Raw genomic sequence first — 105,816 nt, 5'->3', positions numbered from 1 at the left:
CAAACAACAACAAACCAGGAATCTGCATCGACCGACACCAACCATGCATCGACCGACACCGACTAGGGTTGCATCGACCGACACTCATACTGCATCGACCGACGCAATGCTTGACATTACGCGAAATCCCTAATTGCATCAACCGACGCCTCCACATGGCATCGACCGATGCTCCTAGGTCAATACGCGTCGTCATTGCATTGCATCGACCGACGCACATACCGAGCATCGTTTTTCCCCGAAGCTTCTCGCCGGATCTTCGTTCCTACAACAATCAAAACTCGATCCCAAGCCACATGAAAGCCTCACAAAGTCCAAAATATCATTATAACAAGCCACACAACACTTAAACAAGCAGATCAGAGAAATCTCCAGCTTAGATAAGTCATGGTCATGCACTTACCGTTGCCACAGAAGATTCTGAACCACAAACAAGCAAGAACACTCTCCTAGGAAGCTCATACAACGATCTCAGCTACAGATCTCTACAGAAACCTCCTCAAATCACCCAAAATCCTCAAGAACGCTTAAGAACACTTTTCTCTCTTTCTTTTCTCTCAAAAGCGGCTAAACCCGACTAATGATACAGAAACTCGACTTAAGGTTTTTTCCTAACCGAAAACGCAACGTTTTACTTAAGCCAAACCGCACAAACGGGACCTTGCATCGACCGATGCATCATCAGCATTGACCGATGCATCATCAGCATCGACCGATGCACATCCCAAACCAGGATTCTGGTTCACGGATGTTACAAAAATATACAACAATTATCTTTTTTTTAACAAACTATACATCACATAAAATACAAATAAAATAAAGTCAAGTAAAAAAATAGAATATTAAATTTAAATGAGAATGACATGTGTCAGAGTACTAAATATCACATTATTAGACAAAATTAGAAAAAACCTTCTTTTATTATTTAAGATTAGCTTCTCCAATGATCTGAGGTTGAACAGTGTGGTGGCCGTCATCTTCTTCATTCCTCAACTATTGTTCTCATTACCATCTGGGCTGGAATGGTTGCTCTGCTTGACTGCTTGTCTGTCTCAACTTTGTAATCGGTCCAGTTCAAATGCTCAATCGCTTCCACAGTTTCAGACTAAGCAATTTGCGTATTAATTCTCTCAGCAGCCCTACCCCAAAAAAATGGTATCATAGTATGTCATATACAGATAAATGTAATATGGTTGGACCTTGTGACTTACATGAAGGTAAGCGCTCTTGACACCGTAGCTGATTACTTTAGCTTGTGTGTCTTCAGATTTAAAGAGTAATAATCTTCTAATCTAATGCGTCCCAAAAACAAATGAATCGTCAACTGTTGGTAAAGTTCATAAACACAATTCCATTTCTTTCACTATGTTACATTTCATTTTTTTGTTCAATTACATTATAAAACAAAAATTCTTATTTTTTTCCTTAATAGAAAATACAATACACAAATCAGGCAACAAGCGTTCATTTGGTTCCTACATAATATTGAAATCGAAACACCTAGCAAACTACGCTCTTATCTATCCCACACGTGATTCTTCCATTGATTTTTTTTGGGATAAAATGTCTGATTTTATATTTTAGAAGTGAGACGATTACATTAAAAAGTAAAAGATGCTTAGAGTGGCATCAACATTCCAGGTTGAACAATCCCGGTGGAAAAGCAATTAGAGAATTTATAAATGTATTTAACCCATCACTAGTCACCTTAGAGTTAATGCCATCCAAGTACAAACTAATTCTTCTTTTCTTTGATAAAGCTATGAGAAACACGATTCACGGCCTCATAAACTTTGGACGTCACTGATAGCAAATTCTAAGAGTTTAGCACGAACATTCACAATCCAAATCTTATAAACCAAATTATAAAAACGTACATAATATAATTATATATTTAAATAATTATAACCAGCAAAATTAACACGGAGAAGTAAATTGTAAAAAGAACATTAAGCATCCAAATTCAATTATTAAGAAACACAAAAATTTTAAGAGTTTTTCTTTTTGTCCAAAAAACGAAAAAAAACGAGATGAATGTAGTTCCAGGAAGTGAAGGTAGTAATTGAGATAAGGGTCCACGCAGCGTATACAGAGTGTGTGTAGATCATGTGATATGAAGGTATCAAACAACTTTTGTGGTTGCAAATTGCAGACCAACTAGTATTTAAGCTAGCCTTGTTTCATCACCATTTCATCAATACAAGCTTATAATAACTCTTCACATACATTTTGCTATCAAACAAAAGATGGAAGGCAAAACTTTGATTCTAAGTGTGCTCCTAATGAGTCTATTCATGGCTCAAATTCAAGTTGACGCAAAGAGCTGCTGTCCGTCTACCACTGCTAGGAATATTTATAACACTTGCCGGTTTGCTGGAAGTCCCAGGCCAGTATGTGCATCTCTCAGTGGCTGCAAAAACATTAGTGGGACGAAATGTCCTAATGGATATACGCATGACATTCTCGAAAACACTGGTAAATTGATTAATATAGTAATTTATTATTGTAATAATATGACGGATCAAGATTTCATTTTCTTGATGTGTTTTAAATATTGTTTCAAGGTGATGCTGTCACTAAATACTGCAAGGTTGGATGTGTATCCTCTGTGTGTGGTGCTTTAACCAATCTTCAGAACTCTGGTAAAACAAACAATTCCCTTATTCATATATATATATATATATATATCTATATATCATTAGTATCATTTAAAAAAATATTTGATAAGATAATATATATAATATCCGTTCGTATTATGTCTCGATAATTAGATGCAAGCGAAGTCGTGAATGGAGCGGTTGAACAATGTGCCAACGCATGTTCTACAGTCTGCACCAAGGATTCGATGAATGCAGTTGAAACTGCCTAGACAACTATATCTATCCATGAAGATACCACATACATCTGTGGGTGAAGTGTGGTCATCTTTTACAATGTTGTTTTCATGTTTTCAATAATTGTCGTGTATGTGACAAAACATTTAAGATTCTCGCACTCATGTGTATGTACGTAGAAGGTTGTCAATCTATAGATTGTATATGCCTTCTACTTCTTATCTTTTAAATAATGAATAATGTGTTTGTAATAGTCTTCATTTGATGTTTATTTGATTTGTTTTCTTTTTTTGTTTTGTATTAGTATCCCACGGTTATGGCCCTGTTCGTTTTAGTGTCGCAGCAACACCTTCCAGCAACTAAATTACACTGACATCAATGGATTTTTTCTTCTTTGCCATTGCTGGTTTTTCGTTTGCTGTCGCTGCTTTCCTTTTTGCTAAAAATAACTGATGTCGTTGTTTGTCACTGACTGTCCCTGAATTTTTCAGCGTCTCATTTAACGGAAGCGGTATTGCTGTTTTTTTTATAAGATGCTTTATTATTGGGTCAAAAATAAACTAATCAAATTAGTGTTATTTTGGTGTCGCTAAAAGGTGTCACACGACTCTGCAAAAGAACAGGACCTATATAGAAACTTTTCCTTTGAAAGGAATTACCTTACAAGGAGCTCATATCATGAAAACACTTTATTAAAAATGTATGTTACGTTTGTCACCGAGTTAAAATAATAATACCTTATTTTTACGGAGGAAGTAATTCAAAAATCTTAAAACAACGAAAAAAAAGTTTAAACATCATATTTATAATTATATATTATGAAGTAATTTTAAAATAATGAAAAAAATTGAAAGTATAGGCTACAACTAAGGTTAAAATTATCTAAAGAATATATGAGCGAGTCAGTATAAAACAAAATAATTGTGTCAAAGAACAATGTTTGTTAGTTATTGAAGAAGAGGTAAATATATTTAGAGTTCAAAAAATAGAAATATTTAGATTTATATAATTATTTTTAAAAGATACAACTATTGGAACAAAAAATTATGAAAAAAATATATGAATAACATATAGTGAAAAGAGACGATATTACAATGAATAAACATAACCAACTAGAAAGAAATAATTTACGAAAAGTATGATAAAAAGTCGTAACTATTGTTGACATATATGTAAATTTCTAGTTATTATTATGTAGATTAGGAACCGATTGGTAAAGATCATTTTACTTTTACTCATCCTTTTTCTACAAAAAAACACATAAAAAAAAAAAAATAAATAAAAAATTACCCGGAAGAATTCAACTGTCACAAAATCGGAATCAACAGATCGCGTTTATCTTGAACCCGCTTCAGTTAAAACAAGACTCCGCCCATAAATTGTGTTGTGGAATAAAATCAGATTAAATAAATTACTAATGCCTAATATTATTGCAATTACTAATATAAAATACTTAACTAAATATACATACTAAAATCTTTGTCAAAAAAACAAATATATACTTCAGAAAGGCTATTCATCGATTGTCATCTAAAAAATAAAAATAAAAATAAACTACATATATTTAAATCATTAGTGATCTAACCTAATGGATGGTGAGACGGAGAGGCCACCTCCATATACATGGGCCACATGGGTGGAGAGGGTAGTGGGTAGTAACGCCGGAGGGAGGTTATCACTGGAGGCAATATTGGATGATGGTTTTGTGGATGAGAGGGTGACGATGGAATTTTCTGATGGAGAAGATGGGGAGTTAGTAATAAGCATACAAAAAGAGGTGTTGGATGTGATGAATGGCCTATGGAAGTAGTGTATGATTGTGAAGGTTCAATATCGAAATATCTCTGATGTGGCAGCCATGGGGGCGATGTATGTCATGGATTGGCCGCGTCATTTATTCATGTTTCGTTTTGAGTTGGAAGATGAGTACTTAGCGGCCCTAACTGGAGGGCCATGGAAAGCTTTTGAAAGCTATCTAATGGTGCAAGTTTGGACTCCGGATTTTGATCCACTGAATGATGAGATAGTCACGACGCTGGTGTGAATCCGGGTTGCGAATATTCCTGTTAACTTTTTATCACAAATCGATTTTAATGGTGATTGATCGCGGGTTACGGATACCTATCAAGATGGATCTAACCACTCTAAATTTTGAGAGAGCTCGGTTCGCTTAAATATGCATGGAATTTAACTTGAGGAAAGCTTTAATAGGGACGGTGATCAATGGTGAGCGTTACTTTGTAGCATATGAGGGACTAAAATACCATGTGTTCCGAATGCGGGGTGTATATACAAAAGTTGGGCATTTGGTTCACTTATGTCCAAAAGTTGTACCAACTAAGGAGGTGTTTTCGGTTCCCCCAATCAGGACCGAAAGTGGGAGATCGATGTGGTGCCGATGGATGATGGTTTTACGGAGGTGCGAAAAGGGAGTTGGAAGTTAGGAGCATCGCTAAGCCGGGTTATTTTTGCGGTCGGGTCTTTGGATAAAAATATGGAAAGAAATCTCCGGGAAATCACGCGGAAAGATACGTTAATATCCATACTTCCAATAGTTTTGGTCAACTAGAGTTAGTTTGAAACTGTCTAAGTAGAAGGGAAGAAAATATTCGTCTCGAGGAGAATAAGGAGAATGTACCAAATTGGAATGTTGGGAGTAAGGTGATTCGTGCGGATCACGGGAAGAAGGCATCGACTGAGTCTGTGTTGGGTAAAGGGATGGATGGGCTGTGAGATGGATTCACAATTCAAAAGGCCTAAAACAAGAAAGGAGTGGAACTTAATGGGCCGCAGAAGCAAAGTAAGCCTAACAGGCCTACTAGAGGATTGGTTTTCGGATCAGCACGAGACGAAATTCCGGTTCTTGCGAATGGCTAAAAAGGTTGAGAGTCAAGGCGGTGTCTGTCGATAGTCCGGGTGGGATTTTCATAGTGAATGGTGGGAATGAGACGGACACACTGGGGTCACGATTTGTCGGTAAATTATTGGAAGATACATGGTCGTCAATATCATAAGCTATGATAACGAGAGATGAAGTATGTTTGGCAGGTGATTTGTCCGATGGTGGAACATATCGCATAGCTGCCTGAAGACGTTCCCCGATTGTTTGGTTTGTAGTAAGTGAAGGTATAATTAATTGTCTTCTATGGAAATTTCGGAGGGAAACTAAACCCAATTTCCACAGGTCGATTCAATATTGGTTGAAGAAGTTTAACGCATATATATGGCCTTATTTGAGACTCATGCCGGAGGGGATAAAGCTAGTCGAATCTGTCAAGGGATTGGATTTGAGAACTCGTTTAGGGTGGATGCTGAAGGAATCATCCTAAATTGTACATGTCCTTACAAAGGCTCAAAAAGAACCTAAAAGCAAATCTAAAGATTCAAAAAGCACACTGATATCATGGTTAAAAACCATAAAAACCATGATATATCATGGCTTATGGGAGAAGCTGCATAATGTGTTAAAAGGGGTGGATGGTCCTTTGATTATCAGAGGCAATTTTAATACTATAGTCAGAGTGAATGAGCGAACAGGAGGCAATGGGCACTTATCATCGGATTCCTTGGATTTTTGGGATTGGATAAATGCGGAGTCATTGATAGATACGGGCTATCGAGGTAACCAATTTACTTGGAGACGACGAAGGGTGGAGTAGAACTTCATTGCTAAGCACTTAGATCATGTGTTATGTTGCGCACAAGCGCGACTGAAATAGCAAGATGCTTCAGTCTCACACCTTCCGCTCTTAGATTCGGATCATGCGTTGCTCTATATCTAATTGAGTCCAGAGGGTGCGAGCGATCCTTCTTGCAGACATTTTATATTTGAAGCAGCTTGGTTGTGTCATCCGAGTATCAAGGAACTTTTGACGTCGTCATGGAGGAGAGATATGACAACACCGAAGGCTTCGAATGAATTACGTGTGACTTTAAATAAATGGAACATGGATGTGTTTGGTGATGTGCATAAGAGGAAGGAGGGGTTGCTTGTAGAAATTAAAGTAATCCAGGATTTTTTGGAATTTTCAAAAACCGATGAGTTATTACAAAAGGAGGAGTTATTGCTCTAGGAGCTTGATAAGGTGTTAGAACATTGAAAAGGTTCTATGGTTTTAAAAATCCTGAGAGAAGTGGTTTACACAAGGAGACCAGAATACTAGGTTATTCCATACTTCCATGGTAATTAGGCGAAGATGAAACTGGATTGAATGTCTTAAGGATGATGGTGGTCAATGGTTGAAAAATCCGCAAGAGTTGGAGCAGCTAGCTGTTAATTACTATAAGATACTATATTCTATGGATGGTGTTGATTAGATGGTTGATAATTAAGCTACCTACAGAGGGGTTTCATACTTTATCTAGTGAGGAGATTAGGATGTTGAGTAAGCTATTTGTAGCATCAGAAGTAGTGGAAGCTTTAAAGGGTATCAGACATTTTAAAGCTCCTGGTCTAGATGGTTTTCAGCCAGTCTTTAGCAGAGATTTTGGGATGTAGTTGGTGAGTCTCAGATTCGGTTTCTCAAAAAAATTTGTGACAGGAGAACATTACATAAGCTTTAAATAATGCACTTGTTGTCTTGATCCCTATGGTCGGGCCTCTTGAGAGGATCACACAATTCAGACTTATAAGCTTATGTAATGTTCTGTTTAAAGCATTGACAAAAGTTACAGTTTTGCGTTTGAAACCGGTTATGTCCAAGCTAATAGGACCAGCACAGTCTAGATTTATACCAAGGAGATTAAGCATTGATAATATTATGGTGGTTCAGAAGGTTGTCCACTCCATGGAGCGTAAGAAGGATATAGATAGTTGGATGTTGCTTAAGCTGGACTTGGAAAAACCTTATGACCGCATACGATGGAATTATTTGAAGGATACACTTCACGCCGCAGGTTTGTCCACTACTTGGGTCTAATGGATCATGAACTCTGTGACTAGACCTTCGATAATTGTGCTATGGAATGGAGAGAAGATTGTGCCTTTCAAGCCATTAAGGAAGCTAAGACAAGGCGACCCGCTCTCTCCATACATTTTTATCTTATGTTTGGAGCCGCTCTGTCAGCTTATTGAGGTAGCTAAGCTGGATAAGAAGTGGAAGCCAATCATATTATCTCGCTGGGCTCCTCTCCTCTCACATGTTTGTTTTGCAAACGACTTGATATTATTTTCTGAAGCTTTGGTTGCGTAATGTGTAATCCGGCGAGTGTTGGAAACTTTTTATAGTGCCTTGGGTCAAAAGGTAAATCGAAGATCTTCTTCTCTAACAATGTTTCTAGGGAGTTGGGGAAATTTATTAGTGATGAGAGTGGTATCAAAGCTACGAGAGAGTTGGGAATATACCTAGGCATGCCTATTTTAAAGAAACGCTTAAATAAAGAAACCTTTAGGGAAGTTTTGGCAAGGGTTTCATCTATACTTGCATGGTTGAAGGGCAAGTTTTTGAGTTTTGCAAGCCGCATCACTCTAACAAAGTCAGTGCTTAGTTCAATAATGGTTCACACTATGAGTGTGATTTCCATGCCTTCTGCTTTGTTGGCTGAATTGGATAAAGTGTCACGTTCCTTTTTATGGGGTAGTATTGGAGTGGCAAGGAAACAACATTTGATTGCTTGGGTAAATTTTTTTACCGAAGAAGGAAGGGGCTGTTGGCATTGACAGAGCACGAGATATGAACAAGGCGTTGTTGGCAAAGGTCAAATGGCGTTTGTTGTATAATAGGGATAGTCTTGTGTTGCGAAGAAATTATAAGGTTGGTGATACACACAATATAGTCTAGTTAAAACCGAAGAGTGTGGGATCTTCCACATAGTGGAATGTAGTGTTGGGCATGATGGAGGTCATTTTGAAGGGGCATAGTTGGGTTCATGGGAATGGCAGTTAATTCAGTTCTGGAAGGATAAGTGGTTACTAAAACATCCTCTAATTGATTTTGTGGTTGATCAAATACCGCCATGAAGGAAAAATGAGCTTGCTAAAGATCTTTGGAGGGATGGGGCTGGGTTGTCAATGGGGAGGATCTCACCTTATGTTCCTGAGGAAATCTGCCTACGACTGCGCTCAGTTGTGTTGGATATTGTTATAGGGGCAAGAGATCGTCTATCTTAGGGGGAAAGACCCGATGGATACTGTTCAGTGACATCAGCATATACAGCACTTACTAAAGAGGTTGTCTTGTCTCCTAATATGGAGAAGTTCTGGTCTCGGGTTTGGGGAGTCGTGGCGCCAGAAAAAGTTCGAACCTTTCTAGGGTTAGTTGGTCACCAAGCCATAATGACTAACTCAGAAAGGTATCAGCGACACTTAGGAGACTCACCCATCTATATTGTTTGCAAGGGCGGAGTTGAGACACTTATTCACGTGTTGCAGGTCTGCTCAACGATGACAGGTTAATGGCAGCATTTGGTACCACCTGTGAAGAGGGGTCGATTTTTTTGCATCTTCTCTCCTTGAGTGGGTTTATGAGAATCTAGGAGGGGATTCAAGGGTAGGGAGGTACTTATGGTCAACTCTGTTTGGTATGGCACTATGGTGGGGGTGGAAGTTGCGTTGTGGTAATGTTTTCGGAGCAATGGCAAGTGTCGTGATCGAGATAAATTTGTTAATAACCTAGCAAAGGAAGTTGGGGCAGCGGTTGTAGCTCCGGCCAGTTTGCAGGTTTGTCCGGTGAGAGTAGAGCGACTATTAGCCTGGATTGTCACATTTGGATGGCGGGATGAAGATGAATATGGAAGGAGCTTCCCACGGAAATCCTTGAATGGCTACAACGGGGGAGTACTATGGGATGCCACATGGGGTTGGCAAGGCGGTTTTACTCTATAGATAGGAGGCATATACTCAGCTCCCTTGGCAGAGGTGTGGGTGGTTTATTATGGTTTATGCACTTAGGAGAAACGTGTGAGAAGGATGGAGTTGGAGGTTGATTCACAAGTTGTGGTTGGTTTTCTTAACACAGGGCTAGTGACACTCATCACTTGTCGTTCCTGGTGAATTTGTCTCATGGCTTTATTTCTAAGGACTGGAATGTTCGGGTTTCTCATGTGTATAGGGAGGCTAATCGTCTTACTGACGTATTAGCAAACTATGTGTTTGCTTTGGATTTAGGTTTTCATGTTTTTGAAGTTGTGTCAAGTTGTATTGCTTCGTTATTGTTGGATGATATGTGTGGTACTACGGTTTTGCGTAGTGTGTGCTTTTAAGTACTTTTAATAATATAGGTGAGACATTGTTCCTTTGTTTCCTACCAAAAAAAAAGAAAGACAGAAGCTGACAGGTAAAAATGGAGATGGAGAGATGTAGAACAAAAACCGAATAACTGATCGATTATAGTCTGCCGAACTAAATTGAATCATAAACTAAAATCTCTTGACAAGTTTGCTAATCGGTTCACTCCTTCAAAGAATGCTGCCACTGGGATGTCAGGTAAAACTTTGATAACCAAAAAAGTTGATTCTTTAGGTTATTCCAAACATCCAGAGCTAGTTGCATCTCTCTAGATTTGTTGAGCTATTCTTTTATGATTTCTCGATATATTAGCACTTTCTCTTTCTTGAACTTATGTCTCAAAAACTTATTCATTATTTTGAGAACCATCTAACAGATAGTATTATCTTCCAATGTAAGGCTACACAAGCCAACACTAGTTATGTTTGTGGTTTAAAAGGAAACAAAAGAGCGGATTTAATATCACAAATTTTGCCTTAAAAACTCCACAAAAAAAATTCAATCATGTTTCGTAAAGATGCATGACGATGATCGAAGAAATCCAATAAATGCCCGGCAAGATTCAAAGGGAGACGTAACAACATTAATGATAGTGTAAATTCTTATAAGTATTAATTATGTGTATGATAGACTTCGAGTATGTATGATCATAAAGTAGACAACACAAAGCTGTCACACTCGAGTCTGTATCAGCACAAAAATACAAAGAACAAAGCTGTCATACTCTTGAGCAATAAGACCGTTGGTGATAGTACGAAGAAGACAACGACGATGTGCTCAGATAAGAACAAATTTGGTCCTCTGCAAGGTTTACCTGATGACTCGCCATTTACAGTTGTTAGCTAAGGATAAGACATCTCTATCCTTATTCTAGATTGTTCCAAAGATGTGTATATAACAAACTTGTAAAACCCAATTCATCAGTCAAGTAAATATTTGGAATCAACCTTTGTATTACTTGACTGATGAATTGAAACACTATTTTTGCGGCACAATTTGATTCCAAATATTATCAGATCAGTGTTTTATAGCTCAACTTTAAAACTATAAACAGACCCATTTAAATCCCTATACATAAACCTCAGTTACACAACAGATCAATCACAACCTAAACAACAATTCAGCTTATAATCATTGGTGAATGAGACTTTCCGATTTCAAAGAAAAACATGTCGATTACATGTAGCAGAGCCGTCGTTTGAAAGACATACTGATGTTTACTTTCCACTAAAGAATTTTGTTCAGGTGTTTATAGAAATGAGAGGTAAGAAACAAAGCTATCACTACAAAAAAAAACCAACAAACTTTATGTTTTAAGCATTATCATCACAAGAACTAGACAAGATAATATACACACTCTGTTACGAGAAAATTTTCAAGACTTTCGACAATCATATCGTGTGTATCCATATGTGTTTCTCAAGCTATCTCAGCTTATTCAAGATACGACGCATTTGAAAGATACAAAATTCATCTATATTGAAGAAATGGTTGCCACCTTTCTTATCACTATCCGCAAAAATTCAAGATATGGTCACACTAAAGATACAAGTCCTATTTTTCTTTTAGAACTGCTTGGGAGAAATTGATGGTACACACATACCTGCTATGGTATATAACAGTGACGCTCCAGGCCACTGTAATTGAAAAGGAGTAATATCACGAAATGTATTGGTTGTTTGCAACTTTGATAAGAATTTATATATGATTTTAGTGGATGAGAGGGTTCAACTCACGATTCAAAAGTATTATATGAATCTTAACAAATACTAATAGATTTTTGATTCGAAAAGGTAAGTTTGTATAGTATCTGATAAGCTATTAATTTTTTATATCACATACATGATAAGCTAATAATTACACATGTTAAATTTTTTCTCCGGAAAATTTTATTTAGCGATTGTGAATATACGAATAAACGCAATTTTTTGGCTACTTCTTTTGGATATATGTTGGATTCACACACTTAAATATTTATTTATTTTGAGGGTTTAAACTTTCAAGAACGAAAATACAAGACAAAAATATGTATGTATGCATTATGTAGAAAGTATGGTAATGTTATATTGATCTTATAAAAGGATTGGATCCTCCTTTTTTTACTCTACAACGATGTAAATTTATACCCAGTAATCAGTTTCCTAATAAATGTATTAATCATCCTATGATACGTTTGTTTCGCTCCTATATGAAGCTTTTGTGTTGACTGAGTTTTATAAGTTGTTCGAACATGTCATGAGATTGCTATTAAACCAGGATCTCATACAACTATTGTGATATAAAAGACAAAGAGATAGAATCATCATAGATGTCTTATAGATGATGTGACAGTTCACGTGAAGACAATAAGCAGAACTGAAAAAGATGTTGAGACACTACTTGACACAATTGCGGGAAGAACATATGCGAAGTTCTGAAGTAGTACATGAAGCCAAACTGTTTGACTACTTTGAAGAGTTGAAATACAGAAGTTTGAGGACGACTTGGACAAGCTAAGAGGGTTAGATTCAACAAAAATGGTATCAACTTTCTGAAGCAGTTCTTGTACTAGTTCCGAGAATAATATAGGAACTAGTACAAGAATATGAGTTGATGAGTTTGAGTGTAGGAGCTTGGGGCCAACTTAGACAAGCCAAGTGCGGCTGCTGATCTAGATGAACATCTTGAATGGAAGATTCAAGATGGGAACATGAAGAGAAATTCCTTGTCCATGAAGAAAAAGGAAATTTCTCAATTCCTATTTGTTGTATTATAGAAAAATTCCTTCTCGTGTAGAATAGGAAAATTGTAAACTCTAGGGTTGAGCAGTTGAAAGAAATACCACATGGCGTTTCATGAAGACTTGCACGCCTTATTAAGGTATACATAAGTGATCCACACAAGGTGTATGACTGCGCTCCATCCATAAGATAAAGAGATCTTTTGATGGTTTATTCATCTAGGAAGGAATGATAAACATAGTAGTGCTTGATATCATAAGCAATTGTAATTGCAATTTGATTGTGTGAGATTGACTGGACTTTGACTTGAGAGAGTTGGGCCTTTGTTGTGTCAAGGCCCACTGTATTATCTTCTACACCCTCCCTCAAACTTGGCGTGGAAGGCTTTGTAGAAGTTGACACTCCTAGTTTGCAACGAAGATCAGTGAAGGATGGTCGAGGCAGTGGCTTGGTGAAGACGTCAGCAAGCTGGAGATGAGCTGGGATATGGTGTGTTTCAATGAGACCAAATGCTATTCTCTCTCGTATGTAGTGAAAATTCTAGTCAAAGGATTGACTGAGAGATAAACTGCAAACAGGTTGTCACAGAACACCTTTGTTGGTTGATTCTGTGAAACGCCTATGTCACGAAGCAGAGATGCGATCCAAGTAAGTTCTTTAGAGACAATGGACAAAGCCCTATACTCTCTTCAGTAGACGAGTTAGAGACAGTAGACTGTCTTTTGGCAGACCATGAAACCTAATAGGATGTAGAATCCACCAGTCGAGCACCTTGTCTCATTGCATCCTGCATAATCACTGTCACAAAATGCAGACAGAACCGGATTGTTATGTTTCCTGATTGGAAGGCCCATGGTAAATAATCCCTTGACATATCTGAGGATCCTCTTGAAGAGATTGAAGTCTGCATATGTAGGAGCATGCATCCTTTGGCAGATAAAATTAACCGCATATTGAAGATCAGGTCTAGTGATGGTTGGGTACTGCAAGTTGCCCGCGAGACTTTGGTAGTATGTTGGTTCGGAGAATGGTGGTGAATTCAAGTTGTCAAGCTGTTGAGGAAGTGGTGTTGGCATGGGATTGCAGTCAGACATGCCAGCCTGATGGTGTATATCGGAGGCATAAGCTGTTTGATGGAGAAACATACCATTTTCATGTGACTCAATCTCTTTTCCAAGAAAGTAGTGTGGGGGACCAAGGTCTTTCATTGAAAATTGAGTATTAAAAGCTGATCCATAAGTAATTGACAACTTCCTGTGAGTATAATATCATCCACATAGAGTAGCAGAATCAATACCTCCTCTCCTTGATGACATACGAACAAAGATGGATCCGCCGTGCTACATTCAAAGCCAAAATCAAGCAGAAAATTTTTGAATGTGTCAAACCAAGCTCTTGGGGACTGTTTTAGTCCGTACAGAGTCTTGCTAAGTTTACAAACAGGATCAGGTTTCTCTGGATCCACAAATCCTGAGGGTTGAAACATGTAGACCGGTTCTTGCAACTCGCCATGGAGGAAGGCGTTTGATACATCAAGCTGCTTCAGAGACCAACCATGTGCCCCTGTTGTGTCGAGGACAAGACGTATGGTTGCCATTCTTACCACTGGACTGAATGTTTCCAGGTAATCAACACCCTCCTCATGATCAAAGCCTTTTGCCACGAGTCGAGCTTTCAACTTATCGAGTGTCCCGTCTGGCTTGAGTTTGGTTATGAATACCCATTTTGAAGATAAAATGTTCATTTCCTTAGTTGGTTCAACAAGTAACCAAGTGTGTAGCATGTGAATTCTGCCTATTTCCTCCATAACAGCTCCATTCCACCATGGATGCTTCATAGCAGAGACAATACTCTTTGGCTCATTGTTAGTGTCGAATTTGGAAGCAATGAGCGCATACCTAAGGTTCGTCTTATGAATCCTAGCTTTTGATCTCGTGGTCATTTAATGAACATTTTCAACTAATGCAGGGATATCATTATCTTCTTCGTCATCGTCTGCTGCAGTATCTTCAGCAGTGTCAGAATTAGACTCAGGGATATGCTCATTGTTTGTCTCTACATCGTTTGTGGTTGTCATTTCTGTTGCATGTAGTGTGACTACAATAGTATACTTTTGTAGTAGTTGAACTGGACGAGATAACACTGTATTAGGAGGCATGAGACTATGTTGCCAAGCTTGTAGCAGAGGAGTTTGATATTGAGTGAGGAGATGACCAAACTTTTCCTTGAATGGAAATGTACACTCGTCAAAAATGACGTGTCTGGAGATATAAACTTTTCCATTAGGTGGGTACATACGCCTGTAATCTTTGTAGTTGTTATTATAACCAAGGAAGACACATTGGAGAGAGAGAGGATCAAAATTGTGATGTATCAGTGGCCTCAGACAGGGATACCAAGCCGATCCAAACACTCGTAATGCAGAGTAATCGGCTTTCTTATGCAGCAGGGATTCATGAGCCCTTACATTCTTCAAAACAGTAGAGGGAAGGAGATTGATGATGTATTTAGCCGTCTAGAAAGCTTCTACCCAATACTTCATAGTGTTTGGCTATGAAACATCATAGACAGACTAAGTTCCACCAAATGTCTATGCTTCCTTTCTGCAACACCATTTTGTTGTGGAGTATAGGAGCACGATATTTGGTGATGAATGTCATGGTCTTGAAAGTGCTTCTTTAGGAAATAGCTTGTAAACTCTCCTCCTCCATCACTTTGAAATATCTTTATTTTTGTGTTCAGTTGATTTTCGACCAGTTTTTGAAATGCAACAAACACAGAAGCAAATTCTGATTTCAGACGCAATGGAAAGAACCAATAATATCTTGAATTGTCATCAACAAAACCTGCATAATATTTGAATCCTTGATTTGATACAACTGGTGATGGCCCCCAAAGATCACAGTGAACTCTCTCTACGGGTTGTAAAGCTCTAGAATCAGAAGAAAAAAATTGTAACTTATTGCTCTTTCCCATTTGGCAAGGCTCACAAATGGAAGAGGTTCTGCTCTTATTCACTTCAATCTCCTTGCTGGTTTGAAGATGCTGCAAAATTCTTGAGTTTGCATGTCCTAATTGATGATGCCAAGTATCCATGGTTGCTGCACATTGGCGGTTTGAATAGAACGCAACAAATTCTTGATTTTGCACCACATATAATCCTTTTCTACGAGGACCCTTTGACACCACTTTCTGAGTGGTTAAATCAAATTATATATACAGAATCAGAATCAAAGAACACTCCACAAGGATAATCATCACATAAATTCGATACTGATAGGAGTTTCCTTTGGATATCAGGACAAACTAAAACTTCATTAAGAGGAATAGTACCTTTAGAAGAGGAAATGGTGGTGGATCCAACATGAGTAATCGGTAAGTAGGCGCCATCTCCGACCATCACAGCATCAGTTCCTTCATAGGTTATAGCATCTTGTAGTCCTGAGGTTGTGCTTGTTACATGAGCCGTAGCAATGGAGTCAGGATGTCATTCCCTTCCACTCTCATCAGACACTCAAATTGATGCAAATGCTTGGTTTGGAGCATCACTTTGATAGTTATTATCAAAGCGATTATAGCACTTGATGGTCGTGTGACCAGTACGACCACATATCTGACAGATTGGTCTCTCCCCTTGATTTGCAGAGGTGGATTGATTCTGAGTAAAGCCACGGCCTCGTGTGGTGTAACCACCTCCACGACCTCTTGAGTTAGGCTGAAACTGAGGAGCACCTGAGTTCGTCCTTTCATTCACAAAGGCGAGGTGAGGAGTGACAGATGGAGACTCATCGTACGACTGCAGCTTGGTATCAAATCCTTGCACCTCTGACACAACATAATTCAAGGTAGGAGTGGGTAGCTTGCTGAGGGAGCTTTGAATAACGGTTGTTATTATTAGATTGTGGCCTTCCAACTCAAAACCAATTGGTAATGAATGGAGAGGCCCATATCTTATATATACCACTTAAAATCCTACTCAACTTCCAATGTGGGATATTGTATCTCTAATACGCCCCCTCGAGATGATGGTTATTCTAAGCATCAATCTTGGTATGTTCGGGCATGAATCGGTGGGCCTACTATTGGACCGAGCCGATTGTGGATTGTGTTGAGCATGTGCGGACCAGGCTCTAATACCGTATTAGATTGTGGGCTTCCAACTCAAAACCAATTGGCAATGAATGGAAAGGCCCATATCTTATATATACCACTTAAGATCCTACTCAACTTCCAATGTGGGATATTGTATCCCTAATAGTTATAGGATCGTCCTCTCTCCCCCCAACCCATTGAGAAAGCCGATGATCTTCATGGACTCATCAATAGGCTTGCCAATGGAGCTCAGAGAGTCACAAATAGTCTTAAACTCTCTACAGTAAACAGAGAAAAACTTATCCTTTTTTAACAGAAGTTGCAGACTGCAACGTAAGGAGAACTCTCTAGCAACGCTACTCTTGTTGAAGTTTTCGGCAAGGGACAACCAGATCTCACGAGAGGTTGTCAAGTTGTGGACATGACCAAGCACCTCTTCAGACAAAGTACCAAACAGTCAAGATCAGACAAGCTGATCAGTACAAAACCATGACTCATATTGAGGGTTAGAAACCTCATTGGAGACTTCACCATTGACGATGAGGTGAGTTTGAGCAGGTGGATTGACAGCACCATTGACAAAGCCGATAAGCTTTTGACTGGACAAAAGAGACTCGAACTGGGTTTTCCATAAGAGATAGTTGGAATCGGTCAGCTTGAGTGTGATAGAACTTGTAAAATGAACGTTATCTGGGAATGGATAAGAATTCGCCATTGATAGACCTGTTAGGTTTTATCCGGCTTTGATACCATGAACGAACAGAGAAGACAAAGTGGATTTGTGAAAAATATCTTGTATTTACTTTACTGATGAATTGGGTTTTTACAAGTTTGTTATATACACATCTTTGGCACAATCTAGAATAAGAATAAAGATAACTTATCCTTAGCTCACAGCTGTATATGGCGAGTCATCAGGTAAACCTTGCAGAGGACCAGGTAAACCTTGCAGAGGACCAAACTTGTTCTTATCTGAGCACGTCGTCGTCGTCTTTTTCGTGCTGTCGTCAACGGTCTTACTGCTCAAGAGTGTGACAGCTTTGTTCTTTGTCTGTTTCTGCTGAGTTTGATTGTGTGAGATTGACTGGACTTGGACTTGAGAGAGTTGGGCCTTTGTTGTGTCAAGGCCCACTGAATTATCTTCTACAAATCGCTGGACTCACGCAACAAACAAAATCGAAAACAAATATGATCAAATGTTATTATACATTTTTTGATTGAAATATTGAATAATATGATTATTAATTTGGACATTTTTAAGAAAACACTATTTTTAAAAGAAATTTGAAAATTACTTTTAACATTACTATTACTTGAAAGCTATACATTTTAAAACGAAAATGGACAAAAATACCCGTTTATTTATTAAGCATTATTTAAATAATCAAATAAAATAATAAAAATATTTTTACCTAATTAATTATTTAATTAATATATTATTAAGAAAATGTATTTATTGTATTTAAAATAATAAATATTTAAAATTTGAATTTATTCAAAAATGAGTATTTTAAGATTCTATAATTTAAATACAATAAATTAGCCAAATCTCTACATTCGTAGAGAGCGAGACTCGATTCCGAATGTGATGGTGTCATGTGCATTAACGACTTACCATTGACCATTCCACTAAAATCACTTCACCTTGACTTATTTTTTTATACATCAATTTATATTTGTATTCTGTAGATTTGTTTATTCCTAGTAAACTTATTAAATTCTACTTTGATATATTAATAAGGTTGATATTTCGAACTGTTGACTCAAATTTAACTTTAGTCGACTTATTTTATTTTCTATCGACTTATATTTTGTTTGATTGTTTAGTTTCTATAGTCGATTTTTGATATTGTTAACTTATTAGTTTTGTTTGTTGATTTATTTTCTCCGGTTATCAACTCCGCTAGCACAACCTCGAAGCTGTAAACATCACTTTTGTCTTTGAACTGGCTAGACTGTACCTGAAACTACCGTTTTCAAGTGGGTATGATCCACTGTTACCGATCTTGAAGTTCCAAAATCAGATACCTAATTAAATCAGAAGCTAACTACAATAGAAACGTGTGATCAGATGCAGATCGATCAAGACATTAATCAAAATCAGCCGCCAGAACTCAGCGGAACACTCAGTGAGTGTCCCATGCTCATTAAGCTTGGAAACCCTACTACTCACAAACTGAATATGCACATCAGACGCTGTGAAGGAACGAATGGACTCAAGCTTCTAACCCAATGGACTCAAGCTTCTAACCGAATGGACTCACGTTTCTATTTTGTGATCTGCATCTGATCACAAAATAAAACAATATGCTTTTAAATTTTGCAATCATGTGTAAAAGAACACAGACAAACCCAAATCTTTTTTGCTTCTTCCTAATCGAACAATAAAAAGACAACTTCCAACAAAAATATGCATCATATCAGAACACATGCAAGCAAGAACTCTAATTTTCCAACAAATATCAAAGAATCCTAATTTATGATCAAAAATCAAACAACCCTAATTCGTTTACCTAATCGTGAAATCTCCTCCGCTACGCATCACCTCCGCCGAAATCTCCTCCGCTACGCATCGCCTCTGACCCCAACCTCCTCTGATTCCATATTCTTCGATTCCATTTCCTTCCTTTTTCGATTCGGGGCTTTTATTGCAAGAAAAAGAGAGAGAAACAGAGAGAAAAATAAAGAAAAAATCTAGCAGGAAACAAAATAATTTCACTTCCATTTCCTTCCTTTTTCCTCTTCTATTAATTTCATTGGCCAACATAAACGTGACATGTAGGGTCTCTTATTCCAAATTTGAGTATACTATATAAGAGGCTCTCTTATATTTTTTCTTTTATCTGATTTATTTTTTTTCTTAAGAAACATTTAAAATCTCTCTAAAAACCTCCCATTAGAGAAGGTCTAGCATTTCAAAACGAAACGTTCGCAAGTTGTTAGAGCATGATTATCGATTATATAGTCACTTAGATGTCAAATAATTTTTTAATTGAATTTGATTATTTAATTATTGTTTAGTTTATGCAACAATAAAATGAAAACAGGTGTAGATTCATTGTCTTGATATTTCTGGAGTGTCTACACTTTTTCTTATTTTATTTTTTTGTTTTTAATTGTTCTGACCTTCTGTTTAATATGTGCGATAATCAGCTCTTATGTTACATCCGATAAGATATGTCATATAACAGCACTCGTGTCTGTCTCACTCTCACCAACTATGGATAATGCACACTGAATAACTGACCTATTTGATTTACAATATCGACTTATATTTTGTTTGATTGTTTTTTATATATTGTCGATTTTTGATATTGATTTATTTGTTTTGTTTGTTAATTTATAACTTTTTTCATTGATTTGTTTAGTATTAGTAGACTTATTTCATTTTAGGTTGACATATGATATATTCGAATTTGTTTAAAATAAAAAGTATATTGAAATATAATTATAATATTTAAAGTTTCAATTAAAGGAAAATTTTGAAAATTATGTAGTGAATTATATATATTTAAAGTACTTAATTTAAAATATATAAATAAATTAAATTTTACAAAGACAACTCAAATTTAAATCATTTTATTATATGGCTGAAATTCGTAATTATTTAATTTATTAGTTTGTAATTATATATTTAAATATGTTTGTAACGAATTTAAAACGAATTTTTATATATTTAAATTAATATTAATCTAAAATTTTTACTAAACTTAAATCCAGAACAATAAATTCTAGTTTCTCTTATTTTTAAATTTAGTTATTGATTAATATTATCCATAACAAATTAATTCTTCATTATCTAAACTTTTTTTATGAGTACCTTATTATAAAAAAAAATATTTGTTAAATAAATCCATTTTATTTTTTCGTTTTTGTGACCTATATTTTTTCTTGGATTTGTTTGGTCTTAATAGACTTATTTCATTTTACGTTGATTTATTAATTTTTTTGACTTTTTGAACTGTCGACTTATATTTTATTCCTGCTGATTTATGTTTTTTCTTTGTTGACTTATATTAAAAATCCGACTTCTTTGTTTTTATTAATTGATTTGTTACATAGTGAATTTTTTTAAACAAATGATTTATTTTCTAAAAGCTCACAAAATTTGATTATTTGATTAATATAAATTAAAATTATGTAACTTATACTCCAATTTTCAGTAACATATTTAATATATCGAAATATATATTTATTTTTCAAAAAAAAATTATTGTGATTGAAAATAATTATTAGTGAATTGTATCTTATAATATAAACTTTGCTTCTTAAAATTAGTAACTCACCAGATCGTGACACGTGTTAGTTTTAACAATTAGAGATCAAAGTAAAAATTCACCTGATCGTGACATGTGTCAATTTAACGATTAAATATCAAAGTTAGCAACTCATCAGATCGTAATACGTGTTAATTTTAACGATCAGAAATCACAGTTTTAAAACTTAGTAAAAGAAAGCGTAAGATAATTGTAATCTTATTATATTTTTGAAAAAAACAACTAAGCTAAAAATACTATGTGTCATCCATATCAAAGTTTCACTTTTACAAAAGATTCTCAACCACTAGATAGTAAATAAATATACTATGTGTCATCCATATTTGGTCGTATAATTATACTATATAACTTAACACATTAAATTTTATCTCTTTGTTTGCACAAAAAAAAAATATGATGTCTTTATGGTTAGCCAATTTCACACACTAAGTACTGCAACAAGATATGTGAATGCACATGCGAAGAAAAACAAAGAAAACGAAAATCATGAAGAACCGATTGGCAATCTTAGGAAAAAAGCTTGAATTGAAGTCTAAACTAATTTTTTTCTATTAAAATTCTAACTATACAAAGTAGGGTTTTCAAATTACCCGTTAACATGATAATGACACGTGTCAAGTACACTAATGAGATGTTGACACGTGTCAAAAAAATTATTTTTCAAAACTGATAATTAAGAAAATAACATCACATCTAAATAAAATTTACCTGTTTATATCTAAAAGAAATTCTAAATAAAAAAAAAATAACAAAACTAATCTATTTTCTATTGTACGTTACTTATATTATACGTGTTTTCTCAATAAGATTTTGATATGTATAAACAAAAACGTAATTCACTAAGCATGTATATTACTAGCTTATTAATAAATAAATAGTGAATAACAAATTTAAAAAGAATAGCATAAGTTATGTCAAAAGAATTATTATTTTTGAAACATAATAGGACAACTAATTAAGAAAATAACATTATATCTACATAACATTACATGTTTGTATTGAAAGCTTTGATCTTTGATTTTTTTTTCTTATATAATGTAGTCGATCGATTGCGTGGGTCTTTGATTCGTGCAGGTTTTTCAACGAAAGCTATCAGATGCAAGAAAATTGAAGTATTTGTAACGCCCGCGAACCAAAACTCTGCGTTTTGGGGGTGGGTGTCGATCGACAGCCATGTTAGTGTCAGTTAACACCACTTATTTCTAGTTCGACCAGATTGATTTAATTATCGATTTGGACTGGTTTGGTTTAGGAAAAACCACTAAAATCGAGATATTTAAGTGTTTTGTCAACCATAAGGGTTTTGGGAAGTTCTCTTGTCGCCGTTTAACGTTTTTGAGAGAGAAAGAAGAAAAAGAGAGTTCTTGAGCTTTTGAGAGAGATTGGCGAGATTCCTTGTTGTTTCTTGAGAGATCCAAGGCTAGGAAAGAGTTAGAGACTTGTTAGGAGGGTGGGACTTGTTGATGTGGTTCAGAAACTTCCTGCGAAGAGGTGAGTGCATGACCACGGCTAATCTAAGCCTTTGATTTCCTTGTTCTTGCTTGTGTGTTGTTGTTTTGTGTGTTTTCTTGCTGGGGATTGGTTGCTACAGGTTCCTAAGGATGATTCCGTCATGGGTTTTGAGTATTGGACGATTTGGAAGAGGTTGGGAAGCGAGATTCGACTCTCGGCTTCGAGCGGATCGTAGTTGCAGGTGGAGTGTCGACCGACACCACTTGGTGTCGGTCGACACCAATAGAATGGCATCGATCGACATTGTGGGGTAGTGTCGGTCAACACCAATGCCAGTGTCGGTCGACACTTGGCTGGTGTCGGTCGACACTTCCCTTCCAGCGAGATGATGTTTGTTTTTCTGGTTTGTGTGTTTTGTTTGTTGGTTGTTTTGGAACATTGGAATCATTGTTGCTTGTGTGTATAACCCAATAGATGGGAGGATTGCCTCAGTGATTATTTTATCAAATACTCATGCATCTCAATTTGTGTTTGTGGTGCAGGTAAAGGCAAAGAGTGATCGTGGAATCAAGGCAATGAAGAGGAAGATGTTCTAGGGACTCGATTGGTTGTTGTCTGGCGTTGCTAGGTTGCTAGAGTTGGGTCTTTAGAACTTGCTAGGTTGCCGGTTCCTTGTTTCCTGTTGTTTGACATTGGAATAATTATGTTTGGTTATTGGTTATTCTATTATAAAGTATTATTGGATATTGATATTTGTTATTCTGTTGTTGTTTGTGATTGTGGTTAGGTGGTTAGTGGGTATAGGACCACTAGTTATAGTTTATTTATTATTATTATTATTATTATTTTATTATTTAGAAGACAAAAAACGGGTCAGGTCGTTTTAGTATATAAGCCCGCTAATTTAATCGAGGATGGAGACACTGATGGAGGTTCTAAAAGTGATTCTACATTTAGTAGCATTATAAGTTTGGAAGATAAGTCGGAGGTTAATGTTTTTGGTCAAAATTTGGAGTTGTCTTTTCTGAATAATGTTAATGATTATGGTATTGAAACAAGAGTTGATTGGTCGAGTAATTGAGAAGCGGTTTCAAATTTGGGAAGTTGGAACGGTATACTATTATAAAATTGGTTTCAACCCGGATTTATGTGGTTTTCTATCAAATTAGGTTCGCAAAACCGTTTAAACCAGGTATTTAGAGAAATATATGAGAATTTTTGAATGGTAAAAATAAGTTGAGAATTTATGATGCAAGAATATTTGAGACAAGGTCATAGCTTTAAGTTATTTTGGAACAATTGGATATTTCTGAAGAGTAAATAGGTTGTTTATCCTTAACGTGATTATGACATATGTCATGTTTTGGATTGTATATTAAATTTCTATTTTGTATATCTGAATTTTCTAAGACCATTCGGGTAAAAATATACCATCCTGATTATAATTTTCAAATTTTTATTTTGATTATATTATATTAAATTTTTTCAGTTTCTCAAATTTTATTGAGTTAGTCATAAAATCATTGTAAGGGAGTAGATAAATTTCACCAGTTGTTCATCCAAAATATCTTTGGGTAAAAAAAACACAATTTTAGTAATTATAAGAACTATAATTATGCCAAAATAAAAGTAAAGAAACATAAAATTTGTTTAATTTGTTTAGAAGACATTTTCTAGGTGGTGATAAAGAGCATACTTTAACAATAAAATAATTTTGGGTGTAAGAACATATTTTTAATGGTAAAACATAGAGTAAAATTATATGTTGTTACTTATTAAATGTTGTTTGATGAATTTGTTGCATGTAAAATATTTTGTAAATAAATTGTGAAACGTTTTTGAAATTTGACAATAATAATATTTGTAATGATAAGTATTTGGCAAAATTTGTAGTGGGATATAATTTAGGTTTAGATTATTGTAATAATTGTTATAATATATTAAAATATATAAATATAAATAAATGTATGAAGGTAAATACAAATATTCTCTAACTTAAATTATTTATATATTTACTTTAGGAAATAAAATTTATTTCTATATTCTCATGAAATTGTTTAAGATTTAGGATATATATATATATTTAAAACTATTATTATCTGAAATTTATTAAACATAAATCCAAAAATAATAATTCTAATCAATTTTATTTTATTTTTATATAATAAATTTTGAAATTAAATTACTAGATAATACCAGATATTTTAATTATTACTTAAGGGCATATTATATTTATCTTATCTGAATTTTAATCTTTTAGTTATTGATTAATATTATATATAATAAATTCATTCATCATTTTCTAAAAAAAATAAGAAAATTTCGAATATCTATTTTAGGCAATGTTTTCCGAAATAATTTTGTCCAATGAATTAATTTAGTTATATTGTATTTATCTTTAATTTATTAATTAATTTTTAATTAAGAACAAAATAGTCATTTTGTGCAATATATAAGATATATTTCAAAGACTTAAAAAATTTAGTATAGATTTCAAATTTACTGCTAAAACTAAGGTATGTATTCAAATTTATTCATAAAATATTACCTAGTCATATATACTATTATTAATGTATTATTTAATATTATTATTATTCATTTTATTTGATCCTTTTTGTGTTTCAAAATTCTTGTTTACATTCATATGTGATAAAGAAAAAGTTAAATATAAATAAGACTGAATCAAATAGGTTAAATATCTCATTCATACTTATTGTTGTGGTATAGACATTCTATATGGAGATGGTTAGTTAAGCATTGGTGGATACTCTAATTTTTTTGTACTATTAGGTGGATACTTGATTCAGATAAATTCAACTTTTAATGTTAATCTCCTTTTATCTTTCTAACATAGAGACAAAAATAGAAAAGACAGATAGAATGGTCAATCTTTTTTTATCTTTTCTGAGCCTAGATAAAATGGTCAATCTCCTTCAAACTTTCCGACAATTAGCTCTCTCTTCGATACTTAAGATATATTACAAATTCCCCTATTCCTCTGGCTCTGATCTACTTTATAGCCCTGAGACTCTCTTTCTGTATCTTTAATCATTCATCTCTGTCTCTCTCTCTTAGTTTATTCTCTTATTTTTGGATCAGCCCAATAGTTTTCTCCTTTTCTCAATCTTTTATAAGATTCAGTTTCACAGAGATCTTGATAATATAGCCTCACACTCTGGTTTCCAAGATGGGAAACGACGAGACCGTACGATTCTTGATCCACCTATTCAATGGAAGATGGTTCATGGTGTTTGCTTCGTTCCTCATCATGGCTTGCGCTGGAGCTACCTATCTCTTTGGGACTTACTCCAAAGATATTAAATCAACACTTGGTTACGACCAGACAACGTTAAACCTGTTAGGTTTCTTTAAAGATCTTGGAGCAAACGTCGGAGTCTTGTCCGGACTCATTGCTGAGGTCACACCGACTTGGTTCGTTCTTACCATCGGTTCGGCGATGAACTTTGTCGGTTACTTCATGATCTGGCTTACCGTCACAGGTAAAGTCGCGAAGCCAAAGATTTGGCAAATGTGTCTTTACATTTGTATTGGAGCCAACTCGCAGAACTTTGCAAACACAGGAGCTTTGGTTACTTGTGTTAAGAATTTCCCTGAGAGCAGAGGAGTTATGCTTGGCTTGCTTAAGGGTTACGTTGGGCTAAGTGGAGCAATCATGACACAGCTTTATTTTGCTATCTATGGAAACGATTCCAAGTCTTTGATTCTGTTGATAGCATGGTTGCCTGCTGCGGTTTCTCTCGTGTTTGTGTATTTGATAAGAGAGAAGAAGGTTGTGAGGCAGAGGAATGAACTCAGTGTGTTTTACCAATTCCTTTATATTTCTATATTCTTGGCTTTGTTCCTTATGGCAATGAACATTGCTGAGAAGCAAGTTCATTTCTCCAAAGCAGCTTATGCGGCCAGCGCTACGATCTGCTGTGTTTTGCTCTTTGTGCCTCTTACCGTTTCGGTTAAACAAGAGATTGAAGTCTGGAACATGAAGAAGTTGCCTATCGAAGAACCTAGTGAGGTCAAGGTAGAAAAACCCAAGAAAGAAGTTGATCTTGATCAGGACAAAACCGCCAAGGTGGAAGAGAAAGAGACAAAATCTTGTTTCTTGACGGTGTTTTCTCCACCGCCAAGAGGGGAAGATTACACAATACTACAAGCACTATTGAGCACCGACATGATAATCCTATTTGTCGCAACATTTTGTGGTTTAGGATCGAGCTTGACCGCCGTAGACAACCTCGGGCAGATAGGGGAATCCCTCGGCTACCCGAACCACACGGTTAGCTCTTTTGTGTCTCTAGTCAGCATATGGAACTACTTCGGTCGAGTTTTCTCAGGTTTTGTCTCGGAATACTTGGTTGCCAAGTATAAACTACCACGACCGCTCATGATGACATTAGTCCTCTTATTGAGTTGTGCTGGCCACCTTCTCATTGCGTTCCCGGTACCAGGCTCAGTATATATCGCGTCAATACTTATGGGATTCTCTTTCGGCGCACAACTTCCTTTGCTCTTTGCCATTATCTCAGAACTTTTCGGGCTCAAGTACTACTCTACATTGTTCAATTGTGGACAGCTTGCTAGTCCCCTCGGTTCATACATCCTCAACGTTCGTGTCACGGGAATGCTTTACGATAGAGAGGCCTTGAAGCAACTAGCAGCCCAAGGGCTAACCCGGAAAGATGTAAAGGACTTGACTTGCTTAGGAAGTCAATGTTATAAGTTGCCATTTGTGATTTTGGCTGCAGTAACGTTCTTTGGAGCGCTTGTGTCTTTGGTTCTAGCAATGAGGACGAGAGAGTTTTACAAAGGTGATATTTACAAGAAGTTTAGGGAGAATCCTGAATCCGAGTCTGCAATCGTTGTCTCGGATTCGAGAAAATCTTGATTGGATTGGATCAAGAAAAGATGTTGAAATTTGTTGGTTAAATAAATCAAACAAATTGGATTTGTAACTTGACGACATAGAGATGAATAAACTAATAGTCTCTTTTTCAACTTTGGTTTATTTCTCTTTAGTTTAGGACAAGTAGTTGAAACGCTTTTATTGTCGGTCAATCTAAAATACTAAAAACACGTAACAGTAATCATGTGATGTGATAATCTCATAAGTCACAAAATTCCAAAACGAAACGTTCAGGAGTTGTAATGTTACATCGGATAAGATCTGTCATATAGCAGCACTCGTGTCTGTCTCACTCTCACCAACTATGGATAAAGCACACCGAATAATTGTTGATTTACCTATTTGTCCCTTTGAGCATGAGCTCTTAGTGTAAATATTATTGGACGTTGATCAAGGGATAAAGAGTCAAATAAGTTACGACACATTCGTCACTCTTTAGAAAACTGTCCAATTATGACTTAGGTTGTGATTCAAATGCGTGTCTATATTTTCTTTTCTTTTCATCTAGGGTATCATTATCTGTTAAAGTTCCATCACTATCCAAGTGGATAATAGAGAGTGTTGTACCTAATCCACCTATGTTCGCTTCACCAAGAAAATTTAGTCTACATCATTGCCATGCTTATGTTAGTGACATATTCAAATATCCAAAATTTAGTGACATATTCACAGAGCTACAATCAATCATGGCGTGGACCTCCACAACCTTTGAAGTCTGAACGATTATGCTACCACATAGGGCCGGGGTAGAGAGAGAGGGTAAAGAAATTTAAAGATCAAGTGAAAATGCATATAAAATGTAGTAATGTACCAACTAATTGATGAATTTGTAAGGCATTTTCTCTCAATTGGGTGTCTGCGTAAGGCAACTGATCATGAGGACTTTTGAAACATCTCGGCCTGAAAATAAACCCAGGCCAATCTTATTTTTTTAGAAATTAGAAACCATTATGATGTAAAACATCTTTTAAGACGCTTTGCAATGAGTTATATTAATGAGAGACTGTATGTCAATTTGTCATGCGTGTTGTGGCCGGGGTATCACCATATTGCGTGCCAAAGACTTCAATTTGTAACGCTAGAAGACTGTAGGTTATGGGCGTCCAGCAATGTGACCACATTTGGAATAGTTTGGTTAAATTTCTACTTTAGGATAAAGCCTGCAACCCTTTATAATTTATAAATTCAAACATATCAGATATTTTGACACCAAAATAACCAAAATTTCGGAAAGACTTATCTTTTTCAAAACTTAACCAAATTTTTATTCAAATAAATTTTACTAGTTTTATTTTTTTTTTTAATATTTTCATATTTGTATACCCAAAACCAAACCCAAACTAAAATTCCAAATTATCCCGATGTATCCTAATAAATTTTTGTATCCAAAATACCCAGAATTAAACGAACCAAACACTCGAACCAGACGAGGACATTTATATTTTACTGCTTAGTAAAAAAAAAAAAAAAGACGGAGTCATTTAGGGGTCTCGATCACAGAAGTTAAGTGCTGCCTCTTTTAAACAGTCCCCCTACTTCGCGCTTCCCAACGCTTGCAACTCTTTTTAAGGGTTTCATCTGAACGAAAGGAGGAGGTCGGGTAATCCCCCCCACCCACCCCAAAACTCACAGAGACGGAGAGAAACAGAGAGTGTTAACGATGGATTTGGATGGACCACTTGATTTCGAGGACGAAGATCCTCTGGTTAACCCACCACCAGCGATAATTGAGAAAAGGTCAATCCTTTTTTAATCTTTAGCAACAATTCGAATTCCCTAATTCCTCTTTCTTCAACCCATCCTCTGTTTTCGCTTTAACTGTTGTCATTGTAGTGAAATTTTGAGTCTTTGTAGATTAGGGTTTTCTCGAAATTTTTGGGATCCAATTTTATCTGCTACTGTAGAAAGAAAAAGAAAAAACTTGGTCTTTGTTTAAGGGTTGATGTAAAGTTTGTTCCTTTAGAAATTGACACAAAGCTTATAACTTTTTTATATGTTCACAAAAACAGGAAGAAGGTTATTGGTTTAGATGATCTTCTATCTGATTTTTACAAAGAGAAGAGTAAGCTTATTGACAAGCAAAACAAGAAGAAACGCAAAGTCTCCAAGGTTTACGATTCTGATGATGATGATGAACAAGGCAAAGTAGCTAAGCTTTCTCAATGTGTTGATGAGGTTCATAATCAGGTATATACAGTCAAAAATCATCCTCTTTTATCTTACATTTCTGATGTGCACCTGTTTGGTGGTGATTTGTTGGGTTATTACATATTTACATGTTTTTGTAGATGAATGAGATTGCTGGTGAAGAAGATTATCAAGAATGGGGATTATCTATGTTTGGAGATCAGGTTAGGTTGATTTTGTTGTTTTCAGAGTAAGTGAGATGGTTTGTTTAGGATTTGTACTTGTTGATGTTGCTATACAGAAAACTCCAATTCCTTCACCGCATGTTGATCTCGATAGCTGCTACTTGTTGAAAGAGTTTATGAATAATCAGTTGAATCTGATGGTTGGTCTTATCGTAGATGAAGGTTAGTTTTTTTTTTGTGAACTTATTCGTCTTTTAGTTGATTATGTTTTTACTTAAGAAGATGATAGGTTTCACTGTACAATCTAGGAACGACGTTTCTCGAAGGATTGTTGGTTAATGGCTTGCTCACAAGACTGATCTTGACGTGTGCACGAGTGGAAAAACTCATATGCAAATGGACGCTTAATATATGTGTGTGTCTAGTAGCTCTTTCTTATTTAAGTTTCTTTGTTTTATGGACTTTTTGCTTACCTTGTGGTTTTGATGTCTAGGACTTATCAGTGTTGTATTCGTTAAAAGAAGATCTAAGATCATCTGCTTGTGACTTTTGGTGTTCCATACTGTTATCACAGAACGAGGTACGTTTTTTGTATTTTCTTTCTTTCCTGCGCTTGCTTCCGTAGCTTATTACATTATGTTTTGACTGAAGCCAACTCCGTTGGTTTTAAACAATGTGGTTTAATCAGGTTAATGGAGCAGCTCCTGTTGAAATTAACTGGCTTCCTAACTACCAGGAACTTAAAGAAGCTCTTGAAACATATGGGTTCAGAATTAATTCTTCACAAGATGTTGAACTAACAGAAGCAGGTGTGTTTCATGTTGATCCTTGTTCTTTTATTGGTGGTTATATTTTCTTTAGGTTTTATAATACTAATACTTAAGTCTATTTACTTTTCGCTTCAAGATTCTGAGTCTCAAGGTCCTCCTCAGAATATTAGAGCTTGGCTCAAACTTGTCACAGCTTGTTGTCAAATTAGGTTTGTGGATCCTTCATTTTCATTGCCGATTCAGTAATTCTTTTGTTGCGTTTTGAGTATCTAACTGTGGCAGGACTTAGCTATTTCATACATTTTGATTACTCCTGCTTTCTCCTGGTGCTTCATTGGTTTCAGGTGTAAAAATCCCATTTTTTCCACTTCACAAGTTGAACAGATAGCCGAAATCCTTGTACTACTGCTCTTAGATCGCGGTCTTCTAGGTCTTTCACTTCTCTTACAAGAGTGCTTAATATCTGTTGTTGGATCCTTCAAAGATGAAGAATGGGTTTCAAGCTGCAGGAAAATAGCAATCTCTCTTGCTTCCAGGTTCGACCTCTCTCCTATTTTCTCGTAGCATCCTTGGCTTTACACAGTTTGCTTATCTGGTTTGGTGCATATGCAGAGTTCCTCAAGACATGAATTGTTTGAGGATAGTGGAATCCGTATCAGGTGTTGATGCTCGAAGCAAGTATCTGAGAAGTTCCATCGCAAATCAAATACTTGTTGTCTTACTTGACCATAAGGTAACCTTTTTTTTTTTTTTTTTTTGAACAAAGGACCATAAGGTAACCATGAACTAAATATCAACAAGTTAAGACTGTAGCAAATGAAGGGTTTTATATACATTTTCTGGCCTTGATTATGTTAACAGGACAGCGACGAAAATTTGTTGAGCTCGCTGATGTCTATCAATTTGAAGGAGAAAGGTTGCAACCTTTTCAAAACTTACATTTTCGTGGTTTTGGCGGAGAACTGGCTCTTCTCCAGTAAATTGGTAGAAGAAAAGCCAGTACTGAGGGACATGTGGGCTGTGTTTCTCAGATACTGTTCTTGTCAGATTAACAGCACCGATCTTAGGCCCTATGCATCAAAAGTAAGTAGAAAGCCAGATCAAATCAAAACTTTTGCTTCTCTTTCTCACTTGGTTCATGTTTTTGATTACTGACAACGATTTTGGTATCGTTTGCCAATAATAGGTTCGTACCAAAGCCGCCTATCTTCTTCAAGGATGCAGCAGCAACTGAAGGGGTAGTACATCTGACACTTTAGCAGTAGTTTTCTGAGTAAACTTCGCTAATCGTAGCTTTTGGTATAATTGTAGTCTTTACCACCAAGAACTAAAATGTAGAACCCGTAATTTACCCTCTTTTGCATATTTTTTGTGTCGTTGATGGATACTAAAATTCTATAATGCTTTGAGTGGTACTAAAATTCTTATATCGTTTTGGGTTTTGTTGTAATGATAGCTATCGTTCTTGAATGAGTTAGTCGTCAATGAAATTAATGCCTGATGAAAAACTTTTACTGTGTTTTTTGTTCTGATGTAGTGTAGTTAAGTTCTTGCCTCTTTAAATTTTATGGTAAAACTAATAGATGAAATTATTGTAGTCAAGTGTCATTTTCCACATCTCTTATGAACTCTCTAAACATGCAACAAAATATTGAAATTAATTGAGATCTGTGAATAGAAACAAAAGGGTAGATGTTAGGTTATCGGTTCTCTCCTTTTGCTGACCAACTTTTCTCTACCTATGTTCACATCATCACACACTCACATACGTTATAATTCAGAAGTTCAAACATTAGGATACTTATGAGTTATATGATACGAGTGTATAATAAAACACACGTACGTGTGAATTCACATGCGGCAAATGAAAATGCATGAGTGTGGACAGGTGTGATCGACTCAGCTATTAGAGAATATATGTTTCGGAATGTGGCAATAATAAATGCATCGACGTGAAAGCTATTTTAATTTTACCTATTTAAACAAAAAAATATTTTTCATAGGGTCCCATTGCCTTTGGCACGTATTATGTAGGAAGAGGTGAGGTTGCCATAAATTATGTAGGACAAATATTATAGAAAATTAATTTACTATAGAAAGGACCCAAAATATAGAATAATAAAAAAAACACGAATGGGCCAATTTAATCTTGTAGTGTATACAAGAAGAATGTAATGCTTTTAGCTTGTTTTCGAACAAATCATACTATCATAGTATATTTGAATTTGAAAACTTAGTAAACATTATTTCAATAGTGAAAAATTGAAAAATAATGTTTATACAGTGAGATATTGCTTTCATGATCTTTTTACGATCTCAGAAAGACAAACTATAGTATGATATTATCAGTTATTTTTACTAACCCCCATGAATATTGAAGTGGTTTCGAGTTATAGGCTTTCGGAAAAAAAAAAAAAAACTGTGTATAACTAGTTAACCACAATTAAGGTTGTCCGAAGAGATGTTTTAATAGTCGCAAATATTTTCTTACATGAACAGTGTCATGATGATATTTTTTTTTTGTTTTTTTGTGTTTTTACGTGATGATAATTTCTCTCATTGCAACGTAAAATTCTCTGTTCCTCTCAAATCGAGGCCGAAGAAGTCCAGTGGAATAAAGGAGGATATTGTCCAACATAATCATAATTACCGTTAACGCGTTATTTTTTTTTGTTTGTTTGTTTAATTTGTATCTGTTATATAAAAAATACCAAAAAAGGACGAAAAAAAGTCAATAAAGAGTCTCTATGATGGAAGAAAGGTTTCAGACATTTTCTTGAATCTTGTCCCAACCCCTTGTGACTAATCTAAAAGCAAATCAAATAACCAAAAATTTACCCACTTATCCCATATTTTGCTTATAATTATGACAACAACAACAATAAACTCATCGTCATATACTCTCTCCCTCTCTCCCTCTCTATAGAATTTGATCCATTGAGGAAGATGGAGAGACAACATCAAAATTATCTACTTGGTTGGGCTCACCAAAACCAGTGTGGTATAAAGGTAAACTAAACACCAGTCTACATACTTCTTTCAGAGATTATAATTCTTTCTTATTATTATAAAATAGATTGCTCAATTGCTCAAAACTCAAAATGTTAATTTTGGTACTTTTAGACAATAGAAGAGTTAAGGCACTCGCTTCTGCACACAACAATGGAGTTAGAGCAAACAAGAATGGTGGCCAATGAAGAACTCAATACCAAAGACGACCAGATAATGCAACTCAAAGATCTTCTCAACAAAGCTATCAAGGAGAGAGATGAAGCACAAGAGAGATACAAGAAGCTTCTTCTTGATCAAAACTTCATCCTCCAACGCCAAACCGACGAGGAGCAAGATCCAAACATCAATGGCTTTCACTCATCCGACGGCGAAGAAAGCATTGTCTCATCTTTCGAACCACCGATGGAGATCGAGTTAGATTTCCCGGAGATGACATTACCGGAGAAAGGGAAGCTTCTAAAGGCGGTGGTGAAGGCAGGGCCTCTGCTTCAGACTCTGCTTTTAGCTGGACAGCTTCCACAATGGCGTCATCCACCGCCACAACTTGAGTCCTTTGATATTCCACCGGTGATTATTGCTGAAGCATCGCCGTTGTCACAAGATAGTTGTGGGAATAATCTAAACAGGAAGAGGGTTCACTGTGACGAGTCTGACTCCAAAAGAGGGACCAAGTACCAAAGGCTCTTGCCTTGATCGTTCATGTACGTACATTTCATTCAAGGGTCAAGTATGTACGTATAAAAAGAGTTTAATTTGTATTCTTTGCAATGGTCATTGTATGCCAAGATTTGGAGTTTGAGTGAACCATTTTCTCCCAGGATCATATCTTAAACTTGGTAATTCTATGATCGTGGCATGCTCATTTTTATAGTTTACTTAACCGCGAGTTAGCTTGTGACCCGCTAGCCAAAATCAGGCTAAGACTATAAGTGAACTGGACCGGCCCATCACAATGACCCTACTCTCCTGTGTATTTGTGTGTAAGAGAAGAAAGTGTGGGAAAGAGACTTTAAGATATTAGATGATGTATGCCAAGCAGTGGAGTTTGAATGAACCCTTTTCTCCCATGTTGGAATGTTATTGTAGGTCCGGTCCGGCTTTGATCAATCCCGCCCGTGGGTTAACCCATTTCATATCATGTTTCTTTTAAATAATGATTTATCAGCGTAAGCTAGCTAACCTAATACAACGATGCCACCACATACGGGTAGTTTAAGTCCATCATGGGTTTGGTAATTATATGATCCTGGCATTATCCTTTGAATATTTTCTAGGTTAACCGCATGTTAGCTTGTGACCCCCTAGCCAAAATCAGGTTTTAAATGGGCTAGACCAAAGTGAGCTGGTCTCTGCCATTCATAATGACCCTACTCTTTTGTGTATGTGTGGGTAAGAGGAGAACGTGTGAGAAAGAGACTTTAAGATATGAAATGATGTGAGGTTGATGAGCGTACAGTGATTGGGATTTGGTTACCCACAGATTTGAATTAGTTTCCTCTAAGAAGACAACTTTTTCAGCGACAGTAACAGTGAGTTCTTGCCAAAAGAAACGAGTAGGAGTCGGTGGATCGTAAAGAAAAAGTACGAGGACCCCGTTTTCTTGGCTTTACTTTGTGCACTATCATTTGACTAATTCACCCACTAATATCATATTTTCCAAATACAAGTTGATCACTTTTGCGTACTCTTAACATTAATGGCAAAATACATAAGCTATTTAGGAGAAATGGTAAAAAAAAAATAGCGTCTAGGAGGAGAAACTTTTTTATGCTCTTACAATGAAATAAACGGAGAAGTTAGTTTGATTCATAATTTTGTGTGTATGAACCTAAACGACAAGAAAGTTCCCATCATTATTTCTTTACAACAAACAAATCAAAATTTTCTTATAATGAAATGATGAAGAAGTTGAGGAGTTGAGTAATTAATTTCTAGTGGGCCTAAATTGGGAATGAAACAACTTGTCTAATCTAATCCAGAACACTTTTTACATTTTTTTAGAGATTTCTTTTATATATTTTAATATCGCAAATTTGTATTTTGCTGTAAAAATCGCATATCTTATATTATATAAATGAACATTTTCACAAGAGATGGATACATGTCAAAATTCTAATTATGGGGTCACAAGATGGTAAGGAATAATTTTTAGATTGTTTGCTTTAAATTATATTTTCGAATTAAATTATATAAAATTCATTGAATTAAACTTATTATAAAATATATGGAAAATTTTATTAAATTATACAAAGTATTTTTTTACACAAAAACACACTACTTTTTTATACATCGAATAATCAAAGTCTGAGCTGTGCTTCCATTTTAAGACACCTCGAAACATGATTTTAATAAAGATATTTACAGTGTTAATCACAGTTTTTAATTTCGTTTAGTTTATTTTCATATTTTTAGTGTATTGAATGCATTAGTTCATTTTGCCAAAAAGAAAAAGAATAAACATATTAATTCATTGAAATAAATTGTAAACATTATTAATACTAAAAAAATATAATAAATGTAATCATACTTCCACTATTACAGACTTACAGTGCATCTTCAGGAATAGTGGAAGTATGATTATTATTATATATTTTTAGTATTAATAATGTTTGACAATTTATTTCAGTGAACTAATATGTTTATTCTTTTTCTTTTTGGCAATTCAATACCCTAAAAATATGCGTTTTAACTTTTAAGGAGAGTATACTGTAAGATCGGGATATTGGAGAGCAGCTCTAGACATAAAAGGCGAAGCCAGGCAGGAAGCAATGAGACAACCGTCACTCAATGGGATAAAAAAGGAAATCTGGAAAATTCAAGGCCTATCCAAAATCAAGATTTTTATGTGGAAGGCTATGACCGGAGCACTTCCAGTGGTACAAAGACTGGCTTCTAGGGGCATGGGGACTGATCTCAGATGTCAAATGTGTGGTATGGAAGGAGAATCCATCAATCACATTCTATTTATCTGTCCTTTGGCTAGACAGGTATGGGCTCTAGCTGGGATACCATGTCCAGAATTGGGGTTTAATGAAAGGGCTTTATACCAAAACATGTTTTATATTCTTGGGTTGGCAAAGAAGGTTTCAGGGGAAGAGAATGTTAACCGAAAAATCCCGTGAATCCTATGGCTGTTATGGAAAAACCGGAATAAATTGGTGTTTGAAGGCGTGGTGTCAGGGATGGAGGTGTTAATGGGAAAAATTACAGAAGATTCCATGCAATGGTATATTTCCCAGCAAGTGGAGCAGGAAGAAGAACAGCAAGGATACAAGCGAGTAAAGACCTCACGAGAGTCTTGGATTCCTCCGGACAGACCTTGGCTAAAATGTAATCTAGCCGTTCTGAGGGATCAGGAAAGGAGAGTTGGAGGGGCGGCATGGGTACTGAGGAATCATGAAGGTACGGTATTGCTTCATAGTCGCAGATCCTTTAGTAATAAGGATTCAAAAGGCGATATGGATTTACAAGGATGGTTGTGGGTTTTGGAGAGTATGAAGAGTCTCAAAATTAACAAAGTCATCTTGGCAGTAGAGGCGAAGGATTTGATGCAAGCAACTTTAAGACCGGAAGCTTGGCCATCTTTTAAATTCCAATCGGAGGTAATATTAGCAAACTTAGCTCAGATTCCTTGTTGGAAGTTATATAAGGAGGAAAGAAGTGCAAACAAGAGGGTGTTTCTAATAGCGCAAAGTGTGACAAGAGAGGATCGAAGACAATCATATATTGCAGCGGGGTTTCCTCAGTGGATGAATCATGTTTTTTCTGAGGAAAGCTTTGTATAACTTAGTATAGCCAGAGCAATCTTATGTCCGTTTGCTGATGATTGCTTTCGATCCTTAGAAGTTCTTTAGCAGTTTTTTGGGATGTAGTATTTTGGGAGTAGGTTTAAAAAGTTAAAATGATGTATTTGACCATGGTTTTTAAATGAAGGTATAATTCAGACGAAAAAAAAACTTTTAAGGACGTTTTGAATATATTAACAAGGCCCACTAACGAAATTGGGTTCCAACGAAACGAGTGTGTGAAAGAAACAGTGTCAATAACAAACTTAAAAGGACAGAGAAGCACGCACCTAAGTCACATTTGTCCGTCCCCATGTGGTTTTCAATAGGGCCATGTGAAGAAGAAGAAGAAGAAGAAAAAACCTTGAAGCAAGACAAAGAAACCTATTTCTTTTCTAACAATACGACGAAAGGTAATTATATAGTTAAGAGTGGTTCTAGTTTTGATGGACTGATAATCCAAAAGAGAAGGCAATCCAAAATTGTTGTTGGATCTTGGATGAATAGAAAAAATTTGGAAAAGGATGTTGGCTTGGCCCAAGTTAATTAGATCTATGTTTATGACTATACACATCTAGAGTTGGCTTTAAAATGTATACGACTACAAATGTGACTGTTTATACTACATATTTATAGCTCTACATATACTTTCGGCATTTACATGTTTGTATTGGATACAATCACTAAAAATTTGCGATATTAAAATATCGGTTTCCGATTGGAAGTTTAATCTTTATAGCGGAAATGAAATTTGACTTATTGATTCTATACAGCACAACATTGATTTGCCATAGATTATCACAATTTTATTTTTTATCATTTCATTCATATGATATCACCACATATCCGTTTTTGAAAGTCAATTATTACATGCATAATTGGTTTTAATATGCTAATAAAGAAATAAAGCATGCACGTAAATCTAACAAGAGACATCTTCATGCACGAGTTTTTATTCCATTTCAGCTTTCCACAAAGAAAGAGAAAGCAAATAAATCGCTTTAACCTTTTCTTAAATTGCAAGTTAATGCTCGCATTTAATCATAATATTTATTTGTTCCTCAAAGAAGATGCAACAATAAAAATTTCTCTGGAACATCTATCCATATATTCGGAAGGGAGATTATTACATGAAAGTCGTCATAATTGTCATATTGATTGTTACGTGAACGTTGCCATAATTGGCAAATTGGTTGAAAATACAATTCATTATTTTGAGACATTGATTAAATTTCAAAATTATAGTTATGGTTGGTAAATTGTTTACATTGAAGTAAAAGAGAGATACGGGTTTAGTTACCCATTTTAAAACTCGTAAAAATTAATACCAAAAAAAATACCACCAAATCTTTCTGCGTCTAATTAAGTCTAACTATACTAATTAAGTCTAACTATACTGACCAGTTTACTATATATGACTAATTCACTTATTTACGGATTTCTCATAATGTATAATATTTTAAAGTTTGTTAGTGCTTATTTTGTAGATTTTTTTCTTCTTGACTGGCTCACCAATTTTAAAGTTTGAACAATTGTTAAGTTCACTCCCTTCTTATTCATCCCTTCCTACTTAAGGAAACAAATTATTGATTAAGGAATCAAATTATGTATACCAATTAAATTTAAAATTATTAGTTCTAAACATTATACTATAGTTTTAAATTATAAAATCTAAACCCAAATCACTTTTTTTATAAATCTAAATTAAAATATAATTTTCTTTAATTATAAAATTTAAACCCTAACCATTATTTTATAAACCCAAACCGACATAATTTTGCTTAAATTTAAAATCTAAACCTAACACTATTTTGTAAACCCAAACCGACATATAATTTCGTTTAATTGTAAAATCGAAACCCTAAACTATAACAAATATTTTGTAAACCCAAACCGACATATAATTTCATTTAATTGTAAAATCTAAACCCTAAGCTCTAACCACTTTTTTGTAAACCCAAACTGATATATAATTTTGTTTAATTGTAAAAACTAAACCCTAACCATTTTTTTGTAAACCTAAACCGACATATGATTTCATTTAATTGTAAAATCTAAACTCTAATCATTATTTTATTAACCTAAACAAACATAATTTCCTTAATAAAAAATCTACAGAACTGGTTTCCTTAACTTGTTTTGTCTTTTTATTTTAATTTTGATTAATTTTATAAATATGATATGACATGACAGTTTGATTGGTTGATTAAGAGGGGTGAATCCAAGAATTTTTCTTAAAGTTTCTAATGTAAAATATTTTAGTTTGTTTGGGTTGTTGAGTTTTTTTTAAAAAACACTAATACAATTAGGGTCTTTTTAAAAAGACCCTAATGTATAATACAATTAGGGGTGGATGCTTCTAAAACTAGACCTGGAAAAGCTTATGATAGAATCCGTTGGGACTTCTTGGAGGATACTCTTGTCGCTGCGGGTTTGTCTGAGGTTTGGATTCGCTGGATCATGACTTGTGTTTCGGGTCCAACAATGAATCTTCTATGGAATGGAGAGAAGACAAAACCGTTTAAACCTCTGTGGGGTCTGAGATAGGGAGACCCACTGTCACCCTTTCTGTTTGTCCTATGCATGGAAAGATTATGTCATCTGATTGATAGGACGGTGGTGAACAAACAATGGAAACCAATTTCTCTATCACGAGGAGGCCCTCAGCTTTCACACATATGTTTCGCTGACGACTTGATTCTGTTTGCTGAAGCGTTAGTAGCTCAAATCCGGGTTCTACGAAGTGTTTTGGAACAGTTTTGTGGTGCCTCTGGACAAAAAGTTAGTTTGGAGAAGTCAAAAAATTTCTTTTCTAACAATGTGTCAAGAGAGTTGGGGAAGCTGATTAGTGAAGAGAGTGGGATTAAGAGCACTAAAGACTTGGGGAAGTATTTGGGAATGCCTGTCCTGCAGAAGCGGTTGAATAAGGAGACCTTTGGAGAAGTTTTAGAGAGGGTCTCGTCGAGGTTGGCAGGGTGGAAAAGCCATACTCTAAGTTTGGCTGGGCGTTTGACACTCACTAAAGCGGTGCTTTCTTCCATTCCAGTTCATTCAATGAGTACGATTATGCTTCCTAAAGCCACTTTGGCTAGTCTAGATAAAATATCTCGCACTTTCCTATGGGGTGGTACGGGAGAACAAAGGAAACAACATTTTGTTTCTTGGAAGAAAGTCTGTATGCCTAAAGGGGATGGGGGTTTAGGTATTAGGGCTTCGAAGGACATGAATAAAGCTCTAATCGCTAAAGTGGGGTGGAGGCTTCTACATGATAAACAGAGTCTCTGGGCGAGAGTCTTAAGAAGTAAGTATAAGGTCGGGGAGGTGAATAATCCTGACTGGCTGAAGGTGAAGTCAAACTGGTCCTCTACATGGAGAAGCATTGGTACATGCCTACGGGAAGTGGTGTGTAAGGGTCAAAGTTGGGTGTTGGGAGATGGTCAACGAGTTAAGTTCTGGACTGACAGATGGTTGTCACATTCACCGCTAGTGGAGTTGGCGACAAGGGATGTACCCGCGGATGCGGTTCATGAGAAAGCTTGTGACTTGTGGAAAGTTGGTGTAGGATGGGACCTTGATAAGATATTACCTTATGTTTCTTCGGATACGCGGTTGGAGTTGGCAGCTTTTGTTCTTGTTAATGATACAGATAATGAGGATCGGATTTCGTGGGGTGAAACAATGGATGGGAGGTTCTTGGTTAAATCCGCATATGCTTTGTTAACCAGAGATATGTCTCCAAGCCCGAATATGGCAGAGTTCTTTAGCAGGATTTGGGGTGTGAAAGTGCCAGAAAGAATAAGAGTTTTCCTCTGGCTTGTTGGGAATCAAGCTATTATGACGAATTTGGAAAGGCATAGGAGACACTTGTGTGAGTCAGCTATTTGTACTGTTTGTAAGGGTGGGATGGAGACTTGTTTACACATTCTCTGCGATTGTCCGACAATCTCGGGTGTATGGGAAAGGTTGGTCCTGGTACGTATGCGCCAAGTTTTCTTTCAAGGGCATCTTCTGGATTGGGTCTATGCTAATCTCTCAGACGGTGTCATACTTGATGGAGTCCCTTGGTCTACACTGTTTGCAGTTGCAGTTTGGTGGGGGTGGAAATGGATATGTGGAAACGTCTTTGGAGTGAGTGGTAAATGCAGGGATCGAGTGAAGTTCATCAAGGACTTTGCTACGGAACTGACAGTTGTGAATGCTAACAGAGAGGACATGGTCTTTCCACGGCCTCGAGTAGAACGTATGATTGGCTGGAGAAGCCCGAGTTCTGGCTGGATGAAGCTCAATACGTATGGTGCGTCAAGAGGGAATCCTGGTCTGGCCACGGCTGGGGGTGTGTTGAGAGATGGTGGTGGTCAATGGTGTGGAGGTTTTGTTTTGAATATAGGTCGATGTTCGGCACCTATGGCGGAGCTATGGGGGGTATATTACGGCTTATACATTGCCTGGGAGAAACAGGTTTTTTGTCTCGAGGTGGAGGTAGATTCAGAGTTGGTGGTGGATTTTCTTAACAAGGGGGTCGGTGACACTCATCCCTTGTCATTCCTGGTACGCTTGTGCTATGGCTTTATGCAGAAGGACTGGTCAGTCCGTGTTACTCATAATTACCGGAAAGCTAATCGTCTCGCAGATGGTTTGGCTAACCATGCTTTTTCATTACCTTTGGGTTTTCTTTTTTTGGAGTCTGTTCCATCTGAGGTTCAGTCGATTTTTAGGGAGGATGAGCTGGGTTTCCGCTATCCACGCCAAGTTCTTGTATAATTTTTAAGTTTGAATAATATTCTGGGAGGTTTCCTCCCGATCCCCTACCAAAAAAAAACACTAATACAAAAATTAATATTTTAAAATCTTACAGTTTTAGAATGAAAGTTCTAGAATTTCAATATTTAGTGTATTAAGCAAAACAATATACTTTGATATAGCTTCACAAAACTATTACTCCGTCTGTAACATTTTAACCGATGTTTAAATTTTCTACACACGAATCAACATATAATTTCTATTTAATTTACTTCTTTTACATAAAATACCATTAAAGTAAAATAAATTCAACTAATAAAAAACATAATGTAAAATAAGATTGGTAAAGAAATATACATATAAATGTTTACATAAAAAGTAGAAACCATCACTTAAAAATGAAACAATTTATTTTTGCTAAAACATCACTTAAAGTAAAACAAAAGGTAGTATAATATAATTCAAAAATCTCTTTTCTTTATATACAACTAATTTAAAAAATCAAATTTTTAATTATGTATCCAGTAAACATAAAAAACAAAAATATTTGTGAATTTTTTTAATTATATATGATTTTTCTCAAAAAGAAAGAAAAAGAGTGAGTAAAATGAAGATAGACAAAAGAACGAAAAAAAAAAGACACGAGCGAATAAAAATCACACAGTGTTTACTGTGTCTTTTTCTCTCTAGTTAACAAAACAAAAAATAGCTCTGTCTGAAAAAATAAGCTTTAACTCTCTTTCTCTCTCTCTTACACTGTTACTGTCGTCTCTCTGTCTCTCCCATTAATCTCCACTGCTCTAAAAAAAACCATTAATTACTAAGCCCATCTCTCTCTCTCTTCTTCATCTTTGAGGAGCTTCTCTGTATTTTTTTTTCTTGTCTCCTCCAGATTGATAGATCTGATTCGTTTCAAGAAATGAGACAGAGAGACTAATGTCGGAATTATCCAATTAGGGTCTTTTTAAAAAGAAACATGGAAGCAAGGATGAAGAAGTATAGCAGAGAAGTGAGTCCAGAGAGAGCAAAAGTATGGACTGAGAAGTCACCAAAGTATCATCAAAAGATTAAGAAAGTCCCAATTGTTTATTATCTCTCCAAGAATCGTCAGCTTGAGCATCCTCACTTCATGGAGATTCTGATGTCTTCTCCTAATGGTTTATACTTAAGAGGTAAATGCTAATTATGCTCTCTTTTTTTGGGGAGATTTTGAAGAATTATGAAGAAGAATCAATTGTGTTTCTTTTTGGGTTTTGCAGATGTTATAGAGAGGCTTAATGTTCTTAGAGGTAGGGGAATGGCTTCAATGTACTCTTGGTCTAGTAAAAGGTATGTAGCTTTCTTGATTTGACTTCATGAAGCAACAAAACAAGAGTTTCAGATTCAATGTTCTTTTGTCTATATATTTAACTCTGCAGAAGCTATAGGAATGGTTTCGTTTGGCATGATTTATCAGAAGATGATTTGATTTTACCAGCTCATGGGAATGAGTATGTTCTTAAAGGTTCTGAGCTGTTTGATGAATCCAATTCAGGTGAAATGAACCTTCTCTTTTTTTGTAATCATTTGTCTTTGTTTTGTTTCAATTGAGAAGCCTTACAAGAACCTATGTTGTGCAGATCAGTTTAGTCCAATTGTGAATACAGCAGGCCAAAACATGAAGCAGATAGTTGTGGAGCCACCATCATCTAGAAGTAATGATGATTCGTCTTCGTCTTCGAGTATGAACAATGGGAAAGGAAATAATAAGCATTGTCAAGAAGATGATGAGCTTTCTCCACCAGCTCTTCGCTCTGTCTCTTCTGGTGTATCCCCTGATTCAAGAGACACAAAGAACTCATCTTCTTGGTGTTTGGCTGAGTACAAAGTGTATAAGACCGAAGGACTCGCAGATGCTTCTACTCAAACCGATGAAACTGTGAGTGGTTGTGGTAAAAAGCCAATAGAGACTTTTAGTAGAGGTGTTTCAACTGATGATGATGGATCATCAGAACCTGAAACCAGCGAAAACAATCTCGCGAGCGAGGCTTCTTGTGCGGCGGGGAAGGAGATGGAGAGTAGGGAAATATCTAGAAACTCTGTCTCGCCGCCTTTTTCCAATAGTGCTTCTTCCTTGGGAGCAAAGACTGATACTTTGGAGTCTCTAATAAGAGCTGATGTTAGTAAGATGAATAGTTTTAGGATTCTTGAACAAGAAGATGTTCGAATGCCCGCTCATTCTAGGCTTAGGGCCTCGAATATGCTGATGCAGTTGATATCTTGTGGTTCAATATCAGTCAAGGATAACAACTTTGGCCTTGTCCCAACTTACAAACCTAAATTTGGCCACTCGAAGTTTCAGTCTCCTTTCTTCTCCTCATCGTTTATGATGGGAGATTTTGATCGTTTGTCGGAAACACCGAGCTTAATGGGATTGAGATTGGAGGAGAAAGAGTATTTTAGTGGGAGTTTGGTCGAGACGAAGCTACAAAAGAAGGATGCAGTGGATTGTAATGCTTCTCTTAAGCGTTCTTCATCTTACAATGGTGACAGGTAGATTTCTAAATCACTAGGAAACAAAGGTCCTGATAGTGTTTGAAATGGATGTTGTGTTATGTTTTTGAGTTAAGACAGTTGTTTAATGTTTCCACAAAAAAAAAAACAACTTCAACGTGTATGCCATTCTTAGAGGTTCTGAAGTTTAGTAAAGTCTGACTTTGTGAATTCTTGAGGACACATCTCATGTGAGTTTTTTTCAGGGCATCCAACCAAATGGGTATAGCAGAGAGCGGGGACTCGAAACCTAGTGGTTCGAAATACAATCTAGGATCAAGAAAGGCTTCTTCTTTATTCAGCAAGCAACAACCGCGGAGTGAGTCAATGAGATCTCCTGTCTCAGAGAAGAAAAGAAACTCATCAGAAGATACTACCAAGAACATTCCATGTCTCACTAAAACACATGAAGTTTGCAGTAAAAGAATAACCGAATCTTCGAGGAATCCTGATTCATTCAGAAAAGACGATGAGAAAGTGATCAAGATCGACGAAAGGTAAAAACATAAACATCTTGAATTCTTGTTCTATGTAATTTGATATGAACATATCAGATTTATCTAAAGCATATATGTTGTATCTTGAACAGGCTTGCTTCAGGAGCTCGTGTTAGAATCGAATCAAAAGTACCTTCAGATTAGCCTTAAACAAGGTTTTGAAATAAATTTGAAAAGTAAAAGACCCTTTTGCTGGTTTGTTTTGTGGCGGCAACTTTCTTCATTTTGATTGTAAATCTGGAAAGGTGATATGAGAAAAAGAGAAAGGGCAAAAAAAGTTTTCAGAAAAAGCCTAAAAAGATGAGAGAGCAATAAATGTTGGTATTGGGAAGAGAAAAGTTGTAAGTAAATTGAGAGAAAGAAGTTTGGTAACAAAAGGCATTAATGTTTTGATGTGATCATGTGAGATGGAGAAGATGGACCGTTACTGATTGATTGGTGTGGTCATTGTTTACTGATTGGTGTGGTCATTGGTAGGTTGGTTTTATTAGTAATTCCATGCCATTTTGGTTATCTGAATATCTGACACATCCCCTTTACTGGTGTTCATGACTTATATCCAGTGTTGTGTTTCTAAAGATGTGCTGATATGTCACAACAAAAATAAAATTTGTTCCATGTCTGCTACACTAGTGAAGTGAAGAAGTTGTCATAGTTTTCTCATATTTGTTGGGTGAATAATATAAAGTAACTAGATTAGGATCCGCCCGATGTGCGGGTTTAGAGTTTTAAATAAAATTAAATTTAACAAAAAATATAAAATAAATATTTTTAGTAAATAAAAACTGTTTATAAAAATAAATTGATACACATAGTTGTCCAATGTGATATTTGGTGTAAAAGGTGCGACTCCGTGGTTGAGACTATTAATCATGTTTTCTTTGAATGTTTTCGCTCTTGTGAAGTTTGGCATTTATCTCCGACTCTTGGTTTCGTCATAGGGTTTTCCATATGAGTCGGTGTACTCGAATTTAGATGTTGTTTTCTGGAGGGGTGCCTCTCAACAGAGTGATCCTGATCAACTTCTTCAATTACCATAATTTTTATGGGCAATCTGGAAGGCCATAAATAAAAAAAGTTTTTCAAGGTTTAGAGATCGAGGCGTATGATATAATTGCTTAGACTTTGAGCGAGACGTTAGCCAGGGAAGAGGCGCTCTCTTTTACGGTGTTCATGTCAGCTCCATCTCCATCTTCGGATGTCCAGGTTTCTTCACCTGGTTTTCAGATTGATGGTTCTTGGAAAGCAACCAATGTGCATTCAAGATTGGGCTGGTGGTGTTGCGTTGGTGAGGAGCGAACCTTGTTGTTGGGGGCCAAATGTCTAAGACGGAGTCCCTCCCCTCTACATTTGGAGTTAGAAGCGTTGTTGTGGGTCATGAAGCGGATATATGCTGCAGAGATCGCTTGTCAACATTTCGAGACTGATTGTGCTGAATTACTCACTATTGTGCAGTCCCTGAAAATTGTTCGTCCTTCTCCAACCTGCTCGATGAGTTTAACTTGCTTGAGTCCTTCCCACTATTCTATATCTCTTGGATCCCGTATGCGTCAAATAAGATGGCAGATTGTCTTGCCCGTGCTTCACATTCTCTTATCTTTGAAGTTTCTTTTGTAAACTCCTTCCCTCTAGCTTGGACAACTAATCGAGAAATTTCTTTTTAATTTATTGTTTGGTCGAAAAAAAAACTAATAGATACACTTTTATTTAAAGAAAATAGTTATAGATGAGTTCAAAGATATTAAAATAAAATTAAATTTAACAAAGAATATATATTTAATTCTTTTTATAAGTAAAAACAATGTATAAAAGTAAAGAGATAAACTTTTAGTTATAGAAAATAATTATTTTTTTTACTATAATACACTAATGTATATCTATTTACAAATCTACTATATACATTACCACTAAAAGTGTATTTGTATATACAAATATATTGTTAGTGTTAAAATATACTCTTTAGTCTTTACTACTACCAATAAATTGTCTTTATGAACATATTAAATAACCTATTATATGTCTCTTCACCTTAAATTTTTATAGTTACAAAAACGCATACGTTAATATTACATATTCCTATCTTATATATTACAATAGCTGTCTTTTTGAATAAATTATTTGATTGGTGAAAAAATATATGAGACGATCTATTTTTTTTTACTTCAACCATCTTTTTCTTTATGTAAAGGTGAGTATTTACATTTTTTTAGAAACAGTAATTAATTGTATATTTTCACAATCATTTTTTTATCTTATATAAAAAGTAATCTTTTTCTTGTAAAATTAGCAACTTAAATTAATTATAAATAAACTATATTATAATTTTGAATTTTATGATATATATATATATATATATTATTTCCCTATAATGATATTTTTAAAGTTGTTTAAATTTTATAATTTTCTTATAATTGCCTTTTAATATTTTTAAAACTGTTAATACTTTTGTTTTACATTAGGAAGTTTACAAAAATTTTCTTTTCTTTAAAATATTTAAAATAAAATTAGATTTTCTTTTCTCTATTTTACTTTTACATAAAACTTTTTTATGGTAGGTTTTGAATTTTTACAGTTTTATTTTTTAAAATTTTAATAAATTTAGAATTGACATGTGTCAACATCTGAATGATATAATTGACACGTGTCACGATCTTGTTAATATGTAACTTTGACATCAAACTTTATATAATATAAGATATATGCTAGTTTTCTAGTTGACATTCATCTAGTCTAGAGACGCAAAAAACAAAAAGAAAAAAGTTGCCAATTTATATGGTTATATATATAATATCATAGAATTATGTAAAAATTGTGCTGGCTTAATACAAGTATCAAAAATATATTTGAAGTGAATATGTGACATAGTCATGAATGGTAAACAAATTAAATTATACATATACTGCAGATATTGTCGTCGTAGTCATGAATGGTAACAAATGAAACATTGTGCTAGCTGAAAATGGAGAAGGTAGGTCATGTCCACTCGCCATTTCTGTTAGGGGTACTCTTAGTTTAAAATTAAAAAATAGTAATAAAGAGCAACAAAAGTTAAGTAACTTTTCTTCTGTAAACAATCTGAGAATCGTTTCTTTTGACACGTGTCAGCCTATTATTAGTTAATTTTTTTCTAATTTTTATTTAAATAAATAATATTAAAACAAAACTAATTAAAATATATTATTTGAGAAATCATGTGGCGTTTCTCGGATGCTGATGGTCTAAGTCAAGGGTTCATGAGTAGTTTTGCTCGGAGGTTTTGATTGTACAAGGATTCACAAGGTCAAAAAACATCACTTAGAATATAGTGAATATATTTTAGAGATTTGTATGGTTGCTAATGTTGATGATTATATTTGTTAGGAAATTACTAGATAGGTTATTACAATCTCTATAATATTTATAATTTTTTTATATTATAATCAATTAATTTGAAGAGATAGTACTTTAGAATCTACTGTGGTAAAAGACATAACTGTAACATTTGAAAAGATTCGAGTTGGGATAATCTATCTAAATTAGGTCAACATTTTAGATGATATCAATTTTGAATTCTATTTGGACACTTTCAAAGAAATAATATCATCAAAGAAATTACAAATGTCTTTTTTGGCACTGGGAATCTTGTTCATGGGGTGTAGTTCATGGGGTGTTGTAGTATCAAATAATTATAATGAAACCATTTATTAAACCAATTTTCATATAAAATAAAATAAGTCAAGTACTATTGATATATATATATTTATTATTATTGGGTATATCTATTGATTAAATTCATAAATCCAGTTGTAGATCTACTAATATTTAGTTTTTGTTTATTGGTGACTTGTTTTTGTCAACTCTGTTTACTATAGATTAAACTGGCATAATAATATTATTATTATTATGTGGACATTGTCCATTCGTTCTGGACCTGATTATGGAAGTTGTGGGATATGTTACTCAAACGTTTAATTTTCCTTATAATTAATCAACAGATAGAAGGAAACTTGAATTGGTTGACCAGTTTTTTGTTTTACATTATATACGTGATAAAATATTAATATCACAACTAAATACATAAAACTAGTTCCTCACCAGCCAAGACTGTATAATAGTTTATAGTATTGTGTTTCGTTACTCGATGTGTTTGGGTTTTTTTTTGTTTAAACATCATTTTGTCTGTTTGTTGAGACAAGAACCCCAAAACCGTGCATTGAACAGGCTTCTTTATATTTTAGTTGCGATTATCCCTAAATGATTAGTGTTTAGTACGTTGGAAATGCTATTAATATTCCATAGATTCAGAGCCGGCTTAGTAACATGAAAAGTATTTTAATAAGATCTTAGTTTTTCGGACAAAAAAAAGACTTCATCATTTTTGGAATATTTTTAGCTAGACCAATATAATAATATGTTAAATCTTTTATACTCTCTAAAGGAAGAAGCTCGATGTTTTATGAAAGATGCCAAGATGGGTTGATTTTGGCTTGGCTCACGTATCCAGTACGAAAATAAATTGTTTTGTCTTGTTTATTTTGTATACAGTAAAACCTCTATAAATTAATAATATTGGAACCAAGATATTTTTTTAATTTATCTATAAATTAATCATTATTATTTTATAGTTCAAATTAATAATTATTAATTTATAGATAGATTTTTAATAATTTACATTTTTAAAATTTTGAATTAAAAAAATTTTAGCAAAATAATATTAGACTTTCGGATTTTGTAAATTTTATGGTAGTGAAATTGAATTTGTAATATATAGAGTAATTCTTTACAATAAATTACAAATACAATAGACAAATTTACTTATACACATAAATACATAAATTCAAATTTATGAATAATAATATCAATTGTTGTATTTTAATAGTCAATCAAACAACCAAAATGTAAATGATGGATATCTAGAAATTAAAAAATTAAAAAAATATAGCTATTTTTTGTCATATTACAGAATATTTTATATCATTATATTTTGAAAATACAACTTAACAACTGTTTTATAGATATGAGCTTTAAAAGAAACATACATTATTCTATCAGCATATATATATATATATTTGTAAATTTATATGATTATTAATTTTTGATATTATTGGGACCATATTTTACATAGGGATTTCGAAAATTTTATCATCTTATTATCTTATCGAATTTTGTTATTTTTACACTGGCCCAACTTAGGACTAGCAAAATTTATTAATTAAGTGTTTATTAATTTATAGAGTATTAATTTATAGAGGTTTTACTGTATTTAACTATTTAGGGTAAAATTGACTTCTTCTTCTTTTTTCTAACAAAACAAAAAAAAATGTATTTTAGGTATGAAAATAACTCAACTAAACCTCAAATTTTATGAGTTAGTTTAGCAATTAACTCCTTAATTTGGATCAAACTAGTTTTTTCCCTATAATTAATGTAATTTAGTTTTAGTGAGATTTACCCGTAATAACTAGATTAACTCCCAAACTACGATTAGAACTAGATTAACCCCCCATTTAAGTAAAAAGACCGAAAAGCCTAAATTATTATTCTGTCTGCAGAAATTAATTTTAAGAATATATTGACTACGATACAAAAGGAAAAAAATCATACTCGATCATATATGAATTCAAACACTTCTTCGTTATTCTGCAACTTTTTTTTTGGGTTCTTTCTCTTTTATCTTTGATTCTTTAAATCGCCGGCAAAGGACAAGATTAATCACAGCTAATTTCCTTCTTTGGGTAATAAGAACCCTAATCGTCGCCGCTACTCTGTTTTGTTGAACTTGAAAACTCCTCTGTCGATTTCACCAAAAACCAATGATTCATAGAAAACCGAGACCGAGTTTGTTGTTCGTCTGATTCGGTAGGTATCTTGTGTTGCATGCTATTTCCGTTCAATTTAGATTTGGGTGGTGGTGGATTTTTGTCTTGTTGATTTATTAGATAAACAGTTAGTTGAATTATCTCGTTTTGTTGCAGATCTTGCTCCTCAATTGCTTCGGTGCTCCTCAAACCAATCGGTGGCTTCAATTTTCAGTGGCTTCAATTTTCATTTTTATGGTAAGAAGTTTATCTAATTTGATGGGCTTTGTTTAGATAAAATAATTTGCCCCCAATTCGAGAGTGAATGATTTGAAAGTTGATTGTTATAGCTACAGATTTATTTCATTGTTTTACCAAAGTGACAGTTTTTTTTCATTCTCTTGTTTGATAATCGGATATGTTTGTTCTTCAGATGGCTAAAATTTTTAGATTGTTTTCTGGGATTAGTGTAATATTTTACAGATGTTTTGTTTGTGATGGGTTTTAAATGTCTTTGAAGCTAATCCTACCATTATATTTGTTGACTCATGATTTAAATTTCAAAATCTTTAGGTATAGCGTCTTCGAGTACAGTCTCCAAATATCCTCCACGCCTCTATGAAGAAGGAAGATCTCCCTTGCAAAACAGGAGCATGAACCACAATTGCTTTTTGTCAAAGATTGGATAATGAAAGAGGGTTTAGGCTTGGATGTGTGGGATAAATTGAAGGAATCATCTCTTGGAGTATTTATTAAGTTAGCTGAAGTGGGATACACATGGTCTGCCGCAAAAGTTCATTATATCCTTACACATCAGCTAGCAGTCAACAATTCTCATGAGGTATGGCCGTTGTTCGATGGTAGACCTATCAGATTTTCCTTAAATGAGTTTGCTGAAATAACAGGATTAAACTGTGATCCAATTGAGCCGTCGGAGAACGTAGATGTTGATCATCATGAATTTTGGAGGGAAATGGAGATTGCAACAACTTCAGATGGTCCAAAGTATACTGAGTTGGAGAAGGTTATGGATTTTAGCACGACATGGTCTGAACCGAAAAGGATGATGGTTGGTAGGCTGATGTTATTATCCGTTACAGTACATGGCATACATCATGGTTCTAGGATCCCTCTTTCCAGTGCTAAAAGGGGTTTTTGATCCAGTTGGCTTTGAAAAACATACTTGGGGTCGAGTGGCTTTTACTTGTCTAGTTAATTCAGTGAAGATTGTTGACTTAGATAAAGACTCTTACACGGTTCAAGGATGTGTGCATGCTTTGTTGATTTGGTTGTATGAAAGTGTTCCTGGCATTGGAGAACTATATGGGCTGAGAAGGTCCACGAGTACTGGCATTCCACTTCTTGATTGGCAATCAACCCGGAAAGGTATCAAGATTGATGAATTCATAAAGAATGAGATGGCTAAACATGGACATGTTAGTTTTGAGATTAATTACTACACCATTTATTTTATAATTTGTCTGTTTTTTTTCGGTTGTGACTAGGAACACTAATATTTTTGTTCTATGATGTGTGTAGGTGCGTGTCAAGCACATGGTTCATGTGTCGGAGGAAAATATGTATCCGAAATGGAGTGACGACGTGGAGAAGGATCCGGTGCTAGAAAACTTGATTACTGATCTTGTCCACAATTGTTTACCTTCAGATGTTTGGAAAGTTGAGAAAACAGTGACCATGAGAAGAAAAAAATGGAAAGCTAAAGAAAATGAGAATGGCGAGAGTCGAAGGAGTGATAAGAAATTGAAAATGAAAGCTGGTTACTCCATTGATGAAGAAGGAGAAAAAGATGTAACCAAGAAGAAAAGTAAAGGCAAGGAACACATGGAGGTTAGTATTTATTCATTAACATTAATCTTAGTTTGATAAGTTATAAACTACATACATATAGTAACAAATAAATCATTGCAGGATGTTGAAGTTGAGAGGAAAAGCTTGTTGGATATTTGGAAGATGATAGAAAAAATGAATGGGTCAATAACCGACTTGGGAAAGAATTTAATCAGTAGGATGGATGCATTAAAAGGTAAATTCGAATCTTTTGTTGAGAAGAGAATGGGTGTGTTAGATGAGAAGCTTAGTGATAGGATTAAAATGGTGGAGGTAGATTTGAAAGGATTGAAAGAAACAAAACTCACTAATGTCCCAATTGATTCGACTTCAAACAACAATGAAGAGGATGAGGTTCATAGTCATCAACTAGTAAGTTTTATTTTGGTATTTAATTTTCATTTGTTTATTTTTTTTCAATATTGTAAAATGATTTTCTAGTACTTAACTTATTCATATTTTGCAGTCTTGGATGGTAGAGATGAAAGAGACATCGAAAGATGAATTTCCAGTCCCTCGAGTGGTGAAGAAGGTTTACACTGTGAGTAATAAAAATAAGAAGACAAAAACAAAAATATCTGCTGATCTTCCTCTGTGTGAGCAGACTTATGTTACTGAAGATCATCAGAAGAACTTAGTGGCTGATGTTTTAAAGAAACTTGGTCGCAAGAATGTTCGGCCAGCTAATGTCAAGGTTGAAAAGGAGAAGGGAAAGAGGCCAGCTGCTGATGGTGATTAACTTGAAGATATTACTGACAAAGTTGTTGCTCTTGATACAAAAATGGCTTATAGTTCAGAAGATACATAGGATGACCCTGAACAACAGTTGGTTAGTAAAAGGATTGATGCAATATTAACCAACCAATGTACCTTGATCTGAAAGCGTTTATTTAACGCTTCTGCAACATGCATTGGCAATACCTTGGGCCCAACTCCACCAACGAAATCCTTATACAACGCTCCTAGAATCTCATGATTTGCTTGTTTGGTACGTGAAGAACGCTCAGTCACTGAACATGTATGTTGTGAAATAAACACATGCACATGGAACTTTGGATAGTCTTTTCCTGTTGTAGCTCTCACCCTCCACTTACAACCTTTTACCCAGCACTTGACAATTAGCAACCTTGAGTTCGATTTATATTTATAGTAATCGAACTTCTCTACTACGGTTAGTATTTGCAATCGTGTCTCCAAATGCTTCTTTGTTTCATAACATTGACCAACAACCGAATTAAGAGAAGACAACTCTAACTTTGCATAATTATCATCTTCCTTTTGTTCTTCAATGAATATACCTGAACTTGTCTTCTTATTTGGTGAAATAGCAGAATCCCATACAAGCTAAAATTTTCATCATCAGAATCTATTCCATCAGAATCATCACAGTAATCAAATCTCATTTCTTCATTGTCGTCAACTTCTGAATCTTCTTTACTGATGTCTCCCACAACAAATTCAGTATCTCCTCAACCAAAAAATTATATACTCTTGCTCTTTTTTTCGATCCACTCCTAACTTTAGCCGTCACTTCAACACAAAGTCGAAGTGTGTCGTTCTTCAATTGCTTTAGAAAACCATGAAACTGTCGAGAATTGGTGATAAATATTGGTGGTGTATCGCTTGGTAACTTTTGTAATAACACCTTCGAAATCTTGTAGCTCAACCCAATATCATATACTTTCTCATCCAAACCGTAATCTTCATACACCAATTGAATACAATCATCCTAACTCATTTGGTTGTTACAGTCTAGAATTCGACCCCCTCTCTTATTATCAACAACAAAGAACCACTTGACTTTATCATAGATCCATTTGCCACAGATTTTTGGAAAAAAATTTGTAAGGTCATTCTAGCAATTTTTATTTTCCTTAAATAAATCTATTAACAAATGACAGATTTTTGGAAAAAAAAACTGCCAGAACATAAAATAAATCTGCCATAATGTGCTACAAAGTGTATGTCAAACGAGAAATTTTAAATTTTGATTAAAAATCTGCTATCTATCGGGAGATTATTTGTAAAATTATTAAAATCTGTTGTAACTTAAAGTTAATCTGTTATCGATAAACGTCAAACTAGTAATTTTTTTTTCTCAAAAAATCTGCCATGTTACAACAGATATTTAGTTTATCAAAAAAAACTGTAACAACTAAAACAAAAAATCGGTCACAAATTATAACAAACTGGTAGAAATAATAACAAGTCTGTTGTGTCGTTAAAAAAAGTCTCCCGTTTGGATAAAAATCAGCCGTAAAAAAAACTGTCACAACTGATTTTTATATGTCTGTCAACCAAAATAAATCTGCCAAAGTAATTCTGCCATATAAAAAAAACCTGTGACAGTTAAATAAATCTGTCACCACATACCACAGATTTTGTAATTTTTCCTCTCCTAATCGCTGGAAAAAATGAAAAAGGTATTAAGGTATTTTTTTTCTTAACAAAGCACTAAAGAGTATTTTAGATATAAAAATAACCCAATTAATCTTTATATTTTAAGAGTTAATTTGGCAATTATTCCCTCAATTTGGGTTAATCTAGTAATTTTCCCTTAGTTTTATATCATTTATATAAGTTACCTCGCAAATAATGATATAAACATTTTATATCGATTGAAAGTTTATTTGCATCAATATTGATTTGTATCCATTGCAAAGAATAATGTTAATTTTACATTAGTTAATATTTTAATATATATAACGTTAGTATTTCCATCAATTTATCATTGATATTAACATTTTCATGAGTTCATAGTAGATTTCTTAACAACAAATCCGAGTAGGCTCGAATATTTCATTCAAATTTAAGGGCTTATTAGCTAGATTGTCAATTGTTGTGCAAAATTTGACAAAATCCCTATGTGACATTTTCGTGATTGGAAGTAGTAATTTGTAGTGCTAAAATTGACAAATTCATCTTTGTCAAAAAAAAAAGATTGACGAATTCATCGTAAAATAAATAAAAATAAAATTATGTAAAAATAACATTAAATTCATCAGAAAACCAAATGAAAACCTCTATCAATTACTTTGTAAATAAGAAAATCAAAAGTTATTTACTATTCCAAATGTATGTCATATGGATCTTGTGAGGAGGTTATGCCATGTGGTTCTTGATGCTAAACTTGATGTGGATCTTGTGATTTATTGGAACCTGGAAGATGATGAAGCAAGAAGATGTTTGTTTATTATGTTTCTTGCACTTGTTGTATAATAGATGGGTAAGTTTCTAAATGGTTTTAGTAACTGTTCATCACCAAACCACATATATATGCTTAATATTATTTTTAAAATATCAAACTGAACTAAATGAACACCCCTTTTGATATGGTTTGTTCGATTTATATTTACATGACCAAAAACTTTAAAAATAAATTACGTTTTTAAAAAAAAATCAAACAATATATATGTAACAGTAACAGGAAGTGGATGGATAAAGTTTCCTTCTGATTCCTTTCATACAGTTTAGAGAGAGACACATACAAATAAATAATACAATAATACACTGACATAAACTGCGTATAATACTATTTTCACTTTCAGTATTCTGAACCGAACAGCCTAGCAGCACCAATAATGTCAGATGAGAATGTCAATTAGTTTTATATGTTTCTCTTGTTTTCGTACTACAAGAAAATCATGTATTCTTAGCATTTGGAAAACGCTATCGAACAATATCATAGCGTTTTAGTAAACGCTCTATCATCACCCCCGATAATAGGTTCGGGACATTAGATAGCATTTTATGATATGCTATTGTGTCTTCATCAAATATAACATTTTTTCTATGCAATCGTATATTCAATAATAGCAATTGTAATTTGCTGTTAATTGTAACACTAAATTTTATTAAATTACTATTTTCTGGATTATTTTTTTTGGTTTCTGGATAATTTGACAAATTAAACGAGAAACATGCCATAATTTTATAAAAAAAATCTTTTTATTATATTTATACGAAAGAGGAATACAAAATATCTATATTACAAAGTAAAAATACATAATTAAAAATAAGTTCAAACAACTCTTAAGCTTGTGAATTTTCCACTCTTGAAACTTCTTTGATATTATTACTTAATCAGCTTCAGCTTCAACCTGCAACAAAATAACACAAACACATGAAAAACAAAGAAGCATTAATAATCTAAGTTTACAGAAAATGATATAACAAAGTGATATGCTTTTAGGGAGCATGTTTTGAGTACCTCCAGTGAGTTGAGCCTAGCCGCCTACTGCCCCAGTAACCTTATGAACACATCAAAAATTAAAGAGTCTCAAGATATAAGAGACTAAGTCAAATATACATTAACACGTACCATCAACCAGCCTTACAATTCAATCACTGCTCAACAAATAAGAGAACAAAAGTTATCCAGCTCCACTTGAAACGACCTGACCCATTTTTTTAAAAAATAATAAATAATAAATATAATAATAATAATAAATAACTTCACCTAGTGGTCCCATACCCACTAGCCACCTAACCACAAACACATTCAACAGCGTAAATAACAATATCAATAAATATTAAATCATCCAATAACCAAATAACAAAAAGGCATAGAACCGGCAACATAGCAATGTTCTACAGACCCAACTCTAACAACCTAGCATAATCAGACAACATCCAATCGAGTCCCTAGAACATCCTCCTCTTCATTGCCTTGATTCCACGATCACACTTTGCCTTTACCTGCACCACAAACACAAATTGCAATGCATGAGTATTTTATAAACACTCAGTAGGGCAATCTTCCCATCTACTGGGCTATACACACAAGCAATAGATATACTCTAACCATCAAACAACAATCAACACCAAACCAGACTCTGCATCGACCGACACCAACAGGGAACGACATCGACCGACACTGGGTATGCATCGGTCGACACAAGGTTCACTTGCATCGATCGATGCTTCCACTTGCATCGACCGACGCATGCTCGACATCACGCGGAAACCCTAATCGCATCGACCGACGCCTCCACATGGCATCGACCGATGCTCATAGGTCAATCCGTGCCGTCCTCGCACTAGCATCATCCGATGCACATGCCGAGCATCGTTTTTCCCGAAGCTTCTCGCCGGATCTTCGTTCCTGCAACCACAAGACTCGATCCCAAGCCACAAGAAAGCTTCCTAACGCCTCAAATAACATTCTAACAAGCCTAAAAACACATAAACAAACAGATCAGAAGAATCTCCAACTTAGATAAACCATGTTCATGCACTTACCTTTGCCACAGAAGATTCTGAACCACAAACAAGCAAGAACACGCTCCTAGGAAGCTCCTACAATGATCTCGGCTACAGATCTCTACAGAAACGCCTCCAATCTCTCAAAACTCACCAAGAACACATAGAACTCTTTTCTCTCTTCTTTCCTCTCTGAAAATGGCTAAAACTCATTGAATGAGACAAACATACGACTTAAGGGTTTTCCTTTTCCCTTTGCCCAAAACGCAGCGTTTAACTTAAGTCAAAACGCAGAAAACTGAACCTGCATCGACTGATGCTCCTCCAGTATCGACTGATGCTCCTCCAGCATTGATCGATGCTCTTCCAGCATCGACCGATGATCTTCCAGAATCGACCGATGCTCCTCCAGCATCGACCGATGCACATCCCCAAACCGGGATTTCGGTTCGCGGATGTTACAATTCTCCCCCACCAATTTAGTTTCGTCCTCGAATCTCGAACAACACTCGGCCAAGGGCTACCGTCTCCACGGCCCGCACCCCTTAGAATATGATGGTACTAGGAGAACCAAAGTTCCCCAAGAGTCGCGAGCAAACAATTCTGAACACGCCTGAGTCCTATCTCTATCCAGGTTTCCTTTCCGTGGCTCGTGTAAGACAACACAATGTCCTACCAACCACATATCCTCTCACTGGAATACCTCATGACCACACAAGGATCATCTTGCTGCCCCACGGGCCGCCACAACGGCCAAACAAATATCCTAAACAGGACCGCCACCAAGGCCAAACAAATGTCCTAAACAGGACCGCCACAAAGGCCAAACAAATGTCCTAAACAGGACCGCCACCAAGGCCACTCGTCCCGAAGGACCGTCACAAAGACCATCTATCCCGAAGGACCGTCACAAAGACCATCTGTCCTGAAGGACCGCCTAAACAGGCACTCTGGCTAAACAGCCCGCCACAGAGGCCACACAATTGGCTAAACAGCCCGCCACAAAGGCCACACAATGGCTAAACAGCCCGCCACAAAGGCCACACACGGCTAAAAAACCCGCCACAAAGGCTTCTCGCCACTAAAAATGGACAAATTCTAACTCACATAAAATTTCCATTTTTAGACTTTCCTCTTTTGGAACTTTCCACTTATAGAAACTTCTATTTCAGGAACTTTTCCCCAAACCACCACCTCACAGGAATTCCGTACCCCGAGCACCACCTCATCTTGTTACTTAGTCGCACAACCAACCACCCCAAGCGACCAAGTAAACAAGAGAGATGGGCTGGAATACTCCATTCCCGCTCCAGCCACGGACTACAGCTGGGACCAGGCTAGACAAGTTCAAGTCGCGACCTGTTTCTCAAACCACTTCTTGAACCTTGCCTTCATCCTCGCCTCAAGCTCCTAAGTCTGCTCCTCAACACCATCACAATAGCAAAGAACTCTAATCAAAGGAATCTTCTTCTTCCGAAATTCCTTGATCCTCCTTTCGAGAACCCTCACTGGTCTCGCCTCCAAAGTCATGTTAGGTTGAAGATCCTTAGGAATCTTAGCCAATAACTGATCGTCCTCACAAAGACACTTCCGCAACATAGACACATGGAAAACCTTATGGAATGCTCGCATAACCTCAGGTAACTCCAGTCTATATGCCACTGGTCCAACTCGCTCAATCACTCTGAACGGACCCATATACCTCAGACTCAACTTGGTCTCAGTCAATGACCTGTTCGGACCCTGCAACATGGCCATCTTGAGGTACACTCTATCTCCAACCTGAAACTCAAGATCTCTCCTCCTCCTATCGGCATAACTCCTCTGCTGATCCTGAGCTTCCTTCATGTTCAGCTTGAGAACCCAAATCTTCTCTGAGGTCTCCTAAACAAAATCTGCCCCGTACATGCTCCTCTCCCCCACCTGAGTCCAGCATAACGGTGTACGACACGGTCTCCCATACAAAGCCTCATAAGGTGCCATCCCTATACTCGCCTAGTAACTGTTGTTGTAAGAAAACTCTACCAAGCTCAAGTGATCTGCCCAATGGCCACCCCAATCCAAAACACACATCCTCAGCAAATCCTCCAACGTCTGGATCGTCCTCTCTGACTGTCCATCTGTCTTGGAATGATACGTTGTACTCATATGCACCTTAGTGCCCATCTCTGCCTGAAATGCCCTCCAGAACACCGAAGTGAACTTGGAATCCCTATCAGACACAAGGCTCGCTGGCACCCCATGCAACCTGACTATCTCTTTCACATACTTCTTAGCCAAGACCGCTGCTCCATCAGTCTTCTTAATGGCCAGAAAATGTGTCGAATTAGTCAACCAATCCACAATGACCCAAATAGCATCAAACATCCTGGACACGGGCAAACCTACCACGGAGTCCATAGTAATCATATCCCACGTCCACTCTGGAATGGGAAGACTCTTCAGTAATCCACCTGGTACTTGATGCTCAGCTTTCACTAGCTGACACACATCACACCTTGCAACCCAACTAGCCACGTCCTTCTTCATTCCGACCCAATGATAGTACCTCTTGAGATAAAGGTACATCTTAGTCGCTCCTGGATGAATAGAGAACATGCTCGCATGAGCCTCTCTCAGGATCTCCTGCCTCAACTCCTCATCCTTAGGCACACAAATCCGCCCATGCACCAGATTAATACCATTAGCCAAAACCTGATACTCTGAATCAACATCCTTTGAGGCATTCACCAGCCCCAAATCCTTCTCCTGAGCCAACCGCACTCTGCTCAATAAATCTGATCTATCAACTGCAACCAAACCCAACGGCTCCTGAGAAACCGCACACAAGCTCTACGCACTGATCTCCCCTACCAGAGACTTCATATCCTGCTCCTGAGCCGCAGCCGCCCGCTTCCGACTCAAAACATCTGCCACCAAGTTTACCTTACCAGGATGATAGGCTATCTCCAGATCATAATCCGCCACCAGCTCCATCCACTGCCTCTGCCTCAAGTTCAGTTCGGGCTGAGTGAATATATACTTTAGGCTCCTATGATCTGTAAACACCTGTACCTTTGCACCATAAAGATAAGATCTCCAAATCTTCAGGGCAAAAACTACAGCACCCATCTCCAAGTCATGAGTAGGATAGTTGTCCTCATGCTTCCGCAACTACCGCGAAGCATAGGCAATCACCTTCCCATGCTGCATCAACACACACCCCAGACCAACTCTGGATGCATCTGTATAAACCACATAGGGTTCTCCCTGCTCAGGTAAAGCCAACACTGGAGCGGTGGTCAACATCTCCTTCAGGCTTGCAAAGCCTTCCTCATACTCCTGTGACCAGACAAAAGGAACATCCGTCCCTGTCAACTTAGTCATAGGACGTGCTCTGCTCGCAAACCCCTGCACAAACCTCCTGTAGTAACCTGCCAACCCCAGAAAACTTTTGATCTCCGTAGCATTCTTCGGTCTAGGCCAATCTGATGGCCTGAATCTTCTCCGGATCTATAGAAACCCCATCTGCAGACACAATATGACACAGAAAGCCCATCTGACGCTGCCAGAAACTACACTTGCTCAGCTTAGCAAACAACTTCTGCTCCCGCATCTTCTCTAGAACTGCCCTCAAATGCACTGCATGCTCTTCAGGACTCTTAGAATAAACCAGGATGTCGTCGATGAAAATGATGACAGACACATCCAAAAACTCCTGAAACACGCTGTTCAACAATCTCATAAACACAGCTGGTGCGTTAGTCAACCTAAATGGCATCACCACAAACTCATAATGCCCATACCTCGTCCTGAAAGCAGTCTTCCTCTCATCTGCCTCATCTATCGGGATCTGATGATAACCCGACACCAGATCTATCTTGGACAACTAAGTAGCACCTCTCAACTGATTCAACAACTCATCGATCCTCGGAAGAGGGTACTTGTTCTTCATAGTGACCCGGTTGAGACCCCTGTCATCAATACACAAGCGGAAACTCCCATCCTTTTTCTTAACGAATAACACCGGCGCTCTCCACGGTGATACACTAGGATGGATGAATCCCTTGCTCAACAAATCCTCTAGCTGCTTCTTCAGCTCTGCCATCTCTGCTGGAGCCATCCTGTAAGGAGACTTGGATAACGGTGATGTCCCTGGTTCCAGTTCAATCGTAAAAGGATCAGACCGAGAAGGTGGTAATCCCTGCAATGACTGGAACATATCCTCAAACTCCTCCACAACCTGAATACCGCTAATCGTAGACTTCTCCACTGACTCTGACATAGATATAGTAACCAAATAAGTCTCACGAACCTTCTCGATCATCTTCCCAGCCTCAATGGCCGAGATCACGAGATTCCTCGAAGTCGGTCTAATCCACTCTACCCCGATGACAATCCAGATGAACCATATGCCAATGCAACCAGTCCATCTCCAAGATAACGTCACACAGCTCCACTGGACTGATAAGCAAATCCGCAGGCCAAGATTCTCCCGCGATCTGAATATGAATACCCTTGCTCGACCAATAACTCTCAGAAACTTGCCTCCAGCAACTCTGACAACTCCTGCACGCTCTCCAGGATCCCCCATGATACCCGCACTCTCTGCACTCCCCTGGCTGCCACAGAACTCCACCACAACTGAGCATCACCAGTCAAATGGTGGACCCCAATGTCCACCCAAAACTCCTTAGGACATCTCAGAGTATGGAAGTTACGTTCCACACTCGTCCTCCACGCATCCGCAACGGTAAAATCAGTACCTCCCGAAAACCACTCGGTACCAATACGGCCCATCTCTGTCAGCATGCTGATATAACGAGAATGGTCCCCCACATCCGCAACCACTAGCTGCCGCTCCGCCGCCACCACTGGTGGCACTACCTGAGCCTGAGTCGGTGCCACTGGCGGCAACCGCTCTAACAACTGTGCCAGCAAACCCGCAAGGTCAACACCCGTGACTCCACCCACTAGAACTCCCACACCTGGAACCCTAACATCACCGGCTATTGGAGCATCAACACCGCCCCCTCCGGCCACACTCATGGAATCCCCTAGACACCCTGCGACTCGCCAACACCCTCTGCTGTCACACTCTTGTCCGCAGCCTCATTAACCTCTGGGACTCTGCCCCTACCACGACCACGTCCGTGTCCACGACCACGTCCGCGTCAACGACCATGACCACGACCAGCGACAGCATCCTCTCTAACCATCTACACTACCATGAACAGAAGGCTAAGCACACAATTATCATAACACAGAAACATAAACTCACCGCAGAATCACACTGTAGGCTCGAAGAGGATGTTCTAGGACTCCATGCCACACACAATTGACTAACTCACATAATCAATCAAGACATGCAATCCCAAACATCACAACAGAAACCTAGTGAACCTAAACCTAGAACCGTAAGGGCTCTGATACCAAACTGAAACGACATGACCCGTTTTTTTTAAAATAATAAATAATAAATATAATAATAATAATAAATAACTTCAGCTAGTGGTCCCATACTCACTAGCCACCTAACCACAAATAACCAAATAACAAAAGGCATAGAACCGGCAACCTAGCAATGTTGTACAGACCCAACTCTAGCAACCTAGCATAATCAGACAACATCCAATCGAGTCCCTAGAGCATCCTCCTCTTCATTGCCTTGATTCCACGATCACACTTTGCCTTTACCTGCACCACAAACACAAATTCCAATGCATGAGTATTTTATAAACACTCAGTAGGGCTATCCTCCCATCTACTGGGCTATACACACAAGCAATATATATACTCTAACCATCAAACAACAATCAACACCAAACCAGACTCTGCATCGACTGACACAAAGCTTGCATCGACCGACACCAACAGGGAACGTCATCGACCAACACTGGGTATGCATTGGTCGACACAAGGTTCACTTGCATCGACCGATGCTTCCACTTGCATCGACCAAAGCATACTCGACATCATGCGGAAACCCTAATCGCATTGACCGACGCCTCCACATGGCATCGACCGACGCACATAGTGCATCGACCGATGCACATGCCGAGCATCGTTTTCCCTGAAGCTTCTCGCCGGATCTTCATTCCTGCAACCACAAGACTCGATCCCAAGCCACAAGAAAGCTTCCTAACGCCTCAAATAACATTCTAACAAGCCTAACAACACATAAACAAACAGATCAGAGGAATCTCCAGGTTAGATAAACCATGATCATGCACTTACCTTTGCCATAGAAGATTCTGAACCACAAACAAGCAAGAACACGCTCCTAGGAAGCTCCTACAACGATCTCGGCTACAAATCTCTACAGAAACGCCTCTAATCTCTCAAAACTCACCAAGAACACTTAGAACTCTTTTCTCTCTAAAAACGGCTAAAACTCGTCGAATGAGACAAACATATGACTTTAGGGTTTTCCTTTTCCCTTTGCCAAAAACGCAGCGTTTAACTTAAGTCAAAACGCAGAAAACTGAACCTGCATCGACCGATGCTCCTCCAGCATCGACCGATGCACAACCCCAAACCGGGATTTTGGTTTGCGGATGTTACACCACTAAACACGTCTTCTTAGTCCAAATCATCTTATGAGTCCTAAGAAAAAGCTAATGCGAAATTCCAATATTCAGAAACTCTTTATTAAAGATTATAAGAGACTAGTAGGCAATGAGAAGAAAGACTAGAATTTTTTGAACCCACTTAATTATACTACTCCACCATTGCAATTTCTGATTACTTTAAGTGTCTCTAAGTCTTTATAGCTACCATATTGCTATAAAGAAACATAAAACACACAACAAATCCCCTTAATTATCGAATTACTGAGAGCTAATAAACAAGTTTAGGGTTGAAATTAAACTTTCCTTGCTTCTCATCTGAAGATCAACTTTAGCCCTTTTTATTCAGATCAAAATCTCCATTCAAACCCATAATAAAATGGTTCAAGACTTCAAGCCCAGTTTACTTTTATCTGCAATTCGATAAATAAAAAAGGGAGAGTATAATTAGAAGTTCTGAATCAAAGAATCAAGCAGATAACATCCTTTTGCAACAAACAAATCAGATCTACAAGTCAAAACCATTAATCACAACTGGAGCTGCAAAGACGACAACATAATCTAAATGAACCTAACCACATAAAAAACCTTTCTCAATGTTCTTCTTGAAATCAATCCCACACTCGGAAGAAACGAGAGACTAGTACGGAGATCTCTAGATCTGCAAGCGAGACCTTCCAATCTGATTTCAAAAGATCAAACTCATAGGTAAGCGATTAAAGTGAAACGAAGACATGCAAGTATGTAATATTACCTCAGATTTCACAATACATGAAATAAAACGAACAGATCTAGCAGAGACGAAGAGAGATCTATGCGATGGTGGGTAGGGTTTCGAGTCCCAATCTCCCTTGCTTCGACGATAGCTAGGGATCGATTTCAAAAGGAAGAGTGAGAGGGAGAGAAACAACATGATAAAAATATGGATTTACTGATAAAAATATGGATTCTGGTTTTGAATCTGCGCAAGGATTTCATCGGATGAGAAGGCTGGTTCTAAATCTGGGGAATTGATAAGGAAAAATTAAACGAGTGTGAGAAAAAGCTTGAGAATAGTAAGAAAAAAGCTTCAGAAATGAAACAATAGAGTGAGAGGGAGAATGAAAATTTGTTAACAGCTCTATTTTTTCACCAAATATTTAGCGAAAAGATAGATTTATTTTTCCGCCTCAAGTATGCATAGCGTTTTTAAAGTAACAATACTATGTATACTACAATTAAAAAAGATATTCTTAAAAATAAAATATTACTAATAAAACATAGTGTTTATATTTTAACAAACGTTATCTAAAACTAAAGGGTATATCAATTATAGCAAAAAGACAAAAAACGCTATGTTATAATACTATTAATACTTTAATTTCTCGTAATGTTAGTTTCATTTTTTTGTGAGGTTAGAAATTATCATATTATATCCAAAAATATGATAAATGAGTGTGATATATTATGTAGTGATTATAATATATTTACTTAAGAAATCAATATAAAAATATACGCTTGATATTTTGGTTGGTCTAAGATTATTTATTCAGTTTACGTCTTCATAATGTCATGCATGACCTGTCTATTAAATATAATTTTTGATTAAAAAATATAAATTGTGCTATTATCAAATGATTGATTTGTCGTGTTGCAGGACAGTTATATTTTTTAGATTGTTCTATTGTCTTCATTTATTTTGTGTTAAAGATATAAATATTTGTTGTTTCTTCATTACTTCATATCTAAACAATTCTTCGTATAAAATAATAAAATACAAACATTATAATCACTACATAATATATCACACTCATTTATCATATTTTTGGATATAATATGATAATTTCTAACCTCACAAAAAAAATGAAACTAACACTACGAGAAATTAAAGTATTGATAGCACTATATTGATTTCTTAAGCCTCCACATACAGTAATCATATCAACAAATGAAAATTTTCATTCGTAATGGAAGGAAAGAAAAATCCTCAAATGTGGCATTGGTGGTTCACCTAGTGTATATGTTGGTCATAAGAAATAAAAGAGTCTAAAGAATCCCAAATTCTAATATTAATATTGGATAAAAGATCAATGCGTCTATTTCTAGATTCCCATTCTAAACATAAACAAACAATAAATTGAAAATACTTTAACTTTTTGGCTACGAAAATTCCAATCTAAAGTGGCTCACATCCTAAATGAACCTAAAATCTTACATTTTATATATTCTAAATAGATCTATGAAACAAAATAGAGTTTTCCTCTCCATTTTGTTTTCGCCGTAGTTTACACCATTGTTTCGATAAGATAATGAAAATGTTTGTAACGAAAAAAAATCGATAGGCTGCGACAAACATGATTCAATAACTAATGGATCAAAATTTTAGATTGATTTGAAAGAACAATGCGTCAAATAATCATTTCGGTACAAGCCTTTGCTATGAATTTTGGTCCATATCAATGCACAACCCTTAAATAAAAAAAGTTTGATGATAAAATATAAAATGATTTGTACTCCTATGTCAAAAAAAAAAAAACATCACTGTCAGATTCACATATACTTCTTAAACTAATAGAGTTGATGATTGTAACATAATATTATGTGTATATATATAAACTCATTTTGTCTCTCTTTCGTTGTCAGAAACTTTCATAAACAGTCTCTTCTTCATTACCACAAACAGACAAAAAAAGAAAGAAAAAGACAAATGGACGGAAGAGTCAACGCTCTTTCCAACATGAACGATCTAGAACTTCACAATTTCTTGGTCGATCCAAACTTCGATCAGTTCATAAACCTCATACGAGGAGATCATCATCATCATCATCAAACCATGGACGAAAACCCAGTTCTTGATTTCGACCTTGGTCCATTACAAAGCAGCCCGTGTTTCATCGACGAGAGCCAGTTCATCCCTACACCTGTCGATGACCTGTTCGACGAATTGCCTGACTTAGACTCCAATGTCGCTGAATCGTTCCGTAGCTTTGACGGTGAGAGTGTTAGAGCTGGCGGCGGTGAAGAAGATGAAGAAGATTACAACGACGGAGATGATTCATCAGCCACTACGACTAATAATGATGGAACCCGTAAGACTAAGACTGATCGGTCTAGGACTTTGATCTCTGAGAGAAGGAGGAGAGGTCGAATGAAGGATAAGCTTTACGCTTTGAGATCTCTTGTTCCCAACATTACTAAGGTAAATTATAACATTTACATACGCAAAGATTTGGTGTAATGAAACTGTTAAATAATGGATTTTGATGTGTTTTGTGTCATGTAGATGGATAAAGCATCTATAGTTGGAGATGCGGTGTTGTATGTTCAAGAACTTCAATCACAAGCCAAGAAACTCAAATCCGATATCGCGGGCCTTGAAGCTTCTTTAAACTCTACTGGAGGGTACCAAGAACCTGTTCCTGATGCTCAAAAGACTCAACCTTTTCGCGGTATCAGTCCTCCTGTTTCCAAGAAGATTGTTCAGGTAAATCTTGAAAAGCTATTTTGATAAACTTGAAAAACATCAAAAACCTCGAAAAATTAAAAATTTGTTGTTGTTGTCTGTTAGATGGATGTTATTCAAGTGGAGGAGAAAGGGTTTTATGTGAGATTGGTGTGTAATAAAGGAGAAGGTGTTGCTCCATCTCTGTACAAGTCTTTGGAGTCTCTAACAAGTTTCCAAGTGCAGAACTCCAACCTAAGCTCTCCTTCTCCTGACAGATACCTCTTGACATATACGTTAGATGTAAAAACCAACTTTGTACTCTATCAACGTTGTTTTGTTTCCGAAGATATACGTTTTACTTAACGAGTTTGCTTGTTTTTGGTGGAAACAGGGGACATGCTTTGAACAGAGCTTAAACTTGCCTAACCTGAAGCTTTGGATCACTGGATCACTTCTAAACCAAGGGTTTGAATTCATCAAGCCATTCACTTGATTTCTGTAACGCTTGGCTCTAACGTGAGTCAAAACCCGGTTCTGCATCTCATTGATTGTGTTCCTTCTTCCATGTTTTGTAACTTCCAAAGATCTAATTTTAATTCTAGTGAAGATGTAATCGAGGTTGTTGATTCTCTCTATTGAATAAACACCGTGTTACAGAGTAATTTAGAGGCAACTTGTATGGTTATTAAATGAAGTATTTTTTTATGTTTTTGTTTTATAATCATACGAGGATTTAACCCGGGTACGGGACAATATTTTTAATTTTAAAAATTTAAAATTTATATTGTATTTATTTGTTATTTTATTAATTTTAAAAATATAAAATTTTACAGGTATTTGATATAAATATTCAAAGTATAGATTTTTGTAGTGTTTTCAAGGTTTTAACCCGTGTGGTATATGTATAATCTAGTAATACATTTATCTCCTGGTAAACATCTAAAAGTGTCATCAATCCCACCAATCCCACTCTTATTTAACCCACAATACACCGCAGGACAATATTTGGTTATTTAACCCACAATACACCGCGGGTTAAATTTGTTGCTCAAATGATGTTGTGTCATTAAAACGGAATACGTCCTACAGTCACCAAACATCTATTAAAATGGATTTTGAGATTTTTATGGGGTTAATCATTTAATGCATAGAGTTGTTTTAGGAACAAACGGAATGTATATATATTTTCAACATTTGTATGGCAGTAAACGTTTAAAATTATGTTGGTTTAAATAGATCTATTAATTGACTTTCTACAAATATTATTTTAGGAAAATTTGTAGGACTTAATAAATGTTGTGAAGATATTTATGGCAATGAACATATCAAATTAGGTCGTTTTAAATAGTTTCATTAATTGATTTTCTGCGAAATGTTATTTTAGGAAATTGATAGGGGTTAATGTTATAAATAAAATAAAATAATTAAGAAAAGCTAAAAGAACATAACACAAAATGTACTTCAAAAATGTTAATATAGAAGTCTGAAGTTTGTCTTGCAATTATGTGAGTGACCCTCCTTGATTATAAATCGAAGATTAATGTTGCTCTAACCTATAATCAAAACATTCTAAATTTTTCCTTAATGTTATTTCTGATCTACAAAATATAATCCGCAAGAAACAACAATGAATAAATGAAATGAAAATACCCATATTTTTTTTTGTGTGTGTGTAGATGCTACAAATGAGAGATATATGTAACAACAACCACCAAGTATAGTATGCTTTCTCCCCTTCTAATCATAATTGGCTAGTGAACGTTGTTGTTGCACTACTAACACCGACGTTTTGCTTGGGAAATCTGGCGAGGCCAAGAAATCACCAATGACTCCAAGCTCCTCAAACTCGCACCAATTCGCTATACCGCTAGTTGCCTCGTGGTTCTCACCGCAGGTTCTCCCCACGACGAAAAGATCGTAATCGAAAGCCATGGAACGTAGAAGCATTGACGTATCCGCTCCATCCAAGATCTCTTGTTCCATGTAAATTGTTGATCTTTCTTCTTTTACCATCCCTGAATCTTTGCTTTTCATCATCTCTCTTAGTTCAACCATGTCAAGCATTTGATCCCATCCTGTCGCTTCTTTGCTCTTTCCCGATGCGACGAGACGTAAAACTGTTAATGTCACGTTCTCTTGACGGGCCATTCTCTTCGCAAAGGCCAGCGCCTCCCTATCATCTCTGCCTCCCACGAATACCACACACACCTGCCATCAAATAGCATTGTGTGTTTAGTCTTTATATATTTAATAGTTAAAGCATCTACAACGACCAACATGGAAGTATTGTGGATGAGACTCGACTAACAAAGCGATTCCTCAAGCATTAGACCACTTTGGCTTGGTTTCTGATACGGACAACATGGTAAATATATATATAAAAAATGTAACTGTAATACCTTAAGGCTTTGTTGCTCGTCTTGTTTTTTGTTAACGAGATGGCGTTCGACAAGGATGCCAACAGAACAAGGAGCTTGTTTCAAGACGTTGAAATTGAGAAACCTGATCATCTCAGCATCTGATACGATGGATGTTCGGTCGAGTGACCAAGTCCGATGGAAAGGAAGAATGATAAGTGAGACAGCTTTATCAAGAGCTAGCCAACAAATATCATCTTGCATATGGTTTGCGTTTGCGATGCAAGTGAACGTGTCAATGGAGATAGAACTTGAGACGTAACGGTGGAAATGTTCGAAAGAGAGGATGACGTTTTCAGAATATTTTTTCTCTGACCCAATTCCGAGTTTCTGAACTTTGTGTGAGATCAAAGTGGGAACGTCTTGACCTTGTAACTCGACGAGGTGGAGCACGTAGCTAGTGAGAGGGCTCTCTTCGGATTGATAAGAAGCTTCGAGAAGGTTGATCATGGAAGATATGTGGTCTGGTCTATGGATGCATACAAGAGTCTTTAGCTCTCCAGTATTCTTCATACTCTCTAAATTTCTCTTTTGATAGCACAAGAATTGCTTAGAAGGGTCGTAGAGAAACCCGATCACCACTGGTAAGACCATAGAGTTGATGACGATGCACAAGACTAGGATTGAGTATATATCTCTTGATATTCCCTATACCAAAATCATCAAATAAGAAGAATAATTAAATAAATCTTTCTATTTTTGTATTTTTTTTTGCAAGAAAATTATAATCATAACTGAGAGATGAAATGAGAGACTAACTTTGACGCTGAAAATGTAAAAGTAGAAGTTGAGTTCGATGATACCCTTGTGAGACATGATAAGAGAAAGGATAACCGAGTCTTGCAATGGCATTTTGTAGACGTAAGGTACAATCACTGCGACAAAGAGCTTCAATAAGAAGACGAGCAGGACAAGAGACGTAACCGCAAATTTCTTATCATCGCCGCTAAAGAATGTCAAAGCGCCATTCCAAGATCTAATATCAGCCCTGAGCATAGTGGCTGATAAGAAGAGAGGCAACACAATACCAAAATTAAAGCTCTCTAACCGTTCGACCAATACAGATCCAATAGGAGGTCCACTAGGAATGGCGAGACCAAGAACGAAAGCTCCAAGTGCAGGATTCTGCTCGATTAAGTTCCAGTACATACACGAAAAGCAAAGCAAGATGAGAATTACAAAGATGTATTTGTCTTTGATTGGTCTCCCTTCTCGTTTCCGCTTGATCACTTTGAATAGGAATGGTCTCACAACCTTAAACGTCATCAAGAGATATAAGGATATCTCTACTATCAAAGCCAAAGCATCACTGATTGAACTTGAAGCAAGAGAAACGTTGACCAGCATGATTAGGAGTCCAACCAGATCAGAGATTAAGGATGAGGATAAAGCAACCCGACCAATAGACGAATGGTTCATGCCGAGGTCGCGCAAGAGTCTTGCGATACCAGAGAAGGACGTGAGGCTTTCCATTAGCAGCACTGTGTCATATTCTCTGGAAGAGAGGGATCGATCTTTAGCTGATCTGAACTTGGAAAGTAAGAAACCAACAACTACAGGGAAAGTAACCGCTGCGATTCCAGTGACTCTTGCTTTTGCTTCAGCCTTGAAGAGTCTCTTGACGTCCATTTTCACACCTTTGAGAAACCAGAAAATCATGAATCCAAATGATCCAAGGCATCCTGGAATGTCGATTCTGTTTTTAGGGACCAAGATCTCTCCAATGATCGAGTTATTACCCGATAAAGTAAGCATAACATTCAAGAGTAGTCCCGCCTTCAATGCATCAAACGGCTTTGTCAGTATTAAAAACGTACAAAAAGATTGAAGAAGAAGAAGAATTAAAAAGCAAGAAGATACTTACAAGCATCATAGAGGAGAACTTTGGAACAGAAAGACCCAATTTCTTGAACAGGATAGTAAAGGCTTGCCAAAAGAAGAAGACAAGCAAGATGACAATCTCGAGATTGGGAAGACGGTATTGCCAAATATTAAGACCTGCCGTTTTCAGAATAAGTCTCTCCCAAATACCATCTGAAGTTAGCTTAGAAGGATGCTCCTCACAAAAAAAACCATCCCCTCTTTTACTTTCACCATACCAAGCCATTTCATATATCCAATTTAATTCAGGACTCATCTGCATAACATCACCACCTTCCATTCCCGGAATAACATTACCACCACCTCCCATTCCCGGCATCACGTCGTCGCCTACTACAAATTCGCCACCTCCACTATAATCCCCCGACATCCCAGGTCCTGTCCCATTCCCCATGTCCATGACTTTAAGAAACTTGTGAGAATTATTGTAAAAAAAATGGGAAAGACGAAAACAAAAAACAAAGAAGAGAAACCATATGTAAACAAGGACACAGATGTATATGCTGTTAATAGGTTAGGCCGTTTTAAAACACACTTTGGAAATCTATAGACATATGTAGTTTTAGACAGTTTTTGAGTTGTTTCTCCACTATAAATAGTATATGTGATACTAAGATTTTTGTGTATCCTAGCAGGTTCAATTAACCGTATGCAGTTGTAATACTTAAGGTGTCAATTCAGTTGGAAAACTTCACTAACAATTAAGATGCAATCAAGAATCACAAGTCAAGCCAATTCAAAGAGAGTGTTTTTGTCTAAAAATCCTAAAATGATCAGAATGCAAAACGGAAATGTGTTCTAGGACTAGAAACGAGAATGTATGACTCGAAGCGAAAATGAATGAAAACAGAAAACGAGTCTAAGCATGAACTAAAAGGCAAAACACGAAACAGTCTCAGGAATGTAATAAATATCAGGAAGAAAGAGGTCCTAAGGATGGGAGTAATTGATGTCGGTGAAGTCTCCTAGTCTACAAAGTGTTTAACATGCCACAAGCAATCTATCCCTAGACAACGAACATCTCAACTTAGCTAATCCAATCTCTTGGTAAAAGCTACTCAGACTCAACCACTTCCATACCCAGCTCTTGCTAGAGAAACATGGTTGAGTAGGCATGACAAACAAGTTCGTTCATGTCAACAAACATCCTAGACAACTAATCTCTTAGGCTAGGAACGTAAGTCTCTGGCACTAGTTGGTTAGACATTTCATCAAACACCTTTTGGGTGTGGAAATGTCTCGAACCTAGTTCCAATTGATCAGAGAGAAACTAGCATTTCTAACACTAGTCCAAAAGGGAATCATAAAAATCAAAGCTTAAACACTCTACATCCTAAGATCCTCCACCTAGTCTATCCCATCCTCAAGGACTACTACACTACTCAGATCCGAAAGTCATTATCCAAGATGCAAACACAGAAAACATTGAAACAAGCATTATTAGGTAGAGAAAAATAAGATGAACAACTTTTGAGAAGAAATCAAATGCAAAAACTGAATACACTCGGAGATGTCGGATTACAAGTTTGAGAACGTTTTTAGGTGGCTAGGTTAACCTTAAGAACAAAAACAAAAATGAGATAAAAGATAAGATGTCTCAGCAAAGACTTAACAAAATTTATATATAGTAGTACAGCATGGAAAGCCCTAAAACTTAAAACGACAAGGTAAGGAGTCGGTTTGGTAATCTCCTGAAGCGTGTGAAACCAAACGTCTTCCTTCCTAACATGTGCGAATGAGTCCATGCGCGTCGAATGGAATGCAATGTCATCATGGTTCAGACGGACGGCTGAAGATCGTGGCGGGGGAGCATGGCTCGATTAGACAAGCTGGAGTGCGTGGCGAGGGAGCATGGCTCGATCAGACAAGCTGGAGTGCGTGGCGAGGGAGCATGGCTCGATCAGACAAGCTGAAGTGCGTAGCGAGGGAGCATGGCTCGATCAGACAAGATGGAGTGCGTGGCAAGGGAGCCTGGCTCGAGCGTGGTGTATACACATCCACTAAAACGATGATAACTCTTGAACCACACTTTCGATTGGTTTGAAATAAACGGCGTTGGAAAGATAACTCAATTCCCTACAACTTTGATGAAGACGTTGAAAGCTAAATCCCACTCGAGTGGATGGCTCGGTTGACGCTTCCCGGAGTGTTGCGCAGCAGATGGGTCGAGCGATGTGTTCCCGACGTCTCCTAGATAGTTGAAATACTCCAAAATGCACAATGTATGCAAGGATGATGCAAGAACTACCTAAACATGCAAAGTGTATAGAAAGGACTAGAAAATGAAGCAAAACAATGTGTTATCCTAGCTAAATGCATGATAAATATATGCTAAGGAGAGACAAAATATAGACATATCAACTCCCCCAAACTTATTCTTTGCTTGCCCTCAAGCAAACGATCAAGAACAAAGCATGGAGAAGAGGTGTGAAGATGGGGTCTCAGAACCTAAAACATGCTAATAAAATAGTTAGAGTCAAAGTCCTTGTTTTTAGTTCTATGATGCATGGTGAAGGAACTTTATTTCTTTGATCTACAAATTCAATCCTATCAACCACTCCCTTTAACATTCATTAACAAAGAACCGTGAATCAAACTAAGCAACGTCATTGAACTCATTTGGCTAGGGTATAAGGTCAGAGATATAGATGATCTCCTTCTCAAGTGGTTTTATCAATACAGAGCAAGGTTCTCTCACGAAAAGGAGTTGAGCTTAAGAGAAGGCTAAAGGTTGAAACCAACTGATACATACAAGAGCAGTGCCCTGTCTACCCAAAGAACATTCCAAACCGAAGTTGGTCCTATCTCTACCCTTCATCAGAAACTTCATCTCAAATCCATTCTTTCATTCTTTAGACTTGGTCTTAGGAGGATTTCACTTCTTATCATTCTAGCGGATTGGGAAATCTTTACTATCAATAAGGTTCTTTTTCTTGTCTTCTAAGGACTCTAGACATTTTAAACATTTTGCTTTCTTTTCTTTGTCTAATCTTTTCGTTTTATGCCCAGAACCAATAACTAATTATTTCGCTCAACCCAAATCTTTACTACACTTGTAAACCTTGAAAACACATCCCCCTCCTAAAAACTTCCTACCCTTAACTTTCTTTTTACTCTTCGCTTTTCTGCACAAATCCATACCCAATGCCCAAAGTCGAGTTCTCACCTAGTCCTACTAGTCCGGATAACGCGAACTAGAACTACACATGATCTTACTCTTGTCGGTTAGAACCTAACACTTTCTAACAAGCTCAACTTGGAAAAAGGCCTGACACTCAAGAATACAATTGGCTTGAAAGAAGGGGTGGTTAATGGTGCGGGGAACTGTTCCAAAGATGAGAATCAGCTACTTGGATTAACAAGGGTGGTAAAAAGGAGAAAGATAATCCAAGCATGTATGTGGTATTCATAAGTTCAATTTCAATGCATAACAGGATAATTGCATGTCAGGATTAGGTTCAGGTAGATAGGGAATGATATCAATTCAAAACATGCTTCAATCTTACAATTTCAAGTTCAATCAACATGCATCAAAGAACTAATAACAAGGGCCTTGATCCTATCCTATTGAATTCAGCATGCTACCAAGGTTAACAATCATCATCAACCCCTATGCTAAATGCAACAACCCTATATGAATGACACTAGACTCAATCCTAATATGCAAATGCAAGCTACATGAACACACTCTGTTTTTTTGTCGAAATTTTCGAATTTTGTTTTTCAATTTTTTTGTTTTTTCTATGCAAATAAATGAATGCAGACTCAAACATGATATGATACAAAAATATGAAATAAGAATCACAGAACACAACATTAGATACATCATCTCAAACCCTCCCCCAAACTTAAATTACACAGTCTCCATAGTAAGAAAAATTTGCAGAAGGATTTGAGAATCACAACAGAAACAATGCAGGAATGAAATGGTATATACAAAGGAAGGTAGGAGAACCTCAGTAGTATAAGAAGGAGTCGGTGCTCGCCCAAGGAGGACCGTTGTACTGGCTTTGTCCCTCGCCTTGATCCGGATCTGCGGGAGTGACCTCAATTGCTTGCGTGTTCTGAATTGAGTTCGGCTGGTCATTGCACTGCATGTCGTCGAGTTTAGACTAACCATGGTCCGATACTACCACCTCGGTAGGCTGATGATCGTCTTGATGTTCGACCTGCTGCTCAACCTCCTGCATACCATGATAATCACCTTAACCTTCATCTCGCTGGTCAACCTCTTGCTCAGCTTGAGCTGCGGAACGACGCGCTGATCGCCGACTAGAAGACGCTCTCGAATCTCGCAAACCGCGTCTTTGATGCTCCCTAGACTCGTGTGACGAGTGGCGTGAAGGAATAGGTGAGGGCTGACGCTCCCGAGGTACATATGAAGATTGACGTGCTGGAGAAGGATTCAGAGAAGGTGTTCGCGCTAGGATCGCGGAAGGGCATCCTGACATTGGTCTAGTGTCCTCGAGGATAGACCTAGGGATAGCGGTTGTGTAAGTCGATCAGCTAAACTTGTGCATGAAGCTCTTGATAGTCTTGGTGAAGCTGTTGAGCGCCTTGTCTCTGGCTTTCCCCCATTGCTGAAGCTGGTTGAGGCATTGATGAGCTGCTATGACCCCCTTTTCCATTCTCGGGTCTGAGTACTCCTCGAAGTAGAACTGTTCTGGGCGGTACTCCTCGGTGTCTTCCTCCATTGGCTCGGCCTCTGCTTCCGCAACGTCTACATGCTCCTCCTCAGCTTCAGAATTGTATAGAGTATCCGCGGGAGGGATGAACTCGATATGCTCACCCCCTAAGATCGTAGTTAGCTCGACGCGAGGGAGGAGTGAGCTCGAAGGACCAACATCAGGATGCACAAACTTGTAGAGCAACCGTCCATGCCTCAGACCCCAATCCAAAGTGCGTAGCTGTTGCAGGTTGCTGATGTCTATCCAACGTGGTGTGTGCGACTCAGAGTGTAGGGGAACACCAGCAGCCTCAAGGAACCAAGTCACTACGCCTCCTATGCACATCACTCCAGGAGTGTGGTTGCTACTGAGCCTCGAGACCCAGTTCTTGTATGACATCAGGTAGTTGATAAGGTAGAGCGAGACGGAAGTGTTGGATATGTCACCTTGCACCGCGGTGCAATCCATGGCAGTGAATGAGAGTCCCATAAGCGCGAGATCAATCATATCAAGCTCTCCGTTCGTCATGTATCCCTTGATCTCCTTGGCGTAGTTAGCATTCGAAACCGCCTTCTGGAAGTAACGCAACACTAGGCTTCACAGGTTCAGCGCTTTTGTCTTCGATGAAGTGAATGTGGGCGTGCTCCCAATTGTTGCCCAGAGTGCGGCTATCTCAGTCCGCTCAAATTGCGGCGTAATCCCCGTTCCGCTGGGAAATTCAAGCATCTCTTCGACAGTTCTGAGGGTGAGAGTGTAGAATTGGCCGTAAACGCGAAATGTAATGTAACCTAGACCTCCATCAGACGTCATTCCCGGCTCATCCGTATATAAGTGCATCTCCAGAGTGCAGAGGAACTGAATTGTCTCCTCCCTGTATCCATTCTTGGGTGTGTTCATGATTCTTTCCAGATGGCATCGCCTAAACAGATAGTGAACATCCTCTGCAATCCCAAGTTGCTGCATCGTCTCCACATGGGGATACCTTGTGCCATCGAATTCCAACTGCTGGAACAGCTCGTAGTATTCCTTGGGAGTTAGTTTCGTCTCAGCGCTCTTCCGTCGGACCGATTTTCTGGGAGCTAGTTCTGAGCGCAACGCAGGTTCCTCCTGTTTGTAATCAATCCCGTCCTCCTTTGAGTTTGAAGCTCGTGTCGACCTCTTTCCGCGACTCTTGCTCTTAGAGAGCGGTTTTTCTAGTTTGCTTGACCCAGCGCCTTGCGTAGGCGGCTTAGAAGTAGGAACACGTCCTGGTACCTCACAACCATACTTCTCATACATCTCGTCCCAAAAATTGTCAGACATTGTAGAGAGATTGAAGAGAGTGAGTATGGCTTGATCGAGATTTTTGCAGCGGCTCGATCATGGGGATGGTCGATTGACGGAGTGACGACGGTGGCGCGAACGACGGTGGCGCGAACGACGGTGGCTCGATTAGATTTTGCCAGATGGGCTCAAGCGGGATGTAAGCTGGATCGAGCAATGGTTGGACCGGCGAGAACGGTTGGGCTCGATCGAGAGTTCAGCGATGTTGGCTCGAGCGAGACAGTAGAGTGAGATGGCGCGAACGGATTTAGACAGTGGCTCGAACGGAACTGTTGGACCGCGTAGACGTGCGTCTCGAACGAGGAAGTGTGGCAGCTCGAGCGGTTGCAGAACAGGTCAGCTCGAGCGGTGTTGGACTAACGAGAATAGCTTGGCTTGAACGAGGGTAGCAGATGACGGCTTGAACGAAAGTTGAGCGTGTCTCGCGTGTGTGGCTTGATCCGGTCTTGTAGGACTCGGCGGAACGGTTCGATACAGACACGGCTCGATCAAGCTTGAAGACTGGCTCAAGCGAGACAGTTCAAGAGGGATTGTACGGCTCGAGTGAATTAGCAACACGGAACAAGTCGACGGAGCGGGCTCGAGAGGAGGTGTGTCGGATCGATTGAGCACTGGTGAAGCGAGTTAGGTGAGGAGAGAGGGTAAGGTGAGGGTTTGTTTGTTTTGTGGAAGTGAAGGGTGAAGGAGAGTGTTGATTAAATAATGGGGATGGTGAAGATGTCGTGCAAGTGGGAGAAGAAAGAAAGAGTGCAAGTGGGAGAAGAAAGAAAGAATGCAAGTGGGGAGATGTGGGAGGATAGGACACAAAGTTGATGTGTCTGGTCAGAGGGAGCAAGGAGGGGAGAGGGTGAGGTGATGGGAGAGATATCACGTGGGAGTGGTGTGGAAAAAAACAGTAATGAAGATTCCCTCTCCTTAATTTTCTTTTGTTTCCACATAAAACCAACACACTCTAACTTCTTCTTTTAACTGCACAAATATTTTTTTTTTTTTTTTTTTTTGTTGCTTGGACTACTTTCTGTAGACTCCAGATCACAAAAAAAAACCAAAAAAAAACAAAAATAAAAAACATAAGGATCTTAGAAAGAAAAATATTTACAGTGATACCTTTGGGACTTCCACCCAAGTGAGCTTGTTTAAAGTTCCTAGTTTGATTTTGCAGCTTTAAGCTTTTGGGGGTTCATGGAGGAGCACAGAAGACCCATCTGGTTAGACTTGGTCAGCTAAATACTTTTTTTACTCTTTGGCCGTTTAGAAGTGAATTTACTGTCATCCTTGTTCAGAAGAGTGATGGCTCCAAATGGCAGAACGTCTTTGACTGTAAAAGGTCCAGACCACCTAGACTTAAGCTTTCCAGGAAATAACTTAAGTGTGGAATTGAACAGCAAAACCTGATCTCCAGCCTTGAGCTCCTTGACAATAATCTTCTTGTCATGAAAATTCTTTGTCCTTTCCTTGTAAATCTTGGAACTCTCATAAGCATCAAGTCTTATTTCTTCCAACTCATGGATGTCTAGAGTTCTCTTAGCCTGAGCAGTATCAGTATCCAAGTTCAGCAACTTGATAGTCCAGAGAGCCTTGTACTCAACCTCTACTGGGAGATGACATGTTTTACCATAGATCAATTGAAATGGTGTTCGTCCTATTGGCGTCTTGAACGTTGTTCTGTACGCCATGGAGTCTCGTCCAACTTGACAAACCAGTCTTTCTTTGAAACTCCTACAATTCTTGACAAGATCCCCTTGATTTGTTTATTCGAGACTTCAACCTGTCCGCTGGTCTGAGGATGATACGCAGTAGATACCTTGTGCTTGACCCCATACTTTCTCATCATACTCTCAAATACCTTGGTGACGAAGTGAGTACCACCATCGCTTATCACTGCTCTGGGTATCCCATACCTTGGAAATATTATACTTTTGAACAGGTTCAGAACAACCTTGTGATCATTGGTAGGACTGGCAAAGGCTTCGACCCACTTGGAAATGTAATCAACTGCTACCAGAATGTAGAAATTACAATTAGATGGAGGGTTGAAAGGTCCCATGAAGTTTATTCCCCAAACATCAAATATCTCTACTTCCAGGATCGGATTATGGGGCATCTGGTTCCTCCTTGTGATGTTGCCCATCCTCTGACAAGCATCACACTTGGTGATCAAACCGTGAGCATCTTTGAACAAGGATGGCCACCAGAGACCCGCTTGGAGAACTTTCTGAGCTTTCTTGAATGTGGCGAAATGGCCTCCATAGGTGGAACCGTGACAGTGCTCAAGCACTCCCTGCACTTCCCCTTCTGCTATGCATCTTCTGAACAGACCGTCAGAACCTCTCTTGTACAGATAGGATTCATCCCAGAAGTAGTGGTTGACCTCTCTGAGAAGCTTCTTCTTCTTGTAAGGATCCATGTCATTAGGAACTTCTCCACAGACCTTGTAATTCATGACATCTGCATATCATGGTGCAGTCTCAGAAGTGATCGCCATGCATTTGATTTTCAGGTTGTCAAGCTCTGTGTCATGCATCTGCTCACAAACCTAGGCGACCAGAAGTTGTTCCTCAGGCATTGAGTCATCAATTGGAACAGCATCTTCAATCCTTATTCTTGACAAGTGATCTGCAACTCCGTTTTCTATGCCTTTCTTGTCAACTATCTCTATGTCAAACTCCTGAAGTAGCAGAATCCATCTCAGCAGTCTCGGCTTGGTATCCTTCTTTGAATAGATGTGTCTCAAAGTAGCATGGTCGGTATACACTATGACCTTCGAACCCACAAGGTAACTCCTGAATTTTTCGAATGCAAACACAACTGCTAGGAGCTCCTTCTCTGTGGTTGCATACCTTCCTTGAGCCTCATCCAGGGTGCGACTTGCGTAGTAGATAACATGGAGCTTCTTGTCAATATGCTGTCTCAGAACAGCTCCAACTGCGAAGTCTGAAGCATCACACATGATCTCAAAAGGGTGATCCCAATTCGGAGCTTGTACTATTGGAGCTGAAACCAAGGCCTCCTTGATCTTGCTGGAAGCTTCTAAGCATGCTGCATCAAATTCGAACTCCACCTCCTTGCACATCAACCTTGTCAATGGGCTTGCAATTTTTGAGAAGTCTTTGATGAATCTCCTGTAAAACCCAACATGTCCTAGAAAACTTCTGATGTCCTTCACTGTCTTAGGTGGTTGAAGCTGAACCATGACCTCAATCTTAGCTTTGTCAACCTCAATTCCTTTCTCAGAGATCTTGTGTCCCAGGACGATTCCTTCTTCGACCATGAAGTGGCACTTCTCCCAGTTCAGCACCAAGTTCGTCTCCTCACATCGCGTCAATACCCTGCACAAATTCAATAAACAGGAGGAGAAAGTGGAACCGTATACAGATAAATCGTCCATAAACACTTCCACTTACTCCTCAATTAGATCCGAAAAAATTGATGTCATGCACCTTTGAAAGGTGGCAGGAGCATTGCACAAACCAAATGGCATGCGTCTGTAGGCAAAAGTGCCATAAGGACAAGTGAAGTTTGTCTTTTCCTGATCATTTGGGTGGATATGGATCTGGAAGAATCCACTATACCCATCTAGGAAACAATAATAGGGATGACTAGCTAATCTTTCTAACATTTGATCAATGAAAGGAAGAGGAAAATGATCTTTCCTAGATACAGCATTCAACTTCCTATAATCAATTCACATCCTATGTCCTATGATGGTCCTAGTTGGGATTAGCTCATTTTTTTCATTTTTGATAACAGTGGTTCCCCCCTTTTTAGGTACACAGTGCACTGGAGATACCCAAGTACTATCAGAGATAGGATAGTTAACTCCAGCATCAAGCAGTTTTAGGATTTCTTTCTTAACTATTTCCTTCAGATTAGGATTCAATCTCCTCTAGGGTTCAATACTAGCATAAGACTCATTTTCAAGATTGATCCTATGTGTGCAAATACTAAGGAATAACCTGTAGCCCTTCTATACTTCTTAAGCTCGGTTACTAGCAACCCCAATTCATCATCACTCAACCTGGCATTCACTATGACATGATAAGTAGAATTGGTTCCCAGAAAAACGTACCTGAGTCCGGAAGGGAGAGTTTTGAGTTCTACCTTTGGAGCTTGTAGTTCCGACCAGTCGTCAGCATGGGGGTCGGGAATGATCTCTGTCGAGTGGGAGGGGTGCGACTCGATCGAGCGGAATTTCGGTGCCTCGGGTCGGGTGATGACGTCGGTTGAGTGGGGGATATCACGTTCTGAACTCTCTGTCTAAACTCCACATACCTCCTCTGCCTCAGATAGCTGCTCGAATTCCTCTGGTCCATCCGTTTCTCTGTGGGAGTCTAGCATATTCTTGTAACAAGTGGTGTCCTCATTCAAGAACCCTTCTTCTCCATCCTTGGTCAGAGCAATTTTGAGATGGTCCTCCTCAGCTAGTTCCTCCAACAACTCATCAGCCAACTTGTCCATCTCTTCAATGTAGAAGACTTGTCCTCCTATTGTCGGCTTCTTCAAAGTATCCTTGATGTCAAACTTCATGATGAAGTCGTCGCTTAGATTAAGATCAATCTTGCCATTTCTGATATCAATGATAGCTCCAGCAGTTGCCAGAAACGGTCTTCCTAAGATGAAAGGATCTTTTGGTTCTTCATCCATCTCCAGTACCACAAAATCGGTTGGCACTTCCACATCTCTTATCCTGACGGGTAAGTCTTCTAAAATACCTTTTGGAAGTCTCATTGATCTATCTGCAAGGATGAGAGAGGTGTCGCAACTCTTGAACCTTGTGAAACCCAACCTCGTAGCAACAGAGAGTGGCATCAAATTAACTGAAGTGCCAAGATCGCAAAGGCACCTATCAAAAGACATAGGTCCGAGGGAGCAAGGAAGAGTGAATGATCCAGGATCCTTGAGCTTCTTAGGTACAATCTTCTTCTGAATGATTGCGCTGCATTCGAGGCTCAGTACCACCATGCCTTGAACCTCTTTTGATCTCTCCATTACCAAGTCCTTGAGAAATTTCTGGTAGTGGGGGAACAAGTGCGAACGCATCCAGCAATGGCATCCTCAACTCAATCTCCTTGACTTGTTGTTCGAACAGAGCTTTGTATTTCTCAGTAAGTTGCTTCTTGAATCTCACTGGAAATGGTAGAGGAGGCTTGTGCGGTGGAGGGATGAATCTCACAGGCTTGTCATCAGGAACAGCAGGTTCCTTAACAGTTTCAGGTTCGGACTGCTTCACTGGCTCGATTGGATCTTTGACTGCTTCGATTGGATCCTTGGTCTGAGCTTCATCTTGAACAACATCCTCCCCATCTAACTCCTCACTGTCCTCAGTGACGTCTCGTACTCCTTGTTTGGGAGGCAATGTTTTCCCACTTTGCAGCGTAATGACATTGGCAAACTCCTTAGGGTTTTGAACAGCTTTCCCTGGGAATTGACCAGGCTTTGGTGCAGAAGTAGAGGAGGATTGGCCTTCCATATACCTGATCTTCGAATTCAGGGCTTCGAATTTGACGTTCAGATCATTGTATGAACATTCCATCCTCTGACTAAGGTCGGCAAACTTCTTAGCAGTATCCATAGAACCGCTAGCTTGACCCTGAAGAATTTGTTGCATCATTTGCTTCATTTCTTGATCTGGTGCTGGAGTAGGCTGAACTGGTTGAGGGCGGAATCCTGGCGGTAGCCCTGAGGGAGCTTGGTAACCTTGCTGGAATTGTTGTTTGAGTACAAATCCCTGATTGTAAGGCACAAACGGTTTTTGTTGACCTTTTTGGTGTTGCTAAGGAGGGTACACTTGATCTTGCGGATTAGCAACGTTGTTACTTCTGTAAGACAAATTTGGGTTTGCCTTGTATTGGTTGTAACCTTTTTTGTATCCACCTTGGTTGTGGACATAGTTTATCTCTTCAGACTGCTCATCCTCCCCATCCGGAACTTGGAAAGGGTCATCTTCAGATACGTAGTGGACGCTCCTCTGCTGACTTAGCAAGAGACGGTCTAGCTTCTCATTGACGTTCTTAAGGTCTTTCTTGTACTTCTCCTCAGAATTAGCGTCACCCCAAACTGTGCGGTCATAATCTTCATTGTAATTGCCGTCAGACTGAGCGAGATTCTCAACGAGTTGCAATCCCTCATCCACTTCTTTATTCAGGAAATTACCGTTAGAGGCAGTGTCAAGCAGCATGCGGGTTTTTGGAAGTACACCACGGTATAGACTGATCATCAGTGACTCGTTGCTGAACCCATGGTGAGGACACTGGCTCTGGTAACCCTTGAAACGCTCCCAGGCTTCACAGAATGTTTCTGAACTCTCCTGAGTAAAACCAGAGATGTCATTCCTAAGACGTGCAATTCTGGCATTGGAGAAAAACTTTGCCAAGAATGACTTCTTGCAGTCATCCCAAGTATTGATGGATCCCTTGGGGAGGTTTTTCTCCCATTAATGAGCTTTGTCTCCCAGGGAGAATGGGAAGAGTCGCAACTTGAAACCATCCTCACTCACGTCTTTGATCTTGGTGAGACTGCACAGACGGTCGAACTCGTCGAGGTGATCGAGTGGATCCTCCATGGGCAACCCGTGAAACTTGTTCCCTTGGATCATGGAGATCATACCACTTTTGACCTCGAAGTTATTGTTCTGCACGGCGGGAGGGATGATTCCAGCATGCTGAGTATGAGTGTTTGGTGCATCCCCAGCACCGATGTTTTGCGGTCTCGAATTTGGTCCATTCGGTTGTTCCATAGCGACTGGTGCGGGATGATCAGTGAGAGGACGAGTTTGTCTTGGTCTTTGTATCCGATTGATATCGTCGATAGCAGGAGGAAGATTTTGATGTCCTCTTGATCTGGTGTGCATGCAAGGTTGCAATCAACAGGTTCCTGTGATGCAAAACAAACAAGTAGACAACCAAAACAAGTCAGTACTCAGAGTAACAAATGTAACAGAACTTAAACTTGCAAAACTTAAAATCTTAAATGTAGCAAAGTAAATCCCAAATGGCAACGGCGCCAAATTGATACTAAGATTTTTGTGTATCCTAGCAGGTTCAATTAACCTTATGCAGTTGTAATACTTAAGGTGTCAATCCAGTTGGGAAACTTCACTAACAATTAAGATGCAATCAAGAATCACAAGTCAAGCCAGTTCAAAGAGAGTGTTTTTGTCTAACAATCCTAGAATGATCAGAATACAAAACGGAAATGTGTTCTAGGACTAGAAACGAGAATGTATGACTGGAAGCGAAAATGAATGAAAACAGAAAACGAGTCTAAGCATGAACTAAAAGGCAAGACACAAAACAGTCTCAGGAATGTAATAAATATCAGGAAGAAAGAGGTCCTAAGGATGAGAGTAATTGATGTTGGTGAAGTCTCCTAGTCTGCAAAGTGTTTAACATGCCACAAGCAATCTATCCCTAGACAACGAACATCTCAACTTAGCTAATTCAATCTCTTGGTAAAAGCTACTCAGACTCAACCACTTCCATACCCAGCTCTCGCTAGGAAACATGGTTGAGCAGGCATGACAAACAAGTTCGTTCATGTCAACAAACATCCTAGACAACTAATCTCTTAGGCAAAGAACGTAAGTCTCTGGCACTAGTTGGTCAGACATTTCATCAAACACCTTTTGGGTGTGGAAATGTCTCGAACCTAGTTCCAATTGATCAAAGAGAAACTAGCATTTCTAACACTAGTCCAAAAGGGAATCATAAAAATCAAAGCTTAAACACTCTACATCCTAAGATCCTCCACCTAGTCTATCCCATCCTCAAGGACTACTACACTACTCAGATCCGAAAGTCATTATCCAAGATGCAAACACAGAAAACATTGAAACAAGCATTATTAGGTAGATAAAAATAAGATGAACAACTTTTGAAAAGAAATCAAATGCAAAAACTGAATAAACTCGGAGATGTCGGATTACAAGTTTGAGAACGTTTTTAGGTGGCTAGGTTAACCTTAAGAACAAAAACAAAAATGAGATAAAAGATAAGATGTCTCAACAAAGACTTAACAAAATTTATATATAGTAGTACAACATGGAAAGCCCTAAAACTTAAAACGACAAGGTAAGGAGTCGGTTTGGTAATCTCCTGAAGCGTGTGAAACCAAACGTCTTCCTTCCTGACATGTGCGAATGAGTCCGTGCGCGTCGAATGGAATGCAATGTCATCATGGCTGAAGAGCGTGGCGAGGGAGCATGACTCGATCAAACAAGCTGGAGTGCGTGGCGAGGGAGCATGGCTCGATCAGACAAGCTGGAGTGCATGGCGAGGGAGCATGGCTCGATCAGACAAGTTGAAGTGCGTGGCGAGGGAGCATGGCTCGATCAGACAAGCTGGAGTGCGTGGCGAGGGAGCATGGCTCGAGCGTGGTGTATACACATCCACTAAAACGATGATAACTCTTGAACCACACTTCCGATTGGTTTGAAATAAATGGCGTTGGAAAGATAACTCAATTTCCTACAACTTTGATGAAGACGTTGAAAGCTAAATCCCACTCGAGTAGAACGGCTCGAACGGATGGCTCGGTTGACGTTTCCCGGAGTGTTGCGCAGCAGATGGGTCGAGCGATGTGTTCCCGACGTCTCCTAGATAGCAGAAATACTCCAAAATGCACAATGTATGCAAGGATGATGCAAGAACTACCTAAACATGCAAAGTGTATAGAAAAGACTAGAAAATGAAGTAAAACAATGTGTTATCCTAACTAAATGCATGATAAATATATGCTAAGCAGAAACAAAATATAGACATATCAATCGTCAGCTTCTTACAAGTTCATTACAAGTTAAACCTAAAACTCTAGCAAAATTAATTTATTTAAATAAGATGATGATTGTAGTTTTATGGAGGTAGAAAACTTCAAAAGCACATTTTGTCTGGAGAAAAAAGTCATCGGATCTAGCTGAGATGTCCCAATCCAAGAAACTTGTTCCAGCAATCATGGCTAAAGATGGCATTGCCTCCTCGGCTCTACAAGACATCTGAATCAGATTACCAGATCATCTCACTCTGACACAACAAAAAAAAATTTAATAAAATTCAAAATAGAGGCCACAACGAAGTGTACCTGAAACGCGTCTAGTGACCCTTATCACGTATCTGTTCACTCTAAGCTTCAAATTTTTTAACCCGACTTTAAAAGCATCTTATAGGCAACTGAGAATCATTTTAGGCCCTGTTCGTTTCTCTATTAAGATGGATCATCTCAATGGAGATGAAAAATGATGTTCGTTTTTGACCATTTATTGGAGCATTTAGATGAATCAGTTGGATGACTTATATCAAACTCATCCAAAAATGTGAAAATTCGGACCATTCAACTGTAGCTAGTTCAGCCAAAACTCAAAAATGTCTAAAATACCCTCAATTAATTTAGAAAATTGCACCACACAACATGTCTCTTCTTCATCTCTCTCGTGCTCGACCAAAGAAGAGAAATTAGGGTTTTTGGATTCCCAATTCCAAGCACTCCTCTTTATTGTCTCGCCGGATCTCTCGCCGGAGGTTTGGTTTGTTCTTCTCGCCGGAGTTTTGGTTTGTTCTTCGCTTTCTCTCTCTCTGCCTCTGGTGGGTTTGCCTAAATTTCACTTGTTTTAAATCTTGCTCCAGAATTCGATATTAGTACCAGTTTGAATGATTAGAAGTGATTTAATGCTATTACTAGGATTAGGAATTAACAATTTAGTGGTTTTGATGAGTCTAGAGCTTGTAATTGTTGATACCAACAACATGTTTGATGAAATGCTCCAGAGAATCAGTTGGTTGGTTTGATAATGGGTTTATACGAAAAAGAATTGTGTTATTGTTGGTCTTTAATTGAAATTTTGGTACTGGTTTAGTTTTGAACTCTAGTGTTAGCTTTGACTGATCGGAGTTCAATTTTATAGTTTCTACTAAATTAAGTGATTGTCTCATTGTTTAATGGTAACTCCGATTGATTAAAGTTGTTGGTTTTAGCTTTGGTCTTGGATAGCAGATAAATAACGATCATTGTTCAAAGCTTTACTGTGTTTATATGTGTTGAAACTTGAAACAGTAGAAGTTGAGGAAAGTATGGATCTCTCTCTACCTATGTGACAAAACAAACACATTTTCTTGATACATAAAGCATTGTAGTGTGTGCTGTGTGGTCCTATTTTCCTCATAAGTAGTTAGGTGAGAGCTGATGGTAGTTTAAATAGTGTCTAATGTGACGTACAGAATACTTATTTTTGGTGCTTAGGGAGAGATTATATTATTGATCCGAGTTAGTACGTATTACGGTTCTATGGTTGGCTTTGTTTGTGTGGACGCTTCTACAGATTTTAAAGCATCATTTTGATGACCTCTAGCATGACATTAGATTCGAGGTTTCTTTCAAATTTATCTGTTTTCATGAAGCTTTTCATGTTTGAATATTGCGTTTATCTTTTGGAGATTTTGGTTTGTGAGCTTTTATATTGTAAAAATCTTTTGAAATTATTTTTGGTATTGTTGTTGGGATTTGGAGTTTTTGTTTGGTATATTGATGTTGATTTTTTCTTAATTGGCATAACATGTTTTTAATCTTACAAAAATTATATTTCATGAAATGGAAATTTATAAATGTCAAAATAATAATATTGATATTAAGATTTTCAGATTTTTTGTTTGGTATTGAATGAAAATATTAATATTTTAGATCAGTAAATACAATTAATATTGTTAAGATTAAAAAAAATATTAGATCAAAATATGGGTATTTTAGTCATTTTTCTAATAAAATCCATTTAAATGGGAATGTAAAATAAACCAAACAAACACATTTTCATTTAGATGCATTATCCAAATGAACCATTTTTTGCATTGTTAGTTGGATCATTTGACATTCGATGAATCATTTGAATGAATTGGATGGAACTACTAAATGACCAAACGAACATGACCTTACTCTGTACAGATACTGAAACAAGTAGAATCTCATTCCCCATCACATAATAACTTACGGACAATGTATGGTTTTGAACAACATGTTTTGTACACATCATGTGAGGACCATTTCTGAGATGATAATTAGAGAGTCCCAGAGAGTTTCACAGTACGGTGTTTCTCATCGAGATTAGAGGTGGGCAAACAAAACCTTAACCCAAAAAAATGAACAGAACCAAAACAAAATAAATGATGTGATTTTGGCTATGGTTTAAGCCTAAAAACCCATTAGGTATCATTTAGTTATTTTAGAAGATTTTAGAGTGTTTTTAAAATCAATTGTTATTCAATTGATGATTTTAAAAAATCTTATGAAATCCTATGTTATTCAACTTAAGATTTATGTAAAATCCTTTAAAATAATTCAGAATCTCTTGTTATTCAATCAACAATTTATAAAACCAACATTAAATCTACTGTTATTCAAAATATTTTTAGAATGCTACTTTCAATGATTTCAAAAGACTTTTTTTGGTTTTTTAGTTGAAAAATATGACTAGTAAAATCATAGGGCATAAGGTAGAATTTTGAAGGATTTTAGAAAAACAAAAAAAACCATCGGATAGAAGGGCAAGAGATACCTCAATGCATCTTCCACCGGTCTCTCAATCGTCGAAGCTCTCCTTGCCGGAGATTTTCCGACAACAGCTCGAAGCCACAACTCTCGCTGATCACCAGCCACTTCTCCACCGGTGAAGTCTCTGCCGCCGATTTCAACCAGGAGGACCTATTTGGTGATCCCATCCTCCTTCTCGAGCCAACATCTCTTTCTCCATCAGCAATCAATCTGAAACTTTATCTCAGTCTCCTTTCCCACGAACCTGAAGTCTCCTGTGAATCAAACCACCACCATCATCATATAAGGATATGCGCCATGATCAGCAAAGATAAGCTTTTCAAGTTCGATCTTTTTTTTTCCACAGTTATCTTTTTCGATTTTTTTTTCTTTTTTACGTTAAAAACACCATATATTATATCAAGCTTGTTCGGAAATGCTTGCCTTACGAGGCAGCCACTCTAAAACCTGATAGCGTACATGGGAGAATATATTAACTCGTACTTGAGCACTTTTCGTCCTTCTTCGCATCTATCACTTTCAAGATTTCCGAACAATCTGTTTCAAAACGGATAGAAGTATAGCCTATAAAAAGATCAGTTTCCATCGTCCATGAGAGAGCTTCAAATTCAGCATGAAACAGAGACGTGAGTCGAAGGATACCTTTTAAACCAAACATGTGTGACGCCACGCCGTCTAGGTAACACAAACCCGAGGCCAGAGAACTGATCCTCGCTCTGCCACCACGGGTCGGATTGGCATCGTACTATAGAGGTACATATATCATTTAAATAAAATGAAAGTGATGTTGAGTGGATATGGTTTTGCTTAGACACAGTTTGGTTCAGTTTGAATCTGTATAATAATGAACTTAGAGACCTCAAAGTTTGGTAAGCTCGCTCCTCCCTCTTAATTTGAATCTCCTGCAGACTCAACTTCTGCTTTTGCGAATTTCTTCGTCAATTCATGACATGTTTTCTTTGCAACCTCCCTCTGTTGTTTTCGCTTGATCAATTCATTGACCAAGTTTTCTTCTTTCCAGCAAACACAGCTCTTAATGGGGAATGATGCCTTTTTCAACGCAAACCAAACTAAAGGAATCAGAGAAACCAAGTGAGAAAACTAGTAGTTACAAGTCAATGTGGTTGGTAAAATTCATGATTAAACCTTTTGTTTTAGGTGTGAAACTTGACTATATGAAGGTAAACTTGTCTAGTAGAAGTGCCTTTTTAGTGTGTAAGAAAGACATGTGGTGTGTCATAGAGTTGTTAGCTTGCTTTTGAATATAAGCTTGTATGAAAAAGATGTATATCTGATGTATGTTTTCATAATGAGAAAAGTTTAAGAGGACGGGAAAAAGAATCAATATGACTGCAGTGCAGAGTTGTCTATAGTCACAATTAGGCATACGAGTGGGCACAGAACGATACCTTAGCAACAAAGAAAGAGTCTTTCGGTTCAGAAAAGTCCATTCCAGGGCATTCAACAACTCCACGAACTTCATTGCCAAGAAAAACACAACAATTTTGATGAACCTTTTAACTACTAAAAGTTGAAAACACACAGTAACTCCTACGTTCAAACATTAGTGTAATTGAAAGAGGCATGGCATTAGAAGGACCAATTAAAAGTCACGATAGAGAACAATTAAGCAACCAACTACCATGTAAAGAAGTTAAATCCTTTGTTGATAAATATTCTAATAAAATTATCCAAAGTTTAATGATAAAATCTCCGACAATTCCATTTCATTTTCTTTTTTTAAATATAAAAACTCTAAAAAATAATCAAATCTCCTAAAAACTCACTCAAATCTTTTAAAATTCTAAAGTTTTAAAATCCTACCAAATCCTTTAAAATCTAAGTTTAATACCCCCTCTAAGTTTTCGATTTAGGTTTGGTCTAGTTAAAACTTAAAAACCCCATTTAAAACTTTATGTTGTGTTTCTCGGCCACAAATTTCCAGATATTCAATTTTTTTTCCATTTTTTTTTGTAACTGTTTTAAAGTTATTTAATATTTGGGGGTTTCTAATTATTAAGAAATTAAATATCATTTTATAATACCTTTCGATTGTATTAGTATTAGTCTTTTAAAGCTAATTTAAATATATAGATATATATATATATATATATATATATATTGAAAAGCGTTTGTCTAAAAAAAGATGAAAATAAGACATTTTACAAACAATACTAATTATTTATAAGGTTTTTTTAAAATGCAGTTACCATTAATAAAAAATTATTACATCTAATATAACTATGTTATAACTATGAAATTCGTCTGTTGTATATATTTTTAGGAATTATTCTAGTGACCTTTTTTTTTGGCTTCCGATTTTTAATTTGCCAATATTATTATTAAAGAAAAAAATATTGTTTTGGAATTGAAACACTGTAAAAAGCCTTAAATGTGTTTCAGAAGATGGAAGGGCAAAAAAACGAAGACAAGCTAAGAAAAGCTTTGGAAAAGCTCGAGAAGGAGAAGAAAACGATTGAGAAGTTACCATATTTGAAGTTTAAGGATAAGACAAAGAGATTGAGATAAGCTTGTTTCAAGGCTAACCATAAGAGGAAGAGAAGACTTGGCATGTCCACGTCCATCACATCATCTTCTTCTTCTTCCTCTGTTTCGGGTTTGAGTGATAGTTAATTGATGTTGGATGATCGTCCATGAAGAGGTAGAGAAGATGATGACGAAGAGATGAAGTATCTCTTACGCGACGTGGTTTCTATTTGTTTATGTGTTGTGTAACGTGTAAATACTATGTTTTGGACTCTAATTGCAAAACTGTTTTGACTCATTATTATTACTAAAGTAGTTCGCATATATTAATTATTAAGAGAAAAAAACAACCTCCCTGTTTTGTCTTAAACACTTAGTAAGCTCTTCAATCACGAATATGTTAAATTAAAAATTCACATATATTGCCTCTGAACTTTTCGTAAGTATAATAGAAATTCACCTTTAAGAAAAAGGAATTTATCAAAATTCAATTGAGGAAGTAAAGCTTAGAAAAAGGACTTAAAGTAATTTTCTTCTTTTAAAAAGATAACAAATGGAAATCGTAATGGACTTTATTTAAAGAAAAAAAATGGAAACTGTTATCTCCCACTAGAATTAGGAACCGGCAAAGAGTCTCTCTCGATTATAAATATATGAGTTCATTCAGCCTAAACCCTTAAACAATCGATTCAATTTCTTCTTGGGTGACCACTAACAAAGAGAAGAAAAAAAAAAAACAGAAACCACCAGATTTGATTTTGATTTTGTTTTTGTTTTTGTTATTAATCATGTCTATACTTATGCGTGCGGATTTTAACAACCAAATCAAATACGATCCTGAACCAGAAGATGCGGGCACAATTAGAGTCAATGCAAGGATCTTCGGTAAAGATTACTTGACATTCACGACTTTGTCGTTTGTCAACGAGTTCATCAACGATGATGGCAACGAGTACTGTCAAAGCAGACTGGATTTGAATAAGTTCATGAAGGAAGCAGGGATCAGCGACTACGATATTGCACATACTATGTATCACTTTATCGCCGATGTTGCTGAGATAACTTGTTCCACAAATAATAGTTCTTCTCCAGGGTGGGCTTTCGAAGTGTGGTTGAATCTTCTTCTTCTTCCCGATGAGACTTATATTGAAGAAGCGGATCAAATCTCGTTAGAGTACGAAATCAAACACGATCCTGCACCAGAAGATGCAGGCACAATCAGAGTCACTCCAAGGATCTTCCTTGAAGAAGGTGGTGAAGTCTCGACATTCCCGACTTACAAATTCAAATTCATCAACGATGACCACAACGAGAGTCAAAGTCAAGTGGATTTGAATGACTTCTTGATGGAAACAGGGCTCAACGACCACTATATTGCACTGGCGATGTATGAAATTCTCTATGTTGCTGAAATCACTTGTTCCGCAAGTAATGGGTATTCTCATGGGTGTGCTGTAGAACTGGCGTTAAATGTTTGTATTCTCGATGAGCCTCGTATTAATGAAGAAGTGGTTCAAACTGAAGAGGAGCTTCAGATTGAAGAAGTGGTTCAGACTGAAGAGGAGGTTCAGATTGAAGAAGCGGTTCAAGTCTCGTTGGACGAAAACAATATCCAGTTAGTAGCCGCAAGCAAGCTCGTGGTCAACTCTTTAGCCAGGAAAATGTACGACAAGGTTAGTTCTACTGGTAAAACGTGCGCAATTTGTTTTGAAGAGTTTGAAGATGAAAGAAGTGTTGTTGTGATTTTACCTTGTGGACATGTCTTTGACGATGAGTGTCCCGTAAAGTGGTTTGAGATCAATCACGTTTGCCCACTGTGTCGTTTTGAGCTGCCATGCGAAGATCAATGAACTAGTTCCGTAACAAAATTACCACGACAATGTAGATAGGATTTAGGGTTACTTACTTATAAAACGAAGCTTTGTTTTCTACAGTTTATACAAATCCCTTTTCTTTTTAAATTCGACTTTTTTTTTTCTTTCTTTTCTGTGACTTCTATTTTGGAGAATATTGTGTTATCATAATCAAAGTATCAAACTGATAAAAATCCTAAGAGTTTTGAAAACTAAACTAAATCCGATAATATATAAAACTCCGATAATATATTTTGCAGGGCACGTCTCCATGGTTGTACCTTGATCAACAATAGCCTCAGCCTCACCCTTCAACTTTTCCTGACATATCATTAAATCAAAACTTAATGCCCTGAATGGGAAATTGAGAAAGCAAGCAGTTTACATCAGAAATGGACAAAAGCTTGAATGAGAGAGTACATGTATATATTCATTGCCATTCTAAAGAAAGACCATAAAAGAGATAATAGTAATAGGCTGTTTACTGACTCCTTATGCAGCTAATATCCTCAATGTCAGGTTGTGATCACGAGCTTAGCATTTAAGCAAACAAAACTGGAGAAAACAGTTTAACAGAGAAGTTCATAGTGCAGAGAGAAAAGAGAAGATTTACTACCTTCTCTTGAGACGACGGTGTCATTTGATTTTGAGGAGTAGCTACAGGTAATACCATCAGTGGAAGAGAAGCCGTAGGTGTTTTTTCATCATCTGACTGCATACTCGTCAGAAATTTCGACTTCTTCTTGGGATGGTCCACATTCCAATAGCATTGATCAAGACTACCGATACTACCAAGACTAGGCAACTGATTCAAAATGGTATATGGAAGTCAAAAACTTAAACTAATGCACCAGAATGCAAAATACTGAGCAGAAAGAGAAAAGAAGATTAATACTACCTTTTCTTGAGAAAACATTTGAGGAATAGGTAAAGGGATCATCTCATCAAGGGCATCTTTTTCTGTAAACCTCGTATTGGCCAGTAGCTCAGCATTGTCACCACTGTTGTGCAAATGACGAGAGAAAACAAAATAGTCAGCGGAGAAACACCTAACAAAACAAGCTCATTAACGCATCTTCCAATATAATAATGGACAACGATCAGAAAATTTTACACGGAAGAGGTCCTTTGGTCTTCGTTCAAGGAATCTTCTCCTCCTCCGTAATCCAAAGAAGAAGACTGGGATTTTGAAGGAAGAGAATCTCCGAGTGCTTCGGACTGTGACTGAGATGTAGCGGTTTTGAATTGAGACCACCGTGACCTTTCTTGAAGTTTGCTATTGCTACTGCTCTCTTCAAATCCCAACCACATTTAACAAGATAAGCCGTCGCCTCTTTTTTACTTACTTCACCAGCCGCCATCGTTTGAAATGAGTGAACAAGCAGATCAAGTTGGCTCACCGAGCGTGCCCGATGCGGCGGATCAGTAGCCACAATATTTCCTGTGTTTCCCGAGAAGAAAGCTTCTTTAGCTTCATCTAATTTGCTTCCGTAGAGGTCAAGGTACATGAGTGCGGTGATCCTATTTGCTCCGGTTGCCTTACAAAATAGACCAACGAGATCATTCTCCATCGTTTGCGAGACAAGATTGAACGCGACTTATACTTTCAGAGCAAAAATAGAGCAAGAAGACGAAGAACAAAGCAAGAAGACGAAGGAAACAAAACTTTTTTTTCCTTCACTCTGTTTCGTTTGTTTTATACTCCTCGTTTCAAAATATATGATGTTTTAGCTAAAAACACGGCAATGTCTACTTTTAAAAAGTTTAACCAATCAAAAATAAGACTGCATAAAACAACTAATAAAATTGGGACACTTGTAAAATTAGACTACAAACTTGAAACATTTTATTGTATTCACAATATGTTTGCCACTTTTTTTTCCTTCTCCTCTTTTTCTATCTCTAATATTTGCCACTTTTTTCCTATTAAATATTTGTCCATTCATTGTATTTACAAAATGCCATTATTTTTGATTGATTTGAATTTCTTGCAAAAATGTTTATTACATCCATCCTCATATTCTTCTTTTATTTACGGTTGTGCCATCTTCATCAATTTTCCAACAACCATGAACAACTAAATTTGAAGCTCTTAAAGCTTCAACAACCTGAATTTGTAAGCTTAAATAACACCCAATGCTATGAGAACTTCATTTTCTTCCATCTGCTCTCCATTTTAATCCAAGAAAATTTGCAAGTGCATTCATCTTGTTATATGTCATGATTCTTGGATAGTGATTAAATTGGTGTTGGGTTTCTTCCGTGGTGACTAAAGACGATGTCCTCCGTGCTTGACATTGTGAAACAACCACCGAAAATGTTATTTTCCGGTAGATTTCGTGATTTTCCTTGATTTTTTTTTGCAAAATTAGACTTCATTTGTTAGTCTAACCGTCATAATATCATGTAAAGTCTACTATGTGGTCAATTTTGCAATTAAAAATTTATCGAGTTTCGAGCCCGTAGACTGAAATTTCAGTCTCCTTAATTTCATTTGAAAACAAAAAAATATGGTTTAGACTGCATTATAATCTTTCTGTTGGATACTTCGTTTCCAGTCTACTAAAGTGTATTTTTGCAATTAACCAAATTCTTGAATTTTTAGTTATGACTGCCGGACGAAGTCTTCTTCCGATAATAAAAGAGTAGACTTCTATAGTGGCTATTTTTGGATTTGACCAAAATATAAAAACATTGACCGTAATATTATTGATATAAAATTAATTAGTTGACTGTAAAAGAAGTCTACTAATTAAAATATTAAAATGTTGGTCAACCCCAAAAATGACTACAGGAGACTGCAAACGAAGTCAACATTCCTGGAGACTTCCTACGTAGTCTACTTGGCGAAAGTCAAACTTGGTCAATTGCAAAACTAACCACAACGAAATTTACTTTATCTAGTTGACAGATAGATGAAGTCTACTTGTTAGCTAGAAGTCTACTACAAAGTCAATGGTTTGGTCAATTACAAAAATAACCAAAGTAGACTGTAATCGAACTTAACTTGTTGAAACTTTTTAAGAAGTCTACTCTGTTATATGTTTTTAATTGCAAAACTGACCAAAAAATTAACAAAGGAAGACAACAAAAGAAGTCAACTATCCTAGTAGACTTCATACGGTGTCTGCTTTATTAAATTGTAATTGCAAAAATAGACCACACAAAATATACTTCAAGGGAAGTATCTTTATAGAGGCTAGTTTATGTCTACAATGTTGACATCAACATGAAGTCGTCATAATTTGAAAACCAATTTATTGCAAATTGGTGAATAATTTTTAAGATTTTCTTGCTGTATTCTTTGATATATGTTATGTACTTGCTTCTATATGTTTTTGACATGATTATATATTATACATGTGGGGAAATCAAGTTTTTGGTTTTCTTAGGCAGTTAGGTCATTAACTTAGACTTATTTTGGAAGTCAACGTGTTGGAGTTCTGTGTGAAGTCTGTATAATTGAAAAAGTCTTTCATCGTCTTTTTTTTTTCTTTTTTTTCTGCGTTCTTGTCTATTTTTCAACTCTACAAGAACCGATTATTGATTGGTTTGTTTGGTTTTGTTTGTATTTGGAAAAATGAAAAAGAAAGAAACTTTTACCAGGATTAGAATATTGTTCTAACAGGATTAACTCATTTACCTTGACTATGTAAGCTGAAGAAACAAAATAGACCACTAACAACTAGACATGTGTGGAAGATGGTGATACTCCTCTCACTTATTCGGTGGAAGAAGAGAACACGTCGAGGCAATAAAGAGAAGTGGGAGTGATTCGTTGTCGATTACTTGGGATCCTAGAAATGGCCCATCACCTCTCGCTACCTCAAACTCAAAACCCCGGTACCACAACCCAATGTGTAAACGTTCCTTTCTTCTCCACTTTTAGTATTTTGTTTCATATGGTATGCTTTCCTTTCCATATGGTTGTTTTTTTTTGTATTTGATTCATAAAAGATTAACAATGTTTTTGTATTAACTCAACATACTCTAACTAACTAATCATTAAATCAAGATATTTTCTAAAGAATAACTTGTTTATAGTGTTAAACAAAAAAAAACAAATGACATGATTTTTTAGAAAAGTAACACTTCTACTAGCTCCTTCCCATGGCAGCAGGAATCTCAACAATCCCTGTAACACTCAAACCACTTACCCGTTATTCTTTCTCTTCAAACCAACCTATCTCCACCGCCGTTTTCCCACCATCTCCACGACTCAACAGCTTTAAACGGAGAAAGATTCTCACCGTTTGTTTCGTTGTTGAAGAACGGAAACAGAGCTTTCCCATGGACGAGGACAAACCAGAACATAATATTAATAAATTACAATGTTTCTGGTAGACTACTATACTACTCACAAGTTACTGAGATCATGTCGCCACATTTACTTGGATATGATTTTGATAGCATGTGAGGCTCGGTTGCAGGTGTGATTGTAGCTACCTTCCAAGATTCATCCCCCTCGAAGCTTAGACTAGAAGCAGAACAAAAAAAATATATATATATGGATGAGTAACAAGAGTAGAGACAAACTTAAAAACATGATGAAAACCAAGTTGGGAAACCGTCTTAAATCCCTAACCACAAATAATTCATAAATCTGTTCTATACTTAACTTGAAATGCAGAGTGCTTGCTAAAATTAAGCTAGTCAGCCATAAACAACAATCTTACCGTACCAATGTCAGCCTTCTATTAAGCTCAACAACAATCTCACCAGACATGTGGTCATCAACATACTCAAGCTCGCCGATGTAACCTAAAAATCAAAACACAAAGTATCATCATTACACTTGAAACAATATATATGAAAGCAAGTAACCGAGTCATAGCTACTAGCTCTGCAAAAATCACCATAGCTACTATATCAAAGTATGAAACTTTCATTGGAATAGTGAACATGTTTCATTAGTTGTAGATGGAGATTAGAGACAAAAAAGGTTTCACCTTTAGGAGGACAAGTAACATCACCAAGTTGTTTTAGGATGATCCACAGGGCCTGAAACAAACATATGTAACGAGACGTCAAAAAATCAAACGAGTAAGTAAGGAAAGAAGAAACAAATTCAAGTATCGGGACTTATACTTACACAGGGCATAATAAGTGTGTTGTCCAAGGTTCTGCGATAACTTTGCCACACAAGCTACATCATCATTCAATAACATCCACATCTGAATAAAGAATTTAACTTCAAACAAGTTAAGAAAAAGAAGAAAAAAAAACAGGAATTTGAGATCAGTTACTTACATGGAGATTAAGAAAAAAGAATATTAATTTTCGATTCCATCGTTCACCTCTCATATTGTAAAGAAAGCAAAAAAAAATATATATAAGTCACTCATTCCGATCTAAATCGTAACAATGGAAAAAAACAAACTTTCGGATTTGTTAACTCACTCTGTTGTCAGTGGAGCGTAACTTGAAGATCTGGGAAGACCATGTTGAACGAGTTGGGGCTCTGTCAAACAGACCATCAAGCATCCATCAGGTTGCCTATATAAGAAATAAACAAATCAATTAATAAAATACAAACTTGAAGATCTAGAAAGACCGTGTTAAATGAGTCGTTGTTCCCAGGTATGTGTGGCGCCTGGAAGAAGGCGTGGATGCCCCGTAAGAAGGCATCGGTCACAGTCTCAATCTCAGATCCAAAATCTGAATTGGAGAGAAGCGGAAGGTTGATATCTAAAAGGTCGATATCTACACCATGTTTGACAGAGAGAAGAGCTGTAGATGACGAAGATGAAGAAGAAAGGTGATTATGTTGAGAGACAGAGAATTTTTCGGTTTTAGAATCGCTTATCGCCAGAGATAGAGAGGCGGAAGGTGGAAGAGGAAGAAATGAAAGTGACTAGGATTAGGGTTAGTGAAAATTAGGTATATATAAATCGGATATGCTCCGCCGAACCGAACCGAATCGGTAACCGAACTACGAAATTAATTTCGCCGATCGGTTTGTTGATCCTCTCACAGTTGCTGCCGAAAACCGAACATCTTGGTTTAATCGGTTCGGTTCTCTTGGTTCTGACCGAGCGCCCAGAAATCAATAGTTGATGGCATAACAAAGTCAACCTCCAATTGTCTATAGAGAAGTCTACTTAATCAAACCCTAAATCAAATAATTTTAACATCAGCCTTTCCTCCATTAATTTGACTCGTTTATATGTAAATTTATTTTATTTCAATGCAGAAATTCTATGTGGTTATTATTTAGTCCATAGGTTTATTAAATTATTTTTTATAATTTTTTAATTAAAATTTAAACTATAATTAAAGAGTAGACATATTGTTATGTCTTCTAGTTGACGTTAATTTGCAGACTTCCTCTGGGTTACATCTGTTATTTTGGCTTCTGTTTTTTTGTTTCGTCATAAGGGAGTCAACTGTAATTTCAGTACCCTTAGTGATTATGTTTCTCAAATATTGAATATATGGTCTAATATTGCATTCAAAACCAAATAAAGGTATACAAAATGCAATTGTCCCAATAAAATTATATAAAATTAATCTAAAAGTTGCAGTTGAAAACATCTTATATTATGAAACAAACTAAAACCTCTAAAACATCTTATATTTTGAAACAGAGAGAGTATATGTGAGTAATGTTGACTCACTTTTCAGTTAAGAGGTAAAAAGGTAATTGACGCTTAACTTATAAAAGGAGAAAATTCCTGAAAAATACCTCAACTTATTTTAATTTAGATGTTTCATACCTAATTGTTTTTATTGGAATAAAAATACACGAAGTAATGAAAATACATCATTTAAAACCCAAAATAATAAATGTTTTTATTTTCATAAACACGATTTTTCAACAAAATTAAAATTCCAATTTTGTCCCGGTTATCTAATTAATTATTAACTTTTAATAGAAAAAAATTTCGGTTTTCTATTAACCATATCAAACCAGGATTTAATTACTCAAACAGCCTCATGCAATCTTCCGATATTCGCCGGCAAACAAGAATTCAAATGATTGTTCATAAAAATAATCCCATTCAGATTCTTCATCTCAACCAAAATAATTGCATCTAAATGTTTACTAAAAGCTCTTTTGAGAAGTTGACGGCATTGGGATTAGAGAAGTTGTCTACAAATGTCTACAAATGTTTACGAACTCGTCGGCGGTAGTAGAGCAGTTGACGGCATTGGATGAATCTGACTTCGTTGTAGGAGAGAGGAGCATTGGATGAGATTGAGAGAGAATGAGAGAATGAGTAGCTTGGTGATGTTGTGATGTTGGTTTTGGTGATGTTGGTTTTGCTTGGTTAACTTATAAAAGGTGTTCTTCATCATGTCGTCGTAGTGGTGATGTTGGTTTTGCTTGGTTAACTCCTGGTTTAATATGGATAACAGAAAACCCAAAAAAAACTTATTAAAAATTAATAATTAATTAGATAACCGGAATAAAATTGGAATTTTGATTTTATAGAAAAATCGTGGCTATGAAAACTACCATTAATTGTAAAGTGCCAATAAACAAACATATAGTAAACTAGTAGTCGCTCCGTGCTACACACGGATTTAGTTTACATTGTTTTAAGATATCTTTTGTAATTTTGGAGATTGTTAGTTAAAACAAAATTAATTAAATAAAAATATTATGTAAGATTTGAGATATGAAGGTTAGTAAAATGTGTATAGAGAAATTGTAGTTAAGAGCATATGAAAAATTTAGTATTTAATTGGATAAGAAATACACTAATCTTTATTTCAATTAGGTAAATGTAATTTATACTTTCTCCGGTTTTTTACTTGTCGTTTGAGGTTTTCTCACACAAACTTAAAAAAACTATTATATTGTCTGTTTTACCTTTTATTAATATATTTTATAAATATTTTATTGGTCAAAACTTTTAAACAACAAGGATAAAACTGAACCTTGATCACATTATTATTGGAAACCTAAAACGACAACTAAATTAAAACAGATTAGAGTATTTCATTGTTATAGGAGTCACATAAACAATGTGAGAGTTATAGATATGCAATCATTATATATGTAATATTTCTAAATACTATTATTAATCATTCATTGCATTACTATAAATATTATGAAAGTTACAAAAAATGAGAGTTAGTACAAAATATGGGATTGATGAGATGGAATAGAAAAGTTAACAAAAAAATGTGTTAGGTTTATAGAAATACAATATTGTGAATTAATAACTAAATTTTCTATTGTTTTAGATATATATTCAAGAGTTATATATTATAAATATAAATCTATATATGGACATCTTAGCTAATCAAATCATGAATTTAAATATATATTCACTTCTCTCTTTAAACAGAAATATATACAGTTACATCTTTATTAAAAAAACATATATATATATATATATTCAATTATAATTTAGTTATTTAGAAATTATATATTAAATATACTTTAGTTTATTTTAAAATGGATTGAAAATGAAATAAAATAATGTAATATCAAGATCATGTGAATTATTTATATTAAAGTGTGGAAATAAAACAGCAAATTATTACTTGACATTCCTAATCCTATACAACCCAAATATTATAATCTTATATCCTTAAACTATTTAATCATCAAATTATTTGTTACACTAAAAATTAAAAGACACAAAATGACACTTGTGAAAGAAGGGAACAAAATATGACAATCTTTTGTAGCTTTCCAAAAGAAATCTTTACTTTATTATTAGATGATATAATATAGTAAGGTTTATTTCAACTCTTACTCTAAGAATTTGACTCCCAACATAATTATATATTAAAATTATTTTAAAATCAAATACATATAAAATTATTTATTTTCTTTTATAAGTATTTTAAAATAATTGCATAAATCATCAAAAGATGAACAATGTAAAGATAATTTACATTTGTGGAAAATATTCAAATTTAAAGTCAGAAACTTCCCAAAAACGGATTAGCGGTGTTTTGTTGTTCGTTGGAGATTGAATCGAGGATATAATAGAAAGTAAATGTTTTAGTTTTCACAATAGTATGAAAGAGGATATGCTTGTATGGTAATAGGTTGTTTTTAGAAAACTTAACTTTATACAATGTTTGAGCCTTTAAGAGAGAGAAGAGATTGAAATCAAATATTAATGATCATAAATTCGCAAGTGTTTCAAAATAATAAGTTAAAAATGAGAAGTTATATAAAAAAAATGAAAACTGAGGAAAATAGTGGGTATATATAAGACAATGCATAAAATGATGGTATTCTTTAAAATCAAACCTAACTAATTATGTTCATACACCATAGAACCTAAAACAAAATATTGATCAACCCAAATAAAAAGTAAAAACAAATTGAAAACCAAATAAAAATAGAAAATGGTTTCATACTTTTAAAGTAAAAACTGAAACCAAATTAATTTATGATAGATTAATTTAAAAATATAGAAGATTTTATAATATATATATATATATATATAAGATAATTGTTGTATAGTTTGATTTTTGAATTTTTTTCAACATTGTTACAAAAATATATTCCTTACATTTTTTAGTTTTAGCATGTAATATATTTCATAATGAAATCATACACCATAGAACCTAAAAAAAAATACTGATCAACCCAACTAAAAAATATAAACAAATTGATACCAAATAAAAATAAAAAATGGTTTCATAATTTTAAAGTAGAAATTGTTGGGGCTGAAAAAAAATACTGAATCTTTTAAAGTAGAAATTGTTAGATTCAAACATAGAAATTAAACCTAAGAATTGAAACTTATAAATTTAATTTAATGTTAGTAAAGTTTCGAGATGAAACTAATGTTTCAGATTAAAGAAGAGAGAAAGAAAATGTTGATGATTTTTTTTGGGTTTTATGGGCTTGTAGTTAATTGGGTCTAAACTTTAGTTAATTAGTTCCAAAAAAAAAATACAGATGTTAGAAATATAGAAAGCCAAGTGTCATCTCTTTAGCAAAAGTTAGAGATTGATCGTCTTTACAAAATTTATGGTTCCTAGATAACATCTCTTATACACAAACTGCCTAAAAATTCCGATCCATCAGTTATGCGTCAGACACTCAAGCATAAGTCCATTCATGCAACCATAGGATATATTGTATACGTGAGCCCTATCCTGAATTAATTAGTTCAGTTGCTGCAATCACCAACTATACAGTAATACAGACACATATTCAGCTTGGTGTATTATATAACTTAAATAGTTCCAATGGAGATATAAAACAGTAACCTGGTTCTAAGAAGTCTGACCAAACATTTAATCTGGAACCCAATTATGATGATGATGTTTTAAAGAACCACTACAAGAAAACAATCAATTTACGATGGAAGAATACATCGCAAATCCCTCTCAAATCGACAATAGCAAGGGATTTGCAAGACACACCCGTACCTCGCAAATCGCATCTCGCAAAATGGGTAACATCGCAAATCCCTCGCAAGTTTTGCGAGGAATATTATTCCTCGCAAATCTCACGCAAATTAGTTTTCTCGCAAACGACACGCAATTTGCGAGGGATTACCTTCCTCGCGGATGTAACACACATTGCGAGAGATTGTTTTTCTCGCAAACGACACCCAATTTGCGAGGGATTACTTTCCTCGCGGATGTAACACACATTGCGAGGGATTTGGTACTCGCAACTGTGAAGCAATTTGCGACGCATTTGTCTCTAGCAAATATGTTGCAACATTGCCATAGTACATCCCTCGCAAATTGTTGTGCATAAATTAAAATAAAAAGAACAGAATTAATATTTAATTTAAATCATTATGTTTGATATTTTGTTGTGAATTTAAAATTGAGAAATAAAATTCTAAATAAAATAAAGAACAGAATTGAAAATCGAGAAATAAAATTCTAAATAAAATAAAACATAAATATTACAAAAAGAAGTTGTGTTTTAGTTTTTCCCTTAGAGGGGATATAGTCAGCGAAAAAAGAATTTTTAAAAGGATTGAGAGAGAGAGGTCACGTTTCTGGTCCCAGTTTGGCTACCAGTTGCTCATGTTTCACCGGTGTTGCCATCTGGGTTGGTGCCATCTGGGATAGTGCCCTCTGGGTTGGTGCCTTCTCGGTTGGTCGCTTGTTGGTTGGTCGGGTTCCGGAGGTAGTCAAAGTATGCATCGTAGCTCTGCATTCTTTGTGTCTGGGTTTGGATAAACTCCTCAGCTGCATCAAGTTTCTGAGCCAATATAACCGGATCATTAGCTGGAGACGGAGGTGGTGGACCGCTAATGGTAGAGGACGCTTCAAACTGCAGCGAACCAACCCCAAAAATCCTTCTTCTTCGGAGAAACCTAACAACAAAACAACAAACAAAATTGCAAGTTATCACATAGAAAACAATCGAAGATATCACAAAACAATTGCAAGTTATGACATACAAAAGAATCACAAGTTATAACATACAAAGCCATCAAAGATATCACATACACAAGAATCACAAATTATCACAAACAAAACAATGGCAACAGTTCAACCATAGAGTATTTAAAACCAACAATTCAAAACAATGATAACAGTTCAACAGTTCAAACAAAACAATCGCAAGATATCACAAAATCATTAGAAATACAATCATTAGTAAACTTAACAACACAGTTCAACCATCAGTTCAACATAGAGTATTTAAAAAACCAACAGAACTACAAATTTGAAACTTACCTCAGTGTAAATTTTGTTTTTGATATGAATGGGCATCCCACCAGAAGCAGAAATCTCTCCATTATC

The 105,816-nt window shown here is 36.6% G+C and overlaps 10 protein-coding genes, 1 long non-coding RNA gene, 1 other non-coding gene and 2 pseudogenes across 15 annotated transcripts; 11 read left to right on the top strand and 3 right to left on the bottom strand.

The window, feature by feature from the left end:
* The first annotated feature begins 746 nt into the window (after window positions 1–746).
* Window positions 747–3,087, top strand: LOC104750094 (putative thionin-2.4). Its single transcript, XM_010471837.3, has 3 exons — window positions 747–2,475; window positions 2,565–2,642; window positions 2,772–3,087. Exons 1-3 carry the CDS (start codon window positions 2,247–2,249, stop codon window positions 2,867–2,869), a joined length of 405 nt encoding a protein of 134 aa, XP_010470139.1. The 5' UTR covers window positions 747–2,246; the 3' UTR covers window positions 2,870–3,087.
* A 14,562-nt stretch (window positions 3,088–17,649) lies between these two features.
* On the bottom strand, window positions 17,650–19,804 carry LOC104750093 (uncharacterized). Of its 2 annotated transcripts, XR_015583777.1 has the most exons (3): window positions 19,385–19,804; window positions 18,833–19,157; window positions 17,650–18,024 (listed from the first exon to the last, which is right to left on the bottom strand). It is a non-coding gene; the product is annotated as an uncharacterized LOC104750093 (long non-coding RNA). The 2 variants fall into 2 exon arrangements; XR_761521.2 differs by lacking the exon at window positions 18,833–19,157.
* A 5,607-nt stretch (window positions 19,805–25,411) lies between these two features.
* On the top strand, window positions 25,412–27,610 carry LOC104750092 (protein NUCLEAR FUSION DEFECTIVE 4-like). Its single transcript, XM_010471836.3, has one exon. The coding sequence runs from the start codon at window positions 25,788–25,790 to the stop codon at window positions 27,498–27,500; it is 1,713 nt and encodes a 570-aa protein (XP_010470138.1). The 5' UTR covers window positions 25,412–25,787; the 3' UTR covers window positions 27,501–27,610.
* Window positions 27,611–28,991: 1,381 nt separating this feature from the next.
* LOC104753458 (uncharacterized) lies at window positions 28,992–32,070 on the top strand. Its single transcript, XM_087493529.1, has 12 exons — window positions 28,992–29,255; window positions 29,528–29,705; window positions 29,807–29,869; window positions 29,947–30,052; window positions 30,139–30,243; window positions 30,334–30,410; window positions 30,519–30,639; window positions 30,737–30,809; window positions 30,945–31,136; window positions 31,213–31,333; window positions 31,462–31,683; window positions 31,787–32,070. The coding sequence occupies exons 1-12, from the start codon at window positions 29,179–29,181 to the stop codon at window positions 31,832–31,834; spliced, it is 1,383 nt and encodes a 460-aa protein (XP_087349655.1). The 5' UTR covers window positions 28,992–29,178; the 3' UTR covers window positions 31,835–32,070.
* A 1,277-nt stretch (window positions 32,071–33,347) lies between these two features.
* LOC104750089 (uncharacterized) lies at window positions 33,348–34,429 on the top strand. The gene is made up of 2 exons (XM_010471835.2): window positions 33,348–33,609; window positions 33,724–34,429. Exons 1-2 carry the CDS (start codon window positions 33,547–33,549, stop codon window positions 34,303–34,305), a joined length of 645 nt encoding a protein of 214 aa, XP_010470137.1. The 5' UTR covers window positions 33,348–33,546; the 3' UTR covers window positions 34,306–34,429.
* A 2,365-nt stretch (window positions 34,430–36,794) lies between these two features.
* On the top strand, window positions 36,795–37,397 carry LOC147925196 (uncharacterized). Its single transcript, XM_087492523.1, has one exon. It carries the CDS (start codon window positions 36,795–36,797, stop codon window positions 37,395–37,397), a length of 603 nt encoding a protein of 200 aa, XP_087348649.1.
* Window positions 37,398–42,823: 5,426 nt separating this feature from the next.
* Window positions 42,824–45,543, top strand: LOC104750088 (protein SOSEKI 3). The gene is made up of 6 exons (XM_010471833.2): window positions 42,824–43,309; window positions 43,397–43,466; window positions 43,556–43,671; window positions 43,757–44,669; window positions 44,876–45,166; window positions 45,259–45,543. The coding sequence occupies exons 1-6, from the start codon at window positions 43,114–43,116 to the stop codon at window positions 45,308–45,310; spliced, it is 1,638 nt and encodes a 545-aa protein (XP_010470135.1). The 5' UTR covers window positions 42,824–43,113; the 3' UTR covers window positions 45,311–45,543.
* Window positions 45,544–46,543: 1,000 nt separating this feature from the next.
* LOC104750087 (uncharacterized) lies at window positions 46,544–52,457 on the top strand (annotated as a pseudogene). The gene is made up of 4 exons (XR_015585009.1): window positions 46,544–46,633; window positions 51,045–51,201; window positions 51,517–52,379; window positions 52,449–52,457. The product of XR_015585009.1 is annotated as an uncharacterized LOC104750087 (transcript).
* On the top strand, window positions 52,190–53,850 carry LOC104750086 (uncharacterized). Its single transcript, XM_010471832.3, has 4 exons — window positions 52,190–52,329; window positions 52,483–52,791; window positions 52,873–53,163; window positions 53,258–53,850. The coding sequence occupies exons 2-4, from the start codon at window positions 52,498–52,500 to the stop codon at window positions 53,528–53,530; spliced, it is 858 nt and encodes a 285-aa protein (XP_010470134.2). The 5' UTR covers window positions 52,190–52,329; window positions 52,483–52,497; the 3' UTR covers window positions 53,531–53,850.
* On the bottom strand, window positions 53,682–54,612 carry LOC147925195 (uncharacterized; annotated as a pseudogene).
* A 12,506-nt stretch (window positions 54,613–67,118) lies between these two features.
* LOC104750085 (transcription factor FER-LIKE IRON DEFICIENCY-INDUCED TRANSCRIPTION FACTOR) lies at window positions 67,119–68,627 on the top strand. Its single transcript, XM_010471831.3, has 4 exons — window positions 67,119–67,719; window positions 67,804–68,004; window positions 68,089–68,265; window positions 68,357–68,627. The coding sequence occupies exons 1-4, from the start codon at window positions 67,120–67,122 to the stop codon at window positions 68,456–68,458; spliced, it is 1,080 nt and encodes a 359-aa protein (XP_010470133.2). The 5' UTR covers window position 67,119; the 3' UTR covers window positions 68,459–68,627.
* An 894-nt stretch (window positions 68,628–69,521) lies between these two features.
* Window positions 69,522–75,030, bottom strand: LOC104750084 (cation/H(+) antiporter 8-like). Of its 2 annotated transcripts, none has more exons than XR_015583719.1 (4): window positions 72,247–72,831; window positions 71,186–72,158; window positions 70,365–71,030; window positions 69,522–70,173 (listed from the first exon to the last, which is right to left on the bottom strand). XR_015583719.1 is itself a non-coding variant. In XM_010471830.3 (4 exons), the coding sequence occupies exons 1-4, from the start codon at window positions 72,661–72,663 to the stop codon at window positions 69,703–69,705; spliced, it is 2,571 nt and encodes an 856-aa protein (XP_010470132.1). In that variant the 5' UTR covers window positions 72,664–75,030; the 3' UTR covers window positions 69,522–69,702. The 2 variants fall into 2 exon arrangements, 1 of the variants encoding a protein (XP_010470132.1); XM_010471830.3 differs by having other exon boundaries at window positions 71,142–72,158; window positions 72,247–75,030.
* Window positions 75,031–84,486: 9,456 nt separating this feature from the next.
* On the top strand, window positions 84,487–84,593 carry LOC147925194 (small nucleolar RNA R71). The gene has a single exon (XR_015585621.1). It is a non-coding gene; the product is annotated as a small nucleolar RNA R71 (small nucleolar RNA).
* Window positions 84,594–93,060: 8,467 nt separating this feature from the next.
* On the top strand, window positions 93,061–94,122 carry LOC104753457 (uncharacterized). Its single transcript, XM_010475710.1, has one exon. It carries the CDS (start codon window positions 93,061–93,063, stop codon window positions 94,120–94,122), a length of 1,062 nt encoding a protein of 353 aa, XP_010474012.1.
* Window positions 94,123–105,816: the final 11,694 nt, after the last annotated feature.

The sequence above is a fragment of the Camelina sativa genome, chromosome 16, assembly GCF_030686135.1.
Source record: "Camelina sativa cultivar CO46 ecotype springtype chromosome 16, ASM3068613v1".
In the NCBI taxonomy this organism is placed as follows: Eukaryota; Viridiplantae; Streptophyta; class Magnoliopsida; order Brassicales; family Brassicaceae; genus Camelina; species Camelina sativa.
This window is presented reverse-complemented; position numbering and strand designations above follow the sequence as displayed.

What these genes read in the sequence shown, in the direction of transcription:
- LOC104753457 (XM_010475710.1), top strand. Translation starts at nt 93,061, where the DNA reads ATGTCTATACTTATGCGTGCGGATTTTAACAACCAAATCAAATACGAT.
- LOC104750086 (XM_010471832.3), top strand. Translation starts at nt 52,498, where the DNA reads ATGGTTCATGTGTCGGAGGAAAATATGTATCCGAAATGGAGTGACGAC. An exon ending in AAGGCAAGGAACACATGGAG is followed by an intron (nt 52,792 to 52,872) that starts GTTAGTATTTAT and finishes AAATCATTGCAG; the next exon opens with GATGTTGAAGTTGAGAGGAA. An exon ending in AGGTTCATAGTCATCAACTA is followed by an intron (nt 53,164 to 53,257) that starts GTAAGTTTTATT and finishes CATATTTTGCAG; the next exon opens with TCTTGGATGGTAGAGATGAA.
- LOC104750094 (XM_010471837.3), top strand. Translation starts at nt 2,247, where the DNA reads ATGGAAGGCAAAACTTTGATTCTAAGTGTGCTCCTAATGAGTCTATTC. An exon ending in TGACATTCTCGAAAACACTG is followed by an intron (nt 2,476 to 2,564) that starts GTAAATTGATTA and finishes TATTGTTTCAAG; the next exon opens with GTGATGCTGTCACTAAATAC. An exon ending in AACCAATCTTCAGAACTCTG is followed by an intron (nt 2,643 to 2,771) that starts GTAAAACAAACA and finishes CTCGATAATTAG; the next exon opens with ATGCAAGCGAAGTCGTGAAT.
- LOC104750084 (XM_010471830.3), bottom strand. Translation starts at nt 72,663, where the DNA reads ATGGACATGGGGAATGGGACAGGACCTGGGATGTCGGGGGATTATAGT. An exon ending in AGTTCTCCTCTATGATGCTT is followed by an intron (nt 72,159 to 72,246) that starts GTAAGTATCTTC and finishes GATGCATTGAAG; the next exon opens with GCGGGACTACTCTTGAATGT. An exon ending in TTTACATTTTCAGCGTCAAA is followed by an intron (nt 71,031 to 71,141) that starts GTTAGTCTCTCA and finishes ATTTTGGTATAG; the next exon opens with GGAATATCAAGAGATATATA.
- LOC147925196 (XM_087492523.1), top strand. Translation starts at nt 36,795, where the DNA reads ATGGAGGTGTTAATGGGAAAAATTACAGAAGATTCCATGCAATGGTAT.
- LOC104750092 (XM_010471836.3), top strand. Translation starts at nt 25,788, where the DNA reads ATGGGAAACGACGAGACCGTACGATTCTTGATCCACCTATTCAATGGA.
- LOC104750085 (XM_010471831.3), top strand. Translation starts at nt 67,120, where the DNA reads ATGTGTATATATATAAACTCATTTTGTCTCTCTTTCGTTGTCAGAAAC. An exon ending in TTTCCAAGAAGATTGTTCAG is followed by an intron (nt 68,005 to 68,088) that starts GTAAATCTTGAA and finishes GTTGTCTGTTAG; the next exon opens with ATGGATGTTATTCAAGTGGA. An exon ending in TCTTGACATATACGTTAGAT is followed by an intron (nt 68,266 to 68,356) that starts GTAAAAACCAAC and finishes TGGTGGAAACAG; the next exon opens with GGGACATGCTTTGAACAGAG.
- LOC104750089 (XM_010471835.2), top strand. Translation starts at nt 33,547, where the DNA reads ATGGAGAGACAACATCAAAATTATCTACTTGGTTGGGCTCACCAAAAC. An exon ending in AAAACCAGTGTGGTATAAAG is followed by an intron (nt 33,610 to 33,723) that starts GTAAACTAAACA and finishes TGGTACTTTTAG; the next exon opens with ACAATAGAAGAGTTAAGGCA.
- LOC104753458 (XM_087493529.1), top strand. Translation starts at nt 29,179, where the DNA reads ATGGATTTGGATGGACCACTTGATTTCGAGGACGAAGATCCTCTGGTT. An exon ending in TGGTCTTATCGTAGATGAAG is followed by an intron (nt 30,053 to 30,138) that starts GTTAGTTTTTTT and finishes TGTACAATCTAG; the next exon opens with GAACGACGTTTCTCGAAGGA. An exon ending in TGTTGAACTAACAGAAGCAG is followed by an intron (nt 30,640 to 30,736) that starts GTGTGTTTCATG and finishes TTTCGCTTCAAG; the next exon opens with ATTCTGAGTCTCAAGGTCCT.
- LOC104750088 (XM_010471833.2), top strand. Translation starts at nt 43,114, where the DNA reads ATGGAAGCAAGGATGAAGAAGTATAGCAGAGAAGTGAGTCCAGAGAGA. An exon ending in TAATGGTTTATACTTAAGAG is followed by an intron (nt 43,310 to 43,396) that starts GTAAATGCTAAT and finishes TGGGTTTTGCAG; the next exon opens with ATGTTATAGAGAGGCTTAAT. An exon ending in TACTCTTGGTCTAGTAAAAG is followed by an intron (nt 43,467 to 43,555) that starts GTATGTAGCTTT and finishes TTAACTCTGCAG; the next exon opens with AAGCTATAGGAATGGTTTCG.